Source organism: Vulpes lagopus, chromosome 1 (assembly GCF_018345385.1).
Source record: "Vulpes lagopus strain Blue_001 chromosome 1, ASM1834538v1, whole genome shotgun sequence".
Lineage (NCBI taxonomy): Eukaryota > Metazoa > Chordata > Mammalia > Carnivora > Canidae > Vulpes > Vulpes lagopus.
The window spans coordinates 71926949-72034080 of record NC_054824.1 but is presented as its reverse complement, the minus strand read 5'-3'; the positions used below and the strand labels follow the sequence as shown (position 1 = coordinate 72034080).

The 107132-nt window shown below is 50.7% G+C and overlaps 14 protein-coding genes and 1 non-coding gene across 40 annotated transcripts; 9 read left to right on the top strand and 6 right to left on the bottom strand.

The window, feature by feature from the left end:
- The first annotated feature begins 12164 nt into the window (after positions 1-12164).
- On the top strand, positions 12165-13107 carry LTA (lymphotoxin alpha). The gene is made up of 3 exons (XM_041744276.1): positions 12165-12260; positions 12346-12451; positions 12695-13107. The coding sequence occupies exons 1-3, from the start codon at positions 12165-12167 to the stop codon at positions 13105-13107; spliced, it is 615 nt and encodes a 204-aa protein (XP_041600210.1).
- Positions 13108-14994: 1887 nt separating this feature from the next.
- TNF (tumor necrosis factor) lies at positions 14995-17728 on the top strand. Its single transcript, XM_041772172.1, has 4 exons — positions 14995-15439; positions 15983-16028; positions 16203-16250; positions 16548-17728. Exons 1-4 carry the CDS (start codon positions 15254-15256, stop codon positions 16967-16969), a joined length of 702 nt encoding a protein of 233 aa, XP_041628106.1. The 5' UTR covers positions 14995-15253; the 3' UTR covers positions 16970-17728.
- Positions 17729-20036: 2308 nt separating this feature from the next.
- Positions 20037-25289, bottom strand: LTB (lymphotoxin beta). The gene is made up of 5 exons (XM_041749503.1): positions 24039-25289; positions 21714-22275; positions 21247-21298; positions 20996-21067; positions 20037-20595 (listed from the first exon to the last, which is right to left on the bottom strand). Exons 2-5 carry the CDS (start codon positions 21876-21878, stop codon positions 20141-20143), a joined length of 744 nt encoding a protein of 247 aa, XP_041605437.1. The 5' UTR covers positions 21879-22275; positions 24039-25289; the 3' UTR covers positions 20037-20140.
- Positions 25259-26676, top strand: LST1 (leukocyte specific transcript 1). The gene is made up of 4 exons (XM_041750048.1): positions 25259-25349; positions 25722-25823; positions 25992-26014; positions 26457-26676. The coding sequence occupies exons 1-4, from the start codon at positions 25322-25324 to the stop codon at positions 26589-26591; spliced, it is 288 nt and encodes a 95-aa protein (XP_041605982.1). The 5' UTR covers positions 25259-25321; the 3' UTR covers positions 26592-26676.
- Positions 26677-26806: 130 nt separating this feature from the next.
- On the bottom strand, positions 26807-47387 carry NCR3 (natural cytotoxicity triggering receptor 3). Of its 5 annotated transcripts, XM_041749627.1 has the most exons (6): positions 47353-47387; positions 35701-35788; positions 29987-30074; positions 27788-28132; positions 27544-27651; positions 26807-27439 (listed from the first exon to the last, which is right to left on the bottom strand). In XM_041749627.1, the coding sequence occupies exons 2-6, from the start codon at positions 35716-35718 to the stop codon at positions 27393-27395; spliced, it is 606 nt and encodes a 201-aa protein (XP_041605561.1). In that variant the 5' UTR covers positions 35719-35788; positions 47353-47387; the 3' UTR covers positions 26807-27392. The 5 variants fall into 5 exon arrangements, with proteins under 5 accessions (XP_041605561.1, XP_041605864.1, XP_041605780.1 ...); XM_041749930.1 differs by lacking the exon at positions 27544-27651; XM_041749846.1 differs by lacking the exon at positions 47353-47387 and having other exon boundaries at positions 29987-30060; positions 35701-35772.
- A 164-nt stretch (positions 47388-47551) lies between these two features.
- AIF1 (allograft inflammatory factor 1) lies at positions 47552-49396 on the top strand. Its single transcript, XM_041764071.1, has 6 exons — positions 47552-47682; positions 47881-47942; positions 48048-48114; positions 48483-48524; positions 48723-48885; positions 49190-49396. Exons 1-6 carry the CDS (start codon positions 47658-47660, stop codon positions 49272-49274), a joined length of 444 nt encoding a protein of 147 aa, XP_041620005.1. The 5' UTR covers positions 47552-47657; the 3' UTR covers positions 49275-49396.
- Positions 49397-53972: 4576 nt separating this feature from the next.
- PRRC2A (proline rich coiled-coil 2A) lies at positions 53973-69019 on the top strand. 2 transcript variants are annotated; one of them, XM_041762468.1, is made up of 31 exons: positions 53973-54157; positions 56185-56359; positions 56858-57035; positions 57399-57498; positions 57594-57666; positions 57973-58116; positions 58272-58423; positions 58579-58658; positions 58796-58938; positions 59217-59307; positions 59402-59618; positions 60024-60498; positions 60905-61095; positions 61354-61651; positions 62092-62302; positions 62506-64368; positions 64734-65008; positions 65212-65342; positions 65549-65678; positions 65776-65861; positions 66024-66257; positions 66387-66527; positions 66649-66720; positions 66838-67005; positions 67203-67285; positions 67452-67662; positions 67756-67854; positions 67994-68206; positions 68323-68417; positions 68520-68610; positions 68730-69019. In XM_041762468.1, the coding sequence occupies exons 2-31, from the start codon at positions 56248-56250 to the stop codon at positions 68868-68870; spliced, it is 6498 nt and encodes a 2165-aa protein (XP_041618402.1). In that variant the 5' UTR covers positions 53973-54157; positions 56185-56247; the 3' UTR covers positions 68871-69019. The 2 variants fall into 2 exon arrangements, with proteins under 2 accessions (XP_041618402.1, XP_041618398.1); XM_041762464.1 differs by having other exon boundaries at positions 67753-67854.
- LOC121475354 lies at positions 56544-56674 on the top strand. Its single transcript, XR_005983729.1, has one exon. It is a non-coding gene; the product is annotated as a small nucleolar RNA SNORA38 (small nucleolar RNA).
- Positions 69020-70416: 1397 nt separating the features above from the next.
- Positions 70417-81337, bottom strand: BAG6 (BAG cochaperone 6). 18 transcript variants are annotated; one of them, XM_041742851.1, is made up of 26 exons: positions 81079-81337; positions 80299-80425; positions 79091-79208; positions 78762-78958; positions 78473-78526; positions 78240-78314; positions 77413-77651; positions 76772-76901; positions 76103-76300; positions 75661-75913; positions 75256-75333; positions 75037-75144; positions 74804-74916; positions 74614-74701; positions 74130-74413; positions 73422-73713; positions 73097-73266; positions 72867-72920; positions 72648-72750; positions 72443-72567; positions 72149-72295; positions 71989-72048; positions 71743-71895; positions 71557-71664; positions 70887-71033; positions 70417-70602 (listed from the first exon to the last, which is right to left on the bottom strand). In XM_041742851.1, exons 2-26 carry the CDS (start codon positions 80410-80412, stop codon positions 70507-70509), a joined length of 3504 nt encoding a protein of 1167 aa, XP_041598785.1. In that variant the 5' UTR covers positions 80413-80425; positions 81079-81337; the 3' UTR covers positions 70417-70506. The 18 variants fall into 18 exon arrangements, with proteins under 18 accessions (XP_041598785.1, XP_041598805.1, XP_041598795.1 ...); XM_041742871.1 differs by lacking the exon at positions 81079-81337 and adding an exon at positions 80513-81051; XM_041742861.1 differs by lacking the exon at positions 81079-81337 and adding an exon at positions 80893-81049.
- On the top strand, positions 80708-85987 carry APOM (apolipoprotein M). Of its 3 annotated transcripts, none has more exons than XM_041743016.1 (6): positions 80708-80765; positions 84450-84604; positions 84881-84954; positions 85041-85139; positions 85311-85409; positions 85840-85987. In XM_041743016.1, exons 2-6 carry the CDS (start codon positions 84552-84554, stop codon positions 85863-85865), a joined length of 351 nt encoding a protein of 116 aa, XP_041598950.1. In that variant the 5' UTR covers positions 80708-80765; positions 84450-84551; the 3' UTR covers positions 85866-85987. The 3 variants fall into 3 exon arrangements, with proteins under 3 accessions (XP_041598950.1, XP_041598930.1, XP_041598940.1); XM_041742996.1 differs by lacking the exon at positions 80708-80765 and adding an exon at positions 82655-82832; XM_041743006.1 differs by lacking the exon at positions 80708-80765 and adding an exon at positions 83848-84055.
- A 120-nt stretch (positions 85988-86107) lies between these two features.
- On the bottom strand, positions 86108-89640 carry C1H6orf47 (chromosome 1 C6orf47 homolog). Its single transcript, XM_041742982.1, has one exon. The coding sequence runs from the start codon at positions 87731-87733 to the stop codon at positions 86870-86872; it is 864 nt and encodes a 287-aa protein (XP_041598916.1). The 5' UTR covers positions 87734-89640; the 3' UTR covers positions 86108-86869.
- A 143-nt stretch (positions 89641-89783) lies between these two features.
- Positions 89784-93480, bottom strand: GPANK1 (G-patch domain and ankyrin repeats 1). The gene is made up of 3 exons (XM_041742970.1): positions 93168-93480; positions 91428-92052; positions 89784-90409 (listed from the first exon to the last, which is right to left on the bottom strand). The coding sequence occupies exons 2-3, from the start codon at positions 92036-92038 to the stop codon at positions 89965-89967; spliced, it is 1056 nt and encodes a 351-aa protein (XP_041598904.1). The 5' UTR covers positions 92039-92052; positions 93168-93480; the 3' UTR covers positions 89784-89964.
- A 203-nt stretch (positions 93481-93683) lies between these two features.
- CSNK2B (casein kinase 2 beta) lies at positions 93684-97912 on the top strand. Of its 2 annotated transcripts, none has more exons than XM_041743038.1 (7): positions 93684-93832; positions 94445-94527; positions 95260-95362; positions 95925-96040; positions 96673-96748; positions 96896-97085; positions 97685-97912. In XM_041743038.1, the coding sequence occupies exons 2-7, from the start codon at positions 94456-94458 to the stop codon at positions 97773-97775; spliced, it is 648 nt and encodes a 215-aa protein (XP_041598972.1). In that variant the 5' UTR covers positions 93684-93832; positions 94445-94455; the 3' UTR covers positions 97776-97912. The 2 variants fall into 2 exon arrangements, with proteins under 2 accessions (XP_041598972.1, XP_041598982.1); XM_041743048.1 differs by lacking the exon at positions 93684-93832 and adding an exon at positions 93989-94103.
- Positions 97913-98057: 145 nt separating this feature from the next.
- On the top strand, positions 98058-100449 carry LY6G5B (lymphocyte antigen 6 family member G5B). Its single transcript, XM_041743028.1, has 3 exons — positions 98058-98840; positions 98986-99114; positions 99409-100449. The coding sequence occupies exons 1-3, from the start codon at positions 98717-98719 to the stop codon at positions 99807-99809; spliced, it is 654 nt and encodes a 217-aa protein (XP_041598962.1). The 5' UTR covers positions 98058-98716; the 3' UTR covers positions 99810-100449.
- Positions 100450-103035: 2586 nt separating this feature from the next.
- On the bottom strand, positions 103036-106798 carry LY6G5C (lymphocyte antigen 6 family member G5C). The gene is given in 3 exon segments (XM_041723522.1): positions 103036-103348; positions 105282-105444; positions 106648-106798. Coding segments are annotated over 3 exon segments (474 nt in total). The 3' UTR covers positions 103036-103188.
- Between the last annotated feature and the right edge of the window lie 334 nt (positions 106799-107132).

Below are 107132 nucleotides of genomic sequence, written 5' to 3'. Positions count from 1 at the left end.
TCAGAGAAGAGTCTGCGAGCTGTGAGCAACCCAGGCGTCCGGTTCCTCTCACAGGCGGGAGATTTCGGAAGTGGCATGCAAAGAGCCCACATTGGGAGTGGGGGGAGTTGGGGTTGCTGGAGTTAGGATCCCTAAGCTGGGGGTGGAGAGGTAAGCATTAGAAACCTTTGGCAGCCAAATTTGCTCCTCCATCCAGATTTTTTTCTGGCTTTTAAGCACATCTTTGCCCTTCTACAAAAGTTACATAAAACCAAAGCAAAATAAGCCCTGATACCTAGCCCCCAAATCTACCTCTTTTCAACGTCCCTTCCTGGTGTCTGGCCCCCAGCCCTGTTGGGGGTTCCCCTGAGATGAGGGCTGTTCACTTTCTCTGACCACAGGGTTTCCGCTTCTGTGTCTCTTTGTTTCCTAGTCTGATAAAAATACTGAGCCCTAGAGGCCCTAGCTTCCTCTGACCCCCTGGGGCCAGGCAGCAGGCATCCTGTCCACCGTGGTGGGGGCAGGGAGGGGGGCCCAGGGATCCCCAAGGGATGACTCAGTGCCTACCATGAAACACTGGAGAGGTGTGAGTGTTTCTGCTCTCGACAGCTGGAACGAGGAATCTTAAGTGAAGGACGATGCATTGGGGTTCAGTTAGAAAAACAAGATTAGAGAACAAGACTAGAGAGATCAAAGAGGGTCAGTTAGGGGACTGGGGTTTAGGCAAGTTTGAGTTAAATTGAGAAAAGGATCTGGAAAGGAATCTATTCAGTGTAGTTCAACCAAGCATCAAGTAGCCCATTGGTAATCCAAACTGCTTCAAGTTTTCAGTCCAACAGCAGAGGTGTGCCCCATACCTAATTGTGATTCAGGGCATGTTGCGGAGTGAATGCCCTAGAGTAAGTCCTAGTGGATCCAGAAAAGGGGAGGTGAATTACATCTGAAAGCACGGGGGCGGTGGGGCTCTCCGTGTAAGTGAATGGAAAAGCTCCGTAGATCAATGAAATGGCTTCAGCAGAGACCAGGAGTCAGAAAACAGCATACTGAGGAAAAGATGAACATCCTGTGGTAGACCAAACACAGGTGTGAGTGAGCACGTGTTGAAGAAGGGACCATAGAATGCCAAGGTAAAGGGTTTAGGACACACTTCATGCTGTGTGCTGTGGTGCTGGTGACAGCTGTGCAGAAGAGGGAAAGAGAACGGGAGAGTGCTATATGTGTTACAGATAAGGAGTCAAGAAAAAACTATCATTCTGTGAACACCTACCATGTCAAGCCCCTTCCTAACATGAGTAATCCTGCCAACAACTGTTCAGAAGGTGGGTGGTCCATCTCCATCATAAAAAGGAAACCGGGGCTCATATACATGCTGAACTTGCTTAAGGCCACACAGGTAAAAAGTAGCAGAATGAGCACAAAGCTCATCTTACTCCAAGACTCTGGTACTTGTATACTTTAACTTGGGTCCCAGTAATTCCAAGTAGTATTAAAGGAGGGAACATGGGATCCCTGGGTGGCTCAGCGGTTTGGCACCTGCCTTCAGCCCAGGGCGTGATCCTGGAGACCCGGGATCGAGTCCCACGTCGGGCTCCCTGTGTGGAGCCTGCTTCTCCCTCTGCCTGTGTCTCTGCCTCTCTCATTAATAAATAAATAAAATAAAATAAATAAATAAATGAAAAAGGAGGGAACAGATCTTAAAAAACTGAGAAGATAAGTCATTAGCCCAAGACAACTGATGGGATGCTGGGAGGAATCTTAGAAGAGGAATTTTAGATGACTCTGAATTTCGAGCCTGAAGATTAGAAAGATGCTGCCCTTAGCCTAGCTGAGGGGAAAGATAAGGAATTCAGTTTCAGACACTAAAGCAATAAATTTTTATTAAGCACCTGAGAGGAGCAGGGCACTCTACTAGACAAAAGGTTTAAATGAAATATAAAGTCACTGCCCTCATTAGAGGGCTTGCAGTATAACAAGTTAATATAAAAGTAACAACTACAAGTAATAATGGGAGGTGCACCTGCTTAGAGAAATAAAGTGTTCAAAGAAGGCTTGCTGAGTTTGAGGGGTTAGCATAATATGCAAGTGGAGATTTCCAGCAAGCAGGTCCAGAACTCAAGAGAAAAGTTTGAACTGGAGGGGTAGATTTGGGCATCATTTCCTTCCTAGCAGAGACAGTCTCTGGAGTGGACAGGATCCCTGAGAGAGGGTGACCAGAATAGCCCCTAAAGACGGTCAAAGCAAGAGGAATCACTAAGGGAGGGAGGTGGGGGAAGCGGTCAGAGAAGTAGGGCAAGGGAGGGGTGTGCCAAGCAGAGACCGGGCAACTACATCTAATGCTTCAAAGAGGTCTAGTAGGGGAAGGTTGAAAGATCCTTTGGGTTCAGGAACTAGACAATTACAAATTTTGAGAAAACAGTTTCCACTTACCAGAGGGGCAGAAATCACTTTACAGAGGTTGAGGAATGAGTGGGAGGTGAAAGGGAGGTGGTAGGTACAAAGTCATAGAATGGTGAATATATAAGACAACTAAGAATCATCTCTAGTTCAACCCACGAATTCTACAGATGAGGAAAATTTTACCAGTTCCCAAAAAAGTGGGTAGTTAAGGGGGCCTACTCTCTTAAGACATCACACAGAAAAGGAAGGTGAGAGATAGAATGGATATTTGAAAAAAAAAAAAAAAAAAAAAGAATGGATATTTGCGAGAAAAACAGAGTCCAGGGAAGTATTTTCAAGAAATAAAACTGGGGACGCTTGGGTGGCTCAGAGGTTAAGCATCTGCCTTCAGCTCAGGGCATGATCCCAGGTTCTGGGGATCAAGTCCCATGTCAGGCTCCTTGCATGGAGCCTGCTCCCTCTGCCTGTGTCTCTGCCTCTCTCTGTGTGTGTCTCTCATGAGCAAATAAAATCTTTAAAAATAAATAAATAGATAGAAATAAAATTGAACATGTTTGTAAAATGAAAGCAAGATGCATGAAGAGAAACATACTGAAAATGTGGGGAAAGAATATAGTAAAGACACAGGAAGTGGATTACAGAGTACAAAGGATCAGCCTTGGACAGAAGAAAGAGTCTTGGAGTCAAAAGAAAAGAAAGATGGGGTGTCTGGGTGGCTCAGTTGGTTAAGCATCTGCCTTCAGATCAGATCACTGATCCCAGGGTCCTGGGATCAAGCCCTGCACGGGCTCAGAGAAGAGTCTGCTTCTCCTTCTCCCTCACCCTCTGCCCCTCTCCCTGCTCATGCTCTCTCTCGCTCTCTCTCAAATAACTGAAAAAAAATTTAAAAATAAAATTTAAATTTAAAAATAGATGAAATATAAAGTAGAGGAAAAAGAAAGAAGTGAAGAGGTCAGCTTGGATGGCCGTAAGCTCAATGAAAGAGATGACAGCATCACCAACCGAAAGTAAAGAGGTAAAGTTGAGGTGTAAGAGGCTCAGAGAACATTGCGTGCAGAAATGTAAAAGGGAATCAAGAAAGAAGGATTGAACTGAGAAATACTGAGAGCTCTCTATGGCAAGGGTTAGCAGAAGGCCTCTTTTGGTGACATGACTCTCCTGCACTATGTGGCAACCTTGGAGAAAGCCTCAAGAATAAGACCACTGAGTTCATCCAAATCAAGTTTTTCAAGATCTTGGTAGAACACCAAGTGCTTCTAAAGTGCTTATGAAGGGGTGTCTGGGTGGCCCAGTTGGTTAAGCACCTGACTCTTGATTTTGGCTCAGGGTCATGAGATCAAGCCCCACATTGGGCTCTGCTCTAGGTGCAAAACCTGGTTAAGATTCTCTCCCTCCTTCTCCATCTGTCCCCTCCCCTGCTTATGCACTCTCTCTCTCTCCCAAATACATAAATAAGTGCTAGTAAAAGTAGTTGAAATTTTTGACCATGCAGTGCAAATTAAACCATATGGGCAAGGAAAACAAGGAAAGAAGAGGAATTGGAAGCCTTGGTGAGAATGGGGAACTAATTTGTTGGGGAGGAGTAGGGGGTATGAAAGTGAGTGGTCATGATGAGAGGGAAAATTCAGAGTTCAAGATCTCAAAGATGTAGCCCTTCCAGGTGATGCTGAGGTCTGAAATACAACCTTGCTCATGGGTGCCTAAACAGGAGCAGGGAAAGAGGCTATAAAGCTGTTGTAATTGAGAAATTTTAAGGCACTGAGAGGACAGTGTGAGACTCATTCTGCGTGGTTTTGATGTCTCTAAAGATGTTGATAGAGATGAAATATGAAGAAGAGCTGAGTTCGGTATAAAATTGTTAAGGGTGTGATAAAGATGGTGAAGATAGTAAGAGAATGGCAAATGCAAAAGGCATGGGCTTCAAGAGGAGAAAAGGAGGTTGCTAATGGTGCTGAACAGTGATCTCTCCTCTGCCCCCTACCCCTTGTGATTCGGAGGAAGGAAGAGCAGTGTTCACCAAAGAGAAAAGAAGCATCATTAGGGTAAATCCAGGTTTCATGGTGCCAGAGGAAGACTCTTTCAAAAATGAGACAGAGAATTTGAATATATGAGGAGTTCCATCAAATATTGTGAAATTGGCTGAAGTGTCCCTGTCAGGTAAGAAGTCTAATCCAGAGAGGTTAGATCCCAGTGAGACTTCAGGAGAAGACAAGGTCTGGAGGAGTTTTGCTTCTGGAGATAGGAGATTGCTGCTTCTGGAATTTAGAATGGAAGGTACATAGCATTTATTACGAGGGAAGAAACATTAAGTACCTTTTTAAAAAAGATTTTATTTATTTATTCATGAGAGACACAGGGACAGAGAGAGGCAGAGACGTAGGCAGAGAGAGAAACAGGCTCCATGCAGGGAGCCCGATGTGGGACTCCATCCCGGGACCCGGGGATCATGCCCTGAGCCAAAGGCAGACGCTCAACCGCTGAGCCACCCAGGCGTCTCAAAACATAAATACCTTGAAGGAGGTCTCAGGAGGATGCACAAGGCAAAACATGTCTTCCAGTTGCATGGCTTTAAATGCCATCCTCATGCTGATGACTTCTAATGTTGTCTCTCTAGCTCTGACCTTGCCTCTGAAAGCCAGACTCCTATCCAACTGGCAAGTGAAATCTCTACTTGGATGTCTGCCCAATGGATTTTTTTAAAGGTTGTTTTTTTTTTTTTTTAAGATTTCATTTATTTATTCGTGAGAGACACACACAGAGAGAGGCAGAGACACAGGCAGAAAGAGAAGCAGGCTCCATGCAGGGAGCCCGATATGGGACTCCATCCCCAGGACTCCAGGATCACAACCCAAGCCAAAGGCAGATGCTCAACTGCTGAGCCACCCAGGAATCCCTACCCAATGGATTTAGACTTAACATATTCAAAATCAAACTTCTGGTTCACCCACTTCATCAGAATCCGTGTCCCAGTCTCCCTATCTTCCATCTCCACACACATCCACTCAAATCTAACATCAAGTCTTGTCAATTCTACCCCTGAAATATATCCCACATTTGTCTACTTCTCTCCATTTCCATGGCTGCCACCATCTTCTCTCTTCCTATCACTGCCATTGCCTCCTAACTTGTGTCCCTGCTTTCATTTTTTCCTTCTACAATCCAATCTAGACACAGGATCTTTTTTTTTTTTTTTTTAAGATTTTATTTATTTGAGAGAGAGTGTGAGTGAGAGAAAGAGAGCAAGAGCAGTGGAGACACAGAAGGAGAGGACGAAGCAAACTCCCCACTGAGTAGGGAGTCAGATCTAGACTGTATCCCAGGACTCTGGGATCATGACCTAAGCTGAAGGCAGATGCTTAACCGACTGAGCCAATGAGGCACCCTAGATCTTTTAAAACCCTAGGATCTGGGATCCCTTGGTGGCGCAGCAGTTTGGCGCCTGCCTTTGGCCCAGGGCGTGATCCTGGAGACCCGGGATCGAATCCCACATCGGGCTCCCGGTGCATAGAGCCTGCTTCTCCCTCTGCCTGTGTCTCTGCCTCTCTCTCTCTCTATGTGTCAATATCGTAGATTAAAAAAAAAACAAAAAACCCTAGGATCTTTGAAAAACACAAATCCAATCACCTCTGCCTCACTCCATTCCATCCTCCACCTCCTCCCCAGTCCTCTTTCCCCTCTTCCCCCCTTATACACAAGGATACATACACACTGACACCCTGCTTCTCATGATTTATTTACCTTTGAATGGCCCTGCATGATCTGGCTCCTGCCTTCTCCCTCTGACTCCATCCCCTACCCCGCTCCCACTGTCCCTCTGCTCCAGCCACACACCAGCTTCCTTTCTGTTCCTCAACACCCCCTGCTCATTTCTACCTTCCAGCTTTTGCAGTAGCTGTTCCCTTTGCCTGGAATGCTTCTCCCCTAAATCTTCACCTGGTCACTCTTACCTGTCATTTGGGTCTTAGCTTAAATGCCACTTACTCGGAAAGGACTTCCTGACCACTGTGTCTAAAGTAGTTCTCTGCCACTCCTCACATGTCCTCTATTATTTCCTCATAGCACTACTTATTGACTTCATCAGGGTATTTCCTTTATGCTTTGCTTTACTAGGATGTCTGATTTGCTTGCCACTATATCCCTATTGCCTAGAACAGTGCCCAGCACATAATAGGTACTCAAAAAACCGTCTTAAATTGGGGCCAAAAAAAAAAAAACTCTTAAATGGAGAGATGGATGAATAATGGAATAAAACAAGAGAAAGCCCAACTTTAGGTTTGAGGCTTAGATTGGACTTACCTGTAGAATCAGGTTTATTTATTTATTTGTTTATTTTATTTTATTTTTTTTTTTAAGAATCAGGTTTAACTATAGGGTCAGGTGTGGGGATGAGTTAATTTCAAGATTAGCTCTAGGAAACAAGGTTGGGTTAGTTTAGAGGATAAGTTTATTTTCAGGTTTATTTATTGGAATGTATTTAGATTTGAGGTTAGGGTTGAGTTTGAGTTGCGATTTGGGTTGAGGTTAAATTTGAGTTAGGGTCAAAGTATTAAATCCCAATTTAGGTTTTGAGGCTAAGTTCAAGTTTGAAGCTAACGTTCAAGTTTCAACCTCATTTAAAGGCCTCAGAGATTTCACTAGTTCTCCATAGAGCCAACTGTAAAGCCTGTATGTCCCTGAGTTTGGGGCACAAGACTCCAGTCATCACCCCTCCCACCCAGGGAAAGCCCCAAACCAACTGCTGGCCTCCCCAAGAAAGAAACCAAATTTCACACAACCTCCGAAACTGAGATTGAAACCAAGATTGGTCCATCTCGAGGAGCGTCCTTCAGCACATCACAAACGCCTGTGACACTGAGCCTCAGCCCAGTCTTGCCCTTCCTTCCTCTCTGTCTCTCATGTCCTATCACTCCTTGCCTTCCCCTTTTTGTTCCTCAATGCCCTGTCTTCCTCTCTGACCTAAGTTTCTCCCTTTCTCGGTTTCTCACCATTAATTGCAACACTGTTTTATATTTTAATATAACTGAGGTCACTTAGTCCATCAGCTCCTACCATTAGAGTCACAGAAGGAGACAACAGGAAGGAAAAGGAACCCCAGAGAGAGAGACACACACACAGAGGAAAGGAAAGGAGCAGAGACCAAGAGGGAAACCAACAGTGACATAAGAGACAGTAGGTTAAAAGAATTAAGAAGCCAAGTTACAGACTAAGATTTTTTTTTTTTTAAGATTGATTTCTTTATTAGAGAGAGAGTGTATGCAAGAGCTCAGGGGAGGGGCCGAAAGAGAGGGAGTGAGAGAACTCAAGCAAACTCCTCATTGAGCATGGAGTCCAACATAGAGCTCCAGCTCACAACCCTGAGATCACAACCCGGGTGGAAACCAAGAGTTTGATGTTTAATTGACTGAGCCAGTCCCCCTCCCAGACCAAGATAATTAAAAGGGACATCTATGGCTACTCTTCCTCCATCACATCTGGTCAGCCCCCAAGACCTATAGATTTTTCCTAGAAACTCTCTTGTCCTTTCTGTCCTCCTGTTGCCTCCTCATTTTGTCATCTCCTTGCTGGATTATTACACAATTTTCCTGACTGCTGTCCACATTTTGCTTTTCCCTCCAGCCCCTCAATTCCTATACACTAATCCATTCTTCCTGCAGCTTCCAGACTCATTTTTCTGATGTACCAAGTGAGTCCCTCTCTCACTTAAAAATTTTGGTGGAAAAAAAAAAAAAAAAAAAATTTGGTGGCTTCCCATCATTGTTAGAATGAAACAAAAACTTTTCTTGGTTTTAAACCCTTCAGAATGTGTTCTCAGCTTCCCTCGCAAGCCTCATCTCTGCCCCTTCTATTTGTACCCAAAGTGTGAATAAAGTGAAAGAAAAAAAAAGTGAAGAAATTCAGCTTGGATGGCCCAGAGCTCAATGAAATAGATGACAGCATCACCAATTGAGAGTGAAGAGGTAAAGTTGAGGTGTAACAGGCACAGAGATTTAGAACATCTAAGATAGAGAACCTGCAGGACTGTAATGGGGAATCAAGAAAGAAAGATTGAGAAATACTGAGGGCTTTTTGAGGTTAGATGGCAAGGGTTAGCAGAAGGCCTCTTTTGGCTACATAACTCTCCTGCAATGTGTGGCGACCTAGAAGAAAGCCCTAAGAATGAGACCATTGAGTTTACCCAAATCAAGTTTTTCAAGATCTTCTTGGTAGAACACCAAGTGCTACTAAAGTGCTTATGAAGGGGTGTCTGGGTGGCTCAGTTGGTTAAGCACCTGACTCTTGATTTTGGCTCAGATCATGATCTCAGGGTCATGAGGTCAAGCCCCATTTTGGGCTCTACTGAATGGGGAGCCTGCTTAAGATTCTCCCTCTCCCTTATGTCCTGCTCAGGCTGTCTCTCCACAGTTAATGCTTGACACCCACCCACCCCCAGGCCAAGTTCAACGGCTTTTCTATGGACTGCCATAAGCCCACTATCACACTTTATTGCAATATCTGGTAACTTTCCTATTTTCCACACTGGTCTTTGAGCTCCTAGAGGTCATGGGGACCGTCTTTCAAACCTGTAACCTTGATGCCTTGTGTAATATGCTCAATAAACATTTGTGAAATAGAGAGAAAGCTAAAGAGGTAGAAGGAGAATGAAAAGAAATAATACTCTTATCGGACCAGGAAGACATGAAAGACAAGGAGCCTCAAGAAGGGGGAGGAAAGGGGATCCCTGGGTGGCTCGGTGGTTTAGCGCCTGCCTTCAGCCCAGGGCACGATCCTGGAGTCCCGGGATTGAGACTCACGTCGGGCTCCTGGTATGGAGCCTGCTTCTCCCTCTGCCTGTGTCTCTGCCTCAATCTCTCTCTATGTCTATCATGAATAAATAAATACAATCTTTAAAAAAAAAAAAAGAAGGGGGAGGAAAGCAGGAGAAATGACTGATACAAACCCTGAATGCTACTTATGCGCCCCACAGGGCACCAAGACCACTCAGAACCTTTGTGCCAGAGGAGAACAGCAATATGCCCAATGCCATAGTGGGGGTGGGGGAGCTTTAGCCATTTAAAACCCTCAAAGATGAGGTTTAGCGTCTGCCTTCAGCTCAGGACATGCGTGATCCCAGAGTCCTGGGATCGAGTCCCATTTGGGCTCCTTGTGTGGAGCCTGCTTCTCCTGTCTCTGCCTCTCTCTGTCTCTCATGAATAAGTAAATAAAATCTTTAAAAATAAAATAAAATAAATAAAACCCTCAAGATGAAAGCATAACAACACCAATAAAAATGGTGATACTTGAGAAAGCCAGTTGTGATTTTCTCAGTCTTCTAAAACATGGATAAAATCATACTTAGAGGGATGCCTGGGTGGCTCAGCAGTTGGGCATCTGCCTTTGGCTCAGGGTGTGATCCCACGGTCCTGGGATCGAGTCCCACATCGGGCTCCCTCATGGAGCCTGCTTCTCCCTCTGCCCCTCTCTCTGTGTCTCTCATGAATAAATAAATAAAATCTTTTTAAAAAATCATATTTAGAAACCTTGCTTTTTTTTACATACAAATTAAGTGAAAACTGGCTCATGTATCAGAATGTTCATATCGACATCTTTCAGAGTAACCAAAAACTAGAAACAAACCAAATGTCTCTCAACAGAAAAATGGGCAAATAAGTTAGAATATATTCACACAATAGATTGCTGCATCATAATGAAAAGCAACAACAACAAAAACAACATACTGAACATGCAAATCACATGGATGGATCTCACAAACATCATGTTGAGTGAAAGAAGCCAAACCCAACAAGTACATTCTGTATGACTTCATTTATATGACATTCAAAAGCAGAGACAACTAATCTATGGTGATAGAGGTCAGAAAGTGGTTGGTTATCTTTAGAGGTTATCAACTGGGAGGGAGCATGAGAGAACCTTTTAGAGACCCAAAAATATGTTGAACTGGGTGGTGACTACATGAACAGATGGAAAGGCTCATCAGGCTGTAAGTTTAACAGATACGCACCTTACTGTACCCAAGTTAAAAGGGGGAAATCTTAAACATTATACTGGTGCTGCAAATGCAGCTTCCAGACAAGTCTTTCAGAGTTGACCCTAGCTCAGTACCCTCAAGCTCCTCCTGCCTTCCCTCCCTGTAGAGAACTTTGGAAGTTGCTACATTCCTTAATCCCAGAGTGTGTGTTTGTTTGCGGTTATATAAATCCGATCTGGAGTGGGGGGTGCGCCTGGGTGGCTCATCTAGTTAAGCATCCAGCTCTTGGTTTCAGTTCGGGTCATGATCTTGGGGTCTTGGAATCAAGCCCCACTTCAAGCTCCACACTTGGCAGGGAGTCTGCTTAGTTGGGATTCTGTTTCTCCCTCTCCTTCTGCCCCTCACCCTGTTCACACACTCTCCCCACCTCCCCCACCTAAATAAATGAATAAATAAAATCTTTTTAAAAAAATCTGGGGCACCTGGGTGGCTCAGTTGGTGAGTATCTACTTTTGGCTCAAATAGTGATCCTGGGGTCCTGGGGACGAGTCCCGCATCAGGCTCCCCATGGGGAGCCTGCTTCTCCCTCTGCCTGTGTCTCTGCCTCTCTCTCTCTCTCTTTCTCTGTTTCTAATGAATAAATCAATAAAAATCTTTTTAAAAAAATTTGATCTATGGAGGCCACCTAAGGTGGGGTGAGGCGAATGACACTCTTCACGAGTGAGATGAGACTTCATCATATGTGAGCCCATGGCAATATCCCTAAGTAGGGGAACCATGACATTCATCTTCCAAACCAGGACACTTTTGAGAGCAAAAGGGAGATCCATGAACATTTTCACCAGGACAACAGGCATCAACCAGAATGTCCCAGGCAAAGGGATATATAATGCAAGTTCTTGATCTAAAACCTGCCAGATGGCCAGGAAAGTACACACACGGGGACAAGTGTGATTTGAACCATTTGGGACAAGGCTGGGGGTGTACGAGGAGGAAATGGGCACAGAGAGTAGCCTGTGATCAATGGTGCAGAGGTGTTCTATATAATGGCTCTTCAGGGAACCTGGCCTCCAGCCCACACCCCAGCTGCTCCCTTCCTCCTCTCCGAATTGACTGTCCCTTCTCTGGAACTCCTGGGCCTGACCCCACTCCCTGGCCCTCCCAGCCCACGGTTCCCCTGACCTGCTCCCTTTCCCAGAACTCAGCCGTCTGAGCCCCCAGCCTGTGGTTCACTCCTAGGCCTCAGCCTTTCCTGCCTTCGACTGAAACGGCAGCATCTTCTAAGCCCTGGGGGCTTCCCCGGGCCCAGCTGGGGGCCTAGAACCCGCCCGCCTGCCACGCTGCCACTGCCGCTTCCTCTATAAAGGGGACCCAGGCGTCCGGGCCCAGGCACCCAGCCTAGCAGGTGAGACTCTCCGCCCCGTCGTCCCCGTGGGTGGCAGACCCCGCTGGGCACTCGGCCCCTCTGCCTGCGCCCCAGCCCCCCAGTACCTCCTGCCTGGGGCTGGGCCTGGGTGGGTTCACTGTCGGTTTGTTCCCCTCCCTCTGATGCTTCATCAATCAAACTTTTTTCTCTGTCTCTGTCACACGTTCTCTGTTTCTACCACGATACCTCTCTGTTCCCCTCTCGTGTCTGTTTCTCTTTCTGTGCCCCCCTTGTTCAGCCGGGCTTTCCCTGACTGCATCCTGTTCCCTTCTCTTGTTGCCCTGTCTCTCCCGGGCTCTGTCGCCCGCGGGAGGCCCGTCCTCCGCCCCCCCAGCCCCGCCCCGCTCACCGCGCGGCACGCACCACTCACCGGCTCTCTCCCTGCAGGTTCTCCCCATGACACCACCTGGAAGGCTCTACCTCCTGAGGGTGCGCAGCGCCCCCGTCCTCCTCCTCCTGGGGCTGCTGCTGGGACTGCCGCCTGGGGCCCAGGTGAGGCAGCAGGAGAATGGGGGCTGCAGGGGTCGTCCAGCCACACTTTGGGCCTTAAGCCACCCTCCACCCTTTTGTCCTCTAGGGGTTTCCTGGTGTCGGCATCTCACCCTCGGCTGCCCGGACTGCCTACCAGCACCCTCAGAAGCACTTCATACAAGGCACCCTCAAACCTGCTGCTCATCTTATTGGTAAACAGCACCTGGCGCTCTGGACATGTGGCTCCCAGCTCTCCTCCCACACCCCCTTCAAGGGACCAAGCATCTAGTGCACTTCTCCCCTAACTTCCCCCACCCTCCCACATAGAGGTATCCCACTCCCATCTGTCCTCCCAGCCACCCCCAGGAACTCAGCCCAGTACCTACTTCCTCAGGGTTTAAGACTGCTGACACCCCAGGTTCTTGACCCCTCCTGTTCCCTCTGTCTCCTCCTAGGAGACCCCAGCATCCAGAACTCGCTGCGCTGGAGAGCAAACACGGATCGTGCCTTCCTCCGCCATGGCTTCTCTCTGAGCAACAATTCCCTCCTGGTCCCCACCAGTGGCCTCTACTTTGTCTACTCCCAGGTGGTCTTTTCAGGGGAAGGCTGCTTCCCCAAGGCCACCCCCACCCCACTCTACCTGGCCCATGAGGTCCAGCTCTTTTCCTCCCAGTACCCCTTCCATGTGCCTCTCCTCAGTGCTCAGAAGTCTGTGTGCCCAGGGCCACAGGGACCTTGGGTGCGCTCTGTGTACCAGGGAGCTGTGTTCCTGCTTACCCAGGGAGATCAGCTATCCACTCACACCGATGGCATCTCCCACCTACTCCTCAGCCCCAGTAGTGTCTTCTTTGGAGCCTTTGCTCTGTAGAAAAATCCAGAAAAAAAAAATTGGTTTCAAGACCTTTTCCCCATTTTGCCTCCATTATGACCACTTCAAGGGTCACCATGCCTCTCTTTTGACCCTTCCAATAGCCTCAAGTCTCCCCTGCTCCTGTTACCTGGAGCTTCCAAAGAAGGAATTCTAAGGCACTCCAGGGGACCATACCTCCCTTCAGCATACCCCAATGCTAGGCTGAGGAGTTCGAGTTCTGCCTAGAAATTCCTGCCAGTTCTCCAACTGTCCTACCAATCTAAGGAGGACCTAGCCCTGGACATGGAGGGGGCAGACACCAGGAGGAGCTTGGGTGGATAACAGAAGGCAGGGGAGGGGGGATTATTTATGAAGGGGAAAAAATTAAATTATTTATTTATGGAGAATGGAGGAAAGGGAATAATAGAAGTCCACCAGAAGAGAGAGAGAGAGAGAGAAATATGCCCAAGAGATGAAGAGCAAGAGAACATCGGCATAAGGATAACCCAGTGAGAGAGAAACCAAGCATGTCTGAGACACCAGGGAGCTCTAGAAGGAAGCAAAGGACTCTTCAGATCCAACCACTGCTTGACTAGACACCCCATGAGGAGACATCTGCACCTTCAATGAAGCCCAATAAACCTCTTTTCTCTGAAACGCTGTCTATGTCTGTCTGTCTGGGAGGGGAGAATTTTCCTGGTCTCAAATAAATGGAAGGGGGACAGGGGCCTCAGAAGAGACAGGAACTGTGGAGCTGCAAGGAGATGAAGGGGCCTAAGGAGCTTGGGGGTGTGGGGGTGTGTGGCAGGATCACAGGGGTGAGGCAGCCAGACTGCTCAGAGAAACTGAAGGATAAGCTGGGAAGAGAAAGGAAAAATAAGAGCCCAAGGTCTGCAGGAGTGGAGGTCAGGGCCCGGTGGACTCAGACGGCTAAGTGTGGAGGCTCAGAGGAAAAGGGATTACAGGAGTCCTTTGGGGAGAAGCAACCACACCGAAGGCTGGGCACAGGGACCCTCTGGAAGAATGGCTGTGCAAGGGCCCTATGGAATGGGAGACCCCCAGGTTAGGGGGGTGGGGAACATGGGAGACATTTTAGGAGACATGGTCACTGTCACACAGAGGGGCTCTGACGGCTAGGGCTATCTCCAGAAATCTGGGGGCATGGAGTTCTTTGGGACACAAGGCCACACACAGGAGCTCTGACAGAGGAGAGCTCATGCAAAAATCAAGGGCTCAGAGTCCCTTGGAAGCCAAGACTGAAGCCAGCACTGCTCAGTTCCCGGTCAGAATGAAAGGAGAAGCCTGCCCTCGTGGGGTGAATTCCCAGGCTTGATTTCGCTCCCACAGGGGCTGCCCCGGGTGGGTCCCTGGCATTTACTGCCCCTCCTCAGCCCATCAGGGACCCCATCCACATCTCCAGCCTCATGCTCCCTTCTCTCAAGCTGCTCCTTTTCCCCCCCAGGGACCCAAACACACGTGTCAGTACCCTGCATAGCTCCCCCTCCAAGCTCTCTCCCCACCGAGGACTCAGCTTTCTGAAGCCCCACCCCTTGCACCTTTCTGGCTCTACACCTACCAAGTCCAGTCTGGAAATCAGAGGAAAACAGGCTGCAGACCTGAACCTCAGAAAAAAAATGGAGGGAATGGGAATTGGGGGCAGAGGGAAACTGGGGTCCAGTCTCCAGGGTCCTACACAATGTACACAGCAGTGACTGGCCCAGGAAGCCTCCCTCAGAATCCGAGGGGGGTGAGTAGGAAGTATCCTTGATGCCTGGGTGTCCCCAACTTTCCAAACCCCCGCCCCCACGATGGAGAAGAAACCGAGACCGAAGGTGTAGGGCCCCACCGCTTCCTCCAGATGAGCTCATGGGTTTCTCCACCAAGGAAGTTTTCCGCTGCTTGAATGAGAGCCTTTCCCCGCCCTCCTCTGGCCCCGCGGGTATATAAATGCAGCTGTTTGCACACCCAGCCAGCAGGAGCTCCCTCAGCGAGGACACCAGGGGACCAGCGGGGAGAGAGCACGCAACTCCAGAGGCCCCTGGAAATAACTTCTCAGACGACGCCCCCCCAGACAAGCAGCGAGGCGATTCTCTCCCTCTAATACACACGGCCCCAGGGCTCTACCGTCTCCCCACTGGACTTGAGCCCCTCTCAGAAGCACACCATGAGCACTGAAAGCATGATCCGGGACGTGGAGCTGGCCGAGGAGCCGCTCCCCAAGAAGGCAGGGGGCCCCCCGGGCTCCAGAAGGTGCTTCTGCCTCAGCCTCTTCTCCTTCCTCCTCGTCGCAGGAGCCACCACACTCTTCTGCCTGCTGCACTTTGGAGTGATCGGCCCCCAGAGGGAAGAGGTAAGTGCCCCACGGAGGACTTGGCTCATTCTCCCGCCAGGGAGGGTGGTGGTGCTGGTGGGGACCATTGAGAGAGGAAAATGTGGAGAAAGATGGGGAGGCAGAAGGAGATATGGGGAGAGATGGAAGAGGGAGAGCGAGGAGCACATGGAAGATGCTCATGGATTGCTTCTTGAATGAATGAATGAATGAATGAATGAATGAATGATGAATGAATGAGCACGCAGACAGACATATGTAAAGAGAGATGTGTGGAGAGATGTGGGGTGTGGGTAGAGAGATGGGAACAGAACAAGTGATATGAATAAAGATGGTGAGATAGAAAGATGGACAATATGAGAGAGAGATAAGAAAAAATGTGAGAAAAGAGATAAGGAAAGATGAAGGTGTCTGGCTCATGGAAGCCACTCCGCGAAAGTGTTGTGATATGGATGAATGGACAATGGATGGATGGGAAAGAAAACTAAAGTCTGAGCTGCATAAGCTGTTTCTCCTTTAGGGGTGACTTGCCCTGATGCTAAACCTCCTTCTTCTCCCCAACAGCTCCCAAATGGCCTCCAACTAATCAGCCCTCTTGCCCAGACAGTCAGTAAGTATCTCCAAAGCCTCTCTCCTCATTCTGACCTTGTGTGGGAGTGAATCCTGGGAGAGAAGCAGTGGGGGAGATCCTGGTTTGAGGGGAGGAGGCATGGAGGTCAAAGTAGCGGGATCTTTTCCAGGAAGCTTAAGGATCTCACCATTTTCTTTCCTCTTCCCTCCTCAGAATCATCTTCTCGAACCCCAAGTGACAAGCCAGTAGCTCATGTTGTAGGTAAGAGCTCTGCGGATGCAACTGGGTGGGGAATGGGGAAGCACATGGGCTATTGAGGGATAGGATTTGGGGGCTGACCCCAGGCTGAGGGTAAACAGACCTTAGAGATGGTATGAGAGGGACTCACTGGCCTTGAGGCGGATACTCAGAATCTCATGGCCAGATGGTATGTGGGAAGACAGAGGGGACAGGAACCGGATGTGGGGGGGGGGGCAGAACCCGAGGGCCAGGATGTGGAGAGTGGAATTGACGGGGTCACACTGACTCACCCCTCCCTCCTTCTCTTCTTCCCTCCAGCAAACCCCGAAGCTGAGGGGCAGCTCCAGTGGCTGAGCCGACGTGCCAATGCCCTCCTGGCCAACGGCGTGGAGCTGAAAGACAACCAGCTGATAGTGCCGTCAGATGGGTTGTACCTCATCTACTCCCAGGTCCTCTTCAAGGGCCAAGGATGCCCTTCCACCCATGTGCTCCTCACCCACACCATCAGCCGCTTTGCCGTCTCCTACCAGACAAAGGTCAACCTACTCTCTGCCATCAAGAGCCCTTGCCAAAGGGAGACCCCAGAGGGGACCGAGGCCAAGCCTTGGTACGAGCCCATCTACCTGGGAGGGGTCTTCCAACTGGAGAAGGGTGATCGACTCAGTGCTGAGATCAATCTGCCTAACTATCTGGACTTTGCCGAGTCCGGGCAGGTGTACTTTGGAATCATTGCCCTGTAAGGGGGTAGGACGTCCATTCTTGCCCAAACCGACCCTTTGATCACTCACTTCCTCTGACCCCTCACCCCCTTCGGGCTTAGAAAGAGAATTAAGGGCTCAGGGCTGGGCCTCAAGCTTAGAACTTTAAACAACGACACTTAGAAACCTAAGATCCAGGGATGTGAGACCCGGATGACATGACACAGCACTGGCCACCACCAAGAATTCAAACCAGGGCTTCCAGCACTCACTGGAGACCTCAGGTTTGGATCCCTGAATGCAACTTGGAATTCTTGGAATGTGGGGGTCAGGGAACCTTCAGTTCTGGCTAGAACACTTCAGAACAACCCTTGAGAAGATCTCAACTAGAATCTGATATGAGTGGATCTCACACCTCCCTTTCGTCATATGTTTCCAGACTCTTCCTGAGAAGGAAAGCCCAGTGACTCCCACGTGGAGCCAGCTCTTCTTATTTATGTTTGCACTTGTGATTATTTATTATTTATTTATTATTTATTTATTTACTGATGGATGTATTTATTTGGGAAGTTGGGGTGTCCTGGAAGACCAAACGTAGGGGCTGCCTTGGCTCAGACATGTTTTCTGTGAAAACGGAGCTGAACTCTAGGCTGTTCCCACCTGGCCTCCTGGCCTCTGTGCCTCCTTTTGCTAATGTTTTTCAAAAATATTTATCTGATAGAGTTATCTAAACAATGCTGATTTGGTGACTGACGGTCGCTACATCGTGGAACCTCTGCTCCCCAGGGGAGTTATGTCTGTAATCGCCCTACTGGTCAGTGGCGAGAAATAAAATGTGCTTAAAAAAGAAACACAGTCTCTTTCTTGGAATTAATTCTGAATTTTCCTCTCCTCCGGGGTGGGAGGCCACTCCCTGAAGTCCTCTCTCTATAAGCCTTCAGATCCTTGAACCTGGGGCGCCTAGGTGGCTCATCCAGTGGGTTGAGCCTCTGACTTCTGATTTTTGGCTCAGGTTGTGATCTCAGGCTGGTGGGATCAAACCCCATGTCTCTGCAGGGAGTCCGCTTCTCTTCCTCTCTCTCTGCCTCTCCCTCTGCTCACTCACACGTGTGTGCTCTCTCTCAAATAGATGAAGTTTTTTTTTTAAATCCCTGAATCCATATAAAAAATGCAGAGAAGAGTTTGTTTTTGTTTTTATTTTTTAAATGATCCCTAGGCACCTGGGTGGCTCAGCGGTTTAGTGCTACCTTCAGCCCAGGGCGTGATCCTGGAGACCTGGGATCGAGTCCTGTGTTGGACTCCCTGCATGGAGTCTGCTTCTCCCTCTGCCTGTGTCTCTGCCTCTCTCTGTCTCTCTCTATGTCTCTCATGAATAAATAAATAAAGTATTTTTTTAAAAATACAAAATAAATGATCCCTGAACACGGTCCCCACTCACAGGACTAATGAGGCTCAGGAGACCCTACGTATAACAAAGCCCTGTCAAATAGGCCCCTCCCCCAGGAAACTGAAGCCTGAACCTAATACCTCTCCCTCAGGGCGTGGGAATTTCCAACTCTGGGAATTCCAATGGGGAAGTCCTGCACCTGAAATGCTCAGGTGAGGTTTCCTGCTGTTGCTGCCTGTAGGAGAGTCTGGGAAGGGCCACATTCTCAGGCATCTGAATCACAGCCAAAGGACTCCCAGATACTCAGATCGCCTGATCCTAGGCTCCCCAGCAGCCCTAACTGTACAACATGAACCAGTTACTCAGCCTCATCTACCCACCAAAGACAGAAACACATCCCGCAAATGGGTCCACAAAAGAAGAGAAGGCCCAAGCTACATCTGAGCACCTAGCATATCACTTGGCATAGTAACCACTCAGTGAATTCTGACTTTCTATCTGCTTCCATCTCTCAGTGAGTGGAATTGAGGAGACGAAAGAAAATTCAGAAACAGGAATAGGACACGGGTGAAGGACTCACATAGCAGCTCTCACAGATGTTCTTGGTGAATATGAGGGGAGGGTCATGAGGTAGATGGGCTGGAAAGAGAAAAGGGCCCTCTCTCCTCAGGAATTCCTAGTTCCTGGGCAGACCAGGTGGCTCAGTGGTTTAGCGCTGCTTTCAGCCCAGGGCGTGATCCCGGAGACTCGAGATCGAGACCCATGTTGGGCTCCCTGCATGGAGCCTGCTTCTCCCTCTGCCTGTGTCTCTGCCTCTCTCTCTCTCTCTCTCTCATGAATAAATGAACAAAATCTTAAAAAAAAAAAAAAGGAATTCCTGATTCTTCTGGACACAGTTGAAGATCCAGAGGGTGGGAGCCCCACTGGATTCAAGCCCGACAGCTCTGGCAGGAAGGGGAAAACTGTGCGGTATGACGCAGGGGTGGGATGGCTCACTGGAGTGACCTAGATAGGGCCTCCTCCAGCCTAGAGCTGAAAGTCGGTCATGGGGTGCATGGGGTGAGGGGACTGCTGTTACTCGCCCTTGCCAATGATATATGGAAAGCAGACCTGAAGTGTGAACGAGGGGTGAGGACTTTCCATCTCACCCTGGACCACCCAGTGGTCCCAGAGTTTCCTCCTCCCTTTCCTCTCCAGGTTTACCCAGCCCCTATCTTTCCACCTCCTCCCTCACACCCAGTGAGCTCTAAGTTTTTCTTTGGAGGGCAGTTGACTGGGTAGTGGCTGAAGGGGCCTTTGGGCAGCAGGGAAGAAGTGCTAGGCCCTCGGGGCTTCATTCCTTCTGCCCCAGCCTGTTGCTCTGGGGAAGCTGCTAACCTTCCCCTGTCACCATCCGGCTCTCTGATGAGAGGGACGCCAGAGAAAAGCCTGGGGTGGGGTCTGGGGAGGACTGGGTGGCTCTGAGAAGAAGGTGCTTGGAGATGCTTCGGGGTTTGAGGAGACGCCCTTCTTCCACCTTCGCACTGGGCTAATAATGCTGGGGCAAGTTCATTCAGAGGCAGGAGGAGGGTGGGAACCGAGCAGATGGGCTTCTCAGAGGGCAGAGGCCAGAGGAAGTGACACGAATTGTTTCAAGCAACCAGAAAAAGAGCCCGTAAGGACACCTGTGTAGCGCCCTGAATCAAGACACGGGAGCAGCGCGGCACCGGCGTTCGGCAGCGCTAAAGCTTTACGGACTTTATTCTCTTGGGGCTCGCCCGCAGGTCCCAGCCGGCCCCCTGCCCCTCCCCCGGCCACGGGGTCGCCGGCAGCCCGGGCCCCCGGCCTCAGCCCACCATCACCGCCCCGAAGAAGGTCTTCCCCCTGCGGTAGTCCACCAGGTCGGGGTGGCTGATGTTGACGTACACGCGCTCGCCCCTCCGGAGCTGTACCAGGCCGCCGAAGCCCACGCTCGTGTACCAGAGCGGCCCGTACTCGCGCGCCCGGGCCGGGTCGGGGGCCGGACTGACGGTCTCCGCGCCCTCCAGCAGCAGCTCGGGAGACCCCGGCCCGTAGGCGCCCCCCGCGCGGAACAGGCGGCTGCGCAGCGTCACCGGGGGGTGGGGCGGGCCCCGGCCGGCAGGGGGCGCCCGGCCCCGGTAGCCGACGTGGCAGTAGAGGTAGTAGAGGCCGTCCCGAGGCAGCGCCAGCCCCTCGGCGCCCGAGAACAGCGCCCCGCTCCTCAGAAACGCCTCTTCTTTCTTCGCCTCCCAGCCTAGCCCCTGCCCCTTGGTCCAGGCGCCTGCGGAGAGACGGGCCTGTCGGCGCCCGGGCGGCCGTCCTGGAGGAACGGGCCGGGCCGGGCCGGGACGTCGGGGTGCCGCGGAGAGGACGCGGGCGTGTACCCCTGCAGGCCGCGGCCGGCGCGAGAGCGCGTGGGTGCCCCCGCCGCAGTGACGGCGGGCAGGGGGCTGGGCCCCGGGTGCGGTGCGGTGCGGTGCGGAGCGCGGAGATCCAGGCCGCCTTTTGCCTGCTCCTGCTCCAGGAGGGGAGAGGCTGGGATGCGGGAGGAGGGGAAGGCGGGCGCTGTAGGGCCCAGGGGGTGATGCAGGTCCCACTCCGAGCCCCGCAACAGCAGAGCAAAGGGAGTCTAACTGTGACGAGCAGAACCGGCCCCCTTGGACTACCTATGAGGTCCTTACCTATGAGGTGGGCGGCGGGGAGCCTGGAACTGAAGTCTGCTTCTGCTTCCTCGTCTGGCAGCTCCTGTGACCCTGGAAGAGGGGAAGAGTCCACTATTGGGGGCCAGGGTGGTCATCCATGCGTGGTGCCCCTGAGAGGACAGGGTGCCCGGGTGGGATTCCAGAGGAAGAGTACATCGGGGTGCAGATAGATGGGAGCTGGGCATCCCTGAAAGGCTGGAGCAGGGGAGGGGAAGATGGTCTGCTCTTACCCAATCGCTGCTGGGCCTGGGCCTGCATCCCCGGGTCAGCGGTCCTGGTTACCTGAGCGGGTGGGGTCACAGTGCCCAAAGTTCAGTTTTAGCTGATGCCAGCCCCACCCCTCCCATCGCAGACTCAAGCTCCAGGCCTGGGGTTTATTCCCACCAGTCCTATCCCCAGCACACATCTCCCTGAGAGGGGCAGCAAGTGAGGCATATGGACTTGGTCAGAGATGGAGGGCTGAGATGTGATGGGAAGAGGAGAGGAGATAGCCACACAAGCAGGAAGGAGCTTGGAGCTAGCAGGACACAATAGCGTCACAGAACATGGAAGGAGGACCAGCAAAGAGACAGACAAGGCATCCCCACCAGGCACAGCCAAGCCAACTGAGCAGGATGACACAAGAGACCCCCAGGCATCGAGAGAGGTAAGTGGGCATTAGCATACAGCCCTTCTAAGGCTTGCTGCATCTACTCACCAGTCCTTCTCCTGGCTCCTGGGGCACCAAGGCCCTCACAGCCAAGACAGTGATAGGCACAGCCAGCAGCAGGGTCACTAGGGAAGTGGCTCCTGCCACAGCCAGCAGGAGGCAGCCCTTCCCCTGGGGCCTCCTACCCCAGCCCTCTAGCCACAGTGCCCCCATTGAAACTGAGCTAGGGCCAGGGCAGGGGGGCTTTCATACCTAAGGGGTGGGGCCACCCCCTCCCCATAGACCCACACACCTGGTTGGGACTTTCCCCACACCCCTGCTCCCCTCACCCAGCTTCCTGTTTACCCAGAGCTGGGGCGGGGCAGCTGGATGTCGGGTTCTCTGAACTGGGGAAGGAGTTGGGGTGAAGAGACAGGCCTGCAGGGTAGAGCTGGAGGGGGCCTTAGAGATCTTCTGGCTCAGCAGGGAGGGATGATAGCTTACAGAAAGGCAGGCAGGAAAGCTGCATGAGGAGAACACCCAACTGCATTTCTAGGGCAGTCTGCATTCTTCTACACCCCAGTGATGGGTGCTGGAGGGAGGGCTGTATCCACATCCTTGAGGTCAAGCGCTGCAATAGGAGGACAAAAACTGAGGTCTTGAGGGATGGATATCTGGGTCCCTGAGAAGAACTTAGGCTCGCACTGGATTGATGCCCCCTTCCATCCCCTCACTCACCCCTAACGCCCAGAGCTTGCTGAGAAGCAGAGTTAAGCCAATCCACAGAAATAGTAGGTGAAAGGGGCCTCAGCCTCCCCACTAACTATTGACTCACTGAGGAGTGATGGAAATGAGTATTACCTCTCTTGCTCCACAGAGTGTAGACAGGAGAGCTATGGGGGCATGGCCCCAACTCCTAAGAGCTTCACTGTCTAAAGTGGGCCCCATCCATGTTTATGAATAAATGAAGGACAAATGAATGAATGAGGAAGCAAAATAGAGCAGCAATGAATGGTATGGTAGACAGTGCAGTGGGAGTTGAAGGGAGGAAAGACCAGGTCCAAGGAAGTTGGAGGTGGTCCCAGATCATGTCCCCTTCTTAATAACATCTCTGCAATTAGGTATTAGTAATAATAATGTAGCTGTTATACAAATAGCACGTAGCATGTGCTTGCCACCAATCCATGCACTTTATATATAGTAATTCTTTTAATCCTGACAAAAACGCTACGAAGAAACTGAGGTACAGAGAGGTAAAGGAACTTATAGAAAGCCACACTGTAGTGGCAGGGTCAGGATTTGAACCCTGGCTCCACAGCTTTGACCACAAGACAGTTAAACACACACACACACACACACACACACACTGAGTTTTTACATTTTAATGTATGTAAATCTTAACTTCCTCAGAACCCCAAAAAAGAAATGGGGAAATAAAAGCTGGATTCGAATCACTGATAAGCATGGTAAAAGGTTTAGAGGTAAGATGTGTACTGATGTCTGCAACTTTGAAAGGTATCCATAAAAATGAGATAGATTGATAGGTATGTGATAAAGCAAATATAGAAAACTGTCAATTTTAGAATATAGGTGGTAGGGATATGTTCACTGTAAAATTATTTCAATTTTGTTCTGTTTGAACATCTTAATAATAAAATGTGTGTGGGGAAATAAAACCCTGAATCTTATCCTGCTGTCCAACATGGAGGACACTGTGGATGGGGGGAGAGGGAAGAAATGCCAGAAAGTTTTTGAATGTGAAGGAGGAAATGCACATGCATATGAACGCAGGCATGGATATCCACCTTACCTCCTCCCTCAACATGAGCTCTCCAGTCTCCACCCTCCTGTTATTTTATTTTATTTTATTTTATTTTATTTTATTTTATTTTATTTTATTTTATTTTATTTTTTAGTCTCCACCCTCCTTAAGGACTCCAGCACCCATCTCCTTCTCTATCTCAGTGCCACTAACAGGCCTTCATCCAGGTTTCTGTCCAGAAGTTCTCAGATCACGGCTTTTATTTTTGTGCTCAACATCAGAATGCTGCCTTCTACAGGAAATCCACCTAGATTGCCCACACTTCTTTCCCAACCCCAACTTGTCATCAGCTTTCTGTCCTAGACTCTCAGCAGTACTGAGGTACTCCTATGCATCTAGTCTGGCTGCCTCTGACTCTGTCCGTCAATCAGTCAGTCAAGTGCCCTGCTAGATACAGCCTCAGAACACCAGGCAAGTTACCCCCAAACTACCAGTGCTCCCATTCTGGTGTGGGAGTCTGGATGTGTGTCTACACATATACATTGGGATCATGAGCTCACAGCGGATGCAGTGTGAGGGGTAATTGAGGGAAAGTTAATCAGGAAAGGTACCCAGAGAAGGTATACACTCACGGACTACTAGCAGGCTCAGCAGGCTGGCTGGAGCTGAGGGGGATTATAGGCTTGGTTATGGTCCTAGGAGTCTGAAAGGAAAGATGTCATAACCTTAACCTTCAAGGCCAAATTTCCTCTCCTGACAAAGCTAGGGAGGTATCCAGACCGGGGGAGATGGTAAAGCCAGAGGAGGGGCAAGAATGTCTGAAGTGGCAACACCTCTCCACCCAGACAGCTCTAGCCAGTCTGGAGTCTCTACCCGCAGGCCACAGCTTTGGATAAACTGAGAGAGAGCAGGCACCCTGGTAGGGAAAATGGGGGGGAGCAGTCACACCCCACAGTGAAGCTAAGATGAGGGAAGAGAGTATGGCTTTTGAGGTTCCCTGAGCCCTGGAGGCACCTGCTGTCCAGCCTCTGTCTCTGCTCCCCAAAGAATTAAATACAATCTACTTCTGCTCCCACTTCCTCTCATGTCTATCTCAGGCCCTCCTCTCCACCTGTGTTTCTGCTCCCCAGTCCACACACACACCCCACAATTCCTCCTGAACCTAGGAGCGTCCCAGTTGCCAGACCCTGGTCAGTGCAGCTGGCTCTAGTGGCATGAAGTCAGCAATCCCCTCTTTGCCCTCAAACAGGAACCAGTGGTTGCAGGGCAGGAAGTGCCTGAGGGGAAGTTATGGGGCCCACACGCTCCTCCATGCCACACTTCAGCCCTTGCAGGGTCTGCCCGTGGGAAGTGGCTCTCCACACCAGCCAAGTGGGGCCCTGCTCTCCTCAGTGGCTCTGGCTGAGGGGTGGCCCCAGCTGCCAGGTAGCACTGGATACCACCCTCCCCACTTTTCACTAGTCCACACGTATACTGGAAACCCTGTTCCTCCTCCTCCATCAGCCCCTCACCAGAACCTAGAACTACCCAGTGCTGGAGAGGCCCCTATGAACCACCTCGTCAGTCTAGGGCAGAGGAAGGGGGGTGTGCTCTAGATTCTGGGGTTCAAGGCCACTTGTGCCATTTCTGGGCTGGACCTGCTTATAAGAGTCTGGACTCGAGTTCGGGTTCCTCATCAGGCAAAAGGGGCACCTTTTGATACCCTATGTTGTGGGGATTAGCAGTGACTAATGGAAAGCGCCCAGATCAGGGTTGGCACATTAGTGGGGCTCCTCAGCCTTGGGACAGTTGTAATGGAGGGCCCCACGTCTTACACATGAGGAACTTGAGGCACGTGATGTGGCCCAGGCCACTTAGCTGAGCAGAGCAGGGCTACATTTCCTGACCTCCGGGTCAGTCTTCAGTGCTGGACCTAATGACAGCTTGTGAGAAATGGAGAGAGGGTAAGGAAACCCTCTGCCCAGGGAGGGTGGTGGGGACAGAGGATAAGAGGCAGTGTATGTGTACTTTTACACATAGCAGGTGGGCAAGGGACCTCTGTGGGGAGACCCAGAGACAGCAGGGATGGCAGTGGGAAGCCTTCAAGGGGTGAGTGGTCGTCATGCGTAGGCCTGAGGTCCTAGGCCTGAGGTAACCCATGAGAGATGGGCACCTCCGGTAGAGGTGAGGTAACCCAATCCAGGTTGAAGAATCCCAGCATGTTTCTCTGCCTCTAAACTGTTGGGGGGGTTGCTGAGACACCCAAGGCTGAGCAGGAGGATGAGCAGGAGGATGGGGGAAGCCAGAGGGACAAACGGGTCTCCCCTTCCCTGCAGGTTTATGCCCTTACCTATATGGCGGGAGCTTGGGGCTGGGGGGGCTCCTGCTCCTGGCCGTGCTCATTCTGTCCGCCTGTCTGTGTCGGCTTCATCGGAAAGGTGAGCCCCACCTTTACCCTCATTCGCCCCGCCCCCCCCTTCACAGAAGTCCCTGTCCCATCCCATCCCACCCGCCCCGGAGAGTGCAAGTGAGGAAACACCCTCTGGGCCGGGGCGGGGTGGGGGGGCAGGGGGTGCCGGCCTGCTGAGCTTCTTCTTTTCTTCCAGTGAGGAGGCTGGAGAGGAGCTGGGTGAGTCCGGACCAGAGGTGGCGACGGTGGCAGGACGGGCTGAGGGCCCGCGAGGCGAGGCGACACGGGAGGGAAAGCAGGGCCATGAAAGGCGGAGGCGCGGAGAGGAAGAGGCAGAGAGAGGGACTTAAGAGAGAAGAGCAGAGAGAACTGGTGTAGAGAAAGGAAAAGGGGGCAAGAGAGAGGAGACAGAGTCAGAGAGACAGAGAAGCAGAGAGAGTGAGAGAGAGAGTGGGCTAGAGAACGGGAGGGAGAGAAGGGCCACGGAGCTGGAGCTGGAGCTGCGGGGAGAAGAGGCAAGGAGGGAAGAGAGCGGGGCCTTAGGCGGGCGAGGCGGCTGGGAGGCGCACTGGGCTGGGCAGCAGCCTGCGGGAAGGCGGGAAGGGCCGGCCCAGGGGGCTCCTCCAACCACCTCCCAGCAGCACCTTGTCCCTGGCCCCAGGCCCAGCTCTCAGAGCAAGAGCTCCACTACGCATCTCTGCTGCCCGTGCCCTGCCGTGAGGGACCCGACCTCAGCCACAGGGAAGGCTCCAAGGAGGACCCCGGCACTGAATATGCCTGCATCGCCAAAAACTAAGCCCCCCCCCCCGAGCTCCCCCCGCCGCCTCCCTGAACCCAGGAGGACCCTGTGGTCCATGCAGTAAAAACCATGATCTCGCCACCTTCTGTGTCTCAGGCTTCTCAGTCCAATTCAACTCCATCCCACCAAACAGCACCACCGTCAAAACCTAAGCAACTTATCTCCCCACCCATTCGGTGGCCCAGGAGTGATTCCTCAGGCAAAGAACGGTGTTGAGGGGCCCAAACTCTCCTGGAGGCCAGAAAGAGTACACATATGGGCCTGGCTGGAGTGGGGGTTGACACACAGGACTCACCAGATCTGATGCCCCCATTCCTCAGGAGACTCAGTCTCCATGCCCAAAGAGGTAGAAGTGTTGAGCACTGGGATGGTGATGGGAGGGGGCTCCAGGTATGGCTGCTGGGAAGCTTGCTCCCTGGACCTTTCCAGGCCAGGCTTGGTGAGGGGAGAGTAAAGAGTCAGGGGACGCTTGGGACACCTGGGTGGCTCAGCCATTGAGCGTCTGCCTTTGGCCCAGGGCATGATCCTGGGGTTCCAGGATAAAGTCCCACATTGGGCTCCATGCGTGGAGCCTGCTTCTCCTGCCTGTGTCTCTGCCTCTCTCTCTGTCTCTCATGAATAAATAAAACCTTAGGAAAAAAAAAAAGAGTCGGGGGACCCCGGGGAGGAGCATATTCGGGTATCAAGAATGGAAAAAGAAGTACAGGAGACTCATAAGAAGACATTAGTGGTGGGGCAGAGGAGGATTTATTGGGGTCTCTTGAAGAGGGTTGGATGTCTGGGGTCTGGAATCACTCATCAGAGGCCACCTAAGAAATGGCAGCGTGTTCCCAGGTGACTGTGGCCTGCAGGAGAGAGGACAGGAGTTGCCGGGCACCGCAGCCCTCTTGCTGGTCTCCGTCCCCACCCCGCAGCTCTCTTCCACCATTGCCCTGGCCCCATTCCTTACATTTGCCTTGGTAATAGATGGTGCTGCCCATGGCCACACAGATAAAGCTGAAGGCATAGAATCCAGCCCGAAGGAAGAGGACTGTGCTGGCCCCTAGCCAAGGAGATCCTGCATGGGGACCATAGAAGGAAGGGGAGGAGGGGGCCCTAAGGAAGAAGCACGCACAAGCCCAGGGAGGGACAGAGAGCTAGGGCCTCAGGGAAACACTCCCAACTTCCAGGAAGAGGGGGGCCTCCCACCTCACCTTTCTCTACCACCAGCAGTGTCCCATTCCCTGTCCCAACACCTAGGCCCAGAACCTCCACTCTGCACACATAGACTCCAGCATCACAGTCTTGGATGTCCCAGATGTGTAGCTCAGCCTGATGGTCACAGAGGAAACGGGAAGAGGGAAGAGGGGCCAGGCGGCCCCTGAACTCGGGGGTCCCATTCCTCACTTCCTTCCCTGGGGCCACCTTGTCCCGGTACCACGTGACAGAGCCAATGGCCAATTTCCTTCCGCTGGCATTGAAGGAGCACGGCAAGAAGGCAGCAGTGCCCTCCTGGGTATGAATCTCAGGGGGCTGGAACACCCAGAGAGCACAGGATCCTGGCAGGCAGAGAGAAGACCCAGAGAAACCTCCCCGGTTACAATATAGGGTGGGAAAGGACAATAGAGCTTGCAGTAGAACATCCCGACTGTGTCCCCACCCACGGAGTATCCAGAGGAACAAGCACTTTGGTACCTCATAAAACCCTTTTCTCTCTACCAGCCTAGTTTCTTAACATTGCTAATTAGATAGTTTCTCAAATCCTTTCCTTTTTTTTTTTTTTTTTTTTTATTTATGATAGTCACACACAGAGAGAGAGAGAGGCAGAGACACAGGCAGAGGGAGAAGCAGGCTCCATGCACCGGGAGCCCGATGTGGGATTCGATCCGGGGTCTCCAGGATCGGGCCCTGGGCCAAAGGCAGGCGCCAAACCGCTGCACCACCCAGGGATCCCTCAAATCCTTTCCTATACCAACTCTCATCCTCACCACATCCCATCATTCTCCAACTACATTCACTCGTAGTATCTTGCTGAAACTCAACCTGTTACATTGAAATTGGAGCTCATTAATGAATGTGGCTGTCTAGTTAACTAATAATTAACTATATTACTCCAGGTATTCTTTTCATACCAAAGGCATACTCTATAAGTACACCACCCTGGCTACTTTGCCTTTTTGTTAAAGAGCACAAACTAATAAAGTCTTCGGGTGAAGACACAGCTATAATTGATTGAAATCCCTGTTTAACTCATCCAAATTGATTAATTAAGGCAATTAGTAAAATCTCCGATTAGATTCTCTAGTTCATGAATTTTACCTGTCATTCTTCTGTTTCAGAGGTTCTTAAACTTGAGAGCCTATTGGAATCACCTGGAGGGTCTGTTAACACAGGTTCCTGGGCCCTACCCCCAGAGTTTTTTACTCAGTAGATTTAGGGTGGGGGGCCTGAGAAATTGCCCCAGGTTCCCAGCTGATGCTAAAGCTATGGGTCTGATGGGGCCCCTGGTTGGCTCAGTCCAATAAGCATCTGTCTGCCTTTGGCCCAGGTCAGATCCCAGGGTCTCAATTGAGATGAAGCCCTGTGTCAGGGTCCCTACTCGGCAGAGAGTCTGCTTCTCCCTCGGTCCCTACCCCTACCCCTGCTCATGCTTGCCCACTTGCTTGCTCTCCCTCAAATACATAAAATCTTTTAAAAATAATAAAGCTGTGGGGATCCCTGGGCGGCTCAGGGGTTTAGCATCTGTCTTTGACCCAGGGTGTAGTCCTGGGGTCCCAGGATCAAGTCCCGCATCAGGCTCCCAGCATGGAGCCTGCTTCTCCCTCTGCCTGTGTCTCTGTCTTTCTCTCTGTGTGTGTCTCTCATGGGTAAATAAATAAAATCTTTAAAAAAATAATAATAATAAAGCTGTGGGCCTGATGTCCACAATAAGTTCATGGATATGGCTGATAGTTAATGTCTCTCAGTTAATTAAAATCAGTTTCACTAAGAAACTTCCCTTAGAGTTAATTAGGTCTTCCAAACTCCTAATTACATCTAGACTCTAGATAATAAGCCTTGCCTAATAGGCTTATTAAGCTCATCGAATTAAAATTGACCCCTTAAAAAAAAATTCACCTCTTCCTCCCCTCCAGCCCTTTATACTGGTTATTCAACTTCATCTTACCAAGATGGTGGCTGGGAAGAAAGGATGTTTGGGATGGAAACTGGGGTGTGACTCTCCCAGTAGCAACATGGAGAAATGGAAGGAATTGTGAACTGGGGGTGTCCACACTGCTTCGACTTCCAGAAGACCCCACCCACTCCCATTCTCCTTTCCCAGCCACCCACCTCAGGCCTCAATGTCAGCCTCTTCCATCCTCCCTTTTCCCAGCCCCACACACTCCCAGGGTTCTGGAAGAAAGCTCTCTCACCTGGATGGACCACAATGAAGATGAGCAACAGCATCCAGGTCATGTCAGAGGGTATTCCAATTGGCAAAGGGGACCTGAGAAGTAAGGTCTGGGTGGAGAAAGAGCAACCTACTGCTTGTGGCCAAGCCTTTGGTCACCAGATGGAGGTTAGTAGCTTCCTATGATACACACAGGACTCACATATCTCTTATCAAGGACTTCGACTGCCTGGGACCTCAGGCATCAAATGCATGCCTCACTGAGGAGAGAGGATGCTGCTGAAGGCAGTATCTGGGTCACTAAGAGGCGGAGGTAACACATGGTCAAGTGGCCTAAGTGTTTGAGGGAAAGGGGGGCTTAGATCGCTGTTCACAGTAGGGTGGGTCTGTGAGACCAGGATGTGGTTCCCCTACCTCCTGAGGTTCAAGAAGACCATAATAAGCCTCCAGAAACCCTCCTGTGCTCAGAGCTAACATACTTCCACCTCGCCTCAGTTCAGTGGTGCCCAGGCCACCCCATCTGTTCCCTTCCCTTTAGGCTGGGCCGCCCCCAGAGCTGCTCTAGAAATTCTATAATTGAGGGGATTAGGAGAAGCAAGCTGATTGGTGATGGTGGCAGGCGGTTGCTAGGGACTTTGTTTGGAAGCTTCATTTGCATAGCAATCAACCTGTTTTACTTAGATCCTGTTGACTTGAGTGGTTTGGCTGAGTGATTGCGAAGGATGGAGAGGTCTGGACTCATTCATATTCAGATCTCCATTAAAGGAATATACCACTTGCTGGGGTCTACTCTACTTATGGTGCTCTGCAAGCACTTGTCACCCACTGGTAAACCCACTCTATTATTTTATTCACTATTTAGCTAGCATTTCTTGAGAAACTACCAAGTGCCCGTTACATGAAAAATATTCTTACAGACACAAAGGAAAGCCTTTGAGTTCGTAACTCCAAGGTTATACAAGGATTGGTACAAGGATATACCACAGGGGCCCCTGGGTGGCTCAGTTGGTTAAGCATCTGCCTTTGGCCCAGGGCATGATCTCAGGGTCCTGGGATCGAGTCCCATGTCAGGCTTCCTGCAGGAAGCCTGCTTCTCCCTCTGCCTGTGTCTCTGCCTCTGTGTGTGTGTGGGGGTGTCTGTCATGAATAAATAAATAAAATCTTAAAAAAAAAGAATACACCACACATTGTTGTATATGTATTACACACCTACATGAGATAGCACAGCACCTAGAAGAGGAGGATTATATGCACAATACTAGATGAGGTATGGGCCCAGCCTTTACCATACAGTTCTCTCTGGCTCTTTTTATATTAATGCGTCTTTTTCCCTTTGTGATGGGGGAACAGAGGACTAGCTGAGGAAAAAGCACAAGGCCAGGGCAGCACATTGACAAGTCCTTAAAACAGGCAGAGGGACCTTCCTCTATGGACTCAACTGCCTCAATGGTCATACTTTGCTAAGGGTAAAAGGTAATCTTAGCCCGACCCCCAGGATCCTACAAGTCTACTTTAACATGTAAAAATTCAAAAAAAAAAAAAAAAAACATGTAAAAATTCCTTTAGAAAGTTCCTTTATCTCCATTCCCCAAGATACATGTTGGCAATCATCCCCCAAGCACATAGCCCACCCATACACATCTGAAGGGTCTCATGACTCAGGTTTTATTAGATGGTAATAAGTGACCTTTTCCCAACAATAGCTGGCCCCCTCAAGGTCCTGGAAACCTTGCTTCCAAATTCCTTAGAGGGTACGCTATCCTCAAACCCCTCCCAACTCCCAGGTATATAATCAGCCACCCCTCAGGCCGGGGCAGCAGCTCTTCCTGCCCATGGGTCCTGTCCCCCTGCTTTAATAAAACCACCATTTTGGGATCCCTGGGTGGCTTAGCCATTTAGCGCCTGCCTTTGGCCCAGGGCGTGATCCTGGAGTCCCAGGATTGATTGCCACATCAGGCTCCCTGCCTTGAGCCTGCTTCTCCTCCCTCTGCCTGTGCCTGTGCCTCTCTCTGTGTGTGTCTCTCATGAATGAATAAATAAAATCTTAAAAAAAAAAAAAAAACCACCATTTTGCACCAAAAGTGTCTCAAGAATTATTTCTTGGTCATCAGTTCTGGACCTCACCTATTTTCCAAAACATCATCATCTGTGTCCCTGTTTCTAGCTCTGTTTCACAATACATTGGTAAACTCCAATTCCTATTCTTCACTGTAGTGATTGGAGTTTTCTTTTGGAGAAGCAGCAGTGTCATGGTTAAGAATGCTGGCTTGGGAATGCATAGGTGGCTCAGTTGGTTGAGCGGCTGTCTTTGGCTGGGGTCATGATCTCAGGGTCTTGGTCTCGGGCTCTCTGCTCCACAGGGAGTCTGCTTCTCCCTCTTCCTCTCCCTCTCTTTCTCTCTCAAATAAAATCTTAAAAAAAAAAAAAAAAAAAAAAAAAAACTAGCTTGAAATCAACCTGGGTTCAAATACCAGCTTCTCTACAAACTAGTTATATGATCTTGAATAAATTATTTAACCTCTCCAAACCACCTGCACAAGCACACCTGCCTCATCATCTGGGGAGGACTGTCTCAGCCATTCTCCATCTGTAGAGTAGAGCCATTCCTCTTCTGGGCCTCTAACCCGAGGATGGGAAATGGACCTGCCATGGTCTGGCAAGGGCTGCCCCCTGGTGGTCATGTAACAGGGGGAGGTGGTTTTCCTCACCCTGAGTCGCAGAAAGGTGGATTTTCTCAGATGGATCTTAACTCCAGCTTCCTTGCGCCCAGTACGTTACCTTGCCTTGCCTCCTCTCTTCCTATCAACAGCCCATCTCCACCCCCAAAGAGTCAATGTAGAGGCCATTGTCTCTTCTACTCACCTATGTATGAGAAGCCTGCAGTTTGAGGAGGGAGTGGAGATCGTCACCAGTAGAGTGGGGGTGTGGGGCTGGGATGGGCACCTGGCCTAAAGATATAACTTCCATACTCTCACAGTACACACACATGGCACTGCTCCATGTCCTAGGGCAATGTGGCTTAGAAGTAAAGTCAGCCGAAGTTGGAGTCCTGGTTGCACTACTCACACCTGTGCGATGAGAGTAATATCTTGTCAGTTTCCAGACTCCACTGTATGGGATGCTCTGTGTATGTTAGCTCCCAGTTCCTCCTCAGTTTGGGGCTAGGATGACCATTGTTACAGCTGTGTCTGAACTCAAGTGTATCCTGCTCTCTCCACCTCTTGTCTCTACCTAAGATTTCCAATTTCCAAAAATGTGGATTCCAAAGATTGTACTTGGATTTTTTAAAAAGATTTTATTTAATTGAGAGAGAGCACACGAGTGGGATGAAAGATCAGGGGGAGAGAAAGAAAGACTCCCCACCGAGCAGGAAGCCTGACATGAGGCTCGATCTCCAGACCCTGGGATCATGACCTGAGCTGAAGGCAGTCACATTACTGACTGAGCCACCCAGGAACCCTGTACTTGGATTTTTTTTAAGTCCATCTAGAATAAATCCTAGTATACTGTGTAGATTCAGGGACCCTTTTCTTTTCTTTTCTTTTTAAAGATTTTATTTATCTATTCATTAGAGAGACAGAGAGAGACGCAGACTCCATGTAGGGAGCCCCACGTGGGACTCGATCCCAGGGCCCCAGGATCAGGTCCTGGGCTGAAGGTGGCACTAAACCACTGAGACACCCGGGCTGCCCCTGGGCCCCTTTTCAATAGCTCTGAGATCTCTAGGGAACTTTAACCTGCAGGATGGTAACTGTTGCATTAATTAGCCCAAGGATGGACTTTTTCCAAAGAAACTTTTACTGGGGACTCAAGAAGAAAGGCAACCAACAAAGTTGTGAAGTGGATGCACACACATCTTGAATTTAACTCCTTTCTTTCTAAACCTACTTTAAAAAATATTTTATTTTTAATTAATCTTTACACCCAGCACAGGGCTTGAACTCACAACCCCAAGATCAAGTCACATGCTCTTTGATCCAGCCAGGCGGCCCATCTGGTCTAACTTTTTAAACATCTCCCTATGAGCTGCCTTGTGGGTGGTCAGGACCAATAAACACAACTCAGAGTTCAGAGCAGGAACAGAAATGAAGACACAGAAGGAACTCTGGAATCCCAGTACAGTGATCCTGTGTTAGTAGTGGTGAGATGTGGGTGCCTTCTCCTTTAGCCAAGTCCTTATAAACATTTTCAAAGAATTAGCAGCTCCCATGTTCTACTTTTAACCTCTAACCACAGCTTCTCTGAGGCTCCTGCATCAGACCTCACCACCTTCAGTCTCCTTGCTGACACGGACTAATCTCCTTCCCATTCACCAAGAGCAGGCACTTAACTTCCCAGCTTCCTATCTATTTCAACCTCTGCCATCTTTCTGGCAGACAATATTCATGTAAATGATATTTTTAAACACTGAGATATAAATATATGCAGTAAAATGCACAGATCTTTAAAAAAAAATTTAAGCGCCGGACCTTAAGCGTCTAGTTCAATGTCTATGCACCCCTGTAAACAACATTGCAAGTGAGAAACAGATCATTTCCATCACCCCAGAAAATTCTCCCATGCTTCTTTTTTGGTCAATCCCTCTCTTCTCCCAGAAGCAATCACTGATTTATACCCCTATAGATTCATACCCCTATATTATACCTCTATTCTTGAACTTCATGTAAGTGTAATCATATAGTATATACTCCTGTATCTGACTTCTTTCATTTTGTTTTTTTTTAACATTTTAAAAAATTTTTATGATAGTCACACACACAGAGAGAGAGAGAGAGAGAGGCAGAGACATAGGCAGAGGGAGAAGCAGGCTCCATGCACCGGGAGCCCGATGTGGGATTCGATTCCGGGTCTCCAGGATTGCGCCCTGGGCCAAAGGCAGGCGCTAAACCGCTGCACCACCCAGGGATCCCTTTCATTTTGTATAATGTCTGTGAGATTCATCTATTTCACATGTATCAGTAGTTTGCTCTTTTTTTTTTCTTCTTTTCTTTTCTTTTTTTTTTTTTCTTTTTTTTTTTTTTTTTTTTGCAGAGTGGTATTCTATAATATGGGTGTACTACAGTTTATCCACTCACCTGATGATGTACAAATGGGTTGTATGAATATTCCCTTTTTTTAAGATTGTATTTCTTTATTTGAGAGAAGGAGAGAGCACAAGCAGGGGGAGTGGCAGAAGGAGAAGCAGGCTTGCTGCTGAGCAGAGAGCCCCATGCAGGGCTCCATCCCAGGACCCTGAGATCATGACCTGAGTTGAGGGCAGATGCTTAACTGACTGAGCCATCCAGGCACCTATGAACATTCTTGTACATGTCTGGCAAATGATTTTTCTTTTCTTTTCTTTTCTTTTCTTTTCTTTTCTTTTCTTTTAAATTTTATTTATTTATTCATGAGAGACACAGAGAGAGAGGCAGAGGGAGAAGCAGGCTCCACGCAGGGAGCCCGATGTGGGATTCGATCCGGGGTCTCCAGGATCACACCCTGGGCTGAAGGCAGGTGCTAAACTGCTGAGCCACCAGGGCTGCCCTTTCTTTTCTTTTTTTTTAGAGAGAGAGTGTGTATAAGATGACGGGAAGGGCAGAGGGAGAGAATCTTAAGACTCCATGTTGAGCCCAAGTGGGGGCTCAATTCCACGACTCATGACCTGAGTCGAAATCAAGAGTCAGATGCTCAATGGACTGAGCCACCCAGGTACCCCAACAAATGATTTTTCGATATACTAATGTCCCAGTTGCTTACCTTGTCTACTCCAGCCATCACCTTGATTCTGCACCTTAGATCATGTGACCATGGAATTTGTTTCACTTTGGAATCTTCCCTCTCTTTCCTAGGAACATAAAAGCAATTAGGCCTGAGTCCCTCCAGACTCTTATACCCTGTATATGTGCTTTCACACAATTCCACTGTTGATGGATTTTTGTATTCTTTCTCTCTCACTTTCATTCAACAAATATTGAGCATCTACCATGGGGCTTACCTAGGCAATCCTGTCATAGACAGTTTTAACCACCACTTATTCTCTGTCCAGTCTCCAATCTATATCTCCATCACAGTCTATACCTTCCCCTGAGGCCTCTTTCTTGAGCCAAGTCCAGAATATCTAGCTGTCCTCTAGACATCTCCTCCAGAGTGTTCTACAGGTGTTTCAAAATTATCAGTGTCCACCCAAACTGGGTCAGCCTCCTGGTATTCCTCATCTCAGTGAATGGAAATACAATCCACCTAAATCACTTAACGCAAAAACCTGGGATTTCTATTTTTCTGCCTTCTCCCTCAATTGCCCCATCCAAATAGTCTCCAAGTCCTGTCGATTCTGCCTCTGAAATCTCTCTCTCTTTTTTTTTTTAAGATTTATTTATTTATTCAGAGAGAGCGAGAGAGAGGCAGAGATACAGGCAGAAGGAGAAACAGGCACCATGCAGGGAGCCTGAGGTGGGACTCGATTCCGGATCTCCAGGATCACACCCCAGGCTGCAGGCGGCGCTAAACCGCTGCGCCACCGGGGCTGCCCTGCCTCTGAAATATCTCAAGCATCTTCCCACCTCTTAATTCTCATATCTAGTTAAGGCCCTTGTCATCTCACGATGAAATTAGTACAATTGCTTCTCTGACAGATAGTGTGGTTTCTTCTCAATATCCATTCCATACCTTCTGTTCCAAGTATTGAGGCTCATCTATCTATTCAGCAATGCTCTTATTGAGTTCTTTCCACATGCTAGGCTTTCCATCTACCTCTTCTTTTATGTTTTTCTTCACCTTTCCCCTTCTTGGTCCTATCTCCCACATCTCTGCACATGACTCTTCTCACCAAAAATAAATAAAAATAATATTTTTTTTAACACCAAAATAAATAAAAGATATTTATCTATCTATCTATCTATCTATCTATCTATCTATCTATCTATCTATCTATTTAAGAGAGAGCGAGCATGGGAGCGAGGGGCGGGTGAGCAGAGGAGAGGAAGAAGTAGCCTTCCTGCTGAGAAGAGAGCTGGATAGGGGACTTGATCTCAGAACCCCGGGATCATGGGATCATGACCTAAGCTGAAGGCAGATATGCAACTGACTGAGCCATCCAGCTGCCCCTCTTCCCACATCTTTATTCATATCACTTGTTTTTTCCCTATGTCTCTATCCACAACCCACGTCTCTCTCCACATCTTTACTCTGTCCCCCTAGGTACATCTGCTTATTCACTAATTCTTTCATTCAACAAATATTTGGTGAGCACCTCCTATTTGTGAGGCACCTATCTCTCCAACCATCGCTCTTCCCTCATTTCTCTCTACATCTTTTTCCACCTCCCCATCTTTCCCTACATTTTCCCAGCACCTCTCTTTCCCTCAGCCCATCTCTCATTTCTCTTTCTCCCCCATTTCTTTTTGGGTGGGAGAATGAGTCAAGGCTGGCAAAGCACTTGCATTTTTCCTCTGGGAGCCAAGGAAAGCCTTCCCAGACTCTATCAGGCTGGCTGGGACCACTCCCAGATGCCCTCAGATTCTCTGTGCCAGGTTCTTTACTCAAAGAAAAAAAAAAAAGAAAAAAGAAAAGAAAAAAGAAAAAAGAAAATTAACCTACGTTATTAAAAGAAAACTTTAGGGATCCCTGGGTGGCGCAGCGGTTTGGCGCCTGCCTTTGGCCCAGGGCGCGATCCTGGAGACCCGGGATCGAATCCCACATCAGGCTCCTGGTGCATGGAGCCTGCTTCTCCCTCTGCCTGTGTCTCTGCCTCTCTCTCTCTCTCTCTGTATGACTATCATAAATAAATAAAAATTAAAAAAAAATAGTTTAAAAAAAAATAAAAGAAAACTTTATTTTTTTAAATATTTTATTTATTCATTAATGAGAGACACAGAAAGAGAGGCATGGACAGGAAGAGGGAGAAACAGGCTCCCTGCAGGGAGTCCTGATGCAGAACTCAATTCCAGGATCCCGGGATCACGACCTGATCTAAAGGCAGATGTTCAACTGCTGAGCCACCCAGGTGCCCCTAAAGGAAAACTTTAATTCACATCCATCAGAAACTGGTAAATCAAACAGGTAAATAATTACTAAAGACAAAGAAAGTGAAACCAGATAGTAAACAAGTTTGATCTAAGGGAAATATATAGAATCCTAGAAAAAACTAGAAAATATGCACTTTTCAGGTACAACATAGACATTTAGAAAAAGAATCAAAATCATATAGAACACAATTGCTAACCAAAAGCCATAACAATTTAAGAGCAATAACAAAGAATTTTTATTACATGCCTAGAAAGTTTTAAAAGTATTTTCTTTTTTTAAAAGTATTTTCTAATGTATTTTTAAGCTTTAGAAACCCTAAGTAATTCAAATGTTCAAGAAAATATTATAATAGAATTCAAAATATTTTGAACTGAAAGTGATAATACTGCCTATCTAAGCTGTGGAATGAGCTAGAACAACTCATGGACGAAAATAAAGGTGTATATTAGGAAAGAAAGTTTGTGAGGCATCTGGAGGACTCAGTCTGTTGGGTGTCTGGTCTTGGTTTCCGCTCAGGTCATGTCCTTGGTATCTTGAGATGGAGACCCAAGTCTGGCTCCACACTCAGCAGGGAGACTACTTGAGATTCTCTCTCCTTTCCTCTGCCCCTCCCCCATGCACATGTGCTCTAGCACACGCCCTGTCTCTTACTCTCAAATAAGCAAATAAATAATTAAAAAAAAAGAAAAAGACAGTTTGAAAATCTTTGAGTTGGACAGATAATTCAAGAAATTAGAAAAAGAGCACATAATAATCCTAAGAAATTGAGGAAAATAATAAAGATACTTTTAGAAATTAGGGACATAAAAAAAAGATACAATAGAGCAGAAAACATTTTTACATATATATAAAATATGTAATATTCTACATATTTACAAAGACTACTAATGTTAAAAAAATCTCTGGGATCCCTGGGTGGCGCAGCGGTTTGGTGCCTGCCTTTGGCCCAGGGCGCGATCTTGGGGACCCAGGATCGAGTCCCGCATCCGGCTCCCGGTGCATGGAGCCTGCTTCTCCCTCTGCCTGTATCTCTGCCTCTCTGTCTCTCTGTGTGTGACTATCATAAATAAATAAAAATTAAAAAAAAAATCTCTGACCAAATTGATTACACAAAAAAAGGAGAAAGGGAGAGAGGGCATACACACACACAAATAAATAATTTAAAGGGAATATAATGTCAGATACAGTAAATATTTACATTGTAAATTTTGAGAAATGAATAATTTTCTAGAAAAACATATGACCAAACTGACTTAAGAAAAAAATTAAAAGCCTGATATACGGGATCCCTGGGTGGCGCAGCGGTTTGGCGCCTGCCTTTGGCCCAGGGCGCGATCCTGGAGACCCCGGATCGAATCCCACGTCGGGCTCCCGGTGCATGGAGCCTGCTTCTCCCTCTGCCTGTGTCTCTGCCCCTCTCTCTCTCTCTCTGTGACTATCATAAATAAATAAAAAATAAAAATAAAAAAATTAAAAGAAAAAAAAAAAGCCTGATATACCTATAACCATTAAAGAAATTGAATCAATTGTTTAAAATTTAGCCATCATCAATGGAGTGCCTGGCTAGCTAAGTCAGAAGAGTGTGTGTTCTTGATCTGAGGGGGAGGAGGAGTTGTGAGTTTGAGCCCCACAGTGAATGTAGAGACTAGTTAAATAAATAAATAAATAAATAAATAAATAAATAAATAAATAACTTAGAAAAAAAAATCAGCCATCAAAAAAAATCACCAAGCCCAGATAGTTATGAAATTTTCAAAACAGATCATTCCAGGGACGCCTGAGTGGCTCAGCTGTTTAGCTCCTGCCTTTGGCTCAGGAAGTGATCCTGGAGTCCGAGGACCCAGGCCCACATCGGGCTCCCTGCGTAGAGCCTGCTTCTCCCTCTGCCTGCGTTTCTGCCTCTCTCTCTGTGTCTCTCATGAATAAATAAATAAATAAAATCTTTAAAAAAAACAGATCAGGGGGATCCGTGGGTGGCTAACCGTTTTGCGCCTGCCTTTGGCCCAGGGCGCGATCCTGAAGTCCCGGGATTGAGTACCACGTCGGGCTCCGGCATGGAGCCTGCTTCTCCCTCCTCCTGTGTCTCTGCCTCTCTCTCTGTGTCTATCATAAAAAATAAATAAATAAATCTTAAAAAAAAAACAAAAAAAAGAAAAACAGATCATTCCAATCATATAAAGATTGTTCTAGTGATTCTAATGATCAGGAAACAGGAAAAGTTTCTCAATTTATTTCATAAGATTAATGTAAGCCAGGCAAAGGCAATCTGAGAAAGTAAAATGATAAAACAATTTCACTCATAATTAGATGCAAGAAAAAAAAAGAACTTAATAAAAAGATAAACAAACCTAAACCAGAATTGAATAAACAATATGGAACAACTTAACCAAGCAGTCTTTTTTTCTTTTTTTAAGATTTTATTTATTTTTTTCATGAGAGACACACAGAGAGAGAGGCAGAGACACAGGCAGAGGGAGAAGCAGGCTCCATGCAGGGAGCCCAATGTAGGACTCAATCCCGGGACCCTGGGATCACGCCCTGGGCAGAAGGCAGACGCTAAACCACTGAGGCACTCAGGCATCCCAAACAGCAGTCTTTATCCTAGGAAAGTAATTCACTGTTCATGCAATTCCTAATTCTGTTCATACAATTTATTGCATTAAGAGATTAGGAGGAAAATCCATGTGACTCTCAATCAATACAGTAAAAGCATTCAGTTGCTTTTGTTCATGATAGTAACTACTCAGATTTTAAAAATAGGAAGAAAAGTTCACAAGTCATTCATTGTTTTAAAAATTACAAACGTAGGGCAGCCAGGGTGGCTCAGTGGTTTAGCGCTGCCTTCAGCCCAGGGTGTGATCCTGGAGACGCAGGATCGATCCCCAAGTCAGGTTCCCTGCATGGAGCCTGCTTCTCCCTCTGCCTGTGTCTCTGTGTGTCTCTCATGAATAAATAAATAAAATCTTTAAGAAATAAAAAAATAAAAATTACAAATGTGTATCATGTCTGTGTTTTTCCATGAAATGTAGTGTTCATTTTTGAAATAGTTTTGTATTTTTTTTTTGGTTTCTTCCTGTTCCAATTCTCGTTATCTACCATGTTTTCTGATTATTTGCATTTCTTTTTTTTAAGATTTTATTTATTTATGAAAGACAGACAGACAGACAGACAGAGAGGCAGAGACTCAGGCAGAGAAAGAAGCAGGCTCCATGCAGGGAGCCCGACATGGGACTCGATCCCAGGACTCCAGGATTCCGCCCTGAGCCAAAGGCAGACACTCAACCACTGAGCCACCCAGGTGTCCCTGATTACTTGCATTTCTGATATGTGTCCTTCCTTCACTGCTAAACACAACCAAATTTTGTTGCTTTTCAATTTATGATGGAATTTTAGGCTACAATTTTCACCAGCTTTTGGCAATGTATCTCTGGTGAGTTGTCATCTGTCAATAAATTGTGTTGCCTTTTTTTTTTTTTAATTTTTTTATTTATTTATGATAGTCACAGAGAGAGAGAGAGAGAGAGAGAGAGAGAGAGAGAGAGAGAGAGAGGCAGAGACACAGGCAGAGGGAGAAGCAGGCTCCATGCACCGGGAGCCCGACGTGGGATTCGATCCCGGGTCTCCAGGATCGCGCCCTGGGCCAAAGGCAGGCGCCAAACTGCTGCGCCACCCAGGGATCCCTGTGTTCCCTTTTTTATTATTATTATTTTATTTGTTTATTTGACAAAGAGTGAGAGAGGGGGGTGGGCAGAGGTAGAGGGAGAAGCAGGCTCCCGGCTGAGCAGGAAGCCAGATGCAGGGCTCAATCCCAAGACCCTGAGATTATGACCTGAACCCATGAGCCTAAGCCAGACACTTAACTGGCTGAACCATCCAGGTGCCCCACTTTTTTTTTTTTTTCTTTAATTTTAAATTCAATTTAGTTAACATATAATGTAATATTAGTGTCAGGGGTAGAATTTAATGATTCATCACGTGCATATAACACCCAGTGTTCATTACATATGTTCCCTCCTCAACGCCCATCACTCAATTACCCCATCCCCCACTCCCCTCCCCTCCAACATTTCCTTTTTTTTTTTTTTTTTTTAAATTTTTATTTATTTATGATAGTCACAGAGAGAGAGAGAGAGGCAGAGACATAGGCAGAGGGAGAAGCAGGCTCCATGCACCGGGAGCCTGATGTGGGATTCGATCCCGGGTCTCCAGGATCGCGCCCTGGGCCAAAGGCAAGCGCCAAACCACTGCGCCACCCAGAGATCCCCCCTCCAACATTTCCTACAGTTAAGAGTCTCTCATGGTTTGCCTCAGTCTCTGTTTTTTTTTTGTTTTTTTTTTTAATTTTTTATTTATTTATGATAGTCACAGAGAGAGAGAGAGAGGCAGAGACACAGGCGGAGGGAGAAGCAGGCTCCATGCACCGGGAGCCTGATGTGGGATTCGATCCCGGGTCTCCAGGATCGCGCCCTGGGCCAAAGGCAGGCGCCAAACCGCTGCGCCACCCAGGGATCCCTCAGTCTCTGTTTTTATCTTTTTTCTTTTGCTTCCCTTATGTTCATCTGTTTTGTTTCTTAAATGCTACATATGAGTGAAATAATGATATTTAATCTTTCTCTGACTTATTGCTCTTAGTACAATATCCTCTAGTTCCATCCACGTCATTGCAAATGGCAAGATTTTTGTGTTGCTCTTTTTTACCTTCTTTCTCATAGAAGATATCTTTCTTCTTTTTATCTTCTTTCTCAAAGAACAGAATCGTTGTTCATTTCTTTTTTCTCTTCCTTTTTAAAAAATATTTTATTTAGTTATTTAAGAGAGAGAGATAGAGCATGAGCAAGTGGAGGGGCAAAAGGAGAGGGAGAAGCAGACTCCCTGCTGAGCAAAGAGCCCTAAGTGGGTCTTGATCCCAGGACCCTGAGATCATGACCTGAGTTGAAGGCCCATGGCTAACCAACTAAGCCACCCAACAACTGCTCTTTTTCTTTTTTAAACTCTATGTTCAACGTGGGGCTCAAACTCAGGACCCTGAGATCGAGTTACATCCTCTACCAACTGAGCCAACCAGGAGTCTTTTTTTGTTGTTGTTGTTGTTTATGTCCATTTTTTTTTTTTTTTAAGATTTTGTTTATTTATTCATGAGAAACAGAGAGACAGAGAGGTAGAGACACAGGAAGAGGGAGAAGCAGGCTCCATGCTGGGAGCCCGACCCGGAACTCCACCCCAGGTCTCCAGGATCACACCCTGGGCGCTAAACCGCTGAGCCATCCAGGCCCTATTTTTTGTTTTTTCAAGTGTCCATTTCTTTTTGTTACTCATATTTAAATGAGACCGATTTTTCTAAACTATTTGCAGGAGGACTTTGTAAGGGGTGGGGAGAGGGCCCAAGATGGCTTTCCAGATTTACAAGTTCAAGGGCTCCTCCTCCTCTTTTGTCATAATAATGAATTATTTCCTTAGGGCAGCCCCGGTGGCCGTGGTGCAGTGGTTTAGTGCAGCCTGGGGTGTGACCCTGGAGACCTGGGATCGAGTCCCGCTTTGGGCTCCCTGCATGGAGCCTGCTTCTCCCTCTGCCTGTGTCTCTGTGTCTCTCATGAACAAATAAATAAATAAAAATTAAAAAAAATTTATTTCCTTAAAATTTGGCACCCTTATGTCTCTGAAAATGTCTCCAGTCAAGCAAGTGTTTACCCCTCAACCTGAGGTTGCTTTTTCCCCAGGCAAGGGAAGGGGGGTGGTGTTCAAGGGCTGCCAATGCCGAAGTGTATGTAAGATGATGCACTTATTCTGAAAAGGAGAATTTTGCTGGAACTTTCTGAGACCCGCCACCTCTTGGTCCCTTTGGGGACTTGAAAACATTCTCCCTCCATCCTTCCCAGTACTTGAGTGCATTTAGTCAGCCCTATGCTCAGCTTCTTCTTCTTGGGATGAGACCTTTCATCCTGGGAAAGAATATTTGCTTTTTTCAGAGCTACCATTTGGATCCTCCCTCTCTCCCTGATCTTCCCTGTGGCATTGCTGGGGACTACCCGCTCAGAGCAGAACTTGGGCACACATACATGTAGCTTCAGTGAAAATATAGCATGCTCACACCTGTGCACAGGTGTATGTGACCAATCTCCATATTACTCAATATGGTTTCCAGGAGACAAGAGGCCGCACATTGGGTGCAGAGATCACTTAAGTAAACTTTAAAGCAAAATAAAATAAAAAGAACTTTAAACTTGATGTAGTTTTTCATGAGGCAACACATGTAATGTGGAATATGAGAAAAAGGGGTACATTTTTTACTTTCCAAGGTCACAGGCCACCTGACATCTCCTGGGCTACTGAAACCAGGAGGAAGATAGAGACATGCGGTTCAGGTCACCTAGAGAGAAGCATTGTCTATAAGTGGAGGTTTCTGCCAACCTGAGCTGATCTCTTGGGAAAGGAGCCAGAGGAATGGACACCCTCAGTTTAATGTCTTCCCTCCTGCTGTTTTCCTGCTAGGCTCTCCAACGGCCCACACCTGCTAGAAGCCAGAGGTGCCCCTGATGGGGTCTGTCCACATTAGCCTCCAGAGGCAGGGAACAGACTGGGAGAGGGAAAACAGAGGAGCAGACAATAAATCCACAGGACCCAACAGAGACAGGTTTTCCGGCCTGGCCTGGGTATTCTTTTCCTATGAGCACATTCCAGGGGGGCCTACTTCTAAGCAGCAGTTCCCCTGGAGAGCATGGAATCATAATAAGGGCCCTTAGCAACGCAGCATCAGTTCCATAAGGGATTCCAATTTCATGGGGTCATTTCTTGGGCCAGCTCATCATTGTCTCCCTGACTGCTTGGCTAGACTCTATCACCTCTGGCCTCTGTGATACTTCCTTTTTTCTTCCTTCAAAGCTGACCAGCCCTACAACCCACTACCCCATGCTTATGCGTTGACAACTTCAGCCTGGGTTCAGCAAGCCTTGCAGGCTCATGCACCTCTCTATTGCTCTAGAGCAGTGGCTCTCACGCTTGACTGTGTATCAAAAGAACCTGAGGCATTTGTTAAAAAGCCATTGTCTGGCCCCAACCCCCAGAGATCCTGATTCAGTAGGTCAGGGCTGATGCCCAACCAGGCACATTTCTAACATGCTTCCATGTAATGCTGGTGGAAGAGCCGCTATTTTAAGGAGCTTCTACATATCTGTGCTCAGATCTAGATTTTGCAGCCTGTCAGCAAACCATCTATTTCTTTTATCTCCATGTTCTCAGTGGATTCCTCACAGCTGCCCTCTAATGCACCCCTGAAGCAATTTGCTGGCCTAGAAGTCCTACATCCCCTTTACCCTTACTATTAGGAGCTGCCTTGTCTATGACCCAGGGGGCGGGCCCCTGGGTCTGGATGGGCCATGTCTTGCCTGTTACTCTTCATAGGCTTTCTCCACATTTGTGTTTAGGCTGGGTTTTGTTCTCCACCCTTTTGCCCTCCTAGATACTCTTACTTTTCACGTTTGTCCCGTGTGAGAGCAGCTATTGCTTTATCTCAGGAAGTTTCTCTGAGCCTCTAAGCTCTATCCCACTATGGTAGTCTGCCAAACCATCCTTGATAGAAAGAAGAGTCCGGGAGGCAGTCTCACCTCGAATACAGGCCAGAGCCTTCCCAAAGGCCTATCACGCCCTATACAATCTGGCCTCATATCCTGCCTGTTTCCCCTCACACACCTGGCTCTAGCTACACTGGCCATCCTGCTACTTCACAAATACTCCAGATAGCCAGACATGTTCTCACCTCAGGACCTTTGCACTAGCTGTGCCCACTGCCTGAAATGCTCCTCTCTCATATAGCCACCTGGCTTATTTCCATAATTCCCTGATAGTTTTTTTTAAGATTTTAAGTAATCTCTACACCCAACATGGGGCTTAAACTTACAACCCCGAGATCGAGTCATGTACTACACTGACTGAACCAGCCAGACCCCTTCCTTGAAATCTTTGCTCAAATATTTTCTTAGAGAAGTCTCTCTGATCACCCTCTTTAAAACTGCAGTCCAGGGCACCTGGGTGCTCAGTCTGGTAAGCATCCAACTTCGGCTCAGGTCATGATCTCAGGCTCCTTGCTCAGCAGGGAGCTCCACTGACTGAACCAGCCAGGTGCCTAAATATGTTTATGTTTATAGTCTGTCTTCCGCAGTTAGATTGTCCATGAGGATGAGAATTGACATTTGTTTGGATCACTGAGGTGGCATATAGTACGCATCTGATAAATATTTGTTGAATGAATGTATGAGTAAGGAAATGAATTCTCCTCACCAGGCATTGAGACCTGAGTGCAGGGTTGCAGCTTTCTCTGAAAGGGACAAAGCAGTTACAGTAAAGGGAAGTCCAGAAGTCAGAGTTTACCCCAGCATCTTCCCCCACCTGCATGGGTTAGGGAGAGGGCAGTGAGAAGTGAACACTCCCAGTTGCAGAAGGGGAAGTAAGGTGGGGGGGGGAGAGGGAAAGGAAAAGTGTTTCCATCTATATTGGGGGAGGGTAGGTGGAGCTCTGGGTGGGGAGTTTGTTTTTATTTTATTTTATTTTTAAAGATGATTTATTTGAGAGTGAGAGGGGAGGGGCAGAGGAAGAGGGAGAGAGAGACTCTCAAGCCAACTGCACACTGAGCAGGGAGCCCCCCTCAGGACTGGATCTCACAACCCTGAGAAACCAAGTGTCAGACAGTCACTGAACTGAGTCACCCAGGCATTCCTGGGTGGGGAGTTTAAACAAAAATGTCTCAGTGAGGGGAACATGCTATCCTCACCTCCCCTGGAAGTACTACCCATGCAACAAAAAAAGGAAAAATGATATGGGTGGGGAAGACATTTATTAGAGGCTACTTACCCACTCTATTGAACCCAGGGTGACTGGCACCAAATCACACACACACACACACACACACACACACACACACGCTTTTGTGTCCACAAATGCTGCCTGTCTCAGCACCACTTTCATTTCCTCCAAAGAATCTACTTAAATTCTCTAATTCCTGAGCTCTGTAGATTTCACTAAATATTTCAAAGAAGATATGATGAGTGGATTACATTGCACACTCTAAAGCAAACAAATACAACTCATGTGCTAGACATTTCCACATTTCCAAGTGCCTCTGGGGAGCTCCCAGACTGGGAATGAAGCTTGTCTCCCTTTCTGATCCTATACCATCTTGCCATCCTCCTAGATCTGCCAGTGGACTTCAGATTTTTCTCCCATTTCACGGCATAGAAAAATCCCAGTCAGTCCTTCCTAGGCTGTGTATCCAAACCTGTGTGCCCAGACTCATGACATCCAACAAAATGCAAGCCTTAAGACTTACCTGCCCTCCTGACTTGTTCAAAGATCATTTATTTGTTCCTGAGAGTAACTACCCCTCCCCCATACCTCCAGTGGCTTCTTCCTCCCCTGCACAGACTGGGCTCTCCTTAAGAGGAACCAGGGAGAATGCTATTTTCTCATCTCCATCCTAGAGCCCCCCTCCCTGCCGCTTGCTCCTGGGGTGCTCTGTCAGCAGAAGCTGAGGGGGAAGTGAGGCCTGGGACAGGAGGAGGAGGGAATGAGGAGAAAGGGGAAGTTTAGGGGGGAGGGCTCAAAGCAGGCTGATGGGAGAGGAAAGCCAGCAGACGGAGAGCACTGGCTTGGTCTCTATCCACCTGTCTACGGGCCTCTCCATCAGCATCTGCTGAGCTATGAGCCAAACCAGGGATTTACAGGGTAGGGAAAAGTAGAAGAGGCACCACCTAAAATGAGGGCAAGGAGATGGACAGACCTGGGGCGGGGGGGGAGGGGGGGGCAGGGAGGTTGTGAGCAAGCCCAGGAGGGCAGAATTGTGATGACCCTGGGCCAGTGTGGGGCTAAGAGGGATGGGGAATGGGGGGTGGTGAGGAAACATTAACCTTTGTGCCACCTCAGGAGGAAAAGCCTTCGGGCTCCTGAAGGCCCAGCAGGAAGACAGACTGGATGAAATCAACAAGGTAAAAGGAAGATCTAAGGGGGCCAGAGGGGGAAGGGAACCTGGACCTATCCTGGCTATCTAAGGGAACCAGGGGACCTATCCTGGCTCTTGCTTTCTTCCACAGCAATTCCTGGATGATCCCAAATATAGCAGTGATGAGGATCTGCCCTCCAAACTGGAAGCCTTCAAGAGTGAGGGGAAAACTGCAGGGGCTGAGGTGGGGGGTAGGGGGTGAGGAGGATACGATTTCCTCAAGAACAGAGAAAGGACAGCAGAGACAGAGTCTACATGTATGGTGGGGAAAAGAGAGGCTGCCTCTCCTGCCTTCCTGGTTGCAGTCTCTTCCCTTGGGCTGCCCCTCTCAGCACCCTCTCTGGTTCCCTGTATCTTAATAGGGCCCCTCAAGCCATCCAGCACTTACCCTGCCTGCCCCATCACCCCCTTCCATATCTTCCCCCACCTAGTGCTAGGTCAGCAGCCCCTTTCTCAAGTCCCTGCCCTGCTCCTGCCTGAGACCCTCCAGCCAGCACTTACCCTATCTGCTTTCTCCCTCACCCAGAGAAGTACATGGAGTTTGACCTAAATGGAGACGGAGATATCGGTGAGAAAAGGGTGTTCCAGGGAAGTGTGCGGATCCAAGAAGAGGGAGGTCTCCCCTGGAGTGCTCCATTCCTGGTGGTTTGGGAGAGGGTCCAGCTCCTAGAAGAGGAACTAGAATGGAAATGTGAGGGTAAAGACAGAGAGAGAGAGAGAGACAGAGAGAGGCTCCCTTCTTCCACCCCTCCTTTTGCGCCTCTAGATATCATGGCCCTGAAGCGAATGCTGGAGAAACTTGGTGTCCCCAAGACCCATCTGGAGCTCAAGAAATTAATCAGGGAGGTGTCCAGCAGCTCTGGGGAGACCTTCAGCTACTCTGACTTTCTCAAGATGATGTTGGGCAAGAAATCTGCCATCCTAAAAATGTGAGAGTCCAGTTTCAACCTCTACTATGCTTACCTGTTTTCTCCTCCACCCTCCCCCATCTCCAGGCTCACCTACACATTACTCAGTGACCATTTCTTTCCTTCTTTGAGGGACCGTTCCACATTCCTGTCCCTATCTGTTGTTCTGGTCTCCACACACCCCCAGCACTGCCATCCTTGTTCTTCTTCCCCCTCCCCCTACCATAATGGCCACTATCCTCTTCCAGACTTTCACAGCAGCCTGAGATTTATTATCCCAAGAAGACTGACCCCTGATCCTTCTGTCTCTTTCTATCTCAACCAGAATCCTGATGTACGAGGAAAAAGCAAGAGAACAGGAGAAGCCAGCAGGTCCCCCAGCTAAGAAAGATATCTCTGAGTTGCCCTGAATTGTGGTAGGGGAGATGTGGTGGGATTTATGGGGCTTCTAATGACTCCCACATAGAAAAAGGACACAGAATTGTGAGCTGGAGGTACACTAAATTAAATAAACTATCCTTCTTCAGATCAAGTTAGCTTGGTCTCCATTTGGCGGGGATAGTTTTCCTGGGTTTGGGAAGAAGTGAAGCACCTTTGACGAAAAAGCAGCAAGGATTTGCCGATATGAGCAATCCATCCACAATTTTGTAACGTGTGAACTACAGTAGATGGTTTTGTACTCCAAGGGAGATTCCAGATATATGATAGTCTTGATCTCAAGGAATTTAGATGGGACAAAAGGACATGTACAGACAAAAAAATATTGCCCACACCCATGGGGAAGAGCAAGGATCATCTCTGTTTTTTTAAAAAAAGATTTATTTATTCATAAGACACACACACACACACACACAGACTGAGAGACAGAGACACAGGCAGAGGGAGAAGCAGGCTCCATGCAGGGAGCCTGACGTGGGACTCGATCCCCGGTCTCCAGGATCATACCCTGGGCTGAAGGTGGCGCTAAACTGCTGAGCCACCCCGGCTGCCCTTATCTCTGTTTTTAAAAAGATTTTACTACTTTTTAAAAATTTTTATTTATTTATTTATGATAGTCACAGAGAGAGAGAGAGAGAGAGAGAGGCAGAGACACAGGCAGAGAGAGAAGCAGGCTCCATGCACCGGGAGCCCGATGTGGGATTCGATCCCAGGTCTCCAGGATGGCACCCTGGGCCAAAGGCAGGCGCCAAACCGCTGCGCCACCCAGGGATCCCAGATTTTACTATTTTTAAGTAATTTCTACATCCAACGTGAGGCTCCAACTCACAACCCCAAGATCAAGAGTCATATGCTGTATTGACTGAGCCACCAGGCACCCCAAAGAAGGATTATCATGAACCAATATTCTCCATCACTAGTCTTTGTTACCTAACAAATCACTAAGCCTCTCTGAGTCTTTCATCAGAAAATAGGGATAATATGACCTCACACCACCGACTAACATATCATAAGCCCTCAATAATGTTTAAAACTTGAATGAATGGAATGGTGGATGGATGAAAGAACTGATGTTATTGAGTAAAGCCTGATAATTCAAGTGTTAAATAAGTCATGGAGGTCCTTTTAGGGGACAAGCTGCAGAAACTGAATCTAATGAAGGGAGAGGGGGCTTGTATTTGGAGGATATTGAGAACAGATACTGGGGATACAGAAACCCTGGATGGCAGAAAGGATTAAAAGGCCAATCTCAGGGAAGGCAGGAACCTCAGAGTTCCTAAGCTTTCAGTGAAGCTATTCCTGGACCTTTCCTCCAACAGGTCCAGATGAATTAACTCTAGCCATCTCCAGTCACTGGATACTATTCAGATTTCCTGACATTCTGGAAAGAGATAATCCAATTAGCCCAGCTTGTTTCACATACTGTGGACAGACTGTTGGCTCTTCTCAGTGGTGATGCCAGGTTGGCCTCCTAAAAAGTGCTACAGTAACTATATAGGACTTCAGATGAGGAAAAGATCACTGCAAGTTGGGTAAAATATCTGAACATAATGAAATCAATAGCTAAACTTATTGAGAGTCCACTCTATACTGGGTATTATCCTAAATGCTTTCTATGTATTAATTCTCTTAATATTTGCAACAACCCTGGTGATACCAAGGAGGATACAAAGGACCTGGAGCTTAAAACACTCATTCATTCAGTATAAATACATTAGGTTCTTTTTTTTTTTTTTTTAATACATTAGGTTCTATTCATACATCAGACCATTATTACACAGCAACGAGGAACTACAAAGACATGCAGCAACGTGGATGAACCTCCTTAGTGTAATGTTGAGCAAAAGAAGATAGACACAAGAGGACCCTTATGATATAATTCAATCTGTATAAAGTACAAAAATGGGTAAAACTAATATATGTTGTTATAATTCAAGATAGTAGTTAGTTTTGAGGGAGGGCAGTGACGGGAAGAGGCCCTCTAGAGGCCTTCCATGGTACTAGTTAAGGTTCTATTTTCGGCTACATGCTCTGCTTAGTTTGTGAAAATTTATCAACAATCAATCGATCAATAAAATATGCTTTTGATAAAAAAAAAAGACTTTAAAAATCGTTTATTGGGCATAGGTGCTTGGGATATGAGGGTCAACAAAACAAAGATCCTTGCCGGGATCCCTGGGTGGTGCAGCGGTTTAGCGCCTGCCTTTGGCCCAGGGCGATCCTGGAGACCGGGGATCGAGTCCCATGTCGGGCTCCCGGTGCATGGAGCCTGCTTATGTCTCTCTGTGTGTGTGTGTGTCTGTGTGTGTGACTATCATAAATAAATAAATAAATAAAGATCCTTGCCATTGTGAAGTTTACATACCATTGTGGAAAATGGTGTGGGAGGAAGACAGACAATAAACATCATTTAAAATGTGTATGATATTAGAAGAGAAAGTAGAGCAGGTTAAAGGGGATCAGGGGTAACAGGATGGGCAGGGAAAATTAAAATTTTGAGTAATCAGACTAGGCCTTATTGAGAAGATGACCAACACTGAACAAAGACCTCATGGAGGTAAAGGAGTGAGGCATGGGGGTTTCTGGGGTAAAGTCAACTTGGTGGAGGAAAGAGAATCAAAGGGCTCCAAGATGTGATATGCCTGATAGAGGTAGGGAGAGTAATAAAATCAGAGGGCCAGGATGGCTGGGTGGCTCAGTGGTTGAGCATCTGCCTTTGGCTCAGGTCGGGATCCCAGGGTCCTGGGATCTATCGAGTCCTGCATCAGGTTCCCTGTGGAGAGCCTGCTTCTCCCTCTACCTATGTCTCTGCCTCTTTCTCTATCAAACATGAATGAATCTTTTTTAAAAACAAAATGTTTTGAAGGTCTGGAGATGAAATGTTCAGTGTTGGACATACTGAATTTGATATGATTTATTAGGTACCCTAGAGGAGGTGTCAAGTACATGGCTGTGTATCCAAGTCTGGAGTTTGGGAGAGAGGTCTGCAGTGAAGGTATGCATGTGGGGAGTCATTACCACATGAATGCTATTTCAAGTCAGGAGACTGATATCCTCCACACACAAGTGGTAAAAGATTGGGGTGAAGGTTCGACTGGAGTTGGTTTAAGAATGAATTGACAGGGGATCCCTGGGTGGCGCAGTGGCTTAGCGCCTGCCTTTGGCCCAGGGCGTGATCCTGGAGACCTGGGATCGAATCCCACGTCGGGCTCCTGGTGCATGGAGCCTGCTTCTCTCTCTGCCTCTCTCTCTCTCTCTCTGTGTGTGACTATCATAAATAAATAAAAATTAAAAAAAAAAAAGAATGAATGACAGGATGGAAATTGGTGACAGTGACTATGGATAACTCTTGCAAGAAATTTTGCTGTGGTAGGTGATCAGGGAGAGGGGAAAAGGGAATGATTTTGAATGCTTAAGAACTGAAGTCATCTCAACTATCTTAATAAGCCTCAAGATAAAATTCTTTATCTGATTCTTGTTAATTTTTCTCCTCTCATTTTCCATAAAGGACAGGCAGTCTCTTAATCTAGTCACATCAGCCTAGGCACGGGACCCTAAAACCATGCCTCTCATCACCACTTCACTAGGCCTGAGCTGTGCACCGTCTCCTCAAACTTGGTTAAATCCTAACTAGTTATTCGTATATCTTAGTAAGAGTCACGTTTTTCTAGAATCATCTCTGAACCTCCCCAAGCAGGATCTGGTTTTGTTCCTCTACTTCCATAACATATTGCGGGTATCTCCGGGGCCTTCGAAACATAGTTGCCGAACCATCTGCGCAATGGGTAGTAGGTCTGATTGGGGTACAGTAACAGAAGACAAAGGAGGGAACTAGCACATTTCGTAGAATGAAACCCATTGTGAAGAGAATACGAACTGCCAACAGTACCAGATATACAAATATATTCAGGAAAACTGTTATAAAATTAAATGTGTCTTATTCATGGGTTACCGATTTGTTGATTAAGAGGTCGTTCCAATCCTATCTTTGTTCAAATGATTTGCACGTATTATGCAAATAAATAGAACTAGCAAAAGAAGATCTCCGAAGCCCGGGGCCGACGACCACGCCCCTGGGCCCTAGGATTGGCCGTCTAGCCACCTCATTTGCATGACGTGATTTAATAACTACAAGGTCCCGCCTCTCCGTGCTTTCACTTCTCGCGAAAGGACGCGTGAGTTGGGACTCTTCCTTGGTTACGTAAGCTCCGCCCCCCAGCTGCTACTCCCTTCCGCCCGGTGCTTTCGCTCCGTCTACTCCGCTGAAAGCACTACTAGCCTTGCATCGTTTCCCTCCACTCTCCGCGTCCCTACGTCTCTCAGCTCTCATCTTTCCACGAACACACGACGTATGCCCCGCCCCTTCCCCTCCTCAATTCGTCGTGCAATTCCTGCGCCCTAACCGCCGGGACGACCGGCACTGCATTCCCGCCCCCTCTACGCCTCTAAACGGCTGACGCCGGGGGCTTGTCTCTTTAGCCAACCGGCGTCCCAGCGCCTGAAAGTCCTTCCTCTTTATGCAAATAACCTGTGCCTGCTCCGCACGCCTTGCTTTTAAAAAAAAAAAAAAAAAGGACAGCCCTCGAAGTAAAGGAGGCTAGGGAAGATGGTGCCCCGCCCTTTATGCAAATCAGGGGGCGTGCCATGCGCCGAGGGAGGCGGGAGGTGGGGGGGGTGCTCCCGGGGGCGGCGGTTGCCCGGATGGGCCGTTAGTCGGAGCCCAGCCGCGGAGTGAGCGAGGGAGACGGGAGGAGCCGAACCCGGCGCCATCCGCCGCCATCCGCCCCCGCCCCACCGCCATCCCACCTCGGGGAGCCCCTAGGCCCCGGTCCCCGACCCCCGCGCACCCGGCCAGGTGAGTCTGGGGAGCCGAGTGCTAACCCCCCTTTCCGGCGCGGGAGCGGTGGCGGTGGCGGCGGCGGCAGCGGTGGCGGGCCGGGGGAGAGGAGAAGCTGCCATTAGCCGCCGCCATTTTGTCCTCCTGCTGCCGGGGCCTGCCTGCCCCTCCCCCTCTGATACCCCAGCTTGGTACCCGCACCTCCAACCCCTCACCCGGAGTCCGTGGCGGCGTGCCCCTAACCACCCGCCTTCCCGGGTTCATGGGGCGACCCCTCTCCTGGGCCCCTGGCTCCCCACTCCTAGCTGCACTGTTAGCCTCTTCACCCCAATCTGTGGGTCCCCTTCCTCGCCGCCACTCTTTGGTGGGCCGCGCCCGACGATCCTCGGAGAGTCTCCTTTCCTCCATGTTGGGCCACCTTCCCATCACCCAGTGCTCTGGTTCCCCGTTCTTGACGCCCCTCTTCGCCTGGAGTCACTCCCACCCTAAAACCCTGCTTTTATCCTACATCGTTGCTTTCTACGTTGTTCAGCCTTTCTCTGCTTTTTTATTTTCCCTATTTTTATTTGCCTTTCTCTTCTCTATTTGAACCCCCCTTTTTTTCTTGGGTCTCTTGACATTGCCTTCTTACTTTGCTTTGTATCTTTCTTTACCATTTCTGGTTGAGTATTATTTCTCACCTGCTTTCGTGTTGTCATCTTTTATTAGTGTTACTCCACCATTTTCCTAACCTTTTCCATCATATATTTATCTCCAAAGATTGGAGTCTTTTCAGCACCTACACGGCAACCCCCATTCCTTCATCTTACCTATTTTAAAGTTCTTGGTTTTCATCCTGATTTTACCGAGTTTTTTATCGTGGGCCTGCCTGGATTTAACACCACCACCCATGTCTTTCCTGTACACCATTCCTTCCTATAAATGAATGCCTGGTCACTCAGGAACCGACTGACGATGCAGAGTTCGGCCTGCTTAGGGAGGAAGGGATAGTAGGGAAAGAAATGACTGCTGATGGGCATTCTTACTGAGGGTAGGAAAATGAAGTAGTTTCTGGCTTTGGCCCCATGGTTACAGTGTGCTTGAGGTGGCTCCATAATGTATTGTTTTTCTCAAATCTGCATAGTGTAAGCCAGAGCCCACCAGTGTTTATTTCGTTTGGAGACCACATTTTTTTTTTCCCAAGAGCTGGGATGGGGGCAAATGGGAAAAGATGGAGTGAATATTCCAAATACTTGGTGTTCTATAGCTTGGAAGTATATAGAGCCCCAATTCCATGAGGAATTTTCTGGCACTAGCCCCCAGTCTGACTGAGCAAGCTCGTAAAATCGTTAAACTCCTGGCATACCTTCGTGCAAACCTCCCCAGATGGGAGTGAGGCTGCTGGGAAAGGGCACAGTTAGGGAGCTGGTGTCTGATAAGTCAGAAATTGAAAGCTCTGTTCCTTGCAGGATGGAGTTCCTATGCCTCTTTCTGGTTTTCTCTGGGACTGGGACTTGCCATGTTTTATCATATATCTCTGGAATGTTTTTTGTGGAGGGAGAAGGGATTATTACTTGGGATAATGAAGCAGCAGCTACTTTTTATAGACTGGCACCAAAAAAGAGTGTATACTACTAGGAGGATATTGGATTTTTTATGTGGATTTCCTTGGCAAGAGGTATCTGGGGGGAAGAGGAACCATGGCATTTGGGCTCTGTGGGAGTTGCTTTTAAGGGACTGGGGAGGGATACCTGGGTGGCGCAGTGGTTTAGCGCCTGCCTTTGGCCCGATCCTGGAGACCCAGGATTGAATCCCACGTCGGGCTCCCGGTGCATGGAGCCTGCTTCTCCCTCTGCCTGTGTCTCTGCCTCTCTCTCTCTCTGTGTGTGACTATCATAAATAAATAAAAATTAAAAATAAGGGACTGGGGAGTTTGAATTAGGCTAGAGGAAAAGACAGAGGGCCACATATTTGGGCCTGTAATGAAAAATGAAAAGGAGCATCTAGATTTCTCTTGGAGTCAGTAAAGGAAGCAGAGACTGAAACACCTTGTGTCTGGCCCACAGGCTCCGGCACGTTTTGGGGGAGGTGCCTGCAGGACCCAACATACTCAATGAGCTTCCAGCGCAATGTCCGATCGCTCGGGGCCGACTGCCAAGGGGAAGGATGGAAAGAAGTATTCCTCGCTCAACCTGTTTGATACATATAAGGGCAAGTCCTTAGAGATCCAGAAACCTGCTGGTGAGGGTCCTCCTAAGATGTTCCTAATTCCCAAAGGCTGGGCATGAATGGGGCATACATTTTAAAGTTCTTTGAAGGGAAACGGTTGAGGTACAAGTATCTGAAGACTAGAGGATTACTAAAGACTTTCCAGCTTTATCTTGGGTCCCATAGGGGACATTGGGCTTTGGATGGACACCAGTTACCCTCCTACAAAGGCATGTCTGTAGTTCCTTGTCTTTGGACATGTAAGAATTGGAGGCAAAGAAATGTGGACTTGGAGAAGTCTGGGGCCAGCTTGCTCCCTGCAGGCTCAAGATGAACCATCCAACAGAGAAGTATCAAGTGTAATGCATCTTAGTGTTTCCACTGGAATTTCAGAGATTGCTGAGGACAGAGGCAGGAGTGGTTTCTAAGAGAAGTTGGTAACGATATTGAGGAGGTATAAATGGGGCCTAGGGTAGGAAACTGTCAGATCACCCACCTGGGGTATTTTTACCCTCCCCATCTTTTCTCCAGTTGCCCCTCGCCATGGCCTGCAGAGTCTCGGGAAAGTTGCCATTGCCCGGCGTATGCCACCCCCAGCCAACCTTCCAAGCCTGAAAGCTGAGAACAAAGGCAATGACCCCAACGTCTCACTAGTGCCGAAAGACGGAACAGGATGGGCAAGCAAACAGGAGCAGTCCGACCCCAAGAGGTAGACAGAGGCCTGGGGGACCCAGAGTGATAAGTATTTTAACTTTGAACTTCAGGATGGATCGGAGCCTAGTCTAGCCCAGCCACCTAAGCTCCAGAGACTGAGGGAAGCTCCTTTCTTGGCAATGCGAGGGCTCCCATTAGAGGTCTCAGGAATGACACTTTTAGCTTTGTGTCAGGTAGAAGGAAGGGAACAACAAACAGATGACACTGTATGTGGGTTGACTAGGTTATAGTATTTTGTCACAAGTGCTTGCAAATAATAACACATGGGCTTGGGTCTACTTTCTGTCCTCCACCAATTGGAGAAGTAGGGGAGGCATCTCAGGTTCCAGATAATCTTTCTGTTCTACCATCCTCTTAGTTCCGATGCCTCAACCGCTCAGCCGCCGGAATCGCAGCCACTGCCGGCTTCACAGACGCCTGCCTCCAACCAACAGAAACGACCCGCAGCAGCCCCCGAGGTATGAGGAACTGGATGGCATCAAAGGACTGGTGGCTAGAATGGTTTGTAGTTCCAATACCCACATCGCTGTTTATTATTTCTCTGCTTCCTCAGAACACTCCTTCGGTTCCAAGCGGGGTAAAGTCTTGGGCACAAGCCAGCGTCACCCATGGAGCACATGGAGATGGTGAGTGCAGGGCTGCTTGGGGAGCTTGCTCTGTCCACTGTGGTAGGCAGGAGTGTTCACTCAATTTAGGAAAGTGTTTTCAGTCCTCTGGCTAAATTTTGGTCCTCATGTTCAGTTTCATGGATCACGTAAGCGAGGGTGAGGGGGTATCCCAGGACTGACCTTGTTTCTTGGGGAATGTGTACACAATGTAATAGTGCATGAGTTTGAAAAGAATTTGATGATTTGGTACTGACCAGCCTTCAGTTTTTTAGTATCTTCTCAGTAAATGTGATTTTTTTGGTTTGCTATTCTGCACGCCAACAGGTGGAAGGGCATCAAGCCTACTGTCACGATTCTCTCGAGAGGAATTTCCGACCCTGCAGGCGGCTGGCGACCAGGACAAGGCTGCCAAGGAAAGGGAGTCTGCCGAACAGTCGTCTGGGCCCGGACCAAGCCTCCGCCCCCAAAGTGAGTGGTTGCCATTTGTGAGTTGAATGGGGGGGTGGGTGGTTATATTTTGCCCAGAACAATACCTTAGTCCACCTCAGAGCTAAGTGTTGGCTTATTCACCTTGTTCCTCATCATTTTTGGCTATGTTCCTCTTTGTCTTCTTCAAAATACAGATTCTACAACTTGGAGGGACGGAGGCGGGCGTGGCACTGATGAGCTGGAGGGCCCAGACTCCAAACTTCATCACAGCCATGATCCCCGGGGGGCGCTACAGCCTTCGGGCCCGCCCCAGTTCCCTCCCTACCGCGGAATGATGCCGCCCTTCGTGAGTGTGCATATCTTATTTTGGAGTGGTTGCCCTTGAAGCTGGAGAGTTAGCAGTTAGGACTTAGCCTTTGAAGGGGACAGGAAGGCTAACAGGTTTAGGGAGCTGGCTGCGTATTTGTCCCTCTAAGCAGCTACTGTTGGGCCTTTTTGCAGATGTATCCCCCATATCTCCCGTTTCCTCCGCCCTATGGACCCCAGGGGCCTTACCGATACCCTACTCCTGATGGGCCCAGGTGAGTAATCCAGGTCTGGGTTTGTGGTTGGAGACAAGGGAAGCCTCTTAGGAAGGAAGATGGTCTTCTAGCCTAGAGGCTGTATGTGGTTCTACAACATGCCATCTTTTACTCTCTATTTGTCTTTTCACACACAGCCGTTTCCCCCGTGTGGGGGGTCCTCGGGGTTCAGGGCCGCCAATGCGCCTTGTAGAGCCTGTGGGTCGGCCTTCGATTCTCAAAGAGGATAATCTCAAAGAGTTTGACCAGTTGGACCAGGAGAATGATGAAGGTTGGGCAGGTTAGTACATATGAAGGATGAAACGTTTTGGTTTCAAAAGGCAAAATCTGATGAATAAACGGGGGATTGTGTGGGAGAAAAAGACGCTGAAGGGTAGGGCAGACACATGGCGGAAAGCCAAGTTCTGGTAAAGAACTGACGTATGGGAATGAGAAGACCCACACTGTGGCTTCATTCAGAGGAGTTTGGTGTTGGGAGTGACCCCTTCCTGTGTTCCAAAAGTTATGAGATTGGAGAACAGAATGCTTGGGTTATCAGTTTTCACTTTCCCCCCACAGGGGCCCACGAAGAGGTCGACTACACTGAAAAGCTCAAGTTCAGCGATGAGGAAGACGGGCGAGACTCTGATGAGGAGGGAGCTGAGGGCCAGTGAGTTAGGGGGCTCAGTTTCTCTTGCAAGTAATACCCTCTTAAAGGAGCTGGTTTCTAACTGATTTTAATTCCACTGTTGGTCTGCTCACAGCAAGGAGTCCCAATCAGCTGCTGGTGAGGAACGGCCCCCTGAAGCAGATGGCAAAAAGGGCAACTCCCCCGGCAGCGAACTGCCCCCTCCCAAGACGGCCTGGGCAGAGACCTCTCGGCCTCCAGAGACAGAGCCGGGGCCTCCTGCCCCAAAGCCTCCCCCACCCCCACCTCACCGGGGCCCCGCCGGGAACTGGGGCCCCCCTGGGGACTACCCAGTGAGTGTCTACAATGAGGGGTTGAGAAGGGTCAGTTGTGGGAGAGGAGTGTCTGCTGAGAAGTTGAAGCACTAGTAATTGAGAAAGCTGGAGGGAGGGTCAGGAATGGGCTACAGGAAGTGTAAAGCAGTGGAGCATCTCTGAAAAGGTTTGGAGCCTCTTTGGTGTTAGAGGATTCTGGGTTAAAAGCAATTGGGATGCTAGTGAGGAAAAACGAGGCCTGGGTATTTGGGTCTCTGAAAGGAGCGAAGAAGTAAGAATAGGACAAGTTGGTCCCTACCCAAAAGGCCACCAACCCAAGGCCAGTTCCTGCCCCTACAGCTAGAGACAGTTGATCAGTATGTGACAAAGATAAGAAACTTGATGACTGATACCTCTGGCCCTGACGGGTCTGCCCATTGACAGGATCGGGGGGGCCCTCCTTGCAAGCCCCTAGCACCTGAAGATGAGGATGAGGCCTGGCGGCAGCGGCGAAAACAATCTTCATCTGAGATCTCCTTGGCTGTGGAGCGGGCCCGGCGCCGGCGTGAAGAGGAAGAGCGTCGCATGCAGGAGGAGCGCCGGGCAGCCTGTGCTGAAAAGCTCAAGCGACTGGATGAGAAGTTTGGGGCACCTGACAAGCGGCTCAAAGCAGAGCCTGCTGTCCCACCTGCTCCTGCTCCTGCCCCAGCTCAGCCACCTGCAGTCCCCAAAGAAAATTCTGCACCTCCAGCTCCTCCACCCGCACCAGCCCCGACCCCAGAGAAAGAACCAGAAGAGCCGACACAGTCCCCCCCTTTCCAATCCACCCCCACTCCAGGTGTGGCTCCAGCTCCCACCCTGGTGAGTGGTGGTGGCAGTACCAGTAGCGCCAGCAGTGGCAGCTTCGAAGCCAGCCCAGGTATGGTGATGGGGATAGGGTACTACCAGGTGTCACATCTCTTCTCTTGGGGCTGAGGGTGTAGGTGGTATGGATGGGAGGCAGTTGTTTCAGTTTATTGGATTATCAGTGGCAGAGAAAAAGGGAGTCCCTTTGTGCGTGCGGGTATCTAAGGTGGGAAAGGTTTTACTATCTGCATTCCTGGATGAGTAGTGGTCTGAAGCACTTGCCATTAGGTTAGCATGGAGTGAGACTGAAGACAGTGTCTGTTTTGGTGGTTTTTTTGGGAAGTTCACTCCATCATCATTGGTTCTTGAAGTAAGCGCTTATCTTTAGAGAGGGTGCTCTAGAGTTGAGTGCCTGGAGGTGTTTTGTGGCAGGTCTCTCCACAAACTCGGTCACTCTGATTATCTTTTTGTCGATGCAGTTGAACCACAACAATCCTCAAAAGAGGGTTCTGAACAACCAGAAGAGGTTCCCTCTCCTGCCACGACCCCTGCCCCAAAGGTGGAACCCAAAGGTGATGGGGTCGGTCCCACCCGACAGCCCCCCAGCCAGGGCTTGGGCTACCCCAAATACCAGAAGTCGTTGCCGCCACGGTTCCAGCGACAGCAGCAGGTGAGAGCATTTTTTCCCTTGGTAAGAGCTATTTCCCTCCCTGCTCCATGTGTACCTGTTGTAAGGTGTCAGCTTGAATCCCTCTACTATAACTGTTTCCAGTGTGTCATCCTGGCTTTTATTTAGTACTGATCTTTTATTTTTTATTTTTTTAAGTCCTGATCTTTGTTACGTCTATGTGTTAACGTTGCTTCTGGGCTTGTTTTTTCTGTTAGGGGCAAGGCAAGGGTTTTGATGGCCTCTGTTGTCTTTCCCCAGGAGCAGCTTTTGAAGCAGCAGCAACAGCAGCAGTGGCAGCAGCATCAACAGGGTTCTGCTCCACCTGCTCCGGTACCACCATCACCACCGCAGCCTGTGACCATGGGGGCTGTGCCAGCTCCACAGGCTCCGCCACCGCCCCCCAAGGCTCTGTACCCAGGTGCTTTGGGCCGGCCCCCACCCATGCCCCCGATGAACTTTGATCCCCGCTGGATGATGATACCTCCTTATGTGGATCCCCGGCTCCTCCAGGGCCGGCCCCCTCTGGACTTCTACCCTCCTGGTGTGCATCCCTCTGGTAAGGGCCTTTGAGGGGTGGGTAGGGGACGCTGCAGTCCCAGGAAATTGCTGTGGACGAAGGGCCCCTGGGTAAGGAGGGAGGGTGTGTGCTTAATGTTGCTGAGATTGCTCTTTGTTTCAGGAATGGCCTTAGGAAGGAAAAAAGGGGGCTTTCATTGGCCAGATTTATTGGGGGGGGGGGCAATTCATTGATTCATTCATACACTTGATTTTAAACAGAAGGCCAAGAAGTGATCATCGATTCATTCATAGGGAAGCTGAGTGGATCAGATAACACTTTCAGGGGAGCATGTCAGGACCAGACTTGGAGGGAGTAAAAGCTGGAGGAGTGGACGTCGACGTGACTAACAGAAGTAGATGGGGGGAGAGATGCTTTTTGAGCTGGATGGCCTATCACATAGAAGAGGGCTAGCTTTCTCGTCCCTCTTGTTTTCTTAGGCTTAGTTCCCCGAGAGCGCTCAGACAGTGGGGGTTCAAACTCAGAGCCATTTGAGCGTCATGCACCTCCCCTCTTACGGGATCGGGGCACCCCACCAGTGGATCCAAAGTTGGCCTGGGTAGGAGATGTCTTCACCACCACATCCACTGACCCCCGCCCGCTTACCTCCCCACTGCGCCAGGCTGCCGATGAGGATGACAAGGGGATGCGGTGAGTCTGAGCAGTGGAAGTGGGTGCATTGCCAGTGAAAGGATTTGGGCTAGGAAAAGAGGACCTTGGGATTATTGGTGAGGTGACAGGAATAAACATTAGAGGAGTGTCGGGGTAGTAATAGTATTCTCTTTCTCTACCTAGTTCCGTTTTTTCTCATTCTCCGATACTTAATTTTCATTTTTTTGCGTGTCCCTTTTTAGGAGTGAGACCCCTCCAGTACCTCCCCCACCACCCTATCTGGCCAGTTATCCAGGCTTTCCTGAGAATGGAGCCACTGGGCCCCCAATCCCTCGCTTCCCTCTGGATGAACCCACTCCCCCAGGGTCCCGTCCACTCCCCTGGCCCCCAGGCAGTGATGAAGCCACTAAGATACAGGCTCCACCACCCAAAAAGGATACCCCCAAGGAGGAGACTCCACAGCTGATGGGGACAGAAGCCAGCCGAAAGCCTGCCCGAGGAGTTGGAGGACAAGGCCCCCCTCCACCTCGCAGAGAGAGCCGCACTGAGACCCGCTGGGGCCCTCGCCCAGGCAGCAGTCGTCGTGGGATCCCTCCAGAGGAATCAGGGGCCCCTCCCCGCCGGGCTGGGCCTATAAAGAAACCCCTACCACCTACAAAAGCTGAAGAGCTGTCTCCCAAGCCCCTGGAGCAGAGTGATGAAAGCCCCAAGGTTCCAAAGCCAGAGCTCCTCAAGACGGCAAAGGGGAAGATGGGGATCCCCAAGGAGACCCCACCTAGTGGGAATCTTTCCCCTGCCCCTAGGCTTCGGAGGGATTACTCCTATGAAAGAGTGGGTCCTGCCTCTTGTCGGGGCCGGGGCCGAGGCGAGTATTTTGCCAGGGGGAGGGGCTTTCGGGGGACTTACGGGGGCCGGGGGCGGGGAGCCCGAAGCCGAGAGTTCCGCAGTTACCGAGAGTTCCGGGGAGATGATGGGCGTGGAGGTGGAGCAGGGGGACTGAACCATCCTCCTCGAGGTCGCACTGCCAGCGAGACACGAAGCGAGGGTTCAGAGTATGAAGAGATCCCCAAGCGGCGCCGACAGCGGGGTTCAGAAACGGGCAGTGAGACCCACGAGAGCGATCTGGCCCCCTCAGACAAGGAAGCTCCCCCCACCAAGGAAAGAGTGCTCACCCAAGTCTCTCTTGCTCCTCCACCATCAGGAGCCCCTCCTTCGCCAGCCCCAGCCCGCTTTTCGACTGCTCGAGGTGGGCGCGTCTTCACTCCCAGAGGAGTGCCATCACGCCGGGGGCGAGGGGGAGGGCGGCCCCCTCCACCCATTTGTCCAGGCTGGAGCCCTCCAACCAAGTCCCTGGCTCCCAAGAAGCCTCCAGCAGCTCCTTTGCCACCAAATAAGGAGCCTTTGAAAGAGAAGCTGATCCCAGGGCGTCTGTCCCCCGTGACCCGGGGAGGCAGCAGTGGAGGCAGCAACATGGGTATGGGTGTGGAAGACGGAGAACGACCCCGACGGAGGCGGCATGGGAGGGCTCAGCAGCAGGACAAACCGCCTCGGTTCCGGAGGCTGAAACAGGAACGAGAGAATGCTGCCAGAGGGGCAGAGGGCAAGCCCTCTTCCCTAGCCCTTCCAGCCCCCGGCTCTGGAGCAGAGGAGACACACACAACAGTGTCTGTGCCCCCACCCCCTCGCCGGGCAGCTGCCAAATCTCCTGATCTGTCAAACCAGAACTCTGATCAAGCTAATGAGGAATGGGAGACTGCATCAGAGAGCAGCGACTTTGCCGGTGAGCGCCGGGGGGACAAGGAGGCTCCCCCACCAGCACTGCTGACCCCCAAAGGCGTGGGAACTCCTGGGGGCAGCGGAGGTGGAACCGGACCAGGCATTTCAACCGTGTCCCGTGGAGATCTGAGCCAGAGAGCCAAGGATTTGAGCAAGCGGAGCTTCTCAAGTCAGCGGCCAGGCATGGAGAGGCAGAACCGGCGCCCGGGCCCAGGCAACAAAGCTGGCAGTGGTGGCAGCAGCAGTGGAGGAGGTGGTGGGGGACCTGGAGGAAGGACCGGCCCAGGGCGAGGGGATAAGAGGAGCTGGCCCTCTCCCAAGAACCGGAGGTGGGTAGGGACGGGCTGTTCAGTTTATTTTTAAGGCGGAATAGTGGAAGAGGGGAGAGAACATGAAGGGAAGGTTCAGTTGATTGCGGTGAAGTTTGATATGTGAGGGCACAGGGGATGCTGGGCACGGAACACCCGTGTCTAGGGAAAGTAACTGGAAAGCAATTGATTGAGTGAGGAGCAACTGTGTCTTTTCTGTTCTTTGCTTTTCACCGTATAGCCCTAGGCACAAGGATTTCATTAGACGTAGTTGGAAACACCTGGGTTTTAACAGGCAAGAGGAAGGGGTTATAAGATTGACTGGTAGGGAAGGAGTTAACAATTCCAGAAGTATCCTAGCTAAAGCTCTGTTCCATTTTCTTCAGCCGACCTCCAGAGGAGCGGCCCCCAGGGCTTCCTCTGCCTCCTCCACCCTCCAGCAGTTCTGCTGTCTTCCGCCTGGACCAAGTTATCCACAGCAACCCCGCTGGCATCCAACAGGCTCTGGCCCAACTCAGCAGCCGCCAGGGGAGTGCAGCTGCACCAGTGGGGCACCCAAGGCCCAAGCCTGGGCCTTCCCAGACCCCTCAAGGCCCCTCCACTCGGCCCCCAACCCGATATGACCCTGAGAGGGCCGCTAACAACAACAGCGTTAGTTCAGGTAAGCTGGAGGGCTGAGGGCGGGAATGTCTCCATCCCCAGCGAAGAAGGTCCAGTGGCAGAGGGGGAAGAGTCTGGCCAGGGGACCTTGACGCTTGGTGTCTGTACTGGACAAGGGTGGAAGGATTGGGAGCCAAGTAGCAGGAAAGGCTAGGCTCAGTGGTAGCGCAGAGTAGAAGCTGACAGATACTGCCTTTTTCCCAGACCCCCACTTCGAGGAGCCAGGGCTGATGGTGAGGGGAGTGAGCGGGACTCCCCGGGACTCTGCCGGGGTTAATCCCTTCCCCCCAAAACGACGGGAGCGGCCTCCCAGAAAACCAGAGCTGCTGCAGGAGGTGAGGGATGAAGCTTGAGGTTGTGCTTTACTGCTCTATAGTCCTTTTTTGTCTTTTCTCCATTGTCCTGTTCTCGTCTCTGTGTCCTCACCCCAGATTCTCAGTTATTAGTCCCTTTTTGCCCCACACCTCACTCTGGCTCAGGCTCTTCCAGTCCCCAGCCCCCACCTCATTCATGTTTTGTTTCTGGCCTTCTTCACCTTTAGGAATCTTTGCCGCCTTCTCATAGCTCTGGTTTCTTGGGCCCCAAGCCTGAGGGCCCAGGCCCTCAGGGAGAGTGCAGAGATACAGGGACAGAGGCCCTGACCCCCCACATCTGGAACCGTTTACATACTGGTAAGATGGAGTGGTAGCAGGGGAAGGGCTCTGTCAGAGGACCAAAAGGGCAGCCTCGGGATGGTCTCTCACTTCTGCTGTCTGGTCCTCTTCCCAGCCACTACCCGGAATAGTTACCGGCCTGGCTCCCTGGAGCCCTGGATGGAACCCCTGAGCCCTTTCGAGGACGTGGCTGGAACAGAAGTAAGTGACGATGGGAGGGAGTATCTGAGCTGGGATTCTTCTCCACCTGTTCTGGGTGTCTGGGGCTATGTAGTCACGTAGTTGTGTTATTTGTCAAACATCAGTCAGGTATTGGGGTGCTTTCTACCTTGACTTAACTAATTCCTTCTCCACTCCTCTCAGATGAGTCAGTCTGACAGTGGGGTGGACCTGAGTGGGGATTCTCAGGTGTCATCAGGTCCCTGCAGCCAGCGAAGTTCCCCTGATGGAGGACTCAAGGGGGCAGCAGAGGGGCCTCCCAAGCGGCCTGGAGGCCCCTCACCCCTGAATGCTGTTCCTGGTGAGGGTCCACCTGGCTCTGAACCCTCTGAACCTCCTAGGAGACGGCCACCTGCTCCCCATGATGGGGACAGAAAGGTAAAAAAGATAAAAGAGGAATGTTTTTGAAACTCTGAATTTGGCCCTATGTTTTTCTCCTCCTTCCTGTTCTTGTGTGTCCTGGACATTCCTTCATTTGCCTAAATTTCCTTTACTTCCCCAACCCAGGAGCTGCCCCGGGAGCAGCCTCTGCCCCCTGGCCCCATTGGCACAGAAAGATTGCAACGTACAGACCGAGGCCCAGAGTCTGGCTCCCTCCGGCCATCCCATCGACCTGGTCCCCCCGTCCAGTTTGGCACCAGTGACAAGGTGTGCATGGACAGGATCTGAGCACCTTGGGGTGGGTGGAGAGGAGGAAAGGATTGGAGGTGGGATGTGGAGGATATGCATCTTGAGCCACAGAATGATCTCCTTTGCATCACTACCACAGGACTCAGAGTTGCGCCTAGTGGTAGGAGACAGTTTAAAAGCAGAGAAGGAGCTAGCAGCATCAGTCACCGAGGTGAGTGGGACAATGAGAGCTTGGTGGAAAGGTCTTCAGTTATGGAGATGATGGCTGGGTGTGACCTCGATGGACGTCAGGGAAGCTGACTTTGCTTCTGACCAGGCTTCTTTACAGGCCATCCCCATATCCCGAGACTGGGAGCTGCTCCCCAGTGCTTCTGCCTCAGCTGAGCCACAATCCAAGAACCTGGGCTCTGGGCACTGTGGCCCAGAGCCCAGCTCCTCAGGCCAGCGCTTGTACCCAGAAGTCTTCTATAGCAGTCCCGGGCCTCCCGTTTCCCAGGTAAGTGACCTGCCTGCTCCCTATCCCATGAACCCCTTCTGCCTGCTGTCCTTCAAAATCCAACCTTCCAATTTGTGTAGTTGTAAAACATTATTTATGGTTTTGTTTTTCTTTTTGCTTTTACTGAGGTAGGTGGGGTGGGCAATCTTTTCTTGACCAGAAAAACTGGAGCTATTCCAGCCTTGCCCCTCCCACAGGTCTCGGGAGGAGCCATAGACTCTCAGTTACATCCCAACAATGGAGGTTTTCGTCCTGGGACACCCTCTCTTCACCCTTACAGGTAAGATTGGATGCCTGTGGATCTCAGAAGGAAATGAACTGTGTTTCAGTGGGGAGGCCTGTTTCAGGGGTACCAGAAGCTGGTAGACTTTTAGCTCAGAACAAAGGAGTAAGTGATTCTGGCTTCCTGATTCCTTCCTCTGCACCTAAATTTTGCCTCCCTTCAGATCACAGCCCCTGTACCTCCCCCCGGGCCCAGCGCCCCCCTCAGCACTGCTTTCTGGGGTAGCTGTCAAGGGCCAGTTTTTGGATTTCTCTGCACTGCAAGCAACAGAGCTGGGGAAGTTGCCAGCTGGAGGAATCCTGTACCCTCCACCTTCCTTCCTGTACTCTCCAGCTTTCTGCCCCAGCCCTTTGCCCGACCCACCTTTGCTTCAGGTGAGAGATGGGCAGGTGCTGGGCTTCGGGGGTTAGGGGTGGCGGGGGAATGCTTTTGGGACAGTTGACATTGCTCCCTGTTGTCCCCAGCAGGTGCGCCAGGATCTGCCATCCCCTTCAGATTTTTATTCTACTCCTCTGCAACCCAGTGGCCAAAGTGGCTTCCTCCCCTCAGGGGCCCCTGCCCAGCAGGTAACTTTTGTCCTGCCATTCACCCTTCATTCTGTTTCTCTATTCAATCTCTGGTTTATTTGTCTGATTGTATTTTTGGTTTTCTGATATTTTTTCCTGCCCTCGACACCCCTCTCACCACCTGTATTTCTTATTGTAGATGCTTCTACCCATGGTGGACTCACAGCTGCCTGTGGTGAACTTTGGCTCCCTGCCACCAGCGCCACCTCCTGCCCCACCGCCCCTTTCTCTGTTACCTGTGGGCCCTGCTCTGCAGCCCCCCAGCCTGGCTGTACGACCCCCACCTGCTCCTGCTACTCGGGTGCTGCCTTCACCTGCGAGACCTTTCGCCCCTAGCTTGGGGCGAGCAGAGGTAAGGTACAGGAACTGAAGTGTTAGGGATCTCCCAAGAGCTAGGGTGGGGATTCAGTATCTCAGGATCAATTGGGTTGAAAGGCAGGAAGCTCATGAATTTTTTTTTTCTTTCAGCTGCACCCAGTGGAACTAAAGCCCTTCCAGGATTATCGGAAACTGAGCAGCAACCTTGCAGGACCTGGATCGTCACGTACTCCCCCATCTGGAAGGCAAGAGGAGGAGGGTGTGGGGATGCAGATTACCCATCCATATGGCTTTCTTAGGGGACCAGGGAGCAGGTTAGGCTTGCCTCAGACACCCTTCTCCTTTAGGTCCTTCTCTGGCCTGAATTCCCGTCTCAAGGCCCCGCCTTCTACCTACAGTGGAGTCTTCCGCACCCAGCGCATCGACCTCTACCAGCAGGTGAAGGAAAGACCCCCTGTGGCCCCAAGTCTGAATCCAAGAGTTACCATCTGAATTCCTGTCTTTCCATCCCTGGCATCCCAGTAGGACTTATTTTTGCACATGTGCCTGTTCCCCAGGCCTCTCCACCGGATGCCCTGCGCTGGATGCCGAAGCCCTGGGAGCGGACGGGGCCACCTTCTCGAGAGGGGCCTTCCCGACGGGCAGAGGAGCCTGGGTCCCGAGGGGACAAGGAGCCTGGATTGCCCCCATCCCGCTGAGGGAGTTCCCCTTGCCCCCCACCCCCCGGGGCTTGTATATAGATTATAAATATATAAGGGGGAATGGGGTGGGTGGGGAGGGGTTGTGGGGCTGGGGCCTTGCTTCCCCTCCACCCCCCTCCCCTGGTCCCCTATCCCTGGGGCCGTTTGTTAAAAAAGAGTAATAAAAGGATTAAAAAAAATTTCTGGAATGATTTTGGGGATGGGTTGGTTTTCTATCTCTTCTGGCAGTATAGTGCCCAGGGATCTGTAGAGAGTTTTTAGGGAATTTACTCCCCCCAGTGATGTTTTAACAAGCTGTCTCAAATCTGTTCTCTTGTATGTTGAAGTCTCACGGGCTGGGAATTAGAGCTGGCCTTCACTGGTGAATGATTCTTACGCCATTGAGTGAGGTCTGCTGGCTACCAGTCTGTAGCTGGTGGCTAGGCTGGTGCCACAGGTCTGTCATGTGTCTGGGGCTCTGGTGTTTATCTCAAGGGTAGAAAAAATCCCACTGGATTGTCAACCAGTGTCTGGTTTGTCCAGCAAGGTGGTAGAGTCCCGGAGATCCCTGGGTGGCTCAGTGGTTTAGTGCCTGCCTTTGGCCCAGGGTGTGATCCTGGAGTCCCAGGATCGAGTCCCACATCAGGCTTCTGGCATGGAGTCTGCTTCTCCCTCTACCTGTGTCACTGCCTCTCTGTGTCTCTCATGAATAAATAAAATCTTTAAAAAAAAAAAAAAAAAGTGGTAGAGTCCCAGGGCCTGCTATGTCCCTGAGTTAGTGTTCCAAGAGGTCCCAGCGGAAGCTGTGAAGCATATGACCTGGCCTTAGTGTAGCTTCTGCCACACAGTCTCAGCCCAGCACTAAGCTAGCCAACGGGAACGGGACTGCAAGCAGGCGTGTGTCTCAGGAGGGAGCAGCAAAGAATTTGCAGCCTCCTCATGGTTTTGTTCCAGCTGCAAATGAGAGGACGTGCCTTTTTTTTTTTTATTTATTTTTTTTTATTTATGATAGTCACACAGAGAGGGAAAGAGAGAGGCAGAGAGAGAAGCAGGCTCCATGCACTGGGAGCCCGACGTGGGATTCGATCCCGGGTCTCCAGGATCGCGCCCTGGGCCAAAGGCAGGCGCTAAACCACTGCGCCACCCAGGGATCCCTTTTTTTTTTTTTTTTTTTTTTTATTTATTTTTTTTTGAGGACGTGCCTTTAAAGCTGCTGTGGCTGCAGCAGTTTTCTACCAGTCACTCTGCAAGTCATGCTAAGAGTGTGTGAAGTCTGCAGCTGCTTAGAAATCATTTTTCACTGAAACCACTTTTGTCCATCTCTGAATTCCATTTCATTTACATGTAAAATGCTTTTGCATGAAAGCGTTTTGAAAACCACTGGGCTGGGCTGCTTGTCAGCATTGTGCAATTGAGCAATGAATATGTGGTAGCGTGCAGCACCTTACTCGGCAAGGTTGACAGGGGTCTTAAACAGCTGGATTTCTAGGGACTGTTACTCATTTTAGACAAGCTTAGAGAAGACAAGTATTTAGATTACTTAGGAAAACTCCGAGACAAAAGAGCCAGGAAAATCTGACTTTTATTCCTTAAATACTGTGAAGGAAGATGGGGGAAATGGTCCCCTGATGAGGGAGGGCCAAAGAGCAAACAGCTAGGGATCATCAGTGAAGGCCCGGTGGGCATTAGGGAAGCGCTGGGGGCTGTAGTTGGGGTCTTCCTGCAGTCGCTTCTGTATATCAGCCCGGAGCTAGAGAGAGAGAACAAGCAGGTTGGAGGGGCACGGGCCAGGGCCCTAGGATCCCAGCAAGCACGCGAGGCCATCCCCTAGGAGCTAGCACTTCCCACCAGCCACGCTGTCAGAAGCCGAATACGGCATCACTGAGCCTTCCCAGATGCCACTAGGGGAAAACTTCAAAATATCACGTAGTAGCCCCAGACTGACCAGTTAGTCTCTGAAGAAATCAGAAAAGAGAGGCCCTAGCCCGACCCCTCCCACTACACCATCCCTATTCTGCTTCAAGGTGGGGGCACCTGCTGCCTGTAGCTCTCCTGAACCTCTGGTGCCTCCAGGTCCCGGCTCAGGCTCTCGGGGCTCGTCAGGGGCCGAGCTCCGGCTGCCTTAGCTGCCCGGCTCACGGCCTCTGAGAGAAGCAGCTGGGGGCCCTCACCCTGCATCGTCTGGGGGACAGGGGGTCGGGAGGGAAAAGAGGATCGACGTCAGATCCAGTGCCAACCACCCAGCTCACCCTTTCCAGGAGCCAACCACTGAGTTTCTAAGCTAGTGGAGAGAAGGGAACTAGTTCACGAGTGGTTCTGACGGCAAAAACACCTCCCTAATTTTATCTGGCTCTGACCAAAACACGACACTTGCGCATCCTGGACTCACTCTTCAATACAAGAAGGACAGGGTAAGTGGAGCCATCGGCACTCGGCTAGTCAGTGAGAGGAAGCCGCCTGTGAGGAAGCAGGCCCTCGCCACACAGGGGAGTCAGGCTGTTGAGGGATGACCACACTGCTGGCATATGCTAGCGTGAGGGTGTGCCGCAACCACCACGAGCAAATCAAGTCCCAGGAAGGTTTCCTCACCCCATAAGTGATAGGACAAAAGTAGGAAGAAGTCCTTCCAGCTCTAGCTAGTCTGATTCTAACCACCCGGGAGGAACTGGATGAAACGAGATCCTCAGGGAAGAGGCAGACCAACCTTGCGTCTCTTGGCAGGCATACCACTGAGGTAGGCATCGCTCAAGGGGGGCTGCGGCTTCACTTTCCGCTGGCTCTGAATGTCCTGCTGGATAATCGGGACCCACTCCTGTGGAGGGAAAGACGACTAGGAGCTGGCGCCATGTCCAGCTACCCCTGGTGCTCCAGCTCTCCTCCCGACACTTACTGGGGGGACGGCAGCTGCCCAAGGCTCAGTCTCGGCTGCAGCTCCGTCCTGCTCTTCATGGGAGCTGCCGCCGCCGCCCTCAGGTGCAGGAGGGGGCCCTCGAGACATGGCCTCTTCTGCCGTTGTTCCTGGGGCCGGGGAGGCATTCTCCCGCTGCAAGTCGGAGCGGGAAAACATGGGCTTCAGCATCTTCCACCCTCAGCCCTCCCCGCCACCTTATCTGGCCCCTCAACCTCTCCCTGGTACCTGAGGCTCAGGGGAAGTCCTCTCTGATCCCTGAACTTCCATCGGCTCCTCAGGAAGTGGCTAGGAAATCGGACAAAGAAGCAGAAGAGCACAAAAGGCCTTCTCAAGCCTCTCCCGTCCCTGCAAGTCCCCTGACTGCACTGCCCATCCAGGCCCTTACCTGAGGTGGGTCGCCGACCCTGCGGACGTATCTGAGGATGGCATCGGGGCCCACAGGCATGTGCTCCAGAACCACCTGAAGCCTCAGCCCCATCATAGTGGTCAGCCAGCTCACCAGGGACGGGTTCACCCCACGAGACATGCGACGCTGAGGGCAGAAAGCAGCCTTGGAACACAACACCTTCAACCAGCTTTTGAAAAGTATCAAAGGTAAAGGACAGCAATTTGGAGAAGACAAAACAAGAACTGCAGGACAGCAGAGAGAACAAAGGCCCGGGGGCTGCGCGGTTCTTACTATCCGGCCATTGATGACAGCAGCGAGTTCCATCTGCTGGCCCCCCAAGCAGTGCAGGTTGAGGGCCAGGCACTCAAACAGGCCCTGGTTACACAACTCCAACAAACGGGCCCCAAATCCGCTGTCTGTGGACAAGAGGTGGGGATGCTGGCAGCTGGCACCCCGCACCTCGCACCCCCCGCCCTGTGTGCCTGGCCGCCCTCACCTGTGCAGTGCAGCACGTGAGCAGCAATGCTGTTGAACTGCTCCTGGAGAAACTCCAGGTTGGTCCGGATGATGTCCACGCCAGGCTGAACCTGCACCAAAGACTGAAAACCAAGACACACGGAGACGCCCAAATCAGGGAGCCTGGAAGACTACATTCGCTCCAAGGCGGTGGGAGGAACGGCAGCTACCCCGGCCCCCCGGGAGACGAGGAACTCACGAAACTCTCCCGCACATATTCTTCCAGCCCTGTGATCAATGTGTGGGTCGCCGTCTAAGGGGGAAACAGCAGGAGTTCAGATCCCCCACCCTGGCCTTTGAGACATGCCCTCCCCTCCACCTCCAGTAAGTGCAGGGCTCAGGCTGGACGATCGGCACTTTAGGTGACAGAGTGGAGTCAAGAAAGAGAAGCTGAAGAGGAACATGTGGCGGCCCCCGGCCTTCATTTACCCGTATGTTACCGGGTGTGGGCTCTTGGCCACCCAGGTAGTGCTGGTGGAAAAAGGACCGCAGCTGGGGCTGGAGCCGCTGCAGTGGCTGGAAATGGCCATGAAGAAGCATCACCACGTCCACCATGGAAAAGTTCTGGCACAAAAGAGAAAGCAGGGCCCCGAAGAATCCTAGGGACAGGGGCCGAAGTCAGCAGTGGCCTTTACCCCCTGCCCTGCCTGCGCACCACCAACCCATCGACCTCATCCAGCTCCAGCAACACTCCTTGACAAAGGTCATCAACCTCCCCTCCCTGGAGAAGACCAAGGCACCCTCAATGGCTCACCGAGGGCCCCATCTGCCCCAGGCTCAAAGATGTTACTGGATCCGCTGAGGCGCTGGATGAAAGCAGCGATGCTCTCACTGCTGCCGGCCCGCGCCCCCAGGGAGCCCAGGAGGGAGTTCAGCACACCCTGCACCACGGATGTAAAAAACTCCGGTGAAAGACTCTCAAGACCCAGGCCTCCAGGACTCCCTGTGCCACCAGAAGGGGACCCTGGTGGGGGCACAGTCTGCTGCTCCGGCGCTGGGGGCGGGGGCGGCGGCGGCGGCGGGGGTGGAGGGGCTGTCTGTGCTGCCTGGCAAACAGAGAACACACAACAGAAGACAAGGTGAAAACGGGGATGAGACACCAGAAAGGCACAGGCTGAGAGAAGCCCAACAGGAGAGCCCCACTGTGGTCTTTCCTCCCTAGAACAGAATGAACACATGTGACACAGCAGCAGACTTAGGTGGGGCTCCAGCCCCTCTCCCCCTGAACGCATTAGGTTACAAAGCAGCAATGCCAGGTACTATGCCCTCATAGCCTCAGCTGCTGCTTCTCCCAAATGGGGATAGGTGGGGAATCAGAATCAATGAAGTCCCAGGGCTCCCTCCCATCGACAGGCCACCAGGGGCTGTAGCCCAGCAGCAACATCACAGAAACAAGGCACCAGCACCTGGCTGGGCCAGCAGGCGTGGGGGGGTGGAGCCAAAGAGCAAGCCAGCCACTCACCTGCAGAAAGTCAGTCATGCCCTGTAGAAAGGCAGGGACGCCGGGCATGGCCACGGTGATGGTAGGAGAAGCCATGCCAGGCCCGCCGGCCCCAGGCCCTGCTGGCCCCAGCAAGTTCCCCAGGAGCTGAGAGAACTGCAGGTCGGCAGCCGAAGGCTGAGGGGGAGGAGGCTGGGCAGGCCCCCCGGGAGCAGGGCCAGCTGTGGTAGCGGTGTTGGTAGTGCCGGCACTAGCTGAAGCAGTGGCAGGGGCTGGAGGTGGAGCCATTCCTGGGGTCCCCTGAGCTGGAGAGACCAAAAGAGAAAAGCTGAACTCTGTAGAGAAACGAGACACCACAGCATCTCATTCTGGTCTTGTCAGCAGGAAGCAAGGAAAAAGGATCTCTGGAGAAAACTGGGAAGCGCTCGTCAGGAGACTGAGGAGAACCGGCCTCCAGGGTGGTGGACATCCCTTCAGGTTGAGACGGGCCAGAACAAGGACTCACCCACCAGAACAGGCTGCATCAGAAGCTGCCCCACAAGGCCGCTCACCATCTGGGCCAGAGAAGCATTGGTACCTAGCCCGGCGCCCTGCTGGAGGGAGACAGAAACGGCTTTCAGTCCTGCCCTGCCCATTCCCCATGAGGATTCTTTCCCCAGACTCCCCCCAACGAGAGCTCCTCCATCCTTACTCACTAGAGTACCCGAGACGGGGGGCCCCCCAGGATGGGAAGGCCGAGCCTGTGGAGGGGTGGGCCGGGCAATCACCACCCGGGTCGGAGCCGTGGGGAAGCCTGGCACCTGCTGTCCTGTGGGTGGCAGAGGGGAGACCGAAGAGGGCTGAGGGCCGGGCCCTGGCCTGCTAGCCGACAGCACCCGCCACCATGGACCGTGCCCCACCTCCCAAGCTTCCCCTTCCAGGTTATTACCTGCGGCCGCGGAGGCAACAGCTGCCACCATGGCCTGATGAGTGATCTGGTGGGCGACGGCGTGCATGAACTCAGGGGGCAGGGAGGGCAGCTGGATGAGGGTGGAGCCTGGGGGGCGGGTCTGATGTAACCTTGAACCTGGACCCCCTTCAACCCACCCAGTCGGCCCTACCCCTTCTCTACCCAGAGCTCGGCCTGCTCTGATACCCTCACTCTTACCCAGGGTCTGGCCATGACCAGGGGGTCCTAGGGGGCCAGTGGGAGCACTCGGAACTCCACCAGGCTGTGTGCCAGAATCTGGGCAGGGAGACAGAGAGAATGGCCCTGAGGCAGGCGGCGCCAGGGCTTAACCACATCCTCCTGTGACCAGCATCCTGCTGGCCCTTACTGTCCCCATGAGAAAGCCTGCTTTTCCCTCCACCTAGAAGGGAGGAAGCACTCCCTTCGCCACGCAAACAAACCTGCAGGGACAAGCAGTCCCTCCTGCCCTTTCCTGCACATGTGCACTCAAGCTTCTGTCCTGGTTCCTCTGCTCCATCCCCACCCTCGCTCTCTCACATCTCCGTGCCAACCCACCTCCCACATCGTGCTGCTCTTCTCTACCGACAACCAACCCTCATTCACCTTGGATATTCATGTGCATCATGACCACGGGTTCCACGCTCTGGTGGGAAATTCGGATGACCCTTGGGTGACTGGTGGTTGGGGGGGGAGCTGGCCCTGGCGGGGGAGCCCCCTCGGTTGAAGACTCGACAGTGGTAGAAGTGGGAGCCAGGGACGAGGCCTGCCCAGGACCAGGGGGAGCTGTCTCCGCATTGGCAGTTGGGGGGGGCCGAGTCCCATTCCCCGTCATGGTCACAGTGGTTCCCACATTGATCTGGAAGAGACAAAGGCAGGAGGCAGAAATAAGTAAAACAAGAGCTTAACCCAGAGCATCCCGAGGTATACTGCTGCAGTCTCCCCGTTCTCCACCACTTTGTGTTTCCGAGGTCTCTACCCCTTCTCAATTCAAGCCTGACAGCTACTCTGGGTCATTCGCCATCCCTCCAAGGCTCCCTGGACCCACCTGGATGGGAATGGCTGCTTGCTGAAGCACCATGGGGGTAGTGTAGTGAGACATGGGCCGGACCACATGCAGGTGTCGTGGGGGCGCACAGGCCAGATTGCAGCGGAGGTCAGATAGCGCCACGAAAGTGTTACCCAGCAGCCGCAGGCTCTCCCCCACCAAGTTGATCAAGCGCTGGTCCTCTTCTCGGCCCTCTTGCTGTAACCCCCAGGGCCGAGGACAGGAAAGCAACACATATTAGGTTGCAATAAACCTTGACGACAAAAACAGGTAACACCCTTGAAAAGCCCCATACTCTCTATCTCTATACCTTCAGCTATAGCCTTGGGAGCTTCCAGGTAGACCAGTCTCGGCAAATAACTTCTATATCAAATACGCAGAAAGTTCCCTATTACAACAGGCCTTACAGAAAATCAGTACAGCATCATCTACTAATCTCCCTCACTCTACCTAAGCTTCCTGAGTAACTGAATCGAGGAATCAAGAGACAGAAACAGTAGATTTATGCAAAGATCGTCACCTTCCCTATACAAGAAAACACGTCATTTACTCACAAGTCTATAGAACTGTTTTGTTGCAGACAGTATTTTTTTGGAAGAAAGGGTTAGATGTATTTCTGCCTGTTCCATGTGGGACACAACTGGGGGTGAGGGGGTGGGTGGCACTCACGTTATTGTTGTAGTCCGTGGTGGCAGCAGTACCCAGAACCTCGTAGTAGCGCTGCAAGAAGGGCTGAAGGCGACTCTCAAGCCGCTGTAGCTCCTGAAGCACTTCGACATACTCCGCAGGGGAAGGATGGCTGTGGGCAACCCCAAGAGGCAGTGAGCCGAGGCTTTCCTTAGATCCCCAACCTCCAACCTGACAGACTACACCTGCCCTGCCCCCTGCAGCCTCCCAGACCTCTGGCCTCATCCCTTCTAGCACTAGCAGAACATCTTATCCTTCACCTGCACCCACGGGAAGACAAGAAGAAAAATAACTGCGTCTGTCTTTCTTGCCATACAATCCCATCCCTACGATGGCAAGAAACTTAACTCTCAGAAAGGAACATAATCTATGTGAACTCGGGAGAGAACCTTGATCGGGCTCAGGAGACAGCATCTGTATTTCCTCAGCCCAGAGAGAAGAGCTTCTGGCTCAACTGCCAGCCCCAACCTCATTCAGCTGGTCCGGAACTCTCTCTGCCCTGCCATGCTAACCCCACAGGTAAGACTGCCCAGCAATTCTCTTCTTCTATCATACCCTTCCTGGTTCTCACACTTCACTTAGGACTCCCAACCACTCTCCCAGAGGGTCCCTCTAGTTCTCACTTGGGTGCATTTGTCTCTGGGGCAGGTGTTGGGCCCACTGGGGCTGGGCCAGAAGGGGTGAGTTCCGGGCTCTGGGCTGAGGCACGCTCCTCCACTTCTTCTGCCTCCATAGGCTCCCGAGGAGGCACTTCACTCTCAACTGCTTCTGATGTTTGAGAGCTCAAGGCTACTGGCTCCGGGGCCACAGCTGGCGTCTGGGGGGGTGGCTGACTATGCTGTGCTTGGGGTCCCCCTCGACACTGAAGTGGAGAGATTCAGGATACCAGAGGAAGAGGAGACTGCTGCAGATTACTCAGGTCAACACAGAACGAGTGGAGAAGGAACTCTAACTAGGCTCCCTGAAGGCAGGGCTTTGCACTGGTCTGACTCCCTAGCAACCACTGCAAAACTTTTAACAAGACACATAATAAATAGCTGTAATACTTAAGGGTTACTAACAAAATAGAAGAATTATGGTTCTCTAAGCTTCCACAAGAAGAGTAAAAAATGTCACAAGCTACAATCACAATACAAACGAATGGAATTGGGCCAGCTCAGCTCAAATATGCTAATTAAGAAACTATAATTGAGAAAAGATGCCATGAGAGTTATCTGACCAATGCGAAATAAACTTCCCAGATACCAGGCACCCAGAGGATTGGCAGGAACAAGATAGCCCAACAAAGATACTTTTTCACCCCAAAGAGTGAAGACCGAAGAGAAGAGACCAGATTAGGCAGGAAGAATCCAGCTGATATGGCCAGTCATGCCTTCGCCACCAGGTGGACACAAAACCATTAAGAGAGAATGAAGAAACGGACAGACCCTAGCCAGCCTTGCCCACTGACCTCCATCCGGGATAGTAAGGTTTGTATATCCCTGATCATGTGTTGAGCCATCACCAGCCGTACTCGGGGCTCACTCTACGGTAAAAAAAGTACAATCAGGGTACGTCTGAGATGAAGCCATGCACTCTACCACCTACTGAACCAGGGCCGAGTGGGCTCCTCACCAGGTCCACCCCATCTCATGGCCTCCTTCTCCCAGATCCCCTTCCCTGACCCTCCCAGGCCCATGATACCTGAATCGGGGCCTGTTCCATGTTGATGTGAACATCCACAGCAGAGCCGTCACTCTGGGAAAAGGGTAAGGGAAGTTGCTCTGGGAGAAGCCAAATACTAAGGCCCCCACACCTCCAACTCATTCTCTGGAGCCCCACCCTTTTTCTCAAAGACTGAGGCCGTATCAGACCGCAGGACCCTGGAAACCCAATCTAAAGACCAAGACACCTTTCTTATGAGCTCTCTGTTATTACCACAACCAAACCACCCCTCCCCACAAAAACTGTACTATGTGGAACACAAGCTTACAGGAAGGTTAAAGGTTCCAACCATGACATAGCTGTTGGCATTCCGGTCATGAACAGAGGCCCCAGGCCCCCGAGTACCAGGCGGGGGTCCTCCACCATGGGTGGCTGAGGCAGATCCTATCCCAGAAGATGCCCCAGAAGGGAGCGGAGTCTGAGGAGGAGCCCGTTCCACCAGGTGAATAACCTTTCCCCCAACATCTGCAGGAAAAACACACACACACACACACACACACACCAAAGCATTATATAATCAGGTAAGCCCAATGCCTCAACTCATCTCTCTAGACAGCTGCCTCAACAACCTCTGAACTGCCTCCCCCAAACTCTTACTGTATTCCTGGAGCTTCTTATCATCCTGCAGAACTCGTCCCTGATAAATGAGCCGTTGTTTCTCAGAGGGAATACTAACAGAGGCAGCAATGTGCTCTTTAAACTCCTTTACATTCATCTACAAGGAAAAAGAGACAAAAAACTAGCAGCGATTGGAGGAAAGAGAAGTACAGAAGGGGAACAAGTGACTTTTGGGAGTGAGGGGTAAAAACCACTCAACTATAAAATCGCTACCCATTTGTCTTGACTGTGAGGTAATTATCATGCAAAGCCCCAAACTAAGACATTTTAACACCTGTCAAAACAGACAATAAACATGAACAAAGTTCAGATTATGTGCCCAGAGAAAATTATGTGGCTGAGAAACAGAAATACTGAGTGACATATCCTTCTCTTCCCCGCTCCCAAAGGAATGTGTCTACAGATACCAATGACCCCTCCCCAAACACAAAATGATACAACTCTGCAATCTCAAAGACAAATGCAATGATAAGGAAGCAGGAGTAGAAAATCAAGAAAGGAAGGTTCAACAGAGCAGAAAGAAAAGAGCAAACACTGTCCTAACTGTAGTGGTGATTCTTGGGAAGCACCAGTTTACAAACATCTAATCACAAAGACCTATATGATTTTTTCTATATATTTTAAAAGCTATGGACCAACCCCTCATGATTTTGTCTTAAAATATCACAGGAATTAATGGCATAACCAGCCATGTCTGTGGCGCTAAAAACAAAAGATTCAAATTATGCCACACACACTAGTGATTCCGCTCAGCAGTGTGTTAGAGTTCTACCTGCATTATAGGCTCTGACTTCTAGCCTTTAAAGACATAAAACAGACCTGACCAATTTTTAAGACTCGAGTTTTGGATCTCTGTTCTGTTTCCCTTCCCAAAGGCAGGAGCCATGTCTGTCCTCTTGGGCTGGGGTTCACTCATGATGCTGGCATATATATATTTCTCCCTCCGTATTTCCCTCTGCACTGAATTCTTTCAAGGTGGGAAAAGGCAGAAGAACAAAATCTGCCTCATTCGACAGAATCCATACCTTCTCCCTCAACAACAAACACCAGAAAATGTCCTATCTAGAACGTGAACAAAGGAACCAATGAAGTAAGATTTAAGGACGAAAAAAATTCGGTTCTCTCAGGATAACAGACCTACAACAGAAAGAGTTAATGGGTGTCTTCCAAAAGTACTGGGGTCTCACCTGGGCCCCCACAATAAATGTCCGAGTCTGAGAGTCCAAGGTCTTCACCAGCACCTCCAGGCTGTCAGGCTCCTCCATACTGGAAGTGGTACTGGTACTATCAGTGGGCTCCATCGCAGATAGATCTCTAAAGAATAGAGGGAGGGAAGCCTGTCGCCCAGAGCTGATTTGATATACCCGGAAGCCTCACCGGCTTGAGTCTCCGCCCTAATACCTGAAGAGTTTCTCCCGCACGAGCCTACACACTCACACCCGCCCCCATTCCCCTTCTGATTCCGAGGCACCAGGAGAGAAACACAAAGGGCAGGCAGGAGATCGACGGCACAGGGAGCTGGAGGACGGGCAGATGGGAGGGGCTCCGCAATGCCAATCACAATAAGGGAGGGCCAGTCAGGCTGGGAAGCCGGCAAAGTAGGAAGCAGGAGACTCGTGTCATCACCAGTCGCGATACGACAAAGGCCCCAAAGGTCGGCAAACCCCCGGGAGCACACGCGAGCGGGGGGAGGGGGGAGTCGCGCCAGATTTTGCGGAGACAGTGGTTTCGCGCACGCGCGCCACGCCACGCCCACCGAACCCGCCTAAATCACGACAGACCCGAAATGACGGACACGCACGGGGGGCCAGATTGGCTAGCTGACTGCCCCCCTCTTCCGCCTGCCCTCGATGCTCCAGTAGAGCGGCGCGACCAACACACACCACACGCACGCACACACATACACACAAACCCCACCGCAACCCACACCACCACCCCGGGCTCCGCCCCCGACTTCCCCACGGTACCGTCACTTCCGGTCTCCCCCAACTTGCCACCGATGGTCACTTCCGTTTCCCCGATAGTATTTGGGGATCGCAAGGCGGTACTTCCGGCTCCCCCCAGGTCCCGAAGTTTTACTTTTGTTGGGAACGATGAGGAAGTTCGCGGCCCCAAACAGTGAGTTCCTTGGGGCCAGACGGGCCGGGGCCGGCCTGGATGGGAGGGAGCCGAACACCCCGAGGAGCCACCGCCACCGTCGCCCGGGGGACCGTACTGCGCCTGCGCGCGTCGCACTACGCATGCGTACACCTTTAGGCACCGCCCAACCCCCCGCTAACGCTGTTCTTGTCTGTGTACGCGCTTGAGCTGTAGGTGGTTGAGGTGGCTACTTTAAATGCCTGAAAATAATTACCAGGTGAGAGACTATGTTTCAAGAGGCTTGGGACAGTTGTGTGCCTCTAGCGGCTTGGCGACTGGGGATTATGCCTCGTGAATCTCTGTTAAAGTCTTGGCCGGCCGAGAATTTGAGGCGGCACTGCGCTGGCCTCCTAAAATTCTGTCTTCAGCGCCTCCGGAAGTCCTCCTTTCTCTAGGCAGTTGGAGGTGGTTCGCGAGCAGCCGGGGCGTGCCGCCGCGTGGTTGGGGCCGACCTCGGCGCTGCGTGGTGGGCGTTTGGCTGGACGCGGGCGCCATGTTCCTCGGTGGCAGCGTGCGGCCGTGGACACGCCATGTTGTGGAGCAACTACGGATTCACTGCTTCTCAGGACTCTCCTCAGAAAGGGCGCCTCCGAGTTTGGGAATTGGAAAGGAGTGGAGTTGGACTGGGCCGAAACACAGGATTCCGGCCCTGGAGCACTGAAGGGGCCACCGAAGGGCTTCCGCAGGCCGGGGTCCCCCGGCGGACTGGGCAGTGCTCACCGCCTGAGCCCCCAACCTCGGCCTCGGGTAGGCCTGCCTGCCTCCCTCCCGGGCCCACGGCCTTTGTGGGGCCTGTCGTTCCTACTCGATTCCCAGTACTGTTTCATAAGAGCCCTAATAAATAATTGTTTAGCGAGCACTTGGTTTGTAACAGGAATATACTCAGGGCTTTGCGTACTGTCCTGTTTAAAAGCCTTTCAATACCGGAGATGGTCATTACATCCATTGTATAGGTGAGTACACTTAGGCAAAACTAAGGCAGAACCGACAAACCCAGGCCTACCAGACCCCGGGTCAAGCACGTCTACTTTACTGCCCCAATAAATTACTGTATGTTATATATATTTGCTTCTTACTATAAGAACTGGCAAACAGGGATCCCTGGGTGGCGCAGCGGTTTGGCGCCTGCCTTTGGCCCAGGGCGCGATCCTGGAGACCCGGGATCGAATCCCACGTCGGGCTCCCGGTGCATGGAGCCTGCTTCTCCCTCTGCCTGTGTCTCTGGCTCTGTCTCTCCTTCTATCTCTCAAGAATAAATAAATAAAATCTTTAAAAAAAAAAAAAAAAAGATTTAAAAAAAAAAAAAAAAAGAACTGGCAAACAAAAAAAAATGGCAAACATTACTCCCAGATGTTATAATGAGCCCTCATATACCCGTTACCCAAATTTTCTTTTAACTAAATCACAATCCCATAACAAACCCTACCACTCAGAACAAATTGGCAGTCTGTGGTTTATACATAATCTATTAGGAAGCGCCATCTTTCATTGCATTAACTGCCCCACCCCCTTGGCACTATCAAATGACTGCTTCTTGACAACTATTTTCTTGCTATTTGAGAACCTGGAGCCACCAGAAACTGTAAGTGCCTTTACAAACATTAATTATAGCGAATATTTCCTTCGGATTTAACAATAGGCAGGCCCTTGCCAAGGGCTTTATTAAAGTGCATAATCTGGGATCCCTGGGTGGCGCAGCGGTTTGGCGCCTGCCTTTGGCCCAGGGCGCGATCCTGGAGACCCGGGATCCGGTCCCACGTCGGGCTCCCGGTGCATGGAGCCTGCTTCTCCCTCTGCCTGTGTCTCTGCCTCTCTCTCTCTCTCTGTGACTATCATAAATAAAGATTAAAAAAAAAAAATAAAGTGCATAATCTCGTTTAATCCTGTGAGATTGATGATTTGGTCATCAATGAAATGAAAATGAAAAAAAAAAAAGGCACTGAGATTAATAAAACTGCAAGATCTAATACATAGTGGAGTTAGGGTTTGCACCCACTCTGCCTAATAACCCATATCTTCTAACCCTTACATCATGTAGTCTCTTCTAATGATAAACGTTAAGTGAGTGAACTTTTCTCAGGGCTGTACATACTGTTTCCCCAATTACTTCAGAAAGAAGGCCTCCCATCCACTAGGCCCCAGCACCTGGTTCATACCTGTTTTAAAGAACTTACCAGGCTGTGTACTGCAATGATTTGTTTTGTTTACTCAGCTAGTTTTCTTTTTACTGCTCTCAAGGCCAGGGACTGTCATTCATTTTTATGTCCCTAGGGGTTTAGCTGGCACACAGCTGGGCCTCACAACAGTCTGCTAAGTGAATGAATGAAAGAATCAGTCTGCCTCTTTTCAGTGCTACACAACTGAGCAGATATCCAGCTCGGATACAGGTTGAAGGGCCACAGGCTTCTACCTGGAGGGCTCAGCTCCCATTAATTCATAAGACACTCTGGACATGCCAGGGTGTATTATGGAGTGATGGCATTTAGAAGAGGGGGAGGAAGGCCTGAACACTGTAAGTAATCTATGATTGGGTTGGAAAACAAGGTTGAAGTTACTCATTAGCAGGTGAAAGGGTCAAGGGTCAAGGCAAGGGGGCTGGAAGCAGAGTGGACTAAGTAACAAGACGGTGGGGGGAGAGCAGTTAAGGCACCAGCCACTTCACGAAGAGCACCAGCTCCCTGCTACCTGAAGATGTTCCACCAAGTATGGGCAGCTCTGCTCTATCTCTTTGGTATTCTCCTTAACTCCATCTACCAGTGCCCTGAGTACAGTCAACTGACAACTCAGGGAGTGGATGGGAAAGAGGTATGGACTGAGAATGGGGAAAGCTGATGGTGGGAGCTCTGAGGGACTTGAGTGGGTGGCCTTGGATGACCAGAAGCCATGCTGGGAACGAAAGGGAGAAAGGCCGTGAGTATCGTGATAATGAATGCAAGAACAAGTGAAAAAAAAAAACAGTACTGTGGCCATCAATGTGGAAACACGGTAGAATTGGGGGCTGGGTGGTTACTCAGGTTGATTGAGAGGGCTACAAAGGAAAAATTGCTTAATGACTCCATGTCATAACCCACCTCTAGTCAGAACAAAGCAGCTGCCACGCCACTCCTCTAAGTCTTGCTGTCTTAAGAGTAAAGATGAAGAGGTTGAATGGGCCCTGTGGTGGGGACCCACCCTCTTCTGATCCCCTCATTCTCTGCAGTTCCCAGAGCCACACCTGGGCAGGTGGTACTTCATCGCAGGGGCAGCTCCCACCAAGGAGGAGTTGGTGACTTTTGACCCTGTAGACAACATTGTCTTCAGCATGGCTACAGGCTCTGCCCCCATGCAGCTCCAGCTTCGTGCTACCATCCGCATGTGAGTGATGAGGCGGGGCACCAGGAGGTGCAGTCTCTGCCCAAAATATGAGCACCCACCCACCAAGAGCCAGGCTCTTTGGGATATCCACTGTTTTTGGCCCACTAAATTCAACAATTCTCTTAGTTTCCCTCTGAAAAGAGATGAGCCTACCCAACCATCCCTTGGTAGTTTGAAACTTCAGAGAGAAATAAGATGGGATAAATGGAGGCTGGTACTGTGTGGCTGGGAGTCACACTGTGTCACTGTCTTTTGTCTTTGCCACCGCTTCTGCAGGAAAAATGGACACTGTGTGCCCCGGAAATGGATCTACCACTTGACTGAGGGGAGCACAGATCTCAGAACTGAAGGTTGGTGTACTCCAGCCTTCACTCTCCCCATGTCCCTTGGGCTTGCTTGGTTTTGCATCTCTGTCCTCACACTTCCCCCTCAACAGGCCGCCCTGACATGAGGACCATGCTCTTCTCTAGCTCATGCCCCGGTGGAATCATGCTGAAAGAGTCAGGCCACGGTTACCAGCGCTTCCTCCTCTACAGTGAGTGGGGATGCCAGACAGGAAGGGTTGGAGAGAAACACAGGAGGGCGGAAGAGCCTCTCACTCTGGGCCTTATGAAATCATCCCAGGAAGGACTGGGTGCTTCCCCTCACCAGGGCAGTGCTGAGAAGCTGGGACTTTGATGGGCCTGGCCCTGCCCTGCTCTTCCAGATCGCTCACCACACCCTCATGAGACATGCGTGGAGGAGTTCCAGTCCCTGACCTCCTGCCTGGACTTTAAGGCCTTCTTACGGACTCCCAGGAATCAAGGTAAGGGGGTAAAGTCCCACAGAAGAGGACTAGGACTCACCAAGTCTTCTGCAGATGCTGGATGAAAGGGACTCAAGTGATGTCACTGGAGGGCAGGCCAAAGGCTGACATTATTAGAGTGGCTGTGCTGACACCTCCATTTGTGTCATAGGCTGTGATGGCACCAGAGGATGTGGCCAACAGCTGTGATGTCACCTGAGGGAGCCAGGATGGGCTCTGGGCTACTCAAAAGAGAGGTTCCTGAGTTTGTGGTGGATAAAAGGAGCGGGGGGGGGGGGGGTCAGACACAGGGAAAAAGACCTCAGAGACCCCTTCTTTGATGTGGGGAAGAGCAGAAATGCATTCTCCTCTACCCCACCATCACCAACCTTGCTTTTTTCCCTGGAGTTCCTTCCTTTCCATTCTCTTCTTTTCTCCCTCCTCCCACCAGAGGCCTGTGAGCTGTCCAGTAACTGACCTGTGGCTTCATCTGTGCCCCAGATGGATATGGTGAGAGCTACAGTTGTGCTTGGGGGAAGGAGAAGCTGGAGACTCCCAACTCCCTTTCAAGAGTAATAAAGATGATTTTTCAGTCCTCATCTCATTTCGGGTTTGTCTCCAGACATCAGTCTTCCCCACCTCTATCTCAGTACTTCCTTGCACTTTCTACCACCTAAACCCCCTGCTGGACGGCGTCAGGAAATGACACTGAGTGGTGGTAACTCTTTGTAGTGGTATATTTAGGATTTGATGTGACACATTTATTGCTGACTGTGCAAACACCTAGTCCCAGAGTGGGAACTCCAAGCTCCAGTTCTTCCCCATACTGCCTGTCTGAACTGCCAGCCCCTCTGAATCGGTCCTCCTGCCTATACGACCTGCACCATCCCCACTCCCCCTGGCTCCTGGGAAGATCCAGATCCTTCCTGCAGGCTCCTAATCACTGTAGGCCCCTATCCACACCCCTTAACCCACCTGCCTCAGTCCCATTCTTCCCTAGATGGCTTAGATCCTACGATCCAAGGGATCCCTTGGGTCTCCAACCACCCTCTTACACTAGTCAGAAGCCTTTCTGTCCTGCTTCTGGTCTCCACCTCTGGGTAGTTTTGAAAGGTAAAGATTACTCTTTAGTCTTTATTTTTCACCACTATGCTTTTTTTTTTTCTTTTAAAAAGTAAAGGTGGAAAGAATAAACGAAATGGGAGAAATGTAAAAGCAAGAAGTAACAACAGCTGGTGAATTCAAGGGCCATATCCCCATTGTACATAAACAGATGCCCTAAATAGCTCTACTCTCCTGTGTGTGAAGGAAGGCCATGCCCTCACACTCTGGGGTTTCTTCCCCATTCCTGAGGTCCCTATGCTTACAATCTGGGGCATGGCCCCCACTCTCCTACACCTACTCTTTCTCCCACCCCACTCAGGGTTGGGTCACTAGGTCACACCCTATCCTGCAGGCATAACCCCTCTCCTGGGTCTCCTCTATTCCTCACCCTCCCTCTCCAACTTCTCATCCTCCAAGTCAGTGGCCTCCTCCTCCCCACTGGGCTCCCGGAGGCTGACTGCCAGCACCAGGGCCTGTAGGAGACCAAAGAGGCAGGCAAAGTGTAGAGGGTGAGCAGTAAGTAGGCTCAACACAGCATGGAGCCCATGCAGGGCAGCCACGAAGGATAGTAGCCCATGCAGCCAGAGGCCCAGCGGTCCACGCAGGCCCAACGCGTCCAAAGCTGCTCTCAGAGGGCGTGAGCATAGCCCCAGCAGGGCTGAGGCAAGCAGCTCCAATAGATGCAGAGTCAGGTTGGTTGATATCTGCAGACTCTCCTCTGGGCTCCCCAGGTACTGCAAGGGAGCCCCTGTTCTTCCACCTGGATCCCCCCGCAGCCAGCCCAGCAGCTTCTGACGCCGCCCTGGCTTCTCCACTGGGGCTTCAGGCCCAGGGGGGCTCAGTACCTCTTCAGGGGACACTCCAAGTCTGGTGCCACTTGAGTCCACAGGATCCCAGCCCAGTTTGGGAATGGTCCCTCCAGTCTCCAGTCTCCCAGACTCTTGAGTGTTAGAAGCAGTCTTGTTCCACTTGAAGGAATCCATTCTGTTGCTCCCCAGTTGCTCATCTCGGGACTCCCTGCTTGGTTCTGCAGCAGCCCCAGAGCTCCTCCGTGCCCCTGTGTCCTTGGTCTTGGGAGGCCCCACATCTCCCATGGTTTCTGGGGCACTATCCCAGTCACTCCCTGAATTCTCAGAGGAGCTATCCATTCGTCTGAGTTCTGGGGTAGGCAGGTCAGGCTTCGTAGGTTTCCGGTGGCCCCAGGGGCGAGGTAGCCAACCACCAAGCCGTCGCAGGAACATGGTTGGGATGTGTAGTGAGTCCCTAGATTCTGGGGCTGCTTCCTGGCACCTCTTAGATTTTCAGGTTTGGGGCCTGAGTGTCTCCTCTGAAGCCAGTCTGTTCCAGCTCAGAAGAACTGTTATCTGTTTCGTGAGTTCTACTCTGAACTCACAAGTAGCTCTCCACTTCTCGGGATGCTGTGCAGCCTCAAGTGTGGAAAGCGGCTTGTTTCCTTTTCAATTTTGAGGTAAAGGAGAGAGGCACATCCAAATTCGTTCACCACCACCACTACCACCCCACACCCAAGATCCAGGACAAGAATCCCAGGACCTGACAAGGCCTGGGTCACCCCCACGGTGTTCTCCCTGGGTTTCTGGGTTTCCTTTCCTGCAGGCAGCACCCCAAGTTTCACTCACCAAGGCCACGCCCCAAGGTGCCCCAGAAACTGGAGAGGCGGTACTCCATCCAAGAGGAAAGGAAGGAAGGAAGGTGGCCCTGGGTCTCAGGTAATCCCAATCTGGAGAGTCCTGAACTGCTGACCTAAGGGAGCTCAACAACAGGCAATCAATCTCCTATTGGGGGTTAGGAGAGAGGTGTTGAGCAAACTCCAGCCAGCAGCGTTCTTCCCTTGATTCAGAGGGTTATGAATCAAGCGGCCCGACCGGCAGCTGAGACGCAGCCTCCACAAGGTCAGGCCAGAGGTGTCTCGAGAAATCGTCGTCGCGAGGCCAAGCGCGCGGGCCTGCCGGGGTACCTAGGCGTCCGGGCACTGTGCACTGCGACCCCTCTCGGGCCGCGGCCTCCCCAGGCCGCCTGGAGCCGCAGAGCCCGGAAGCAGCTGCACCAGGGCTGGAGGGACAGACGGGGGCGGAGCCTGCAGCTCGCGGGGCGGGCCCTGCAGAACCACCCCACCCCCTGCGCCCCCGCGCGTTTGTACGCGCCACTCTGCGGGGTGCGCGCTGAGATTTGGCCGGGCCTGGGCAGGAGGGGAAACCTGGCGGTCAGTTTTCACTGCCCGAGGGTCCCTGGGCCGCCAGTGTTTCCTTGCCCCTTGGTTCTTCCCTGCCTCCCCCCGCCCCCCCCCTACGCCGTCTTTTCATGGCCATGGCTTCATGAAAGGCTTTTCTGGAAAAGCAAGCTGCTTCTCCGGTACCCGTGTTGATCTTCCTGATCCCTCCAGGCCCATTCTACTTCCCGGGGTCAGTCGGACAACAGTTAAGCTCTCCTTCAGCCAGGAACCTGGTATGAGCAGCAGGAGGGGGGAGGAGACAAGTGTAGACAAATAATGTGCTTTCTATCTCCGGAGTTTTCAGGTAATAAAGTGAACCTTGATTTAAAGGTTACATTTGGGAGGCCAGAGTTCTGGCTCTATTTCAGCTAACACCATTGAGGCTGGGTAATTCCTAGGCCCTCCCAGCCCATTGGCCTCTTCCTGCAAGACCCTGCCTACTCTCATCACCTCTGAGAGCTTTCCCAAGCTTCCCCTCACTATGCATTGTGTATTTGATCACATAGCTGCCTCCCCCAGCTGTGAGCAATTAGAAGTTTGGGACTGTCTCACACCTCTTAGCACATAGTATCTGAACTTGTTTAAAATCAGTAATCAAAAGGACACCTGGGTGACTCAGTGGTTGAGCATCTACCTTTGGCTCAGGGCATGACCCCGGGGGGTCCCAGGATGGAGTCCTACATCCGGCTCCCTGCAGGGAGCCTGCTTCTCCCTCTCCCTGTCTCTCTGCATCTCTCATGAATAAATACAATCTTTAAAAAAAAAAAAAAAAAGTCAGTAGTTGAAAAAATAAAACAGTGATTGAATTGGCTGGAGTGGTCAGGGGACACTTACTGGTGCAGGCAAGCCTGGCATAGAGCTTGGGCAATTCCTGGTTCAGGGGATTGAAAGAATAGCTGGGGGCATTCCAGGTTGGGGCTAGGACCTGGAAGTGAACCAGACGGACAGGTAGGTGACCCTATCCTGCCACCAGAAAGGGCTACCCCTTCTGGCTCAGGTAGGACTTGCATGTGGCCCCCAGACTTGTTTGGCCTTCCCACAATAGCTTCCAGAAAAGTTAATAAAACACAAAAGAAGAAATTTGATTTATTTTTCAGCTCTCAGCTCCTCTCTCCCAAAGGCAGAGCCCACTGACTACAATCTGAGTGTTTGGAACCTGGACAGACCCCCAGAAGTAAAAGCTAAAGTGCCTAGGTCCAAGTTCAGACTTCAGCAATAGATCAGGATCAGACCTTACCAAGGTCAGAACTCAAGGTTCATGTATGTCCTCAGATCCCACTCCCAGGCCCTGTCTTTCTCCTCCTGCCTTCTCTCCTCTCTCCAGCTCAGTGTGGTCACCCGAGGGGCTCTCTCCCTCCCAGCTATGGCCCGAGTATCTCGGGCCAGGAAGTGTGTGACTCGGGGTTGGGGCACCGATCTGTAGCCTAATCCTTCCTGATCCCTCTTGAGGACAGTGGGGATGGGGTTGGTGCGGCCCTCACCCCGGGGTCCCAGCCCCATTCCAGGCTCCCAGCCTCCCCTCAGCAGCAGCTTAAAGCCTGGGCTGGAGGTGGGCACCCCAAGGGGCAGGCTGGGGGACCTGAGATCACGAGGCAGTGACAGCAGGTGAGCAGTGGATGTGCAATGATTAGAGTCTTGGAAGTGAGCATCGCAGGTCTCGCAGTACTGGAAGGAAGGGGATTGGGACCTGTAGGGGAAAAAGAGAAAGAGATGAGGGAGGGGAAGAGTGGAGGTTGTGGAGGGAGGGAGGCAGAGCGGGGTGGCAAGGTGGGAAGTCTTTCTAGCCTTTCTGCTAAGAAACAAATTGCCTTCCAACCCACTTAGCAATGAGGGACCCAGAGGGGAACAGCTAGAAGAAATAGCAACCAGGCTTCACAAGATCTTGGGCAAGGCATAATAATAACTACAATTTATATATATATTTATATATATACAGTTTTTTTTTAATGTTTTTTTTTTTAATTGATGATAGTCACAGAGAGAGAGAGAGGCAGAGACATAAGCAGGCTCCATGCACCAGGAGCCTGATGTGGGATCCGATCCCGGGTCTCCAGGATCACGCCCTGGGCCAAAGGCAGGCGCCAAACCGCTGCGCCACCCAGGGATCCCCTATATATATGTAGTTAATGCCATATATATATATATACATATATATATATACACACACACACACATATATATATATAGGGTAAACCGTCATCCTAACACTACATATATTGACCCATTAAATCCTTACAATTCTTTAACATAGGTGTTCTTGTTACCCCCCATTTCTCAGATAAGGTAAATGAGGCACATAAAAATTAGGTTGCTTGACCAAGTAAGTAGAATCAGAATTTAAACCCAGAGAGCTGGGACACCTGGGTGGCTCAGCGGTTGAGCACCTGCCTTTGGCCCAGGGCGTGATCCTGGAGACCTTGGATGAGTTCCACATCGGGCTCCCTGCAGGGAGCCTGCTTCTCTCTCTGCCTCTCTCACTCTGTGTCTCTCATGAATAAATAAATAAAAATCTTTAAAAAAACAAACAAACAAACAAACAAAAAACAGGGAGCTCACATTTACTACTACTCGATTCCACTGCCATATCAACCTACACTGGGGATCAGGGAGAGAACCTTCGAGTCTGTTCCAGAGCCTCTGGCATGGAGGGACTAGGAAGGGCAGAACACACTGAAAGATGGGCATGGGTTAAGGCTTCCTCTCACCGGTTCTCTGGATTCCTCGTCTCTCCGTGGCTCTCTCGGACCATGCGCGCCACCTCAGGAAAACCTGCTTCTTCGGCCAGCTGAGCAGCATCCTTGCCACCCAGCTCACAGACACCCACCCAGGCAGCTCCACGGCCCAGGAGATAGCGCACAGCAGCCCCCTGGCCTGCTCGAGCAGCACACATCAGGGGGGTCCACCAGAAGGCATCCCGAGCATTGATATTGCCCCCCGCTCCCCCTGCCTCGTGAGGATCCAATAGCCTTCTTAGTTCTGCTAGGTCACCCTCCTGGGCTGCCCTCAGTATCCAATGGGTCATCTTGTCCTCTGCCTCATGGGATCTCCTTTGTCCATGTCCTGCTGAGGCTCCTACAGCAGCTTCCCCCATCATTCTTCTCTTCTTCCTCTTTCTTTTCCTGGCAGGTTCAGGCTGAGATCTCTGGGATCCAGGGATGCTGCTCTCTTCTGCAATCAGGGCCTCATAGAAAGCCCGGGCTGCAGCCCCATTCAGGGTGGGCTCCAGCTCTTCAGGCTGTGACTGCTGCTGCCCATCTTTCCAGAGGTCACTGGGGTTGGTGGCCGGGGTGAAGGTGATGAGGGAGGGCCTGGACATGGCTTTTGGGAGAACTGAGATGATGAGACTAATTAAAGGGAGTATGAGACAAGCAAGCCAATCCCTTGGTGGCTCTGCATTGACCAGAACCACCTCCACAGATCTGCTGGGATGAGCAAAAGTAGCCTTTTCCAAGTCAAAACCCCCTCTTATACTCTAAGTGACCCCACAACCTAGGACCCTACAGGGCCTAAGGACCATAGGTCATGTGGAAAAACAGAGAGCCATACAATAACAGCCCATATCCCTCGTAAAAGTTAACTTAACAAAGATTTAATGAGAATTGCCCAGAGGCCCATCCCTATCGTCACCAATAAGTAAAAACAGCTTCTCTCTCAAACTACTTGATCACCAGGTAAGACGTGCAGTTAAGAAAACAATCAGCCTAGCCCTTTAAATCTTCCTTGATCCTATGTCAGGGTAGAGTCTTTCCAAACAAAAACTGACTTTTAACCTTCTCCGGATGCAAGAAGCAGATTTGGGGGAGAAACTCCAGTCTCTGTGGAGACCCCACAGGGTCTCTGTACCGCAAAAATTTTATCTAAGCAAAGGTGCTGCCAGTCCAATAGCCGCACGACCCAGACACACACGTGTGACTGAAAAAAAATCAACCACCACAAAGCAGAACTTGAGGGTGCGGGCGTGTGCGAAGCGCCAGGCTGAGCCTTCCCACGGTGGGACCCTCCAGGATGCCACGTGCCCAGGCAGCGCGAGGAAGGAGGCTCTGTCGGTTGGGGTCCTACATCTACATAACGCCCCACAATGCCCTTCGCCTCCCGGAACGTGGCCCCCCCCACTCGAGCGCAGTTTTTGGACCTGCGAAATCACCGAGTTAAGAAGGGCTCTGAGAAGGCGGGAAGAAACCTGTGGAATGCCCCGAAGCCGTGAAGTGAAATAACGTCACGCCACCCCTCACCATTATTCTGAGCAGGGTTCAAAGGTCACACTTAGTGCCCACAGCAGAAGGCCCCATTCAAGCTCCGAGAGGAGATGGAAAAGTGCAAGGGGACGAGCAGCAGAATGGCTGGCGCCACTTCAGGTTAGCGCACGGGCCGTTCCAATTCTCACACCGCTCACCTCAGCCCAGCCCACTCTTCCCACGTCCCGCGAGCAAGGAGCCCGGCCTCACCTCCCGCCTGAGGAGACTAGACCCCGGGGTGAAGCACCGGCCCGGGTGGGGCCTCCAGTGGCGGGCCTGACTCTGGCGAGAGGCTCCACAGGCAACAAGGACCCGGTGGGGTAGTCGGGGACGAGGTCAGCACCCTGGGCTGCCGCCAAACACCTGGGGCAGAGCCTCGCTGTGTGAGGGGAGTTGCAGGAATCCGGCCCTCCAGCCCCGTTCCTTCCCCGCCCCCTCTCGGCCCCTCAGTTGCGCGACTCTACGACTCTATTTCCCATACTCCCTGGCCCAGAACGGGGTACTGCGCTTCCGCTTCCGGTGGTATCCCGCTGCTCCCCACCCCCGAGCGTCTTGTTCCTGGGCCTCGCGACGCCAGGGTCGTTCGTGGGTCATCCTGGGATTCGTAGTTCGCCTGTTCTTCGCTTCGCCAGTTTCTCTTTACCTGGGACTCCATTACCCGGCGTTCACTGCGGCGCCCGACCCTTGGCGCTTGCGCGTTGCCCTCTCCCCACCCTCCCCAATTTCCACACACACCGCCCCCCCCCCCCCCCCCCCCCCCCGCTACTTCGCCTGCCGCGGTCGGGTCCGCGGCCTGCGCTGTAGCCGTCGCGGTTCTTTGGAAGCAGCAACTCCCCTCCCCCACCCCGGTCCCGGTCCCGGTCCCCGCCCAGCCGGTGAGTCTGAGGTCGTTGCCGTGTCGAGTCTCCCGTCCTTAGGCGCGGCACATGGGGTCTCCGCGCGTTGGTGTGGGGGTGGGGAAGGAAGTGACCCGGTCCGGCTCCGGGGGAGGGAGGGTTGGCCTCAGAGGCGGGGTGTGGGGACTCCTGTGAGAGGGACTCAGGGCCACCTCCAGGTCGTGAGGGGAAAGGGTCCTGGCTTTTGCTTGGAAAGGATAAACTTCGGAACCCTTGGGAAAGGTGTGGGGGACATGCAGAGACCTGCGGGGTAAGGATCTCGAGCGGAGAGCCCTGCGAGGGAGGGACTTGACGTAAAGAGGAGAGGGTGCTGGTTTTCGGGATTGTTAGGGATGTGGGTAGGACGGGTGGGCCAAGACCTGTCGGTTCTTCAGAAGTGGTGGGACTCCAAAGAGCCTCTAGTGAATAAGAGGAATTGGAGGGAGGTGCGCCAGGGTCTAGGATCCTTTAAGAAAAGGGGGCTCCAAATTCTTCCATGGTCGGGGAGCAGAGTGTGGGGAGGAGGGAAGGTACCAGAGGCAGGGTGGGAGAGCTTGGACTTTGTTTACCCTCTTTTTTTTTTTTACCCCCCCCCCCTTTTTTTTTTCCCAGCTGACGTGAAGATGAGCAGCTCAGAGGAGGTGTCTTGGATATCCTGGTTCTGTGGGCTCCGTGGCAATGAATTCTTTTGTGAAGTGAGTTCTCAATCCCCCAGCTATGTCCTCACAAAGTTTGGCTGTATGTTTTTCTACATATTTAGCTTCTACTTCTCTTACAGGCTGTCATAGAAACTTTTTCCTGTCAAGGAAGAGTCCCTTCAGTAACTCCCCTCACTAATTTGTGAAGTGGCAAGACTTGCCCATCCCAAGCCTGTTACCGTCCAGCAGTGTAATATTGGAAAAGTCAACTTTATTACTACTACTACTGTTGTTATTATTATTATTATTGTTAGGCTTGTACTAGTAGTGCTTAATTTGGGAGCCTATTAGGATTAAAATGCCGTTTACGAAAATGTTTTGTAACAGGCAAAGTTTCGTGCTAATGATATAATGGATTATAACTGTCCACAGGACCCAAGCTGTTTAGTCCCTGCTTTTCTTAGAGTTCTAGCTGCCTGTAAGGAGAGGACAAAACTGGTCTGTAGAGATGGGATCAAGAATAGGAACAAGGATTTTAAAAGGAGTGTCTCGTTAAGGAAGAGATTATTGTAGCTGCTTATCCTTGGGAAAGAAAAGCCAGAGCTTTTATAGGAAGGCAGTGTATGTGAACTGGGGAGAGAGACTCAAGGACTTCTGCTGAGTTGGTGTGGGGAATTAGGGAAAACAGAAGCAGTTGTGTTGGGAACAAGGCACCAATTAGAGCAGTGTGCCCAGATCAAAGCTGAGGATTCTGCTATGGGTTTCTTCTTGACTTCCACATCCTGACAGGTGGATGAAGACTACATCCAGGATAAATTCAATCTCACTGGACTCAATGAGCAGGTGCCTCACTATCGACAAGCTCTAGACATGATCTTGGACCTGGAGCCTGGTGAGGCATCCTCAGGGTTGTCTTTGTGTGTGTGTGTGTGTGTGTGTGTGTGGTTTTTCTTTTTTCTCCCAAATTCCTGTTGATCTGCTTCTTGAATTTCTAAATTTCTTTTGGTTCTCTGATTGCCTTTGTCCTAAGTTCTGTACTTTATTTTGCTCCCTCATCTGACTTTTGCCTGGATTTGTGACATAAACAGTCTGATTCTACACTCTGATCCTGTAACTTGGCTCTCTCCCTTAATGTTAGTTTCCTCATGGATCTCCTTTCCTGCTTACCTGTCTTGCCTTGCACCTTTCAGTCTAGAGTTCCAGCTTCTGTGTTGATCTTTTTCATTTATGTGTTGAGAGAGTTGGGAGGGAGAGAAGAGAGTAAAGGCTAAAGAGGTGTAGAGAGAAGGCAGAGCTGCCTTGGGTGGGTGGAAGGGCCAGAGGCCCAGGTTTCTGGGTCAAATGCCCAGGTGATGGGTGGCACAAAGATGAGTAGCCAGCAGCCTTGGAGGTGGATGGGGCACCTAAGAAAGCTGTAAAACAAGTGATTGCAATTGGCTGCGACCATGTTTCAGATGAAGAGCTGGAAGACAACCCCAACCAGAGCGACCTGATTGAGCAGGCAGCCGAGATGCTTTATGGATTGATCCACGCCCGCTATATCCTCACCAACCGTGGCATCGCCCAGATGGTGAGGCCTCTCTGCTCCCACTTGACTCCTCTGAGGTAGTAAGGGAAACAGGTTCTTGCAGCAAGGAGTCACGTTTTCAAACTTGTCACAGATTGTAGCTAAGAAGAGGGTAAGAGGGCGCCTGGGTGGCTCAGAGGCTGAGCGTCTGCCTTCGGCTCAGGTTGTGATCCTGGGGTCCTGGGATTGAGTCCCGCATTGGGCTCTCCGCAGGGAACATGCCTCTTCTGTTGCCTATGTCTGTCTCTCTTTCTGTCTCTCGTGAATAAATAAAATCTTTAAGAAAAAAAAAGGAGGGGGAAGAACCCCAGAACCTGGGCCTGGGAATTAAATCCTAATTGGGGTTGTGCTGACTGAGGTATTTTCAGGGAGGGAGACGTGACCTTGCACAGGAATTTTTTGCAGTCTGCCTCTTCCTCAGGGAACAAACAGCAAATGGCTCTGATGGTCTGTAACTTGCCTACCTGGAGAAAAGGAAGCAGGGGAGTAGGAGGGCCCATCTGGCCAGCTTAAAAGGGGCATCTGGATGGAAGGAGGCAGGAGTGGAGGACAGAGCAATGTGGGTTGGACTGAGGAGGGGATTGCCTCTTCTTTTCATACCTACCCACTGGCCCCTTTCATTTTATTCACCTCAGTTGGAAAAGTACCAGCAGGGAGACTTTGGCTACTGTCCCCGTGTGTACTGTGAGAACCAGCCAATGCTTCCCATCGGTGAGTGTTGGAGAAGGGAAAGGAGGCCTCATGAAATGGCCAGTCCTCTGGGAAGGAGATGGGGCTCAGCAAGTCTGAGCCTGAGTCTGGGAGGGTGGTGGGGCAGGCTCGGGGGTGCCTGGCCTGCTGAGTCTAGCTGTCTCCCAGGCCTTTCGGACATCCCAGGTGAGGCCATGGTGAAGCTCTACTGCCCCAAGTGCATGGACGTGTACACACCCAAGTCATCGAGGCACCATCACACGGATGGCGCCTACTTCGGCACCGGTTTCCCTCACATGCTCTTCATGGTGCACCCCGAGTACCGGCCCAAGCGGCCCGCGAACCAGTTTGTGCCCAGGTGGGGAGCAGGGATAGAGTTACCCAGGGTCAAAGGAAAGGTTTGGGATTCCCCAGAGAGAAGGGAGGACAGGGCATGGTCCTTTCTTGAGGTTTGCTTCTCCCAGAGCGAGTGACCTTGGGGAAGGTGTTTGCCTGCCTGTGCCTCAGTTCCCTTATCCATGAAACGGGGGTGATGACAGTACTTGACTGACAGGGCACATTTAAGTAGTGAGGTGCTTCGAATCATATTGGCACTTGAAGTCACCATTCAAATGATAACTGTTCTTGTCATCATCTTGGGTGTTCAACCTTTTGCCAGGAGAAAGTAGTTTAGAAGCACAGTGTGGTATCATTGAAACAAGTATGAATATGCGCACACACATAGATGCAATTACATGCGTGTATGTATGTGTGTTTAAAGTAGGCTAGAATTTGAGTTTTAATGGTTGTTGAAGGTACATTTCCTAGTATTCTAGAGGGAAGATGTTTGGGAGCCACTGTCCTTAAGCACTGAGCAGACTCATGGAGAGGCTGAGGTGGGGAGGTGGAAATACAGGCTGCTGACAGGGCCAGGGTAGGGCTCACCTTGCTGCCTCTCTGACCTCTGCCCCTGCCCAGGCTCTACGGTTTCAAGATCCATCCAATGGCCTACCAGCTGCAGCTTCAAGCCGCCAGCAACTTCAAGAGCCCAGTCAAGACGATTCGCTGATTCCCCACCCTACCTGTCCCTCAGTCTTTGACATCTCCGATCCTTTGCTGCCACCCTTTCAGGAACCCTCTATGGTTTTTAGTTTAAATTAAAGGAGTCATTGTGGTGGGAATATGAAATAAAGTGGAAGAAAAGGCCATGAGCTGGTCTGCTGGTGCTTGGGGTTGGGGGACGGGAGGGTACTGCTGTGCTTCATTCCAGGGGCCCTCATGGCCCAGCCCACCCTCAACGTGAAAACCAGCACAGATTCAGATTTGTGCCCACTGGATTTGGGTGATATTCTTAGCAGTAGAGCAGAATTTCTAGTATCAGATGTGGAGATGTGCAAGGCACAAGGAAAAGACCCAGGGGAAGATCAGATTTCAAAAACTAGAGACATATTTGTTCTTTTTTGGCCATCTATGGCTGTATATTTGTACTGTAAGGAGTATAGTCAACAACAAAAATCTTCCAGTTTTTATTTTACAGGGCCCTGGTTCTGGCAAACAGAACTCTAAGGGGTGGAGAGAGAATGAGGTTCAGAATTGCTGCTGGGTGGTGTCTGTTCGCCCCCTGCTGGGGGAGCTAAGACATGCTCATCTCTGAAGAATGGAGATCCTAGGTACCTGGCCAGTTTTTCCCAGCACTGTAGGGACTGGTTTTATTGAATGGGGAGGACAGCAGGTGATACCAGAGGTAGAAGCTGATCCATGGACCCTTGAGGTGTGGGAATAGATATTTTCAGGACATGAGGAACAACAATAGCTGGATAAAGGCCCAGGTGTCCTTTGTCTGGGCCACTGTACCCACGTTCAGGAACCCGACGCTTGTGGGTGAGGACGCACTGTCCTCCAGCCAAGTTAATAACTTCCTCCCCCAGTCAAGGAATATAGCTCTGCCCCTGCAGTAGCTCCTGCTCAAACTGTCTATCAAAACCACTCTGCAGCTCAGGATCAAGGAGCATGGTCACAGGAAGGTGGGGTTTCAGAATACCCCTCAGGGACTGCCCTTCTCCCCAGAATTCCATCATGAAAGCCCATATGCTTGTAGGTGTGCTGGTCATGGTGGGCTTCGCAGTGGGAAAAGGTAAGTGGGGGCCCAGGGGCAAGGAGAGAAGGGTGACTGAGTCCTGAGAGGGGTGGGGTTGTAGCCCTGGTTCACGGGTTGCCTGCAAGGCAGAGAACTTGGAATGAGCCAACACTCCCATCCCTCCTGTCTTCTGCTTCTGCAGCTCCTGGTCCTGAAGTCCGGACCTGCCACCTCTGCCTCTTAGAAGACCCTTCTACAGGGTGCATTTCAGGCTCAGAGAAGTGTACCATCAGCAGCACCTCACCATGCATGGTGATCACCATCTATTATGGTAAGTCAAGCCCCAGGAAGGGGCTGCTGGTGGGATAGCCCATGGCCCAGTCTCCTTTCCTTTCCTAAATGAGGGCTGCTTAGGGCCTGTGGTACAGGAAGAGGACAGCAGGATCCCGGAAGGAGGAGTCTGGGGTTTTGGGGGTTCCACTGAGCCAGTTTTTCTGACCCCTTCTGAAGGAGTCTGGGATGGAAGTCAGGTCTGGGTGAGGGACTGGGAGAGTCTAGGGTGAGTATATCAGGTTTGGGGACTGTGGGAGACAGTGGGGGTTATTAGCTGTTCCCTCTTCTCCAGATACCAAGATTCGTTTCTTCATCCGAGGCTGTGGACAGTATAATTCCTACCGCTGCCAAGAAAAACGCAATACCTACTTCCCGGAGTACTGGTACCAGGCCCAGTGCTGCCAGTATGATTACTGCAACTCCTGGTCCAGCCCCCAGCTCCACAGCTCCCCACTTGACCCCCCTGCTGGGACCTGGGGACTGCCCCTCTCTGAGTCCCAGATCCAGTGGTTCTACCGGGCCCTGAACCTCTCACTTCCCCTCCGCAGCTTCCATGCTGTGGGGGAGCCTGAATGCCTGGGTAACCTGGCCACCCTGCCCCTGAATCTGAGCTTATCCATTGCTGACCTGCGTCACATATATTTGTTTCTCAACAGTTCGGGACTTTTGGTTCTTCCCTGGACTAAGCCCTGATGCCTGAGCCTTGTGGATTTCACTCCATTACAGCATCTCTCCCCTAACACCACAGCCCCCTGTGCTGTCCTAGAACACCTACTTTCTCTGCTCTGTGATTTCTCTGGTCTCCATTCCCCTGTATTTTCAGTGTCTCTGGCTTTAATGTCATTTTCTTCCCAGAAACTGGGGTGCTGCACCTCCTAGAAAATAATGAGTTCAGAGTCTGCCCAGGCTGGCCTGGGGAAGGCACAGTGGATTCCTGGTCCCTTTCTGGTCACCGGAGTCAGCCATGCCTCTCATCTTCCCAGTCCTCTGCCAATCTGGTCACCTGCTGCCTCTGTTCAGATCTGTTTGTAGATCACATTCTATGCCTACCTTGAGAACCAGACTGAACTTGCAGTAAGAAGGGTAGACTAATGTGCACGTTTCCTTACTAGGCACTGTGGTGTCCCTGCCTCACTCTGTCTACTCCCACCTCCCTGCCCTGGTCACCTGCTTCTCTCCTCTCGTTGCAGTCCATGGTCTCAGCCCCACTCCGCATCACTGAGTCCTGAAACCCGCTTCCATAGATGCCAGGGGAGAGGAGAGGGTCCCCCCTGCTCTGCTCCACATCTCCTGCTTGTTCTCCACAAACTCCACAATAAATGGACTGGGCTAAGTCTGTGTCACACTGTTTATGGGGTCAGGCTCAGGTATGGGCAAGTATAGACCAGTTCAAGTTGATTGGGCATGGGGATCAAACCGTCTACAGCCTGACCCACTCCACTTGGCCTTTGTGGCTTCCTCACGGCTTGCTCCCAAAGAGCCTATATTACATCCCACCTTCCACTTAGCTAGAGGTCTGTTCAGCTATGAGGATTATGACTTCTCTCAACCTTTGACTTACCCCACAGGGCTGCCTGGCTGGTTCAGTCAGTAGAACATATGACTCTTGATTTTGGATGGGTTTTTTTTGTTTTGTTTTCTTTTAAAGATTGTATTTATTTATTCATGAGAGACACAGAGAGACCGAGGCAGAGGGAGAAGCAGGCTCCATGTAGGAAGCCCGTGGGACTCAATCCTGGGTCACCAGAGCTGCCGATCTTGGAGTTTTAAGTTCAAGCCCCACATTGGATGTAGAGATTGCTTCAAAATAAAATCTTTAATCAAAAATGAAAACAAACTTGCCCTATAAAACCTGGAAAGTTAAACCCCTTAGATGGCTTTTCTATCTAAGAGAGGAGGAAAAATGCTTTTAAATCAGGAAAATTGGGGGGGAAAAATAAATCAGGAAAATTCAGGAGCAGAGCAAACGGCCCAGGTATCTGAGTTACCTGGTACTGAGGGACCTGGCTTCTTGCCTGCTGTTCTTTGTAGGATCCTGGCACCCAGAACCCCTCAGTAAGGAGTTAGGGTGGATGTTGTTCAGTGATACATAGATGGAGCTGCAATGGTTAGATCTTTCATTTTAATATTTTACTTTTGGAAAAAGCACAAACGGGCAGCCCCGGTGGCGCAGCGGTTTAGCACTGCCTGCGGACCAGGGCGTGATCCTGGAGACCCGGGATCAAGTCCCACGTCAGGCTTCCTGCATGGAGCCTGCTTCTCCCTCTGCCTATGTCTCTGCCTCTCTCTCTCTCTGTGTGTGTGTGTGTCTCTATGAATAAATAAATCTTTAAAAAAAAGAAAAAGCACAAGCATACAGAAAGCAATAATAAATATTCATAAGTTTTTCCATACAGCTGGTAAACACACTGCTGTGGGCAGCCAGGTACCTGCCATTCTGAATCTAACTCAGTGCTGGGGATGTGCTTTTTATGAAAAGTAGTGCAGCTTTGTGGTTGGGAGGCCTAATCCCAGCTCCTCTGCCACTTGGGCAAGTTGGTTTCTGCCTCACTTTGGTCACCTGTCAAGGAGGGATAGTACCTCAGGATTGAAAGAATGCATGTAGTGTGTGTACAAGTGAAAATTAGAGCCTCCAAAATAGATACATGCCTTGGGAGAAAAGGTACATATGGATTGTGGCATTTGTATATGTATATATTTATTATTACTACTACTTTTTAAAGTAATCTCTATCCCCAACATGGAGCTCGAACTCACGACCCCAAGATCAAGAGTGATGTGCTCTGCCAACTGAGCCAGGCAAGGTGACCCTGTGGCCTATCTTTAAACCTTTTTGGCAAAATGTACAGAAGCTTCCACATACTATAACTTGAGTTTTTGTAAACCACACAGCTGTGTTACCAGTCCTTGTCAGTATAAAGGCCTTTATCACCACCCAGAGCTTCCTTGTGCATCCTGTCTTCCCAGGCACTTCTCCCAACTCAGCCTGGTTGCTGTTGTCCTGAGTAATAGCTGCTTAGAGGAATTTGGTTGGCATTTGATACAAATGGCATCCTACAGCATGCACTTACACAACATTCTGTACATATGTTAACAGAGCTTCATGGCTCCTTACTGGCCTGTGCTCTGGCAGGAAGTGCCAATATAGTTTGAAAGGTCAGGAAGAAGTTGGAGGTACAAAAACCTGGGTGCACCTTTCCTCATCACCTCTGACCTCAGGGTAGAAGGAAGTCTGGGTTTATACAACTCTAGCAAGTCAAACTGGAGGACAGTCTCAGGCTGAGGAGCCCAAGGCCCAAAATAATGCAGTAATTTCTCACACCGTTGAAGTGGGAAGCTGAGCCCAGGATCAGGCCTGGGCTCCACTAGACTTAGCGACTTCCACAGAATGCCTCCCCTACCCTCTGCCTGGGCCCATGCCTCTCAGCTCCGTTCCCACCAGCATCCCTGTTTTCCTCCTGTGGACCTCCCCTCCAATCCTCACACAGCTCTGGGTTTCACCCCACTGCCCTTTTTGCCTTTACTGCGGTGCGGAGCTTCCAGTTCCTTTTCACTGTTTTGCGCCTAGAACTGAATCCATGATGTGGAGACCAGGCAGGAGTAGAGCTCAGCAGAGCAGGAGCCCTTTACCTGCTGCCAGAGTGGGGCAGTCAGGCAGGACCTCAGCCTCCACCACTACCAGAAGAGAGACAAGCCATAGAGTTCGTACACCAATTTATTTGGGAGGAACACCTGGGGACTTGAGGTGAAACTGGCTTGTGGTGGGAGATGGGGCAAAGCCGGGCAAAGAAGCAGCTGAGAGGTGGGAGAAGAGGACAAAAGCTGTCAGACCGTGAGGACTTGAAGGGAAAACTCAGACTTCTGGAGAGGGAGCCTGGGGGAGGGGCAGAATGGGGGTGGGGGAGGTTGAGGGGTGTCAACTAAGAGACAGGGCTGGGGGCCAGTAACTTGAGAGAGGCAGGGAGGGCTGGTAAAAAGGACTGGAAGTTGTCCTGGCTGTGCCAGCCAACTGGAAATCAAGAAGACGGATGGCAACTGGCAGGATTTTATTCCAAAAGTCTTTGCAGAAATTCTAAGGAATGTAGAAGACTCTGTTCTGAGGGTTATTGCAGAACTCCCGGAGGCAGCATCGAGAAAATATCCAGAAGCCAAACACTGGAGAAGAGCGGGTATATGAACAATCACTCATCTGCTCCTTGTGGCGGCAGTCGCTCACCATGATGTCAGAACCGCTGCTGCCTGTGGGGAAGGATGGCAGCATCCAGTGATAACTGATGTCCCAGTTCCCGGGCACAGCCTCAAACCCCTCCTTCCTCTCACTCCACATGGACTTACCATCACTGCTCCCATACCCTTCCCTGGACCCCCAAAAGGCAGATTCCTGAAACTGGGAGGGGGCAGGGAATGCCAGGGAGTCACCAGCAATGGATTCCGTGGAAGGTTGGTGGGAAAGAGCCATTCAATGGTTGGATGGTTGGAGGGGGCTGAGTAGGGTCTTGATGGGGAAGAACCAGCACTTCAAGATCATCTAAGTTGGGAGATGTATTTATCAGTGGTCAGATTGCAAAGAAATGGTGTTTGTCATCATTTAATGGATCAAAAATAAGAGAAGGGGCAGCCTGGGTGGCTCAGCGGTTTGGCGCCTCCTGCAGCCCAGAACATGATCCTGGACACCTGGGATCGAGTCCCATGTCAGGCTCCCTGCATGGAGCCTGCTTCTCCCTCTGCCTGTGTCTCTGCCTCTCTCTCTCTCTCTCTCTCTCTGTGTGTGTGTGTGTGTGTGTGTCTTATGAATAAATACATAAAATCCTTTTTAAAAGTATAATAAAAAGATTTAAGTTTTGATTTGAAGGCAATTTCATGCAATGAAAGAGAGCACCATCTCTGGGATCACCACACATTATGACTCAGCTTTTAAGAGACTTGGCCAAGGTAACTGGCCTTTTATGCTTCCGTTTCCTCATCTGTAAAATGGGGATAATAACAATTCCTATCTCAGAGGGCTGTAAGTGCTTAGAACAGTGCTCGCATATAATACATGTTTTGTGGTTGTTAAAAAGGGTAAGGGAGGGGTGCCCAGCTGGCTCAGTCTTAGAGCATGTGACTTCTTGATCTAGAGGTTGGGAGTTCAAGCTGCAGTTGGCGTTGAGCCTACTTAAAAAAAAAAGAAGAATGAACAAAAGAAAAAAGGAGGGATTGTGTGGAAGAACAGGCATGAGGGGGGCAGCCCGGGTGGCTCAGCAGTTTAGTGCCACCTTCAGCCCAGGGTATGATCCTGGAGACCCGGGATTGAGTCTCATGTCGGGCTCCCTGCATGGAGCCTGCTTCTCCTGCCTGTGTCTCTGCCTCTTTCTCTCTCTGTGTGTGTCTTTCATGAATAAATAAAATCATTAAAAAAAAAAAAAAAAAAACAGGCATGAGGAACAGGGAAATGTAGTAAATTTTCAGCAAGTTGAAAATGAAATGGGGGTGGGGTTGTCCCTGGGTGGCTCAGCGGTTTGGCGCCTGCCTTTGGCCCAGGGCGCAATCCTGGAGTCCCGGGATCGAGTCCCGCATCAGGCTCCCTGCGTGGAGCCTGCTCCTCCCTCTGCCTGTGTCTCTGCCTCTCTCTCTCTCTCTCTCTCTCTCTGTGTCTATCATAAATAAATCTTGAAAAAAGGAAAAAAATGAAATGGAGCTGTCCAGAGGCCATTCGACATGACAGTTTGGCCTAACATTCAAATTCAGGAGGAAGCAGAGCAAATCCTGTGGGGAGAGTGAGCAGCAAGATAGCTAAGGCCCAGACTCTGGCGAACATGAACCCTGAAGGGTCAAGGAGAATAAGGCGAGATCCAGTGAAAGAGATTGGGAAAAAGCCGTGGACGAGGCAGAGATGTCTGTAGCAACGGTGGCTGACAGGCAGGGAGAAGGCAGCCTGAGGACAGACTGGGGGACCTGGTGATCACAAGGATCCCCCCGACCAAGGCTCCGTGCTGTCAGGAAGGCAGAAGCCAGTCAGCTGCAGGCTGAAGGAACAAGAGGTTGGAAGCAGAGACAGAGAGTGAGTGGCTCTGAAGGTAAGGAAAGAGAAACAATGATGGAACAGAGTCTAGGGGTTGCAGGACCCCCAAGGTGAGGTGCAGCCGTGATGCAATTTGGTAATGGACTGAGCCAAAAGCAAGCAGCTCACTGTTCTTTATGAGGAGAGTCATGCAGCTGCTGCCAGGCGGGGCGAGGCAGATGTCAGATCCCAGAAGGCATCCCAACTCCTTGGTCTCCAAGAGGCATCGATAGCAGCGCAGGTATTTGGGGAACTGAACTGGATGAGGGAATTCAGGATCAAAATTACCTAGAACACAGAGAAACACTCACTCCAAACCCACTTAGGTTCCAGGCTCGTCACCCCACTGTTCCCTCCATCTTCCCATCTCAGAAAACCATAAAACCACCAATTCTTTAAAAGCATCCAGCTTGGGATGCCAGGGTGGCTCAGCGTTGAATGTCTGCCTCTGGCTCAGGGCGTGATTCTGGGATCGAGTCCCACATCGGGGCTCCCTGCATGGAGTCTGCTTCTCCCTCTGCCTGTGTCTCTGCCTCAGTGTCTGTGTGTCTCTTGTGAATAAATAAATCTTAAAAAAAAAAAAATCTGGCTTAATCCTCTACCAGAGACTTTAGTCCTTGTTAAAATCTCCATTCTGGGCTAATAAAGAACTCAATAAAAAATTCATTCACTCATTCAATACATTTGAGGTACTAACGTGTTTCCAGCACCCTGTAAGCTTTTACATTCACAGGTTAGGCAGGGGCAGCTCATTCCAGCTTTGGGCAGTTCTGTGAGGATTGGTTCTTCCTCTGGGACCCCCCACTCCTATGGACTTGATTCTGAACATGCTTTCTTAATCTGTAATGTTCAGAAGTGAAAACAAGATCACATCATCACAGGACAGGAGGAATCCATGCTTTGTGCCAACAGCAGACTTCAAGCAACCTACCACCACATTCTTTCTTTGGTGGTCTTATCACTGGAAAGATTTCTATTAAACTTTGTCTACCAAAGCCCTCCCCAACCACATGTCTGTATACCTCCCTCTTCTCTGGTTCCAGGCCCAGACCACATGTTACTGAATCCCCAGGCCCAGCGGAGCACTTGGTGCGAGGCAGATAGAGAACAAACACTTTGAATCCTGTTTCTACATAAGTCCTGTTTTTCAGCCAAGTAAAGAGATTATCAGGCTCGATTGAGGCTTGTTCTACTCTGTGGATCCCATCCTGGTTCTGTCATTTAGCATGTTCCCGGAACCCTCCCTATTCTGCACTGCCCCACATTTGAATGGGGTCCCTTCAGTATCTCCATCAGGTCACTGCTATTGAGACAGCCCTGGAGTGATACCAAGAAATCTCCCTCAGAGTGAACATCAGCCCATCACCAGTCCCTAGGCATTATCCCACCAAGCCCATCCATCCCACCTCTCCTCCTGCCTGGGTTTACCTGACCATCCTGGGCAGATGTACCCAGACACCTGGTGTCTGTGGGTTTCTCTATCCAGCAGACCAGGAGGCCTTTACAGCCACTTACCAAACACCAAGCTCATCCTGACCAGCACTATTAAGGGGATCACGTACAGGGCTTGAGAGGTGCTGGGAAGGCACCGATACTCCCCGCCCATACTCCGGCTACCTTCAAGGCCTGCGGTAAAATGCATGACTGCCTAACAGCCTTCAGTTGGGGGCTTATATTAGTGGAAGAGAAATTGGTCAAGAGGAAGGAGACAGGTAACACCCATTTGGGGTGGAAATCAGTGCCAAAATAGCCAGAAGGACAGAGTGTCCTCACCCACGGCCACTCTAAAGCCTAACATCCTGGCTTGGGAACAGAACTCGGGCAAGAGGGGAATGGGAGGGAAACTTTCATATTTATCCTACAGAAGTGTATCAGGTGTTGGGATACAACATTGCACAAGATCCCTGCCCTCGCAGAGCAGTCTAGTGGGGAAGACAACAAAGAATAACGGGGGGAAGGGGAGCTCCTGGGGCGTC

Coding starts and splice junctions, on each gene's coding strand:
- LTA (XM_041744276.1), top strand. CDS start 12,165: ATGACACCACCTGGAAGGCTCTACCTCCTGAGGGTGCGCAGCGCCCCC. Junction 12,261..12,345: donor GACTGCCGCCTGGGGCCCAG/GTGAGGCAGCAG, acceptor TTTGTCCTCTAG/GGGTTTCCTGGTGTCGGCAT. Junction 12,452..12,694: donor ACCTGCTGCTCATCTTATTG/GTAAACAGCACC, acceptor GTCTCCTCCTAG/GAGACCCCAGCATCCAGAAC.
- TNF (XM_041772172.1), top strand. CDS start 15,254: ATGAGCACTGAAAGCATGATCCGGGACGTGGAGCTGGCCGAGGAGCCG. Junction 15,440..15,982: donor TCGGCCCCCAGAGGGAAGAG/GTAAGTGCCCCA, acceptor TCTCCCCAACAG/CTCCCAAATGGCCTCCAACT. Junction 16,029..16,202: donor CCCTCTTGCCCAGACAGTCA/GTAAGTATCTCC, acceptor TTCCCTCCTCAG/AATCATCTTCTCGAACCCCA.
- LTB (XM_041749503.1), bottom strand. CDS start 21,878: ATGGGGGCACTGTGGCTAGAGGGCTGGGGTAGGAGGCCCCAGGGGAAG. Junction 21,299..21,713: donor AGGAGCCAGGAGAAGGACTG/GTGAGTAGATGC, acceptor CCACCCGCTCAG/GTAACCAGGACCGCTGACCC. Junction 20,596..20,995: donor CCCCGCCGCCCACCTCATAG/GTAAGGACCTCA, acceptor GTCTCTCCGCAG/GCGCCTGGACCAAGGGGCAG.
- LST1 (XM_041750048.1), top strand. CDS start 25,322: ATGACAGCTTGTGAGAAATGGAGAGAGG. Junction 25,824..25,991: donor GTGTCGGCTTCATCGGAAAG/GTGAGCCCCACC, acceptor CTTTTCTTCCAG/TGAGGAGGCTGGAGAGGAGC. Junction 26,015..26,456: donor GGAGGCTGGAGAGGAGCTGG/GTGAGTCCGGAC, acceptor CCCTGGCCCCAG/GCCCAGCTCTCAGAGCAAGA.
- NCR3 (XM_041749627.1), bottom strand. Junction 27,652..27,787: donor ACTGCTGGTGGTAGAGAAAG/GTGAGGTGGGAG, acceptor GTCCCCATGCAG/GATCTCCTTGGCTAGGGGCC. Junction 27,440..27,543: donor CATCTATTACCAAGGCAAAT/GTAAGGAATGGG, acceptor TCTCTCCTGCAG/GCCACAGTCACCTGGGAACA.
- AIF1 (XM_041764071.1), top strand. CDS start 47,658: ATGAGCCAAACCAGGGATTTACAGG. Junction 47,943..48,047: donor GACTGGATGAAATCAACAAG/GTAAAAGGAAGA, acceptor TTTCTTCCACAG/CAATTCCTGGATGATCCCAA. Junction 48,115..48,482: donor CAAACTGGAAGCCTTCAAGA/GTGAGGGGAAAA, acceptor TCCCTCACCCAG/AGAAGTACATGGAGTTTGAC.
- PRRC2A (XM_041762464.1), top strand. CDS start 56,248: ATGTCCGATCGCTCGGGGCCGACTGCCAAGGGGAAGGATGGAAAGAAG. Junction 57,667..57,972: donor CCATGGAGCACATGGAGATG/GTGAGTGCAGGG, acceptor GCACGCCAACAG/GTGGAAGGGCATCAAGCCTA. Junction 68,207..68,322: donor CTAGCTTGGGGCGAGCAGAG/GTAAGGTACAGG, acceptor TTTTTCTTTCAG/CTGCACCCAGTGGAACTAAA.
- BAG6 (XM_041742804.1), bottom strand. CDS start 81,013: ATGTGTGTGCGTGCGTGTGGTGTGTGTTGGTCGCGCCGCTCTACTGGA. Junction 72,568..72,647: donor TCACGTGCTGCACTGCACAG/GTGAGGGCGGCC, acceptor TCTTGTCCACAG/ACAGCGGATTTGGGGCCCGT. Junction 70,603..70,886: donor AGGAGAGCTACAGGCAGCAG/GTGCCCCCACCT, acceptor CTCTCTCTCTAG/CTCCGGGCTGATATACAGAA.
- APOM (XM_041743006.1), top strand. CDS start 83,942: ATGTTCCACCAAGTATGGGCAGCTCTGCTCTATCTCTTTGGTATTCTC. Junction 84,955..85,040: donor CACAGATCTCAGAACTGAAG/GTTGGTGTACTC, acceptor CCCCCTCAACAG/GCCGCCCTGACATGAGGACC. Junction 85,140..85,310: donor CCAGCGCTTCCTCCTCTACA/GTGAGTGGGGAT, acceptor CTGCTCTTCCAG/ATCGCTCACCACACCCTCAT.
- C1H6orf47 (XM_041742982.1), bottom strand. CDS start 87,733: ATGTTCCTGCGACGGCTTGGTGGTTGGCTACCTCGCCCCTGGGGCCAC.
- GPANK1 (XM_041742970.1), bottom strand. CDS start 92,038: ATGTCCAGGCCCTCCCTCATCACCTTCACCCCGGCCACCAACCCCAGT. Junction 90,410..91,427: donor ACGAGGAATCCAGAGAACCG/GTGAGAGGAAGC, acceptor TTTCCCCTACAG/GTCCCAATCCCCTTCCTTCC.
- CSNK2B (XM_041743038.1), top strand. CDS start 94,456: ATGAGCAGCTCAGAGGAGGTGTCTTGGATATCCTGGTTCTGTGGGCTC. Junction 95,363..95,924: donor GATCTTGGACCTGGAGCCTG/GTGAGGCATCCT, acceptor ACCATGTTTCAG/ATGAAGAGCTGGAAGACAAC. Junction 97,086..97,684: donor GCGAACCAGTTTGTGCCCAG/GTGGGGAGCAGG, acceptor GCCCCTGCCCAG/GCTCTACGGTTTCAAGATCC.
- LY6G5B (XM_041743028.1), top strand. CDS start 98,717: ATGGTCACAGGAAGGTGGGGTTTCAGAATACCCCTCAGGGACTGCCCT. Junction 98,841..98,985: donor GGGCTTCGCAGTGGGAAAAG/GTAAGTGGGGGC, acceptor CTGCTTCTGCAG/CTCCTGGTCCTGAAGTCCGG. Junction 99,115..99,408: donor GGTGATCACCATCTATTATG/GTAAGTCAAGCC, acceptor CCTCTTCTCCAG/ATACCAAGATTCGTTTCTTC.